The sequence below is a fragment of the Alligator mississippiensis genome, chromosome 4, assembly GCF_030867095.1.
Source record: "Alligator mississippiensis isolate rAllMis1 chromosome 4, rAllMis1, whole genome shotgun sequence".
NCBI classification, from domain to species: Eukaryota; Metazoa; Chordata; order Crocodylia; family Alligatoridae; genus Alligator; species Alligator mississippiensis.
In genome coordinates this window covers 112,732,684-112,876,862 of record NC_081827.1, presented here as the reverse complement: position 1 = coordinate 112,876,862, position 144,179 = coordinate 112,732,684, and the positions used below count along the sequence as shown (strand labels likewise).

The 144,179-nt window shown below is 41.0% G+C and overlaps 1 protein-coding gene across 1 annotated transcript; it reads right to left on the bottom strand.

Moving 5' to 3' along the window:
- Positions 1–67,282: 67,282 nt before the first annotated feature.
- SYT10 (synaptotagmin 10) lies at positions 67,283–128,327 on the bottom strand. Its single transcript, XM_006273627.3, has 7 exons — positions 127,966–128,327; positions 105,891–106,248; positions 91,623–92,187; positions 73,355–73,475; positions 72,011–72,182; positions 69,471–69,600; positions 67,283–67,948 (listed from the first exon to the last, which is right to left on the bottom strand). Exons 1-7 carry the CDS (start codon positions 128,114–128,116, stop codon positions 67,877–67,879), a joined length of 1,569 nt encoding a protein of 522 aa, XP_006273689.1. The 5' UTR covers positions 128,117–128,327; the 3' UTR covers positions 67,283–67,876.
- Positions 128,328–144,179: the final 15,852 nt, after the last annotated feature.

Here is a 144,179-nt window from a genome sequence, read left to right as displayed (position 1 = left end):
AGGCTTGGAACATTTTCTAAAATGAGAAAACTTTTCTAAATGGAACATCTGGTTTGCAAATAAATGAAATATTTTAGGCTAAGTGCTCACTGTGATTCTGTAAATATTTTAAATGATCAGTACACCTTTATTAGCTAAATTTTATTTTAAAAAGGAATATAATCTCATGCATTGGATCATAAAAAAACATTAACTGAAGGAGGCTAGAAAGAAAACAGCACCATAAGGTGGTTATTGGTTAATTGGCCACTACAGTTTTCTTGTACATTCCTCTGAAGTATTTGGTACTTGCTACTGTTAAAGGAGATATTTGATTAAATGGACCAATGGTCTAAAGTGGAATGGCAGCTCTATGTGGTTTTATGTGGTCTCCACTACTTCCTAATCTAGCAAATTGATAATCTGGTTGTAAATTAGTAGTATATGTATTGCAGTATAGTTTAGACAACTACTATTGAGCTTTCACTGCTGTACTATTTTCTAAGAAGTAGATTAAAGTTTTTGTGAGCATAAAACCTGAATTAGTATATAAACTGAGTTGGTGTTATTTCTTTAGAGGCTTAAGGGCTCTGGAGGGATTGTACGTCTTGGAGAGCAAAACACAAGATATAACCTTTCCTGTGGTACTGGTTCCCCCATTCCAGGACTTGTTCTCCTCCCAGGAACGAATCAAACAAGAAGGGCACATAGTGCCTAAGCATGTTTATATTATATACTGCTTTCCTGTTGGATGCTGAGGAAGACATGAAAAATGCTAACATCAAAACATAAAAAACCAAAAGGAGACTGAAATGATTGCCATAATCATAAAGGAATTTCTCATTTAAGTATTGCTGGCAAGGTATTCTCTTGGGTCATTCTCAATAAATTGCATTTTTTCCCCTGAAGGTGTCTATCCAGAAAGCCAGAGCGATTTCCTCATGGGGGGGATCAAATGATAGTTGTTCCAAGCTGCTACAAGAAAGTATACAAGCTAGAAGAAGAGTTTCCACTGATTTCACAAAAGCTGTGGATCTAATTAGAATAAATGGCCTTTTTCAGGTACTAGAAAGTACTCTGCAAGCAGTCGGTGATGTGCCTCCTGGAGCTGAGTTGTCTCTCCACTGGAATTGTAGCGTTCTGTCCTTCAAACACCTCCTGCCATGCCTTGATGTTAGTGAGCAAGAGGTACACTTTGGGGAGACAAAAGGATCAGTTAAAGGCTCGGGAGGTTATCTTATCTTTTCAGGGCTCCACCATTCCCATACCCTGCCTTAACCACATCAGATGTTCAGGGCCTGTTGTTGCTTGCCTACTGGACCAAGGGTCCGGTCCTAGTCTTATGGACTCCTTTGCCGAAGGGTCCTCTTTTAAGTTGGCTGCTTGCCCCATTCTTTCCTGCACGGGTTCCAAGACAGCTTCCTCTTAATTCTAATCCCACCCTTACCTTCAGGGTCAGGACGGATTTACCTCTCCTTGGGGTGTAATCTCATCTGTGTCTCTTTTTTCTTTTAGGATCCCAAAGCAGTTATCTCCACCCCTTGGGACTGGACTCACCAACATAGCAGTCTCCTCCGTCTCTTTGCTGGCTGTCTCCAGGTAAGTCCGGGGAATGGGGCTTTCCTCTAAGCCATGGGGTCGGTTCCTTCTCCTGTTGTCTCTTGACGTCCTATCTTCGTCTTGCTGTCCCTCTCTCCAAACCAACCCCAGCTGCTACCTCAGCCTCCCTTTAAATTCTTTTTCTTCCCATCTGTGTCCCCTGTGGCAGGATCTGATTCACAGCTTTCTTGACTCAGCTGTTCTTCTTTTTCTTTTTTTGGCACAGCTTTTTTCTTCTTCTTCTGTTGCGCTGCTCTCCCTGTCCTGGGCTTGAGCTCCAGGCAGCTGGGCTTGCCATGGCAGCCTTTGAACTGCTGTGGCCCCAGCTGTTTTCCTTAATTAGTTGGGGCACGGCATTTTTCCTGCTTCGGCTCAGTGAGGTTTCCTTGGCATCTCCAGGTAAGTTTCTTTTCCTTGTATTCTTCTTTGAGTTCCTGTGGCAAGGTGTTTCAGTCACCCTGTCACAAACTCATTGTGCCCCCCTGCCATCCACTCCCCCACTTAGTCCTCCTCAATCTGATTTGGTCTTTCTATAATGGCATGGTATGGTAGTGATCAATCTGACAGCTTTGCAATGGTGTGGAACATGGGACAAAATTTTGGTTCAAAGATATTTGCAAGAAGAACAAGAAAGCTCTCAACATAAACATTATAAGCTGAGAAAATATTGCTGGCTCATATTGGAGGGCTGAGGAGTCACAGAGACTGAAAAGAGGTGATTAAGGGAGAAGAAAGTGAAGAAGGCAAAGAGGAAATCTCAGAATTTCTTAAGCACTATCATCCTTTAAGTGTCTAGCATCTCCACAACCTGTAGCAAAGAATAGTTATTCTTTATAACCCCCCCCCACCCCCTTCCCATGTCAGCAAACAGGCAAGGATGAAAATTTGTTATAACTTCACCGAAGCATTTATTTTATTGCCAGTAACAGAAGCAAAAAAGAAATAATGCAGAAAGACAATGCCCACTCCCCCGATTTACTACAGAAGCATCAGCACAGCACTAACAACTAAAAACCCATCACCTGTCATTGGCTCTCCCCCCCCCCATGCCTCGTGCCCTCTCTGTCTCACCCTGCCCTTTGTCCCTAAAGTCTTGAGCTGCTCTCCGCATCCTGCTAGAGTAAGGGCACCCCTCACTCCAAAGCACAGTGGCTGTTGTTGGTGTTGTTGCTATGGAAGGCTGACCATGGGTAGGGGTCTCTATGAGGGTCAATGGATATAGCATGGTTGGTCTGGGGGCAAGAAGGTGCAGCTCATGAATGGGGCTGGAGTCATGCATCTAAGGAGCTCCTGTCTAAACTTGCCCTCCATTTGCCAGGTCCAGGCAATATTCTGACAGCACTTATTGATTAGGTCAAGGAATTCCCTTCTGCTGACTATGATGTCCCAGTGAGCTGCTCTTCAACTTTTTGATACACCTCCTGGAGTTTGTCCCGCTACTCAGCCATGGACCGTACTTGTGATCCTGAGGCCACCACCAAAGCCTCCATCAAGCTTTCTCTTGACTGTCACTGCCTCTGGTGGTGTTCGCTCAGCTCCAGTCCGTGTTGGTGTCCATGCTTCAGGCACACATCCCAAAATAACAGCAGATGCTGCTAACAGGAATGGGGGCAGGGGGGCGGGGGGGAGGGAGAAGGTGAGGAAATGGTGTTACTGCTCAAACATTTCATCCCCGCTCCCTGTACCAGACTGACTATTGGCAATTGCGAAGCAGTATCCCTGCCACTTGGTGAATGAATGCAGTCAGCTGCAAAGGATGATTAATCAAGAACTCGGATGTCTTCCCAGTCCACTCATTGTACATTTCTCAGCAGCATAAAATCTTTGCACTAAATGAATGCTTTTCCCCCAAGCAACTTTAAGAGAGCACCCAGCACGTTCACCCCCATGTAAGTGAAACATTGCATGACTGCAAGTAGCGGACATATTTGCTGCTTACAAAATTAATGCCCTTCCTCCCACCTCACCAAACTTGGTCCTGGTGCACAAGTGGGGCTAGGTTCCCATAAGCCCTAGTCACCCAAACCGATCTAATTCCCCTTCCCTGTAACTTACATGTCCTTGGGTATGGATCCTTGAGCATCTCTGGCACTGTCACCAATCTTTGGGTCTCTGGAATTTCTGGCATGCCACAGCAATCCAGGGTCAGTATCATCGTAGAATCCAATGCATCCTCCTCCTCTGGGTTATGCAGGAAAACCATTGGGAAGAGTGGGGTCATGGTCAAGACAACTTTGACTTGGTTCTCCCTGTCCTGGAGCTGCTGCAAACACTCACCCTCAGCCTCTGATTGGTGGCCTGAAGGCTGTGCTGTGCATATTGCACTGACCACTGCAAACTGTGCAGTATTGTGCGCTAGGTGATGCTGTGGCATCCTGCAACCTTGTCACGATGAAGCATCGGAGGCAAGCATCTCCTGTGTCCTTTGCAAGAATGCAGGACAGCTTTTCATCGAATGGAGCTATGGTGTGTCCAGACCCTGAATGAGAATTCTAGTCCTTGGCCCAATGGAAGGCACATTTCAGTGCCTTCACTTTACTGCAGCACTGTACCCAGTCCCAGTTGTGGCCGTACTCCTTCATTTGCTCAGCAATGGACACACAGACTGGCCTATTTTGTCAATTTTCCAGCTGCGCCAATTTTCTAGCTGAAACAAATATCTATCAAATTTTCCAGTTCTTCCCAGGCTCAGCTGGGGCCATGGCTTTGAGATATTTCTGGCTGGTGCTCCAAGCCTGGCAGACATTGCCTTCTCTTTGATGCCTCCATTGAGTATATTTTGGGGGCCAAAATGAGTTACTAATAAGGGGGGTTGCTATGCTCTGACCAGAGATGCAAAATGCTTTCTGCCTATTGCTGAGAGTGCTTATATAGACATGTGTATGGAACCTTTTCGTGCATGTCTGACTTTCCACATATGCATACCTATGCAGGTGTTAACTGTGTTTCAGTATGGGCAGCCACACAAATCTGCTCATGTGACCTTTCCTAACAGAACACTTTTAAAATCCATCGCTTGCTCCAAATTGTCTCCCAGATGATCCATTGTACAGAAGGATAGTTCTTAATGGGTTGCTGCCACAAACAAACAGCCAACATTCATTGCCTTGTAGCTTGCAATGCAGCTTGAAAGGAATTGCAGCTGGCCCTTTAAGCACACACCCCTCCCTCCCCCTTCCCCTCAGCAATACTGTCTGACCTATCAACCACTCATCTGTGCTCCTGGGAGTCTATGTGGTTCAAGAGGGTGGGGAAAATTGGGGTTTGTTCATTCAGTCTTCTGCTCAGTGCCTCACTTTTTGCCACTGAGTGCTTGATGGAATTCAGGGGTAATCCCCCCAAAATTTTAAACCCAAAGCTTTTAAAAGAGGGGTGGTGCTAATGGGCCCTATTCAAAAGGAGCATCGACAAAACATCACATCCACTGTTCATCCTCAGCTTATTCTGGGTTGGGGTTGTTTGCTGGGATGAAACTTTGTGGCTGGTCTAGTCATTGTTTTGCTAAGCAGTATTATCTGAATACTGCTTGGTTAGCCTTAGGCAGATCACAGGTGTCTGGGGTCATCAGACACCCCACATTTTTAAAGGAGGGGAGATTACAGGAACCTGGGATGTGTAGGAATTGAAATTTAAAGAGCATGGCTGTTATAATACTAATGACCCTATTCAAAAGCCCTATCTACTCAACCCCTTAATGTAAGCAGGTGGTGCTCTGAGCAAAACAGTCATTTTTTGCATAACAAGATAGCTTTGCTGAGTCCTGCTGGAATCTGTGAGTAGAACCAGCTGCTGCTGGATGCTCTGGAGGTGTCCAACCAGAGAATAGAGGCACTTGGTAATGCAGAGATACCGCTACTGAGTGCAATGAAGGCTATGATGACCCTTCTAAAAAGGCACCAATGCAGGGCAGCAGCTTCTCATACCTTGTTATACCAGAATAATGGGCCATCAGCTGGAGCTGCTGAACCAAGAGGAAGCTGTGGATCTCAAGGCTGACAGGGTCCTGTGGATCAACCTACAGAGCAAGGTCTGGGTGCATGCGAGCAGCTTTGACTGGTGGGAACGCATTGTAGTGTTGACTTGGGATGATCAGTAGTGGCTCAAGAGCCTCCACATGAGTAGGAACATAGTAGCACTGCTGTCACCACACATTGAGCATCAGGACACTGCCATGCATCACTGCATTGCATCAGAAAAGAGGGTGGCCATGGTCATCATGAAACTGAGCAACCCCACCAGCCTCTGCTTCATCAGGAACCAGTTTGGTGTGGCTCCCTGCATAGCCAGGGTGGTGGTATGTTAGGTATGCTAGCTACTGCAGGACATCATGGTGAATATGATCATCTGCCTCCATAACCACAGGGAAGTTGTTGAAGGCTTCAAGGCGATGGGGATCCCTAACTGTGTGGGTGCATTGGACAGTGTTAGGGTGACAGTATTTAAATCTTGGGAAGCATTGGATTTGCAGCTGAATAAAAGGCTATAACCTGTAGCCTAGCAAGCTGCTAACCACAAGGCAGAATGGTATGTTAAAAGTAACATTGCAAGATGCTTAGGCAAGCATTTTCCTAACAATATAGTATTGTTGTAAGATAAAAAACTAACTGTGTAAGAAAAACAGGATGCAGACCACTGGCTATCATTACGAGATAAAGCCTAAGACCTTGGAGATGGTGAGGAAATCAGCAAGAGACTGCAAGTGACTGAGAGAAGCAGGGGTCAGAGTCTTAGGCATGCGCTCATAGCAAAAAGACATATAAATAAGTGAAATGCATAGGTAATTCCACATTAATAAAATAAACAGTAAACAGAGGCAGAGCTTAAGATGGGAAGGACTAAGGGTGGAACAAAGGAAGGACAAAGGTGGGGTAAATGTTAATAAGCATAAACCAGGGTGTATAAATATGGAAAGAACTAATGTTTGCTGCAGCTCCCCGGTTTGTTGGAGCTGGCCCAAAGCTGTCTCCATTTTGAATAAAGCTGTTGAAGAGCAATGAGTGCATTGATCGGTTGTCTCCCAGTCATTAGGTATTGCATGGAGCTGGGGTCTAACAGACAGCATACACATCCCAGTCCTACCCCCATCCCAGGGGAGCAAGTCATTCACCAACAGGAAGAGATTTGCTTGGTGATCCTCCAGGCCATCATTGATTAGCAAGGACACTTCACAAACATTTATACAGCGTGGACAAGTGGTGCTCATGATGCACGTCTTTCAAAACTCGCTGCTGCCTGGCTTCACGGAGAAAGCACAATATGCACCCAGGCTCTCCAATGCAGTGATCTGGGGTGTTGCCATGCCCCTGACATATAGCGGACGTAGATTACCCCCTCCTGCCTGGCTCATGAAGCCATACTGAGGACAAATTACTGTCCATCAAAAAGACCAGAGCCAACTAGTACCTCAGGAAATGCAAGATGACTGTTGAATGCGTCTTTGGCCGTTTGAAAGCACAGTGTATGTTAACGAGGTACAGGCTTGAAGTGGAGCCAGAAAACATTACGGCATTAATTACGGCAGCCTGCAGGCTTCACAATATTTGTGAGACCAGGGGGAAGGTTTTCAGTGACTCCTGGTCTCAGGAAGTGTGGGAGGCAGTGGCCAGACAGAGATGTGGGCTGGTAGGGTATGGTACCACCTTTGATCAGCATGCAAATACTGGCCAGCAGCCAGTGTGTGGAATTGCCTGGCCACACATATTCTGCCTGCTCTAGATGGTGAAGGAGCTGCGTAGGCCACGGATTGATCAGCGTAGAATGCTAAACCATTCAACAGTTACGGTTGAGTGTTTCTATAAATAAAATACTTTTTTTGTCGTAACACTTCTGTGTCTCATAAGCACATCATCTCAAGTGTGGGGGCAGGCTGCAGTGATGATGGGGTGGGGGGGGGAAGCTGGAGAGGGCTGAAGTCTAAACGTTTTCCTTTGCTTTGTGCGTATAGGGGAGTGAAATGCAGCAAGGACATTAACATGCATTACCTACCATTGGTCACATTAACTCGGCACCCAGCATGCACAGAAGAGCATCGTCTCTAGTATAAGACCAGCAGGAGAGGTTTCAAAGTGTAGAAGTGGCTACCCTGCTATGCGTGGTTGGCAGACACGCCCCCCTCACACTCCTGGGCTCACACTCCATTGCGGCTTACACGTGAACTGCTTGGATTGGGGCAGTGGGGGAATGACAAGGCAGAGGGAGGGGAGGAACCACACCTCGGGGCGCTCCTGAGGCTGCCCCCTCTGTACACAGGCCCGCTCCTTTAGGCTCATGATTGGGTTCATAGAACTCTGCTTGTTGGGTTCATGAAAAAACAGTGAGCAAATTAATGGTGTTAGGGGGACAATTACATGACAGCCAGGCAAAAAGGAATGTTTCAGAGCTGTAGGTTGGGGGGGAGGGGTGGGGAACAGGGCACAGGGGCTCCTTATGGTTGCTGGTAGGAAAAGTCTGGGGATTTTTGCTGTGTGCACCAGACCTAGGCTCTGCTGCAAGTTTTGCTGCTCCTTTCTGTGATGGTTCCCCACCCACTGGAGGACCCCACCCTGCCCTGTGTTAACAGACTGGGCATTTGTTTCCTCTAGACCCGCCACCTCCCTGCAGCATGGCCTACTCCACTCTCTCCCTCCCTCTTTCTGGCCATCCCAAGCACACCCTGGCACTGCTGCGTAACCGCTGCACATAGGGGCTGTTTCAGTTCACAGTCCCACCACCACCTGCCTGGGGACTACGACACCCTGTGAGATGATGCAGGGAACACATTATCAGAGTTCCATTAGTGTACTACAATACTCTAATATGCATGAGAGGATACATAAGAAATTCATGGGGTGTAGAGCTGTGCTCATATTATAAGAAATGGGAGAATGTCAATGCTCTGTTCATAGGGGTGGTTGTTTGAGTGGAAAAAAAAAAAAAGCGCAGATTTACACATGAAAAAAAGTTTACCTGATGACATAGAAAGAGGGAAAAGAAAGAGGTAAGAATAAAAATAAAGATCAGAATGAAAAGAATAAAATAAAAATAAAAGTAAAATAAAAATAAAAAATTTAAAAATATTGGTGAGATTTAGAAGAGTGTAAAAATGTGTGTACAAAATTAATAAAAGCAATGAAATGATGCTTAACTAAATTATCTGACTTAATGAAACAGCAGCACTTTCAGTCATCTCTACATATCAGAGTGCTGTGAACGATAGGCTCCTCCTGCTGTAATTTAGTATAAAGTGATCAGCGGGGTGGATTCTTATCTAGTGTTCCTGGCAGTAATTTACTGTGAATAATGCACTGAGCATTTTATAAGATTTAAGAGCAATGACGTGTGCACCGTGTCAGAAAAGGAAAACGCACCATTTTAGGAGGCATGCAACCCTGAAGGACTAAAACCAACATCACGTGTACAAGTGGCCTAAGAGTTTGTTCTGCCAGATTTTTCACTTTGCCCTTGGAAGTTATGCAGTAGTGCTGAATACTGTTAAAACATGCATGAGTTGTATCCACATATGTGAATACATTTCATTGGTAGATGGAAATACATGAATATAGACTGACTAGACACCTTTTTAAGAGTGTGCATATATATGGTAGAGCTAAACAATGAATTGTTGGTAATTAATTGATCAAACATATTCACTCAAAGCACATTAACTCAAGTTAGTGCACCGTGTCATTGACAGTGTGCATTTCCTAAATATTTGATCCAGGCCACAAACAGTAGTTGAACCCAGTTAAACAGACATGATTTAATATCACATGATTACTTTACAGAAATGTTCCCTGTTACAAGTCATATTCCTAAAGAGAGGGAGGGAAAATGAATCAGAGTAGCAATTATAAGAAACACATGCCTGTCAGCATTTGAAGAACATTTCAGGTGCTAGTTAGAATATTTCTCTTTCAGCTCAGGTTTTTAGACTTATGCAATAACAGTTCATACATATTCTGATGTATTATTTTGACATTTGTACTGTGCTCCTCAAAGACACTCACCTCTTCCATCAGTGTCTCTGAAACACAATGTTCCAAGTGTACCTCATAAATAAAGAATCCCCTAAGTGCAGCTAACATTTGCAAGTCATATGTTATGTACCTTTGAAGCTCTTCAGCTTGAAAGCAGTGACTTTCCCTTGCACTAGAATTCAGCAGAACTCTAGATTTTACAGGCCCAGTTGTATCCAGCTCCTCCATTTGGAGTAAGAAGGGGAATACTGCAAAAGAACCTTTGCCATGTATGCCTACTACACAGGAAGCATTGTGTAGGTCCTTCTGTTCCTGTCAGAAAACTGTTCTCTCACCAATTCCTAAAAACAGCCTAACAGAGATATATGGAATGCCTATCTGAGGGAGCATAAGGACAAGACAGGGAACATTATGTAGGTCCTTGAACCCAAGGAATGGAAAGATTTCATAGAACTAAGACTACTATGAGTCTGGGGTGAAGGTGAGGGGAAGGGGAAGGCAGGAAAGCAGCTGATACTCCTATTTTGCCTCTATATCAGGGGGTATCAAACTTACCCTTCCTTGTGGGGCTAGATCTGGATGAAGACATCATAATAGTAGCAGCAGCAACAGCAGCAGCAGCAATGAAGGTTAATGCAGCCCTTTTTTTTTTTTTTTTTTTAAACTTTCTGTTGCCAACACTCATCCCCAACAAGAGTTCCAGAGGGATTTCAGTGGTGGGCCCAGCTCCTGCTCACCCTGCCCCTGAATTTTCTGGCCCTCTGGGAGCCCTGGGAATCAGATAGTATGTTTGAAACCCCTGCACTACACCAACCAAGTTGAAAGAGCTCTTAAGACTGCACAGTCTGTAGGGGTTAGAACAGTAACTGGTCCCTGGGCAGCAGCGTCTCTCAGAAATTCTAAGTCCTGCAGCTCTGTAATCACTCCATATCAACTTTTTGACCGAATAGCGCTGATTTCCATGAATTCATGCATACAGTAGCAGTACCAGAGGTTATGCACCATGAATATATTTCAGATGGACTCATCTTCAAGCATTCCTCAAAATCTGTTCAGTATTGGCTGTTTACTGTTGGGTCTGGGCATAGATGACCATAGCAAGGTACAGGGCCTGGGGCAAATCAGCCTGTGGGGGGCCTGGACACAGCAGCAGTGGGAGGTGGGGGTGAGGAAGGGCGGCAAGTGGCCGGATGCAAAGCCAGTTTGGCTCCGTGAGGCCCCCCAAAGCGCGGGGCACAGGGCAGTTGCCCCAATTCACACCCCCACTCCCCAGGGACGGCCCTGGGTCTGAGACAGACATTGAATAAACAGGTTTGAGCTCAATCAGTTAAGTCTGATACCACATTTAACCAGGTTTACCTCAGACTTGGTTTGGCCAGTTTGACAGTGGTTTATGTGCACTGTAACTTCTGTTACAAGTTTAACCCAGTTTCTGATCACTTAAACCAGTTTATATGTAATGTCTGTCCCTAGCCATGGTGTCCTTTAAGCAAGTGAGCTGATTAATGAATGAATCCAAGACTAGTAACAAGTTGCAAAACCAGACCCACTGCTGGAAAATAAGAAATCCTTAGGGGACAGCAAGAGCATCCCTTGGTTAATTTACAGAAATTGCATATATGTCCTAGAAGCTGTAGCACACATTTACTGGAGATTTTGTTAACTTATTTTTCTTACTAAGCCATTTGATGATGTATGAGATTCAGCTATAGGGAAAGTTTAGCTTGGAGAGCTCTAATCAAATTAAACACAGGAGAAAGATCTACAATGGCTTCTTGACTGTGAAATAGTTTCATTCCCTATTGCACAAGCCTACTTCCAATATTGCAGACTCTTTTGAGTATCTCATAATGTTCCAGTGGTTGGAATTAGAAGACTGAATGGGAATCCAAATTTTAATTGCGCTCTCATGTTTATTATATAATGCTTGAAAATTTGAAACAAACAAACATATCTTAAAGGCACAGAAGCCAAGGTAAATTAAAAAAATACAACACACATTAAAAAAATCTTACATTTTTTGGGAACCTATCATAATTTTTTTTAATGTCTGGAATTAGAAATACATGACCAGAAGCCATCAATAAATATCACATTCATGAATACAAGGATCTCTCTCTAGTTATCATAAATAGTGCTTTCATTTCTATCAATCCTAATTTTCATCAGATAAGTACTGCTATGACTTCAGTACTGCCATTTTATGAATCACCACTTTTAGAGTGTTACCTCTGGAATTAGTTCTTGCAGCCAGCATATATCGGGTATCTAAACATCTCTACACCATCTGACAGTTAGTCATTCTGGGCACGTCTACACGAGATGCTTAATGCACCGTAGCCTAATAGCACTGTGCAGTAGTGTGCTAGGCAAAAACCATGCTAATATGCTACTGCACAGTAGTATTAGGCTACCGCACAGTAAGCATCACTAAAAAACCATGCGCTGGCACTGCTGTGCAGTAACTGTAGTTATTGCTCATTTAGTTAGTACTTCATTAAGCAAGTACTAAACTAAATGCACAGCAAATACTGTGCATTAATGAACGTGTAGACACACTGTCATGCAAATTTAGTGGTAGATAAAATGATCTTTTACAGGTGCAACTTGATTACCTGAACACTTCAAAGGGGCACACCCTTGGAAAGGGTTTCACTTGAATACAACCATTGAGAAAACAGTAAAAAATACAGCAAACTCAGGCGTTAAGAGGAGAGCACAGATAAACAGATAAACGGCTTGTGTTGACATATCTAGAAGACTGATTTCCCCAACAGAACTGCAAACGTTATCGAAGGATAAATTCTCTGCTTGTAGACACTATTCTTTAATTTGTTAGAACAATTGTAAGTGATCACTGCAAATACTTTTATGTATTATGAATCTAAATTCATCCTTGGATGTAACATGATATGACTCATTTACTAGTTTAAACCAGTGCAATACTGTATGAGCAGCCTTTTCAAAGACAGATTGTAGTCTGAAGATTCCAATTTGCCATCCAAATTTAGAAGAATGAGTGGGTTAATGAAGTTAGTAAGTTGCCAAAACACAAATGTTTATGCAGTATAATTAATGCTTTAGAGCAGTCATGTTTTAACCTGCCTCCCATCCTCCATTAACTCTCAGATTATAGATGAACACACTCCAGGGATGTTCCGAATCAGTCAGTATAAATATGTAAAGGTAAGATGTTAGCATCTGAGAAGTTTGGACAACACAAATTTCATCTACCACCTGCACATCTAGTTCTAAACAGTGATCTAACATGTTATAGGATATGTGAACATGTGTGACCAAACCCTGGTTATGGCATAAACGTAGATTTCTCATAGACTCAGAGTTCGCAATCTTGATTTTTACATGGATTACTCTGACCAGATCCCTGGATTTATTAGCCACCAAAAAAACATTCCTGCACTCCTTTGTAGCTCCATCTTAACAATGAAAAACTTCTATACTTGTTTATAGCCATACAACTATATATTACATTTTTGCATTTGACAAATATAACCCGCTTTTGATGCACCTTCTGACTACAGGCTCACATGTAGGATCACAGGATCAAAGGAAGGTAGGGCTGAAAGTGAGTTCATGTGGTCATCTAGTCAAGCCTCTGACATATCCATAGCCATAGAAACCTAAAAATCTGTCAGAAAACTGTACATCACCAGTTCTCAAAAACAGCTTAACAGAGCTATATGGAATGCATCTGAGATCAAACCACTCACTCCAAGTGGAAACAAACTAATGTAGCAAAAATCACTCTGTGGCACTATGACACTCCATCTTTTTAGTTTTTAGTCTTAGCATGTGTACAAGTTATTAGTCTTTATAGAAAAAAAGATAGTTCCAGAAATTTCAGAAGCCAGAATCATTTCTTAGGAAGAGGGCAGTGGCGTGACAGCTGAGATTTCTCAAAGATTGCTTGCTGTTTGTGATTTCCTCTGTTCCAAGGCTGGCATATATGTGTAAATAAAACAAATTACATATACTAAATATCCAAACTCTATGTCACTGATATTTTTTCCTCCACTGGAAAGCAAGCCTAGAAGCTAAAAACTCCAACAGGCCCTAGAATTCTCCTATTAACTTTTCAGTAGATTAATCTTGGAATCAGAAGGAAAGGCAACATTAAGAGTTGTTTAAGAAGCTCTAATGAAAAGCACCTTTAATTTCTGGAATAGTAAAAATCTTGATTAGGTGACGATGGAAATATAAATGAAAGAAAGTTATCAGTGAGCCACATTTGAAAGTGAATTTGGTTGACAAAATAAGAGGGATACAAAAATTATTTAATTTCTTCCAAATCCCCATTTTATTTTCTGTAGACTGTCATGTAGAACATTATACCATGTCAGCATGTTTGGAAAAGACCAGCATACTTTTGAATTATTTCGTAAGGAAGCATCCCAAAGCAGTAGCTACTTTTTATTTTGTTCTGCTATTCAAATAGCTAAGATGCTGCTAAATAGAGACTGGCACTTGAGTTTCAGGAAAGCGTAGGATGGAAAATATCAGCACATGGTCCAAGATTAATTAAAACACAAATAAATTGTTTTTCATAAGCACCAGGTTTTAAGAATTGGATATTTCAGTAGGATTATTTTTATTGCAGGAAATCCCCCATACATTTAAAAAGAGAAGAGAGAGAAGTATACCTTACTGCAGTATAATACATAAAAATAGGAACAAAATGAACAGAATAACCAATCACACAGGGTTGCCAGCCCGAGCAAGATTATTGACAATCTGCAAGCTTTTTACTGATAACCAGCTTGTAAAACAACATGTTGACATGTTTTTACTGAACAATGTTTTACATCATGCAAATGTAACCATCTTGCCAAGCCCTGAATGGCTGTACCAAGTGCCAGGTTCAAATTTAGGGGTTTAACACCAACTTTCTAAATCTGGCTTAAACTTCCAACCAGAAACCTGGGAAAATACATTTTAACTGGGTGTTCTAAAGTGAACAAATTTACCCACTCAGAAGCAATGCTCAGCTAAGACTATTACAGGGGAAAAAGGAATAAAGAAAAAAAGGATATACCTTACTGTTGCTGGCCCTGGTCCCCTGTGGTATGTAGCCCCATCTGCCACCTCTTTTTCCTTTTGGCCTCACAGCTGCCTTTATGGCTCCTTCTGGTCCCCTCCTCCCTGCTCCACCTGGTGCTTCAGACTGCCTGGGGATACACAGCCTGGCTTACCTCCAAAATGAGCAGCCAGTAAAGGTAGGCAATGGCCAACAGGACACAGCAGTGGCATGTGACTGGGGGGTGCAAAAGAGACCATGGAGAAGCCTATGGGCCACAAAGTCCAGATGGAGAGCTCCCTGCAAGAAATCAAGCAGTATGCCCATGTAGACATGAGGTGGCACTGCTCTACTCTTTTGGTCCAGCTGCTTGATCTTCAATCAAGTGTGCAGTTTCTTAGTTTTTTTATGGACAGCTCAATTTTTTTCATGGACATCACAGACAAGTATTTTCAGCTTAAAAAAAAAAAAAAAAAAAAGAACTGTCCATAAATTTGTGGACAGCTGGCAACCTTTCAGCCATAGTTATAATACTGGGGGGATAAAGGAGAGAACACCCCCCCCCCCCCCATTTTTAAGCCACACGTGTTACTATTCTGTGGATTTCTTGCTTTTTATTGTGGGGACTGGCCTTTTGCCTTGTTATTCATTGCTCTTTCTTTTCCCATAACTGTACTGATGCGGCTGTATCTTAAACTAGTGAATCTTTTCCCAAAACATGGAACATGAACAGTACTTGTGAAGCAAATTTAGGCAATAACCTGTGCTCAGCACTTGCAGAGAAAGTGTCCCGAATTGTTTTTTTTAAATCTCTTGACCAATTCATTTTGACCCAATTTTATGTTTTAGATTTTACAAAGAAGCAAGGATGCCACAGCTATTAATTTTTCCTGTAATTTATTCAAGGGAAACCATGGTCAGTTCTCTCTTTCACTCTTGAAGGAAGTCTTTCCTGTAAATTGGTTCCTAAAACAGTCAGCCAGCAGATTTACTCTTTAGGACTACAGTGGATTCAAAGTTTTTGAAAAACAGAACAAGGAAGGAGCAGCATGAGCTGCTTCAGTATTTGTGTAAACAAATACAACTATTACCTCTCTTGCACTCCATGTTTCTAAAGACTCAGGGAAATAGGGGTGGAACCTTAGAGAAATACTGGATTTGTTTCCTAGGTGACTAATTAACACTGTCTGACAAGTCGCTTAGAGTTGGAGAAGAGCCATTCTTTAAGCATTAAGACAACAGCATATTGAAAAGAAGCTCAAGAGACTGCAGCTAACAAGCCTCTCCCCAATTCTAAAAAAAAGAAAAGAAAAGAAATTCTTTAATGGTAGCTGAATCCCCTTGAAAGTACCACAGGTTTTTTTTTTAGGAAGCATTTTTCATATTTACAGAACCAGGTAATTAGTTGTGTTAGTCTGAAGTCAGGCAAAAGCAAGACAGGGTAACACTTTAGAAACTAACTCATTAACTCCCCTCTCTATTTAAATGGCAGCTCTTGGTAAAAATTGTCAGTTCCATTCTGTTTGACAGCAACAAACTAAAAGATGCAAGAATCCCAACAAGGTTTCACTAAGTATATGAAAATATATCTAGTCACATGAATAATAGCTAGAACAATGATTGAACCAGACTACCATCTAACATGCAGTCTTTTGTTGCTTGGAAGAAACTTAACAAACCTGATTCAGAAAGCATCATAAAGCAGAGCTGAATGTTTAAAAGTATGGTCCCTAAAAGACTCCTCCTCACATAAAAAAAAAGCTTATTACTCACCCTTCTGGCTTTATAAAGAACCAAGTCCTATCTTGGGATCATGCTCAATGGGCTGCTTAATTATTTGATTCAGCTGTCCTGAGGTTTCCAGGGCTGGAGCACTCAGGTGCTATATTAATCTCCAAAGTTAGAACAGTTTAAAGTCACAGAACCTGTTGTTTGGGGTCAGCAACCTTTTGTAAATGAAATAGCAGAGCTTAGTCCAAATACCTTTGCTGCTGCCACTGCCAAAATACTACTGACATCTGGGCTCTGATAAAACTGCTTAGTGAGCCATATCTGGCCTGAAGTCCAGAGGTTGGCAACCACAGGTTTATAATATAGTAGAAAGGGCTGCATTATTGATATGCCTGCTTAGGTGCTCCAGCTGAGACTTGAAGTTGAACAAATATTGTGATTCTGAAAGCCCCTGCTCCACTGCCATCTAGTTTTGGAGGTTTTAAAACCCCTCAAGCACTGCATTTTGTGATCCTAAAATTTCCTAAATGTGAACATGTGTTTCTGCATATGTCCTTCAGTTTTGAGAAGGATGAGCTCCTTAGCACCTTGCTCATGTTCCCAGTCAGGAACCAGAAACTAAGCATTCTTTTGTCCAACTTCCCAGAGGGGCTCAATGTGCTGGACATCTTTGGAGTGTGCTTCCCACATACAGGTTTGGGTTCTTTGAAAATGGCATAAGGGCTGTTGCCGAAAAGAACTGCTACTCCTACTGCCTACTTCCACTGGATCCAGACATGATCATCTTACTATAGAATGAGAAAATCTCTTTCTCCTCCTCCTCAACCACCTCCCACCCCCAAATCCTCTACCTTACCCAAATGCCTCATTGCCTTAAAAAACAGGCACCTTCTGAGCTGTGACACCTAATGTAAATCTTTCCCAGAGCAATCTGAAGTCTTAAAGAAACATAATATTGAGCACTTTGACATTAGCTCAATAGAGCTTTGGGGCCATATCATTTTCTCAGTAAGAAATAGAAAACCTCTTATTGACTTCAATGGGAGCAAGTGGAGAACTTTAAGGGCCTTGTTACACAGTATTTTGGATGGCTCCAGAAGCTCTTAAGGCCTGGAAGGTCCACATATTAACACCTGAAATTAGTTTTCAGCATTCATTATGTGGCTCAGTTGAGCCACAAAGGTAAGCAGGATTATCTCAGATCTGTTACCCAGCTCATGTTACACTAAGTTGTAGCTACTCTAGGCTACATCTTAGTATAAACACCCAACCTGCTCCTGCACCCTGTGGGCCCAGATTGGGCCCACTGCTCCCCAGCACCCCAGATCTGTACCCACTGCCCCCCTGCCTACTTGTGGCTGACCATGCTGTCTGTCCCAGGAGAGCAAGCAGTGAAGTTTTAACTTGCTTACCCAGCTACCACAACCACTACTGCTCTCTGGGCAGGCTCAGCCTGAAGCAGTGGCAGTGGGGCAAGTAGGTTAACCCTTTCCTGCCTGCTTCTCTGGGGTAGACAGCATGGGCAGCTATAAGTAAATGGAGGGAGGGGCATGGGAGAACCCCCAGGGACAAGGACAAGCCCCAGGGGCAAGGGGTAAAATTGGGGGAGCCCTGGGGGAAAGGGAGGAAATCCAGAGTGGGAGGAAGGATGGATTCCTACCTTTGAGTCCTTCAGGCCACTATTGGCCTGAAGTGTGACTGCTTTAAATGTGAGTTAGCACTAACACTGATCAATATTTGTGCAGCTTGCAGTTTAAGGTGTAAGAAGGTTGAGCTACCACTAACGCTGATCAACATTTGAGCAGATCGAAGTGCAATGCGCAACAAGGCCTTTCTAATATATTAGGACTTAGCACATTTTAGCACTTTGCAAGCTCAAAGTACAGTATAATGAATCCTTACAACCTCCTTGAGAGAAAGAAGCTGAATATTACTATCCCCATTTTATGCTGCGATGCTGAGAAAGAGGGTAGATTTACTTGCCCATTGCCACTCAGTGGGCACATCTACACATGCAATTCATGTGAAGCAATAAACTATGGCACATATCATAATGGAGATTATTGCTCCCAGATGCCCTGTTTACACATTCTCACAGTATGCTGAACCAGGTCAGAGAAGCCCCAGATAGCAGGGAGCCCAAGGGGTCAGCCTGCCAGCCCAGGGCTGCTTATCATGTTTTGGCAGGGCTAGCTGGGGCATAAGGATGCTCCAGTGTGGGGCTAGCCAGCAGGCAACACCCACACTGAAGCACCCTTGTGCCTTAGCCAGCCAAGTCAACGTTTACACAAGTACAGCTCCACACAACCCCCCCCCCGCTGCAGGATAGTACTTGTATTTATAAGTACTATCCTACAGAGGTGTTTATTAGTTTACTGCGACGTATTAGGGCAGCATGTGTAGATGCAGAGACTTTACTGTGGAGCTAATCAGGCAGCTGCGCAGTAAATGTCTTGTGCTGATGTACCCAGTGAGTCAGTGCATCTTGTGCAGGTGCACCCAGTTAGGACAGACCTTGCATCCTTCTGATGCCTAACCTATGCACATTCTGCCAGATCACACTGCTTTTTTGTTTTATGGCTTTAATATCCGTTGATATCTTTCTATTCCATAATTTCAGTAAGGAGAAGCCCATAGTTAATAATTCTATATGAGCATTTTTAGGTGTTTATTTATTCATGTAATCTAATTATACTACTTGTCCCCTGTATTGTCAAAAATACTTCAGGACATAGAAAGAAGGAAAGTCCATGTAGGAAGACCCTGGAAGAAGAGAACCAGGTTAAATGTGTTGATAAGTTTTTCATTATGTGTTTTTCATCTGGCTGTACTAGTTGTACTGCTTCATACTGATAATCACACTTATTATTTATGCACAGTTGCCACCAATTTGGTCATGAGTAGCGTGTAAATCACAGTTCCTCAATGCTAAAGGCATGAGCTAAATAACTAGCCTTGTAGCTTAGAAATATAGTAGACTCTTATCAGTCTGTTACATGGACTTCTATATATCTCCATGGAAAAGGGGATCAGACCAGACTGGAGGGAATAATGCAGTTTGGTGTTGGAACATAAAACCTGAAGTGGGGGAGGGAGGATTTCTGTTCAGGTAAAAGTGCTACAGAACTTTTCTAGGTTTGCTGATAAATGAAAAACCCAACATTTCAGGTCAAGCTAAAAGGTAATTTAGTTCAATTTTAAATGAAAAATTATGTTTTGAAATGAAAAACAGAAGTTTAATTCTGAAAATGTCAAAACTAATTGCTTCAGTATTTCTAAAATATAAAACCTTTTTAAAACTTCCCAGTCAAATGTTTCAATATTTTAAAAAACTATCCTATTGTTTTGCCAAAATCATTAATTGAATTCAACTAGTGTTTACACATTATTTTGGTCGACCTGAAACTCTTTTTTTTTGTTTCTTTTTTTGCTTAATTCACTATTTGTTGAAAAAAAAATGCCCTCATCGATACATCTCTCACTCTGAAGAATTCTAATATTATAAAAGCCATAGTCTGTCTGTCTGCCTATCTTTAATGCTTTATTCATACTCTGGCTGATGGAAACAACCAGAGTGTGAATGCAGCGTCCGGACAGGAGGTGGCGACATGGTGGAGCACTGCCTTGATGGTGGGGACACGGGACAGAGTGGGCGGGGTGAGGCCAGCAAAGCTGGCTTTGCGCCCCCCCCCTCGCCTTGGAAGTGGCAGTGGCAGTGGTGGTGGGGAGGATGGTGTGTGGGACATACCGGGCCCGGCCTGGCCCCAAAACAGACGAGATGTGGGGGTGCGCTGGGCCCCACAAAGGTGGCAGGAAGGGTGGGGGAGCAGGCCTGGTGCTGGCCCCAGAATGGTGATGGGGAGGGTGGGGAGCTAGGCATGAACCTATGGCAAAGTGGGGGAAAGGGGGAGTGCCCCCCTGCTCCTTGGAGGAGGTGGCAGTAGTGCGAGGTGGGGGAAACAGGGTCAGGGCCACCACTGCAGCGGGGGTGGGGGACAGGGGGAGAGCCCTGAACCAGAACTGCTGGGGGGGAATGGGATCAGGTCTGAAGCGACAAGGTGGGTCGGGGAACAGGGTCAGGCCCAAATTGCGGGGGGAGGCAGGCCAGACAAGGGGAGAGGGGTTACAGGGCCGGACACTGGGCTGTGTTCCCACCAGCCCCCTTGGGTGGGGGTGAGGGAAGCAGCCCCAAAGCAGCAGGGGCAAGGGTGGGGGAAGCAAACCTGGCCCTGGGCCTCTGTCCTCACCCCCCAACAGGCGATGGAGTGGATGGGCCAGTGGCACTGGCCCCACCTCTCCCGTGGCAAGGCCAGCACCACTGGCCTCATCTCCCCTGCTCCCTGCAGGCCGCAAAAATGGAGAGGGTGGCAGGGGTAAGGCCAGCATTGTTGGCCACAACACCCTGGCCCTGCAGGTGGCGACGACAGAGTGGACGGGGGGTGGCTTGGGCCCACCCCAGCCCCAAAATGGCGGGGGGGGGGAAAGGGAGTGGACCTGGCCCTGAAGGTGGGGGTGGGGGGTGTGGGACTGGATGCAGGCTGTTGTCCCCGGCTGCCCCCTGCCACCCATCATTTTTGATGGGCAGTTGGCTAGTGACTTAATACTTGTATCTTAGAACTTTATGTATGGAACAAACCATAGTATATGAAATTGCATATAATTTCCAACAGAGTAGAAATCAAAATGCTTAATTCTTCTTTCATTTTATTAACTAAAGTATTCTTTCATTTTGCTTATGGCTTATCTTATTTAAAGTACAAAATAAAGGGGTAGAATTTTATGGCTACAGTCTAAAGCCTTTTCTCAGTCCTTTCTAAAGCTTTTTTAGCGGCATTCACATTGGATTCAATATGAGTTTTGCCTGAGGACTAAGTATGACAGGGTAAGGAGCCAAGTATGGTGTTCACTGAGAAATAGCCATGGCACATAGAAACCGAGTTAGTGTGACATTAATTTTCTAGCAATAGTCATATGATTTCCAAGGCAGGAGGAAATTAAAGTAACCTGGGAATCTTTAAAGTACCAAAAGCTAGTTGTGCATACAGAAGTGATGTAGAAGAGATGCTATGATTTCATGAACAGTGGGAGCATCTACACATGCCCCTATGGCACCGTTGTTACTGAGACCTCATTTAGTACTTCCTTTTGGAAGTACTAAATGACAGTGTAGTAACAGCCTCTATGTTGCTATAGCAATGTGCCAAACCAAGGTAGCACGTTGCTATGGCAATGTAGTGGTGTCACGGTTTTTGCCTGTGGACACTATGTCGCCATACCACATTGCTATGGCGATGTAGCATCATGTGTAGATGTGCCCTCTGTTTTCCTACTTAGGTCCTACGTGTGAGTAGGACTTATGGACTGGATGGATGTGTTCTACTTACCAGACTGTGTTCTACTTACCAGGTATGGGGCTTAATTATTTCTTGGATTGCTATTGAACCATTTATATAATTGTTGTGGTGTCTTAGCTTTTTCTAAAAAGTGACCAATAATTTTGGATGCCTTAATTTTAAGAGTCTAGACTGAGGAACTATAAGGAGATCTGATTTATTAGAGGTATTTACCAAAACATAAATTGTGTCTTAAACTGAATGCCCCCAAACTGTATGCATGTGCATGTGTTTGTTTGTTTTGGTACCTGTGCACAGATTGAGCAAAACAAACCTTTTCATATTTATTCTTGGAATAATCAGATAATAAACTCCAAAAATTATGTGCTATTCAGGAAATTTAGTGGAAATTGCAAATGTACAGAAATTATAACTATTAGAGGGGGAATGCTTTTAAAACACTTAGTAAGAGGCAATGGAGGATATGTGCTAATGCAGTCATATTATAAGGAAAGTAAATGTCTGCAGTTAAGTCACTCATCTGTACATGTATAGGAATTGAGAACACAAAGCTGATGAAAAGGCTTTAAAATATTTTATTGTTAAGCAAGAGAACAGGCAAAATAAAACAAAACAGGTTTTCAGCACGAAATAGAGCACAATTCTTAAAAGGAATTTCTGAAATTGTTAGTTTTGTGTGTTGGAGGAAGTGTATGATGTTATTTTTTAGTGATTTGCAAATGAGGTGGGGGAAGGATGGATGCCTGTAGCCCAGTAAGCTGATAACTATGTATAGAGGAGAAATTCTCCTGAAAGACCAATAGGCCACTAATGAAGTGGCCTAATATTTGGATAGCAATATCTCTTCTCAAAACTCTGAAACTCATTTAAAATTCCTTAGTCTGTGAGGATGACGTGCCCTCACCTGGAAAGTGGTTAAACTTTGACTTCACTCTGGAGGTAATAATTTGCCTATAACAAGGGGATGGTAACAAATACCACCCATATCCCATCTAAAAGTGTAGACCAGTTCCAGCATATGGTATTCAGTAGTCAGATCAACATTTTTTCTGTCATTCACACTATGGAACAATCCCAATCTAGTTAAATCACCATCAACAAATACATTGTCACCCACCATTAGTGCAGACACCTCATCAGGTCTCCAATACAAGCTAAGTACAGACATTCAAAAAGCCCAAGGCAGAATCAATCAAACTTATATGGGTTTCTGTAAGCGGTGTAGGTTAGTTTTGGAGCAAACTGAACATATGTTCACTCTTTTATGCAGGCTGCCTACACTGGCCAAGGCCAGCAGGTTGAAGGCACACACGCATGCCTCCCAGTGGCCTCCCAAGACAGCCAGAGACTGCTGAGCACAGTCTAGCAGCTTGGCCACCCCTGATTGGCTGCTGGGCATGGGTACCCTTACCCTCCTTTCCCCCACCAACCATGGCCATCAGCCACAGTCACAGGCATACATCAATTGCAGGCAGGTAGCAATCTCCTGCAGCCTGATAATGCTCTCTGGGGCTGTGCCCACTCACAGGTGCATGGGGGTCCCTGGGTGGGCTTCTGCTTTTCCACCTGGGACCTCCATGCCTCTGCAAGTGGGCATAGTCTCAGGGAGTCTGCCTAGCCTGCAGGGCATGGCTGAGAACCCGTCTCCCCTCTACCATCATCATCAGCCACCGGCATCTGTGAACCACAAGCACCTTGCCTGTCCCCTGGATCCTGGGGCTCAGACAGAAGTGACAATTTTTGCCTGATTTGGCTGCAGAAAGTGGTCTAAAACCATGACCAAACATACACGCACAGCTGCAGACTACTTAAAATATGGCCTCTGTAAGTGGGCACAGTCCGAGAGAGCCCAGCTGGGCTGCAGGGTACAGTCGAGTACTCCTCTCCCTGATGCTGCATCACTGCCTCCCCTGTACTGATTTGTCTCTGTGAGAACCCAGGGACGGGGCTGGCTGGGTGCTCAGCCAGAGCAACCAAGTATGGACTGAGTGGTAGCATACCTTCTTGCAAGGCAGGAGGTAGCAGGGGGCTGCAAAGGCACCTGGGATGCCAGTGGACAACAATCTAACATGAATCAATAGGCTATCTGGTACAGAATTCCCTGGTCTAACCTAAATCAATTAAGTTAAGAGTGCACATTGATCCAGATCTATCTTCGTCCAGGTTCCATCATTTTTAAACTAGTCTCTATGTGTGTTGAACTTCTATACTGTTATGGGTTTAGACCAGTTTCTGAGCACTTATACCAATAAAAGTATAATGTCTGTACCTGGCCAGTCACCATGTTTGTCCATCTTACAGAAATTTTTTTGAGTGGAACATCTCTCACATGGGTTCCTCAAGTAGCAATCAGTCCTCACTGTAGGGTCCTCTGAGTGTGAATAAGGAAGAAATGTTCCACTGAGCCTGTGAAAATAGTGTCTCAGAGTCTGCTCTTTAAAAATGCTGATTAATGCTAAGGAAATCAATTTAGCACCAGAAAACTTCATGAAAACATATTCACCCTGCAGAAAACATGTTCATAAATTCCATAGGGAACAAAAAAAAATGAAGAAAGTCTAAATTCAGTTGTCTTATACAAGATTTTTTTCCCCTCAAGGGTCCTTCTGTGTGTAGATTAAACTTTTTTACTTAAAAGTGGTTGACTCAAGAAGAAAGTGTTCCTGCTTTAAAATCTGATTTGTTGTTATGAATATACCTCTTGGGTCTCCTGTTTAAAGTTAGTTTTCTGTTATACGAATAGCCAAAGAACTGTATTGTAAAATAGCCTTCTGACTTTAAACATACAGGCTATGCCTACCTGGGGAAAAGTCTATAACTATAAACAGAGAAGAAGGGTACTTAGCACTGAAAAAGTACTAATACAAAACTAAACATGAAGCCCAGGTAATGTATTCAATTTATCAGGCCTGTGCAAAGTGGCTAGTATTCATCTTGGATTTGGATTCAGCCAATTCAGGGGACAGTGATTTGATTCAGTGGTTTGAATCACTGTCCTGAATTGATTTGGCCAAATTGACCCCAACCCCTGCCCACTCTCCCAGGCCTGTCAGTGGTGGTCCTCCTGCCTCCAGCTCTTTGGAAAAAAAAAGCTGCTGCCAGGTGTGTGAGTGTGTGTGGGGTGATCTCTGCTGCCCCACACTGCATGGGGGGCTATGTCATGAGCCTCCATCCCCTAGCCTCAGCTCCTGGCTCTTTAAAAAAACCAGAGCCCCATCTCACCAGCTGTTCCCAGGCAGGGGGGTGATCCTTGCTGCCCCATGCTGCCCCACACCATGTGGGGGGCTCTGCCATAAGCCCCCTGACTCCCGCCCACTCTCCCAGTTCCCCCTATCACTGTCCTGCCTGCTCAAGCTCCCATCTCTTTAAAAAAAAAAGTCCTGCACTCACTAGCTCCTGCCAAGGCAATCCACGCTGCACCCCACTGCTCCATGCAGCACAGGGGGCTCTGCCACAAGCCCCCAGAAGCCTCAAATGCTGCTGCAGCATCAGGTGTGTCTGGGGCTTTTTTTTGTTTTTTCTAAAGAGCCAGGAGCTGAGGGGGGGCAGGGCAATCATGGGGGGGGGCTGGGAGAGCGGGTGGGGGTTGGAGAGCTTGTGACAGAGTCCCCTGTGCAGCATGGGGCAGTGGGGGATAGTGGGGGGCAGCGGGGATCACCCCCCCACCTGGTAGCAGCCGGTGAGTAGCGGCTTATTTTTAAAGAGCCAGGAGCTGGGGCTGGGCAGGTCAGCCATGGGGGGCCTGGGACAGTGGGCAGGGTTTGTGGGGAGCAGGCAGGGGCTGGGGCCTGGCAGGGGTCCCCCCATGGTCCCCTCTGCCCTCCTCCAGCCTCCCCTCCCCTGCCTCCTACTTACCAGCACAGAGTCCAGGTCCAGCTCCCTGCAGCAGTGAGTGGGGGCTGTCTGAATCTCCAAAGATCTCCAAATCTTTTCTGAATTGATTCAGAGAGCTTCGAATTGATTTGGAACTTTTATTTGGTCTCCTGATTTGACTCAGATTTAGAGATTCAGCTGCCAAATCAGGCTGAATCTCCTCTGAATCAAATCAGCACCTGAAGCTTCACACAGCCCTACAGTTTATTAGCCTTGAAATTAATTCACAGTAAACCTCCATTGAAACACTGTAAAGGTTTCTAGTTTTGTGGGGATTTTTGTTTGTTGTTTTCTTGTGTTCCTACATTTTATATGCTTATATCATTTAGCTCTAGCTACTGGTATTGTCAAAGGATCCTCATGGAATCAGGCATCCATACTTCATTGAATTTCAGTTGTACCTGGTTACCTAACTCCCATAAATTCCTCTGAAAATAACAGCCAATGTGCTGCTTTGCCTTTTTTGAGCCAAATGCTATGCTAGTGTGATGGGTTCCACTGACAAGTGAAGTTCTGCCTGTTTTCACTAGAAAAGATTTTGAATAAATTACAATTTACTCAAAATCTTTTCTGTGTGTGTGAAGCGGATAGTATATGCTTTGGATTCAGATTTGGCTGATTCGGGGCACAGTGATTCAATTCAGTGATTTGTATCACTGTCCCGATTCAATTCGGCCAAATCAGATTCGGAGATTCGGCTGCTGCTGAATGAGTCCCCCAACCCTCCCCTTGCTCCCCCAGCCCCCCCATGGGTGCCCTGCCTGGGCCAGTTCTGGCCCTTTAAGAAAAAAAAAATGGAAAAACCCTCAGACTCACTGTTCCTGCTGGTGGGGGGTGATGCCTGCTACCTCCCATTGCCCCACACCACCTGGGGGACCCTGAGGCTGCTGCAGGAGCAGTGAGTTCCAGGGCTTTTTTGGGGTTTTTTTTTCTTAAAGGGCCGGAGCTGGCTCAGGGTGGCTGGGGGAGTGGGGGGTGGTCAGGGGGCTCATGCAGAGCCCCCCATGCAGCGTGGGTCAGTGGAGGGCAGCAGGGATCGCCCCCCGCCAGGCAGCACCTGGTGAGCACTGGGGCTTTTTTAAAAAGTACAGGGCCCTCCCTCACCCCTAGTACTTATTAGCTCAGAGTCAGCTGCAGCTCCCCGCTGCAGCCACTGGGGACTGCCCAAATCATCAAAGCCCTCTGAATCTTTTCCGAATATTTGGAGAGCTTTGAATTAATTCGGACCTTTAAATTGGTCCCCTGATTTGATTCAGATTTGGAGATTCAGCCACCGAATCGGGGCAAATCTCCTCCGAATTGAATCACCACCTGAAGCTTTGCACAGCCCTAGTAAATAGCTCACAGTGAACAAAATTTGATCCAAGAATGTGGCATCAGAATCTAGATCTAGGTTAGGTCTAAACAGTGATTCCAGGTTTCAGTTTACAGCAAATCAAAGCTAGGATTTGACCTGGATAAGGCCAGAATCTTACAAATTTGAACTCCAAGTGCTAGAAATCTCATACAATCAACTGAGCTTCTGAGTTTGCCAAAATTTTAGTCACTATCTCATGAAAGTTTCTGTGTTCCAGAATATTACAGCCCCATTGAAATCCAAACACAAAATAATGTACTGTTGATTGTAGAAACCAGTGTGCCTTCCTATAATGGCCCAATGAGCTAGGCTTGGGTGGACCTTTGACCTTGACCTTTTTATACAGCAAAAGAGCATGTTATTGTAAGAGCAATTATAGTAATTAGTATGTCTCTCTGAGGCAATGTGGAAATTCTAGCAATTCCATATTAACCCTAACTATTATGACCAAGTGCTCTAGTAAATAGGGATAATATTTGGAACTCAGGACCTGAAAAAGGAAAAAGAGCACGTCAACTGCTTGTCAGGAGGTTGCTGGCAAAATAAAATTGTGGCAGTAAGTATGTGCGAGATCAGGTTCATAATGTAAAAATAGATTTGCCTTGCACTCATTTGCTTTTTAATTCTTACATACTGTTTGTCAGTTTCCTAATCCTTTTAGCTATCCATTTACTAGCAGACATGCTATTATGGAAATCAATGTTGATGTAGGCTATTTTTACTTGTTAGAAATAACCCACTATTTATAATGTACCCCAAGTGCTAATTATATGCTGAATGTTCAAGTCAATTTTTTACAAAGTAGATTATTTGACCTCTTGCAAAGAAAGCTTTTTGATGGAGCTAGAACCAAATGGAAACATTTTGGAAATAGCAGGTTTCAAGGTGCTTGGTCTACAGTTGAACTTTATGACTTAAATTTTGCTCCATTTTGTAGCCTATCCCATTGAAGGCGTGGGACTTGCATAGGAAGTTAATCAAACTAAAGCTTGGCCTGTGCAGATAGTTACAAAAGAAGAAAAAAAAAAAAAACTTAAAAAACACCAAAAGGAAAAATGGCAAGGAGATTGTAAAATTGAAGCTGACTTTACTTGTTGCATTACTAGAGATGTTCAATTCTAAACCAAAATGGTAATAAATACTGCAGGAAAAAAAATCCCTAAGGCTGGTCAGTGGGGAAGGATGTTTAAATGTTCCTCATCAATCTGCCAGAGAAGCAAGATTAGATTGAAACTGTTAGAGCTTCAAATTTTACATGGCCTTTATTGGTGGAAATTTTTCTCTAGAGTCAGAAGAGGAAAAATAAAATAAAGGGAAAAAAACAACCAGCCAACCAAATAAAACCGTGCCAATACCCGGTCATAATTTCTGGAGGTGTTATCTAGAAGGTGGAGATACTACTTGCAGTCTGTGACAAGGATAATTTTTAGGGTAACAATAAAGCAATATTTTTTTGCTAGGGAGCATCTCATATCTAACAAAACTGCTATTGGCAAAGCCATCTTTCTCCCCTCTGACCACATCAACCCCAACCTTTAATATGTTCAATTAGCCACCTGATTCTTGCAGCAGTCTCTCCTGTGTCAGAGCTGTGCTAGACACTGGTGGTAAAGAGGAGATGTGAGTCCAGGTCCTCAGTTCTTGGGGCCAGCCCTGCTTCTTGGGCCATTGTTATTTGTCATGAAAGAGAGAGACTGGAATTATAACTAGCCAGCTGAGATTTTCCTGGGTATGGGGAAGCCCATGGACCATCATCAGATATAGCTGTTTCTTCAATCACTCCCCAGCCCCAGAATAGAGTGAATTTCAGTAGAGATGGCAGCAGGGAAAGTGGCAGCAGGACATGGAAAGGGCATACTCTGCTGATCCTCACCTATTGCAATACCCTTTTGGGACCATGCACAGGTAGTCTTAGGTTACTCTAATATCTGGATTGGAACCACCTAAGAGCAGCCCACAAATATGAAAGCCAGAACCCATCATCGGATTCCCTTCATTTGGCAGAGCAGAGCTTGGATATACAAGAGTTTTTTCAGACACAAGGGCTGTGTGTACATGAGATGCTGGCTGCGCAGTAGCCCGTGACTTCTGTACAGTGGTATCAAGCGGTAGAAACCATGACATGATGCTACTGCACAGCAGTCTCAGGCTACTGCACAGTCAGCATCACAAAAAAGACATTCATTGGTGCTACTTTGCAGTAATGTGGGTTACTGCTCAGTTATTTAGTACTTGTTATGTTTATGTAATGACTGTGCAATAACAGCTGTGCAGTCAGTGTCTCATATAGACATGACCAGATAGTGGCACAGCATCCTCAACCCTATGTTGTCTGGGCTACCAAACTCAGAAAAGAGAGCATTTTAAAGAATTGCCAGCTCTGCCTCTTGATGCACCTAGGTTTTCCTGGAGATCCACTCCACTACACAGAGTCTGTCAAATGAATGGTACTTTTCTGTATACTCTCCTTCTTCCTTTGCTTTCCTGCATTATAGTAAGCTTTCTTCTTGTTTTGTTCTCTCACATCTGACTCGATCATCTTTTCAAAGTACTGAATGGGAAGCTCCCTGAGCTGTCACTAACAAAAAAGATGCCAAACATTAAATTCCTTTTGTGAGTAACCTTCAAAAGCTCCAAATTCTTTTTCTCTATGCATCAGGCTTTAATTTCTGCTTTGCTTTTGCTTCCTTAGAACAGCTTAGCAACAACAGGAGTAGTAGTAACAATCCTTTTCAGACTGATTGGCACTGATGTTAGTTTCCAACAAAATAGAAATATACAGTGGGTGCATCTACATGTTCATGAATGTGCAGCAGTTACTACACATTTAGTTCAGTACTTGCTTAATGAAGTACTAACGAAATGTGTAGTAAGTATAGTTACAGTGCAGTAGCGCCGGTGCACAGTTTTTTAGTGACTTACTGCACAGTAGCCCAATACTACTGCACAGTAGCCTAGTAGCACAGTTTTTGCCCGGCATGCTACTGTGCAGTGTTATTAGGCTACTGTGCATTAAGTGTTTTGTGTAGATATGCCTAGTGTTTCCCTAGTGTCTAGTGTTTCCTTTATTCTTTAACTGTTTTAGCCATGATCATCTTTTTTTCCTGTTAAACCCTAAGGACCCCTTTGATTTCTAATACAACCACCTTAAAAGGACGGAATATAGGTAGAGAAGTTATCTATTTCTCGTGACTAAGGAATGAAGCCCATGTCATTTTTTAAAGGTCCTGTCAATTTGTAGGTCATTTGCCATTTTTATTTAAAAAATGGTAAATTGGATTGGGTGAGAGTGAGACTATTTTGATTGCACGAGTATTCATTATGACTGCTGTGTGTTTAATGAATAGCTTCAAACTTACGGGATTTAATTACTAAGAACAACGTTGGGTTATAGAATGGTTTATTCTAAGGAATTAGGAAGAAGTGCCTGATTCAAAATACGCATCCTCAGTAAATCCACAGCCAGCATATGACAAAATGATATATACATATTTAAGCAGTAGACATTTTTGGTAACTTCTGGAAACCCTTTATTAAATATAAAGATCAGTGGTTCGTAAATGAAATGGGATCCTAGCATTTATAAGGGGGGTTGTGAATCTGAGGGAAATTCAGTTGCAGAAATGAAATTTTGCAGAAGTGGGGCTTAGAGCCATAATTTGGCTCTTTGCAGTTGGAAGTGAAACCAGAAATTAGTCACAAGTAGAGAAGAAAAGTTTGGGAACCACTTGTGCAGACAGAAATTCCACTGATCACTGTATCACAATCATCCTAATAGGGGCTGTTGTCACATGACATGATTACTGTGGAGTAAGTCACCCTGGAATTTAATCTGTAGTAAATTCATTCCATAGTTAGAAGAGTAACTATACAAGCATCTCTCTCAAGGTTGGCTTCCTGCAGCAGGCATTATTGCAGTGTGGAGGCACTAGATAACAGGGCAGTCAGTTTGCATTGAGCAAAGGGCTATCCTGGGATGCAAGTGAATAGGGGAGCAGATACTTCCATCTGCATATAATTACTTCTCCATTTCCAAAGGGTAAATTTACCCAGAGTAAAGTGATTTACACAGGACCTATTATATGTTTGTTCTACTTTTACCCTGGAATAAAGCTAGATTACTTTGGAATAAACATGCCACATGTTAACATATACACACGTGTTATATTAGTAGATATTAGACACCACATACTAAAAAGTGCATGGAAAATGTACCTTTTATGAAATATATTGTACTAGATTCGCTGGATTACTTTTGAGTATCACATAGTTTGTTTTGTTGAGAAAAGCTATGTGGCACAAAATACATGGCCCTCAAATGTGTATGCTACTATCTTTGAACCATGGTTCTTTATATCCCGGTTCCAAATATGCTCTATGTACTAGAAAATACTAGAGAAATTTTATCTTTAGGTGTTTTCAGACATGATAATTTTCTACCCATTTTCCCTTTTTCTGAATTCAATGAATGACGATGAGTGTATTTAGAATCTCAGCTATCATTTAAAAATAAAAATCTAGCATTCATGTTTGTAGAAAAAGCTCGAAGATGTGAATGCTAAAGTCTTGAAAACCATAAGTAGGGACCTACCTAATTCAAAGCAGCTGCCTCTGGATTTTGTGGTCCCAGCATAGCACTGGTCACTATTTTTGTGGCAGTGTGTGGTGGCCCCCCGCCCCATGCCTCTGTTTGGCCAAAGGGCCCTGGAAGTCCTACCCCTCCCTGGAGATTGACAGATGTTACGTCTCAGCTTTGTGTTCTTGGGAACCCTGGAACAGGACACAGTCTGTCTGACTCACAAAGGACTCACCCCCTCCCTCCCCCCCCTCCTCTACATAAACAAAACTGATTAAGATGCAGTGAGAGACACACCTAAGACCCTCCAGATAAGGGTGACAAAAGTGAAACAACTGCCCTAGGTCTCATTTACATCCGAGATGGAACCCGATGACCATTCATTTACATGAGAGATGGAGAACAGAGAGCCTGAAGCAGAGACTGCAGTGAATTCTGGGACCAGAGAAGCAGGGGAGCACTGCATGATGGGGAATCTGTGCTCCAAATGCTAATCAACCCATGTTCACACACACCCAGTTCAGCATTTATCAGACCAGTTCTAATCTGGATTTACAAAGGACTTCCCCTGCCCCCCCCAGACACACACACCTCTAAGTTTAATAGGCATCTCAGGCTGTACATTCCCTGGTCCCACTATGGGAGAACTATTTAAACTTGATTGACTAAAACTCGGTTGCCAGGTTAGGGAATGCTGAGGCAAGAGACCGAGTCAGAGGGGGTATGGGCAACATTTGACGAATGGTTAAGGGTTCATCACAGCGTCCAGCCCATTGGAGCCCTAATCACAGGTGTTGTCATACTTTTCCCAGGATGACTGATGGAAGTCCTCCTGCCCAAAGGTAATGAACACTCCAATAATTAACTTAAGTCTGTTAAAAGACTATAGTAAGATCTGAAAAAGTCATGCTAAGCTGAGGCTTGTGCACAACAAGTAAAAATCCAAAATCCTGATGCTGCAAGCTATCTATTGTTTCTGAAGAAACTATGAGATATCCCATCAGTATATCTGCTATCCATAGGAATTTCAAGCTGGCTCCCAAGTGTCTGGGTACTCCCTAACCTTATGTGTTTCCTGATTATCAGTCAGTTTCTTGAGATGGTCCAAACCAGATAACCCCTTGTCAATAGAAAAGACAATGATTTACACTATTGAGAATGCTTTGAAGCAGCTGAACTGAGGGTATAAAAATCTGTAAAAAGCAGCAGTGTGTGTGCTTCAAGAAGAAAAATCGTGTGCTGACACCATCCCCTGTTGTTCTTGGGACGCTGGAAGAACAGATCGTCTCCCTTCAAGGACTGTGCTAGGAATTTTACCTGCCAGCTTTGAGACTCGAGTACCTTGGACTGGTGAGATCCCAGCACTCTCTCTCTCTCTTTTCTCTCTAGGCATAAATTTCTGAACCTGAACTGTATTAGTTAAGCTTGAGCTAAGTTTCCCCAAATACTTAGTGAAACCAGGGTAGTATTGTAATTGCTTGTGTTTGTTTGTCCTTTGCATGTCTATTACTATTAGTACCATTATATATTTCATAGTCTTAGCAATAAATAACTTTTATAGTCAAACTGGTAGTAACTGGGTATATTTTTCCTTCTCTGCTTCTCTTTCCTCCCGTGCTCTGCAGCAACGCTTCTTTTACCTAAGCTAAAGATCCCTGTGAAGCCCCAAAATACTGTGTGGTCTGCTCATCAAGAGGCCAAAGATTGGGACGTGCTGAGTTTGAAACACATAAGGGGATCAGCTTGTACAGGCTGATTGACCCAGTTTGACTCAGATGTGCCCTTATGAACTGAATGCTGGCCCATGAGGGTGTCAGCTGGACACCCAGCCGGATTCAGAGGGATTCTGTTCACCTGTGTGCTTGTGTCTGACTGCAGAGTATTGTTGCTCTGATTAACTGATTCTTGGCATATGAAGGTGTCAGCCTGTCCATGCTGATCAACCCGGCCGGGTCAGGCGTGTCACGCTAATTTGTGTGTGTTTGTGTGTATGACCGATTTGGTGACTGGAGGAACCCAGCCCCACTGAAACTGAGTCCTGCAAGATAGCTCCATTGCGGGGGTGAGGACTTGCAGAAGGGAGATATACAGCTCCATATAGAAACACAAGTAACACAAGCAGCTCATTGACAGAATTACTAAGACCCTAGAAATGTATCCCTTAAATGAGCACACCCCAAAGCAATGGGCAAATCTGGTAACACAGATGCCTGTCATGCTCCACTGCAACAATCTCCCTCCATCCCTCCTCCCTCCCCCTGGTGCTTCAGGATGTCAAGGCTTCCCACCTCTGTTTTCAGGTCCATTTCCCCACTTCCCCCCCACTGCCACTCTCCCCCCCTGCTTGCTGGCCTTTTTCCTGCTTTTTCGCAGTCCTCATGCTTTTCACAAGGACCAGGCTTTTTCATGGGGGATCTACCAATTTTGTGATTTCCACAAAAATCGTGAAATCACAAATATGGTAAATTCTTAACCATAAAGCAAATGTAAACAATTCTGCATTGATTGCTTTAAAAAACTCCATTCTGTTTAAGCCCAGGAAATTATTTTTAGATACTTCGAGTTGTCAACAGCAATTCTGCCTCAAGGGGGCAGACTTCCTGTTAGAGTTTTGCAAGTGGCATGCTGCTCTTGCTACCCAACTGAGATAATGCAGCATACTCTCTCCCACCACGGCTAGTTCTGCTCACAGTGAGCATGTCTACACATTCATTAATGCGCAGTGCCTACTGTGCATTAAATTTAGTATTTGCACTAAATAAATGTGCAGTAGACTGCCCTATTACATATTAATATGATTACATACTTTTTCATGATGGTTAATGTGCAGTGGACTAAAACAACTATGTGTTAGCCTAATAGTATGGTTTTTGCCATGACACTGTCATGCGCAGTCAATCAGTTGACTGCACATTAAGCGTCTGGTGTAGATGCACCCTGGGTGTTGTATGTGCATCCCTCACTGCCTTCATGTACCGAAGGATGCTGGTACTGCAGTTCTGCCCACCTTCTATGCAGGGGTGAAAAAGTAATTTCTGTTGCAGGGCCTATTTAAATCCCCCCCTCCAATACCTTCCATTTAATTACAGTTAGGTCCATGGGTTCAATTGTCCAATAATGTTTTTCTGCATTAGGCATACAAGGCTGAGCCCTATTTCTTTGCTATTACAAGCTGAACAGAATCTTGTAATTTAATAACATGCATAAGTACAAACTAAAGCATGCTGTTTACTTGTTTGGAGATGGAAGTATAAGAAATTGTGGATAATAGCTCTATTGATACATATACCATTTCTATAGCATAATGTTTTCTCAGCTTTCCTTGGGCACAAGACAAGAATGCACTTCAAAACACTCTGTTTATGGCTTTTTTTTACAGCATGTTACACTAGTGAAATTGTAGGAAAGGATGTCATCGTTTAAAAAAAAATTATCAGCATACTTATGAAATCTGCACTGAGGTTATGAGCTTGACATTTCCCTGAATACAATAAAGATAGCTATAATGAGAGCAATGCCAATAACTGGTAATCATCAATCAAAACTTAATTTGTATTTTGGATTGCATTTTCAAATTGAATAGAGGGTCACATCTTGCAGAGCACAGCATACAAGCAACAAGTAAGGGTATTTAATCTGCTTGTTATTCCTATAAAGCAGGGTATCAAACTCATAGGGCCCCAGGGGCCAGATGAATGGTGCAGGGTCAGTCAGCAGGCCTGGTGAATGGCACAGAGCCACCCTGTTCGATGGATCATGCCCACAGATTCCCTCAAACCTGCATGCTGGATCCAGTACATGTGGGACTTGCTCTGGCTGGCTTGGGTCTGCATCACATGCAGCAGTCATGCAGGGCTGGTCTGGGACATGCGCTCCATGCAGTACATGGTCCAGCCACTCCAGGAACTGTGCTGCACACAGCACCACCTCAGACTGGCCAGGGAAGGTGCTACATGCAGTGCGGGTGCCAGACCACTTGGAGTGGGTGCCACATGTCACGAGTATCTTGGACAAGCAGGGGCAGGCACCATGTGCAGCACGGGTCCTGGGCTAGCTGGAGCAGACACCATGTGTAGCATGCATACAAGGACTTGTGCATGGGGCTGGTCAAGTGCGCTCTGCATGTAAAGTATCAGTCAAATCTGAACCCAAGGGGCAACACTGCAGGCTGGATGATGGGGCTCTAAGGGTCAGATCTAGCCTTACCTTTGACATCCCTGCTACATAGCAAGGTTCAAAACAGTCTGCTGTCTCAATATACAAGTGTTGTGAAGCAGAAGAAAATGATTTCAATTACGATTATAAATACTTCTTTACTGAGGATGATTAAAGGCCAAACTGACTTTTTGCACCGGTATACAGGTGGTGAAGGGCCCAGGAATGTTATCTGGAATTCTGGTGGTTCCTGAGTCACTCGCCTTAGTCTGCTTCTAACCGGCCACCATCACTCCTTTTCGCCCTGACCTAAGCAACCAATTCATCTCATACCACTCCTGGATGACCTTCCATAGCTCCTCTTTCTTCCAATCTACCCCATGTAGTCCTAGAGAGGTTCTGTGTGAAAGGTCTTTACTGGCTATTTACTTCCCTGCTGAACTTAGTCCATTTCCCTGTCTGATGATCTGATCTCAAACCCATCCAAATCCACAAAAAGAAACCCTTTGACTTCAGTAGTCTTTAGATTAGGCACCGAAGTCTTTTGCACCATTTAGTATAATCTGCACCGTTTCAGCTCTCACAGAGGTTGCAGAGGGAAAAAAATGCTGAAAATGTGTGTTTTCCCCTCTCTTATGCCCATAACATTTAATACAGCCAGCACTGTTCACCATTAAAACAATATTTTGAAGACCACTCACACACTTTCTAGGCTGTACATTTTCTACTCCTTTATTCTACTTAGCAATTGCAAACGCACTACAAAAAGACAGACTAGGGCATGAAAGATGAGAACGAAAAAGATGTTTGCTGTGATCCAGCTGACAGTGGTGCAATTAAACTGCCAGGGAAAAAAATACACGCTTTATTTGTCTAAAGGGTGGTTTCAAGCCGAGCACATTTTGTACTGCACATTCAAGTAAGTAATTAGCATATCTGGCATTATAATAGCTGAGGTGATGGGCAACAAGATATTAGTCACTGTGAGCAGCTCTAGTATAGAACTAAAGAACATTACATGGATTGTTGTCTGACATCATTTGTCTGAGGAGTAAGGAAATATAAATAAACCTAAATACATTAGAATGTAAAATTACATGTTTTTCTTTCTTTGGCAAATGGGATTGAATTTATTGAAATGATTTTTCTGTGCTCATTACACCTCATTACACATCCTTTTTAGAAAGCTGATGGTGAATACAATGGATGATCTCAGGTGTCCTCAGCCATGCATCATCCAGTCTTCATCCAATACAGGAGCCACTTGCAGTTCTTAAGCCGAAAGTTTGCCTGATAGTGAGACCCTCTTGCCACTGCTAAGGAGGATTGGGAATAAGCAACCTTGTGTCTTCCAGATCTATAGGGGGCAATCAGTATTGGCACTGCCTGGACAAGAAGGGCCCAGATTTATACTGTGGATCAACTCAGCTCCTGAAACATCATAGAATAGCTTGGATCAGAAATACCCACATTGTTGTTTTCTGGGAACAAATACTATAGTTGAACAGAACCAGCCAACCAATCAAAACACTGTTTCCTTTGCCAGCCTTCCTGAAAATGCCTCTTTCCTAAAATTTCTGCAAATTCTCAAGTGAGCCTTTTAAAAAGATTATGGGCTTTTTTTTTAATTTTTCAAGAGTGCATGAAAAACAAGGTTGATACAATTGGAATGACAGATGTTATATATGTCATATATTAATTAGTAAATGACATACCTCCATTTCATCAACCTCCTGGATACTAAAAATCATGGACTAAATATAGACATTGGATATATGACACATTATAATCTGCCTGACAACTGACTCCCCAGCCCTTTTCATTCCATCCAGGAAGAGCACACACCAACTGCTGAAACTTCCGTAGCCTGACGAAGGGTTTTTGAACCCGAAAGCTTGCTTGATAACTGCTGTCCAACTATTTGGGTTGGTCTAATAAAAGATATCAGATTCACTCAAGGAACCTTGTCTGCCTATATCAACATAGATGTTTCAAGGTGGAAAGTGGGGTAGTAATTTAAAAACAATTGTCATGCCATTTCCTAAAAATCTTTCTTCTGCATTAAATTTTTTTAAAACTGGAAGTCCTTTGAAATGAACACAATAAAGTACTGTATTTTCTCAAATAGAAGATGAGCCTCCTCCTACTCCCATTTAACATGGTGGGGGGAAGTCCCTGCCCTTACAATCAAGCATGAAGTGGCAGAGGGAAGGGGTTAGGGCTGGAGCAGGAGTTGCAGTTGCCACCTGCCCCTGCTGCCTCTGCATGCCCTGCCATTCCTCCCCAGCAGCCCCCCGTCTTCCCCACCCCCACATTGCTTCTCCCCCTCTCCTTCTGCCACATGCCTCTTTACATTTGCTTTGTGCCAGCAGGCTCCATTTTCACTGCAACCTGAAGCACAGAGCATGGAGCACACACTCTAGCCCAGTTCTGTAGTTGCAGTGCTTGCTCTGTGCTGCTGCTAAGGGACTGGGCTGGAGCCATGCTCTGTGCCTGGGGCTGCAGCAGGGATGGAGCCTGCCGGAGTGGAGCAAAGGTAAGAGGGAGGTAGAGGCAGGCATGGTGAGAGAGAGACTTTGGGAGAGGGTGGAGATGGGAGGAAGGGGGCATGAAGACCCAAGCCTGTGGGGGATGCGGGAAGCCTAAGGCTGGGCGGGGGGGGGGGGAGGGTGCAAACACAAAGGGAGGTAAGTGGGGGGGGCAGGTATCAGGGGGCAAACTGCCTGCCTCTCTCACTGCCTGCCCCACCACCTTCATACTGTCTGCCTCCTTCCATCTGCCCCCCACTTCTCCCTCCACTGCCTGCCCCCTTACAGTTCCCTACCACCTGCCCTACCACATGCCCCCTACTACCTACCCCACTGGCTGTCTCTCCACTGCCTGCCCTATTACTGCCTCCCTTATCCCTGCACCCTGCAATAGTGGCGGAAGGAATTTAAGATGATCCTCCAATAATTAGATTCCATACATGGAAAATGGGGGAGGGGGAGGGTCATCTAATTCAGACTTGTCTTGTATTCAGGTAAATATAGTAAATAACAAATATTTACTCTGGACTTCATTTTCATCTCACTCCTAACAGGTCAATCAGTGTAATGCCTGTGTGACTTAAGTGAAGATATTCATGATTTACAGTGATTCAGATGGAATCAGAATAGTATTTAGGTTGGAAATTAGGTTCCCTTTTTCCCCTCCATACCCTTGAACAGAAGTAGTCAAATAATTTTTATATGAGATTAAGACAACTTAGAAAATAAGATAAGATACTGGCTTTATGTATGAAACCTGTGTTATATTAAAATAAAAACTCCATGGCCAGAAACTCCAGAGGGAAGGAGCTTTCTAGAGTTTCTGTAACAGAAAATGGAACAGTACCTATAATTCTTTGAATAGCACTTCTGGAGTCACCAGACTATACAACAGCTTGGATGTGGGATTCCAGAATGGTTTGGAATGAGGAAAGTACTCTTACCCTGTGGTTCAGACATCATGTTCACCTAGCTAGGATTCTACTCTTGGTTTTTCTGTCACGGGGACTTTGTTGATAGAGACAAGCCAGCCAGGGGAGTTTGTTGTAAAAGCTGTTGCAGACTGTGGGGAGCTCTACCATTAAAAAGCTCTTGTAAGAATCAATTGATAGTGACTCTTATGGTCCTGGTAATATCTAATATCATTTTTATGCTTACAGCCTCTTGTTGTTCACACGCATTCACAAACAATTCTTTAGAAGCAATCACATAATCTTAAAAAAACTCAAGGAAGAGTGAGACCCTCTTTCCACTGCTAAGGAGGATTGGGTAACAATTGCAATAAGCAACCTTCTGTCTTCCACATCTATAAAGGGCAATCTCTATCGGCACAAGATGGCCACACTGCCCGGACAAGAAGATCCCAGTTCTTGTGTTGTGTAGAGGCTCCCGTTACATGATACAAAGCAATTAGGACATGCAATATGGGAGACATCACAGAAAAGTGATGCATTGAAAAATACAAGTTTTGGTGCTGTTTAGCAAATGACAATGTACATGGATGAGCATCACTGTGAGGGATTGCCAGTGATGATGAGGAACATTTGTTCCTAATCTAGTTGTCTGCACAAGCAACCTGAGAGCATGACTCTACAAAGATGTCTGTGCTTCAGAAACTGAAGGGGTTAATTTTAAAGAGCCCTTCATATCATAACAGTAAGCTAAAAACTAAGTTGTCCACAGCTGCCTCCAGAGGTGATATTTTTTCAGTCCTTTTATAACAGGCAAAATGGGACTACTTTGTTGGTTGATCTAAACTGAGGTGGGACTTTGGTGAATAGATGAGGTGATGTGGCCAAGGGACCTGCTGGAAGGTTAGTCAGACTACTGCTGAAGGGGGCTAGTATTCTGCCCTTTATTTGCATATCTTCTTGTTGCTGTATTTTTCCAAGTTTATGACTGCATTCCTTTTTCTTTTCACACAGTCCTAAAGAAAGGTGAAGGGATACATCAAAATCCTAAAACAACCACTTTCTTTTCTGAGAGTGTGTATCAATCATATTTAAATATTGTATTGTGACCAGAGCACAGCAGTATATATTGTATTATAAGACAAGCATGTCATTTCACCCCTAGGCTAGGGAGAGAAAAGTTACTCATAAACTGGTTTTAATGACTGGAAACTGGTTTAAACCTGTAACAAAACAGAAGTTCAGTGCACATAAACGACTTTCAAAATGGCCAAAACCATTTTAATATAAACCTGGTGGGATGTAGTATCATAGTTTCATAGTTGTTATGGATCATCAGGCCCAGGCCCCCTGCACTTGCACAGGAAAGACTGCTGGGATCAGATGACCCCAGCAGTCTTAATTAATTTAGGCTAAACCAGTTTATGGAACTTCTGTTCCAGATGCCTTCTAGATTCAAGTTGACTCACAGTCTCCCAGCATCCCAGGATGCTTTGCAGCCCATGGCTGTGCTGTCTGCTCCAGTGGAGCAAAGCTGACCCTGCCTCCAGCTCCCCAGCCTGCTTCCTGCCTAGGCTTGTCAGTCTAGTGGGACAGGGGGCAAAGGAAAAGATGCCAAGACCCCTCTAGCCCCAGGCTGTACAGCAAGAGGAGGAAAAGCTATGGGTTGGGGACTTTTTGCTCCCCACTTGCAGTTCAGTGAGCCAGGCAGGGATTAGCTCAGCCCTGCCCTCTCCCCAGCCTCTGCCTTCTAGAATGGGGGGAATCTACCTCTCTCCGCTCCCATCTGGCACTCACTCCCCCAGCTGGGGTCTGCAGGGGGAGGAGGGGGAAGCCTTCACCCTGGAGCTTTTTGCCTGCCCCCCTGCAGCTCCGAGCCAGGCTGGGATTGGCTCAGAACCATCCCCTCCTGCAGGGCTGTCCCTATGGGGCAGGGAATCGGAGCGACCACCCTGGGTCCCACACTTTGGGGGGCCCTGTGGAGCCAGGTGGAACAGCATGGCGACTGCACTGCTGCCAGCTTCATGTCCAGCCACTTGGAATGCCTCCCCCGCTGAATCCAGCACATCTGGCTGCTTGCCACCCCACCCCCACTGCCGAATCGGCTACTGGCTTTCTTGCGTCTGGGGGGTGGGGCCCCACACAGGCTGATTGGCCTTGGGCCCTGCACCCTGATTGGGTCGGCTCTGCTATCTGCCTCCAAGGCAGAGGCAGGGAGGCAGGGAGAGAATGCATTCCCCATCTGAGATCTACTGAACATGGGGGAGAAAAGCACCCACCAGGGGGCTTTTTATCCTTCCCCCACACCTCTCAAGCCCAGTTGGGATCACCCCATCCCTTCCCCAGTTGTTGTCTCTAAGATGGGTAGAGGGGCGGGAGGTGGGACCACACCAGCCCCCACTAGCTAGGGTCTGCCTGGCATAGACAGGAAAGCACCCTTCTAGTGGCTATTAGTTCCCCTACATCTCAAGCTAAGCTGAGATCACCCCAGTCCTGCCCTCTGCTCAGTTGTCACCTCCGAGTTGGGTGGAGGAGGGGGGGTGGCACCGGCCCCGCCTATCCCCTCCCTTATCCTGACACTGCCCCTCCCCAACCAGGGTCTGTCTGGCATGGAGTGAAAAGCACCCACCTAGGAGCTTTTTGTCTCCCTGCATCTGGGAGCTGGGCTGGGATCACCCCAGCCATGCTCCTTCCTCAGCTAGACTGATGAGGAGGGGGCAGGACCGGGGTGATCCCAGCCCAGCTTATGCTGTGGGGAGATGCAAAGTCACTCAGTGGATGCTTTCCCTTTTGTGCCAGACAGACCTCAGCTGGGGTGGGGGTGAGGTGCTGATGTAGGGGTGGGGAGCTGGTGCGATGTCTCAGAGGTGATGGCTGGGGAAGGGGCAGGGCTGGGGCAATCCCAGTTGTGGGGTGTGAAAATCTTCCTGGTGAGTGCTTTTCCCCTGCAGCCCACAAACCCCAGCTGCCAGTAAGGCCTGAGTAGCCTTAGGCAGCCTTGGCATGAGGGTGTTACCAGTTCAATCTATGTAGCTTAGAAAAAACTGTGATGATTGAATCCATTTTGCTTTGGGTGTATTTAACCTCTGTACTTAGCCCTAATTTCAGAGTGCTGGTGAAGAAGAAAGTTGTGACTACTGAGGTCACGCAAATAGCACTTTTGGTTTTCCAGGTCTTTGGATACTTCCTTGCTGCAATTTAATTGTTTGTCAACAGAGACCCTAGGGACATTAAAATTGGCCCTTTTGCTTGTTGTTGATCAATTGATGGGAGGGTTACATTAGATCAGGAGCTGCCACTGCTCCACCCAGCATTCTGTTCCCCAGGTGTGATGCCAGGCCCAGCTCAGTATTGGGGAAGTGGGGGTAGGGGGAGAGGTGGGAATGGGGATGAGAATGGGGATGGGTTTGGGGAGGAGCAGTAGCAGTGTGGAAACAGCTTCCAGCTCCCCAGCCCTGGTATACTACGGTTCCAGCTGGGAGTCATGTCCACATCACCAATGCTTCTCTCAGCTCCCCACCACCCAGCTGCAGTGTGAGTGCAGCTTCTACCCAGAACAGAGCTGCACAGGGACTGGGGAGCTGGAAGCTTCTTCCACATTGCTGCCACTCCTCCCTTCCTCCGTACCTTGCCATTACCCAGCCTGGCCCAGTGCAGCTCCCCAAGGTCTGGAAGCTACGCTTGCACTGCAGCCTTGGGGAGGGGAAAAAGGAGCTACAGGGAAAAGTGGCAAGGAGATAGCTTCCAGCTTCATGGGCCAGATCCAGTGGCTGCATGGGCTGGATTTGGCCTGTGGGCCATATGTTGCCAATCCCAGCACTAGATCAAAGCTGACTTTAGGGGTCCTAGATTTTGATAGTTTTGGTCTATTCTTCCATTGGGAATCTGCTTGTATCACACATTTTCACTTAATTTGGCATGATTAGTACGTTCCAGAGAAGCACATAATTGGGACTGTACGTTGCTGTTAGGATTGCAGTATGTCTAGCCAGATGGGAAAACTTGCCCGTTTTGTTGGGAAAATATTTTTTACAGGGAGATGCATGCTCATTACCAAAGGAGTTCCCTTTTGTCAGCTAAGCTGTGTTCATGCTGAACCCTGTGCTATCTTCTGCTGTCAGTCAGGTTTTATGAACACAGCTACTCTCCCAATACCCTGCCTAAGGCTGACACTGAGTCCTCTCTCCTGTACTTGTGAATGGGTAGGTGCTATGGGGATGTAGAAAAGCTCATTCAAAGCACAAGGTGGGAAGAATCAGGCCCAATGTCTGACTTTTTGACACATGGAAATACTTTAAGCATTCTTTTTAAATAATATATTAGCAAACTATAAATTATTATCGGTTACTGTATTGCAAGCAGCTAGAGATAATTAAAATAGCTCATGCAAAGCTGAACTACCTACAGTTGGTGTCCTTTCACTAAATCATTTCTGAGTGACAGCACTTGGGACACTCTTAGCTAGGCAAAAATGGCAGTCCCATTAGAGTCTGATGATCTGCCTTCTATTGTATGTTGTCTACAAGAGATTTTTTTAATTGATTCTTTTCCAGAGTACAGTTAGTGCTTCATATTTGGTGGGAAATGGGAGAGATGAAAAAAACCCTATTAAAAAAAAGTGAAAAATGTGATGGCTGATTGAACCATGTGCACGTGTAGCTACAAACAAAACTGGAAATGGTAGAATAAAGGCATACATTATTGGAAATGGAAAGTCAAACAAAAGGCATTATTTGCCTATGATATCCAGGCCACCACCTTCAGATGGTTTTTATGCCATGTATGCTGAGATTTACTTTATAGGAAGTTTCAGAATTTTTTTCAATGGAAATCTATGAGAAGAACTGATTGCGTTGTAGCCTGCAGTCTCTCACTGTGCCCAACAACAAGGTCCAGGGAGGCAAACTGGGAGACCGTCTGGAGAAAAAGGGCCCCGTCTGGCACCAATTCCAGTGCAGGAGCTGTAGTCCTGTTCTCATGGAAACTAAAGCCAGATTCAGTGGTTGCTAAAGTTGTCCCTGGCCATCTGCTACTAGTCCTATCCACACTGGAGCACTGCTGCCTAATCCTAATTAATACCTGTGCAGTCACTGATGGGCAGAAAGTGTGCACTTTTTTGGGACACTGGCTGTTGACCTCTTCCAGACAGTAATCAATGAGAAAAATGATCTCTTCATCCTGGGGAGTGATTTTGACTGCACTCTCCAGGACAGCCTAGACCAGAACGGAAAGAAGTCCTACCCACTCTCTGCTCAGCTGCAGCAGGCCACACTACAGATGGCAGGTGTAGCTGATAGTTGGCAGCACCTCCATCCTAGCACAAGGCAGTATGGTGGGGTAAAAGCAAGTGCTGGTGCATTCTCCAAGGCTGACTTGGATTGGCTTTACCTTAATGAACACCACATGCCCCTACTTTGTCACAGCCAATTTGTTCTATCACGGCTCTCAGACCGCAGTTCGGTCTGGTGTGAAATGGACTTTGTTGTCTCGACTCACACAGGAGTATCTGACTGGTGTGTAAATGTCAGTGCTATGTGTAACTGTCAGGTTATAGGCAGTTTGGCCTAATTATCTGGCCACCAAGGGTTGGCTGGGGCACCAGGGACTGGGGCAGAATCCTGGAGCAGAATTACCAAGTCTGGAGGGAAATCCTGGTGCAGTGTCTACAATGTAGGCTAGGGTCAGGATGCAGAAGGCAAGAAGCCAAAGTACCAAGTCCAAGAGGGAACACAGGGGTCAAAGTATGAACACAGCCAGGCCAGGGGTCAAGAACCAGAACACAAATCTGAAGGGACATCCACATCTGAAGTGCAAGGAAAAGCTGGAAGCCAGGGTCAGGAACCAGGAAAAGCAGAGAGCTTGAGTCAGGAGGCCTACCACAGCAGACTAAGTCAGAACTGTTGGCTGGCCTGGAAACCCTTGGCCCCAGCTGGGTCTACATGGATGGGCAGCACTTCCAGCTGCCAATCCGGAAGCTCACCCTTTGTAAACTGGGACAGGGCTCTTTCACTGGTGACTTACTGCAGGTGTGGCTGCTTAGATACTTGGCCAGAGTCCCTGACAACTACTTTTCTGCAGGACACCCACTTCTGGGACTGCTTTACCTATTCTGGCAGATCTGGGAAGCCTCAAGAAGTGACTTTCCTTCCAAGAAACATTGGTGGGATAGGAGAAAGGTGTAGATCAGAGTTTTCTGCAACAGTACACACAGCAGGTGACACAAGCTCTCCATTGCAGGATGCAGGAACTCGAGAGGGACATTGTAGATCTCGAGGGTCACTCTGGGGGTTGCCATTAACAACAGAGGACTGTTTGAGAGTCATAAGAACCAGAAAAAGGACTTGATAGAGCTAGCGGAGGGTGCAGCCCAGGGCAAACAAACCCAGGCTCATTTCCAAGAACTGTCAGAGGCTGGCATTTCAACCCATTTTTTTCAGTCTGGAAAGAAAATGTGTGCAATGGAAGGTCATTGGCCACCTTAAGACCCCATAAGGTCATGGACCCTTCTGAGATCATTAGGCCATTAGCTTCTACCACTAGTTCTACCATTAGTTTTTACCACCAGTTCATCGCTGAGCCTGTTTGCCCAGAAGCCATTCAACACTCACACAGGGACCTCCTCAAACTCTCTACATCAGAGGCTGCTGAAGTCGAGCTATCCTTAGCTGAGCTGACTGCTGTGGTTGAGGGCCTTGCCATGGGGAAGACATCAGGCCTTAAAAGATTATCCATCAGATTCAAAAGGGCTTCTTGCCCTTCTTCAGCCCAGATCTTCTGAGCATTTTCCAGGAGAGCCTCAAGTATTAGATTTTGCCAGTCAGCTGTCAGAAAGTGGTCCTTACCCTGCTGCCCAAGAAGAGGGATCTTAGTGACATTAAGAATTGATAACTGGTATCTCTCCTGTGTATTGATTCCTTGCCAAAGTTCTGGCCAACCAGCTTAAAATGGTTATGGCCTCAGTTGTGGGCCCCAAGCAGAGTTACTGGATACCTGGCAGAACCATACAGGACAACCTGTTTTTGTTGTACAGTATGCTGGAAGCTGCAGAGCTATTTGGCCTGAATATCAGTGTTGTCTCTCCCTGAGTTAAAAGACTCTGGAGTCATAGTTTCATAGTTGTTAGGGGCTGGAAGGGACTTTACAGATCATCGGGTCCATCCCCTCTGCACTTGGTCAGGAAAGGCTGCTGGGGTCATATGAGGTGGGCATCAAGAAGCTTTTTGAAGTGGGTGGGTGACTGTACCACCTCTGGGGGGAGCCTTGGTACTCAAATTGTAAAGAAGTTTTTCCTTATGTCTAGTTTGAACTGATCTACAATCAGTTTGTGCCCATTTTTTTTTGTCCTCCTTTTGTTTGGGGGGCTTTGGTGAATAGATACTCCCCCGGGCCCTGATGTACACCCCTGATATACTTATAGGCTGCCACCAAGTCCCCTCTGAGTCTTCTCTAGGCTGAACCGTCCCAAGTCTTTCAGCCTCTCCTCATATGACCTGCTCTCTAGTGACTCATGCCATGGGTACTTGTGCAAACTCGTGTCATGGGTACTTGTGCAAACTCAAAGGAGAAATACTTGTGGGATGAGAACTGAGAGAGGTGGAGGGCTTCATCAGAGCTGACCCTTGCAAGCTTGTTCCTGCAGCTCTTCAGGGTCACCATATTGGGTGCAGCTCTTCAGGGTCATCTATCTCCTAAACAGCTGGCAGCCTTTGTAGCCACACAAGGGCCTAGCAGCCAGGCCTGCAGTAGATTCCACACCGCTCCCCGCTGCCCCCCCCATGCCCCAAAACAAACACAGTTGCACAAGCACCCATGACACGAGTTTTGCCTGTCAGCAGCTAGGGGTGCAGGGCCCCAGAACTCAGAACCCCTGCACCTAGCTCCTCAACAGCTGGCAGGCTTCGGGGCCTCAGCAGGGGCTACCATCTCTGCAGCTTTCACCCTGCTGTTCCTTAACACACACACTGTCACCCATGTCACGAGTTTTGCTTGTCCGCAGTTTGAGGTACAGTTTCCCCCAAGCCCCTGCACCTATCTCCTTGAAACTTAGAAGGATTTATGGCCTCCGCAGGGGCTAGCATGCCTGCAGTTTTGACCCTGCTGTGGCTTAACACATAAATGTGACATGAGTTTTGCTTTCAAAACTTTGGGGTGCAGTTTCCCCTCGCCCTCGAAACAGGTTGAAACAGCATCAAAACACAGCTGGAGGTGAAATTTTGCACAGTCCTACTGGCTAGTACTGAAAGCGTAACCACATGAAGTGTGTTGGTTCATTCAGACTCTCATTACAATAATAGTTTGATTGACAAGTGATTTCATGCTCAGTCTCTTGTAGGACTATGTGCTTATACTGAAGGCCTAATACAAGTCTCTTTTTCTCTCTTTTTGGGGTAAGAAATGAGGAAAGCATAGTTGCATATTAGCAGTAAGTAAATTGTCTTTGTGATATGCGTGTTAAAAACTGGAGTTTGCAAGAATATGTCTGTTTGACTGACTTACACAAATGGCCTATAAAACAGCAAGAGGTCACACATAGCATATGTGATATCATTATTCTACTGAATAATGAAGCCAATGTAGAATGATAAATGTGTCAGCATTGCTTGGGGAAACAAATGCATACTATGTCTCTAGACAAGACAATTGTTTGATAACGAGGAAATATTTTCAGCAAGTAGAATGATAATTTGCTACCTAAAAAAAAATAAAACCCCCATGAAACCAAGTATTTGCATGGTTCTTCTCCCTCGGTGATTTTTGATAATGGAATACAAAGTACATATTGCCCTGTACTTGAAGGATTCCTAGATTCTGAAGGAAAGACAGCATTAAAATATGAGAATATGGGAAGCGCAGACAAATTTCTTCTACTAAAAGCAGCAGGCAGCCACCCCCTCCTTTTTTTAGACTAACTTTGATAGGAGCTTTATTTCCTCAGCCTTCCTACTTTCCTTTATCTGCTGAGGTGGGTAGTCAACAGAGGAGTCTGGTGTCAAAACAGAAAACACAAATGAGAAGTTTTTGGAGCTCTCAGCCTTCACACCGATAGAGTATCAGCCATAAAATCAAACAGGAATAAGGAGGTGAATACAGTTGGGCTGCCCTTGTAAGTGGGTGGGAAATATATAGAGGAAGTCAGGGAAGAGGCAAACCTTGGGTTTATTCATACTTTCACAAGTGCCAGAAGTCTCATGTCTGCCTGTTTGGAAGAGAGATCCGCCCCTGGTAAATGCTGCACAGAATCTCTGTAAAATGTTTTAAATCTTCCAAGAAACAGAAAACCATCAATTTAAATAGCCACATCATCAAAGATTGACAGGCTTTATAAATGTATTTAGATGACATACTCAGTAATCCCAACTCAAAGTCCCTGATAATTAATTAGGCTAATAATAATAATAATAATTTAAGTTTTTATATTTAACAACTGATTTTTGTTAAATCTTCAGGGTATACTTGGCATATGCTTTAAGCCTTTCTTCTACAATAATGAGAACTAGAAACCCACATTTTTCATGAACGTTGAGATTCTCACATATTTACTCAAGTCCCTGATCTGGGGCTCTCAAAACATTTGTGAGGCTTCTGATAAAACTAAGATAGTCACAACTAGAAGTTTCACAGAAAAAGGCCTCTATTTTCATCTGCAATTTGTACTGAACTAAGCCTCCTATTGGAGATTAACAAAGATTATAGTGATCACGGTTGCAGTAACTCCAAATATCATTTTTTAAAAATTACTTGCCAATCTTTATAAAGCAGTCAAGAAACTCTCGGGAAATAGAAATTGCTAAGCTCAGCCTCACATGCCATTTAAGTGAGGCAGAAGGTAGGGCAGAATGGCACCTAATAGACTAATTAATTCAGAGGCATAAGCTTTCATAAGCAAAAGCCTATTCCATCAGAAGTTATGAATGGATCTGCCTGACTTCATTTTAACACAGCTGACTATCTCCCTTTGCTCACAGAAAATTAAAGTCAGTAGAGTTAAATAAAAACTCCCTGTAATTAGAGTCAGTCACTTAGTTGTAGTTAATCTACACATAGGGTGCATCTACATGAGACACATTAATGTGCATTAACCTAATTTGATGCACATTAATGGCATGATTAATGGCGTGCACACCCTTACTGCGCATTAAAATGGTGAATTTAGGCTAATTGTGCCTAAGTTTGATACCACAAGGTATCAGATTTAGGCACAGTTAGTTAAAGCGCATCAATGCACATGGAGATATGACCCAGCACTAACTTTAGTGCCAGGTCTGCCTAGCAACTGGGGGACACCCTGAGTGCAGCCCCAGGGCTCCTGGCTGGCTGCCTCTCTTCCCCCAGGGCTGGGCTGCTCTCTGACAGCCCCTAGCTGCAGACTATAAAAGTCACCAGCCATTTTGTGCCCTGAGTCACATCGCACAGGAGCCTGTTCACTTTCCAGGAGCCCAGCAGGGCCGTAGATGTTGTCTCCCTCTGACTTTTTCTTCCCCCTGCTCTCTTCCTCCTCCCTTCTCTGTGTTTCCCTTTGTTTTGCTTATCTCTACCTATTTACATTTTCACTAACATCCCTCCACACTTTTAGCTTCTCTCATTCCTTGGCGTCTCAGACCAGCAAAGACTTCCTATGCCTGATGAAGGGTGACTGCACCCGAAAGCTTGCTAAGAACTTTTTTCCAACTACTCAGTTGGTCTAATGAAAGATATCACATCTACACAAAGAACCTTGCCTGCCTACACATCTCCAGGCACCCAGAAAGCCCAGAACATGCCAGAATGTTTTTGACACTATGGATTTCTATTTGCTATCTGAGTTTATTTTGTGAATTGTATCTGCCCACCTAACAGTGCTAACAGCATCCTGGTCAAGAATTATTGCTTTGTAGACTACCAAAATATGACTTTGAATGGTTAGAAAGATTACTTATTTTTGAATTTCTTTCAGGGAGGCAGCTTATTTGGTTGCTAGTTTTAGTTATGCTTGAACTAAAATGCTCACAGTTTGTATAGTACCACTTTGTACATTCAAGAATCAGAAGAGAAAGCAGCAGCTAGCTTCCTTGTTGTATTGCTTTATGAAATCTAAATAATATGAAGTGACACCAAACAGTGGAAGTAATTTATTTGACTGATGTCACCAAATATTGCTACAGAAGATGGATGATAAAGCTCAATGAGTTTTCCTGTTTCCTAGGTAAACAGCTGAAGGGAATGTGCCTGTGTTTATTCTTGCCCTAGGGCATTTTGATTAATATTGGCATCAGCAAGCCCTATCTTAGAGGACCACAAGAGAAATAACATGTTCGGGTGACTAATTTGATACTGACAGCACCAGGCAGCCTGAATATAATGTAGAAAAAAATTTTTTAGTGGCTTTCTCATGAGTCTTTTACTGGAGCAGGCACTTGGTAAGTGTTGTCACTCCACAGACAATCAGGCATTACCCTAGAAGACTTTAAAGTTGGGAACTGATAGATTCTTGTCCTCTTTCACACCTTACCTTGTGTAGCTCATTAGAAACAGCTTCATTTTAAGATCTGAAGTTGTTTGGAAGACATCTACTCTTCATCAATCACTGGGGATGAGTTTGGATGAAAAAAAATAGATGTAAAGAGGACCAGACTCAAAGTTTTCATGAGGACTGAGCATATCCAACTGAGTTTCCTTTCCTCTTTTAATACCTTTTCACCTTCTAATTTAGGTTAGGAGTACTGCTTATGTTCAAAGCTCTTCAAGAGAAAGGCAGATCTGGAAATTTGCAGCTTCAAAGTATGTTAATGGAAGTCCCAGTTAACAGCATTGCATAGGATTTTCTTCTTGGGATTCATTCCCCAGTGGGAACTGGGAAGCCAGTTCTTGTATGATTTAGAGCTCAAAACATTTTTTGTATAATCTTCAGCAAAACTAATATTAAGCATTCCCCCCCCCGCAATAAGACAGATTAAGAATTAGTAGCAGTAATTATCTAGCAACTTTTCAAGAACAAATATGTATGAAAAAATTCCACCTGTAAACAATTTTCTACCAAAAGCAGTAGTAAAATTTCTTAACCAAATGAATGATTTTAAGTTATATATTGACTTCTCTTTAAGGGAGAGATCATGACCTTGCTCAAATAGGAGCATAAGGGGCCAAGGGACAAGAAGGGGGAGAAGGGAGGGGAAGAGGAGATACAATCCTACACTTGCCTGAACAGTTTCCACATACGATGGCTGCTTCTGTGGTGATCAGAGTGAATTATGCATGCCTGGCTCTTTCTCCCATCCAGGCAGATAGGTAGAGAAAGCAGGGAAGAAGCTAAGCTTTGGTTTTCTCTCCCTTCCTCCAAGAACCCATCACTGGAGATGAGCAACAGTGAGGGGGGAAATGATTTGACACCATAGCAAATTACCTCCCTCCTTCAACAAATGGGAAATAGCAAAGGTACTGCAGCTGCCTAAATCCCAGTTCATCTTGTGGAATTATCCTGGACTTGCAAACCTTTGAACAAGAGGGAATGATGTACAGACACAATCTAACTCCACAAGTATTGAATATGAAGACAAAGAATAGTGCTGGAAGCATTCTGTAAAAGACGGTCTGTTGGATGAATGAGTGGTCACATGCCATTCCTCCCAGCTTCTTGCCTGGGTCCCTTCTGAAAGGAGAATTCCTTCTAGACTACTCTCCACATTTACTGGTGGGCTCAGTAGTTGAGCCAGAGAAATGCTGTGTTCAATGATATATCAAACTGGCAACATGTACACTTCCTATATATGTAGATACCCTAATATTTTCTCCTTTAAGAATAATATTTTTGTTATTAAAATTGAATTTCTAAATACCAAAGAATTTCTAAATTCTAATTACCCAAAGAACCTTGTCTGCCTAATTTCTAAATACGTTTTCATAATCATTCATGCAGCAAGATTGTGATGATGTTTACTTACAGCTTTTCAATTTCCAAACCCAGTGTAAATAATTTACCTAGTTTTATTCAAGTCTGTAGGGTTTAAGTGTGTGTTTCTGTGCTACATTTGCATAACATAATTTAAATAGTCAAGTACAATTAAGATTTGCTGTAAATATTTAAATCCAAGTATTACTTACAGGAAGCACACAACAGACACGGCTAGATAACAACACCAGTTAAAATTATGCTTTATTCACCACATTCTGAAGACAGTCAAAATTTCTATAAGTGTGCAAGTTTTTATGAAGTACCATGGGTGCACAAATTAACTTGTAGGACAACATAGGCAGGTTATCATAAACAGCTACTTGAGGTTCCCATCTGTCACAGATGGAAAGTTGCAAACAGCTTTCACTCTTTCATTGCAAAGAATTAGGAAACACAGTGTATTTCTGTTTCGATAAATGAATGCCATCTGCCAAACTGGCAGTTGCTCTGCTACAATAGACATGAGTAGGGTTGGACTAGAAGGCCAGACCAGAGGGATTATAAGGAATAAAGAGAGGGCAATCAATGAATGACACTGAAGAATCCTAGCTGTTTGTGGCAACAAGCTGGGTTTGATTAATTTGGTTTTTTGTTTTCCTGTTTTTTATCTACCATATGCTATACTATTCCTTTATTCTCTCTTCACAGCTGAGTTTGCATCTGTAAAGTATATTTTACTATGTTTGAGTTAATAGTTTGCTGACCTTTGTTTGCTATGTGTTATCAATGATGGGAGTCTGTGGCAGGAATGCATCCTGTAGGCCAAATTCTGCTGTCAGTGTAAGCACTTGGAGTATTCCTTATACATGTGACAGTGAAAGCTACCTCCTGTTTTATTTGTTGCTCTGTAGAACAGCAAAGTGGTTAGAGCACTTGCCTAATATGTGGACTCAATACCCCTTTGAATGAGGGCTTTCTAGGTCCCATGTATGTGTATTAATTCCTATATATTGACTATACTTGGATGATGTGCTCTCTCTTCCTAGTTTTTTGATGGACAAAGAATGTTGGGCCTAACTCCAGGAAAGGGATCATCTTTGCAAAGAGGAGCGTCTGCCTTCCTAAATAATAGACACATTTTCTGCTTGGTCAGCTGGCTAAGTGCTCAAGTCCTACCCATTTCACCTGCCCTTGGTTCCTGGCTAGTTTAGATGGTTCCTTACTCAGCTTGTTTCTTAGGATCCCCTCCTTAGGCATCCCACAATCCTCATCCTTTCAGAGTCTGGGCACCTAGTTTGGAGCTAAGGGTTCCATCAGGTGGCAGTGTGCTGATGGGTCAGTGGTCCGGACCATCTAGGTTCAAGTGCTTTTCTCTTTTGCTGTTATGTTCTGGTGTTTCTGGAAGATGGTATGAAGTAGCAGGTTTGGAGCAGAGAGGGTAGAAAGCCAGGGCAATTGGGCAAGCTGTAGCAGAGATAATCTTTGGGTACGGGAAGGCATCTTGCTTGAAGAAAACTGTCTTCAGGAACTAGATAGCTTTAATAAAAAATCCTAAAAGACAGGATCAAGGAGCTTGGGAGCTTATAATAGCTATTATTGAAGATTTTCTTTATAGAGTTAATATAATTAAATTGAGAAATCAAGAACTCAAATATTAGGAATTCCCATAAGCAAAGTCTAAGTTAAGGTAAAGCTCAAGATAATTGAGTTGTAGATTGATGTTTTGTTAAAATTTGATTAGATTACAGTGTGTATATAAAAATATTTGTCTATTTTATTCTTGGCTGAATTCATTTCAATTTTTAAAAAGCAATTTGATATTATTAAGATTATAACTTTTATCTTTACAATCCTCTTGTCTCAAAGATAGTGTGTGTGTATATCTATTTATATATCTATATATAGTGTAATATACATGTGATTTCTTCTATAAATGAACACCCAGTAACTTGTAATACATAGAGTCTTGAGACTTGGCTTGGTCCTAAAAGCTTAATGAGAGCTACAAAACAACCCTAGTCTGAAAAAAATTGGTGCAATATTTTTCAATCATTCCAAAACAAAATCTTCACTAGAAATTCTTTGCATGTTTGAAAGCTTTTCACAGTTGGAAGAGTAAAAAATATTTGTTCAAACTTTTGGTTTATGAAAGAAAACAAGTTTGAAAATATCAGTGCAAAGTTTTTTGTTTTGTATTGTTTTGAGGTTTTTTTCTGGTTTTGAGAGTTTGGACATGGACACTACTCTGTGTGTGTGTGTGTGTGTGTGTGTATATATATATATATATATATATATATATATACATTTCCCACCCCCCTCCCCGAGACAGATAAATCTCAGTTACGGCTAAAACAATTTTGCCTATAATTTTCCTGAAGAGTTAATCTTAGGGTAAATAGAATTTGTTTCAGAAAACTAAAAGACATATAAAAACTGGAACTATAAGGGTTGGAAATCAGCATTACCAGCAAAGCCCACATAGGAAGTATATTATCAGTTTGAACAGTTATTGGTTTTCATACACCTTGGGATATCTTTCCAGATAGGAGATACTGCCAGTTGGGATGATGCATTACACCTTGGGGAGGGAAACAGATCACCTAAGAGGAAAATTTGGGCCTTAATTGTCATATTTAACTATTATAAAGGGGAAAGCAATTGATTGGTATATGAATGGTTGGACCTGTGAGCAAAATAAAAAAAAAAATGCATACATGATTTTCAGATTACACTCCTCAGAATGCAAGTGGCAATTAAGACCTCTAGCCCTGTAATAGTGTAGACTTTAAGCCTTTTAAATAATCAACTTTTGTAAGCATACAATAGTAGCAAACTGCTGAGCAGCATATGTGTTATAGAGAACAGCGCTCATATATGACCTTTTCTTCCAAAAATACAGACTTCTGCCAATTTAGGTAAAGAATAGCATGCAATATGTATTATCTACCAATAATAGTAGCAGGAGAGCTTTTATTCTATTTTCAAAATGATATGCTAGGTTGTGCTGCCAGAAAACACTTTTTCTATTATCTTTTCTGAACCTGTATATTTTAGCAAGATTGCTGGAACATGAGAGTCTGTCTACAGATGCATATCAGCTGTTTTTTGAACAAGGTCTCTTGTACTTCACCTAACAGGGGCCTGCTACAAAGAGGAAGCACCTTCTTGTAAGATGTTAAACTACATGACAAATAATTTGGGTTCAGTTCTCAGCTTTGTTACGGAGTTCTTAATGTGATTTTGAAACCTGTCATAATAGAATGCTATTGTTGAGAGTAATTATTCTTGCACTACTGTCTCAGCATGAAACCATTTAAATCATCCTGTAATTATATATAATTTATTCTTATTGGCTAAAGAGTGACCTGGATTATTCAGGGCCCAATACAACTCTTGCTAATTCTCATTAATTGAATAGAAGATGCCTGCAAACTTTAATGGTAGTTGGCTCAGGCTTAAGGTTCAATGGGACTGCTTCTCTGATTGAGGCAAACAGGATTTGACCATTTTAATGTACTTCTAAGAAAAATCAGGAAATGCTTCTACAATATTACCTGCCTAAAGCCTCCAGAACACATGAAACAGGACCCCAAATGTCATGAGTCTGGCTTAAAGAATCTTGAAAATATATTTTAAAACATTATTTCAGTTTGCCTTCTGATTCTTGAAATGTTGTTTTATGTTCCAAGTTTCCTGCTGCAGTAAAGACAAGAATTCTATTTTATGCTTTAATGAATGGTGAAATGCTCAGGAATTAATGGATTCCAGGAGTCATGATTTGTAAGAAAGGAACAAGATATTTTGAGACTCAAAATCAGGAAGGTAGGCAACACTACTTCTACATGAATAACTATGGCAGCTGATTTTCCAAAATAAGTAGTAACACACATGACAGTCAGGATTAATCTCTCTAATGAATATCAGTAGTTAATGTATTCAATAGGAAATATTAAGATTAAAGACCATATAAAAAGAAACAACACTATTCTTTCTAAATAAAGATAAGCAATCTCAAAAAAAAATTAATCATCACATCACAGATGTAAATGAAATTCTCACTACAGAGCTCAAAAACAAATTGTATTTTGCATCCTAAGAAGACATTTCACTTGAAACAGATTAATTTTGTGTCACTAGAGATTGGAAGCATGATTGGAAACCCAATATATTATATTGCTAATTTCATTTAGGCTGAATTTTATGAGCATGCCACAGGATAATTCCTTGTATATTAAACTTTTCCCCATATTTTCCAAACATCATTTTCTCATGCTCTAAATACAGTTTTCATTTCTGTATTAGCCTATAACATGGTAAAACCCATAACATATTTTTTGGGTAGAAATAACCAACTATTAGGACAAAGTTGCATGAAGTTGAAGGTAACGTTATTTCAGTCTGGTTTCTAGTTGTAATTATACCTGCTTACTAAATACCTAGAATAAAAGAGGCTGAAGTCTTTGTAGACATGATGGTCCAGGAAATAAGGAAGAAGCAAGGTTTCTTTACTTGATGCCTAAAAGTTTGTCTAGCATCTTTCCAAGCTATACAGTTGTTCAGAAAAAGACATTGCCAAAAAACACTTGCTGCTTGCATATAATAAAAAGGCAGTTCTGTCTGAACATACAAAGCCTGATTCACTTTGACTCTATATCGTGTAGTGACTTCATATTAAGTACTAGCGTATTTATACCAGCTCAGAGTAAGAGCAAAATTAGAAAACTCCAAGTCATAATTTTCTTCTTCCTTACACTGGTGTAAGCAAATTTTATTCTCTTAGCTTAGCCAAGGTGTTTGCTCAAGAGAAGGGCAGAGAAAGTGCTTCAGGGATGTCCTCAAGGAATGCAACATCAGTGTCAACTCATGGAAGACTACTGCCCAGGACGGCCCAAAATGGAGGAAGAGTCTGCTACAGGGATCTCGGTGCTTTGAACCTCATGACAACAACAGTAGATGGAAAAGTGGGAGTGGCAGAAACAGTGTGTCATGAACCAAATCAAAAGTCCAGCACCACTCACCCCACATGGAAACACATGTCTGAGCTGCAGCAGAGTCTGTCAATCCTGGATAGACCTCATCAACCATCTTCAGACACACAGCTAAAACAACCATGGAAGACAATCATCCTCGAGTGTGAGGGATTGCCAAAGAAGACTTCTGTCCAGTTTACATTTACCTATTTTTAAATATTTAAATTAAGCCAAAATTACTTTCAATAGTACACTGAATAACATCATACAAGGCACTGACAGGTGGTGCAAAAGCCAAATGCACTATGCATAATGCCTTCTGCCGTAATGTAGCTACTTTCTCTTATTCATTCCCAGATCCTCAGGTTTTACCCTTGCAAACCTGGTGATAGAAATGTAAGCCATTATTTGCCAAACTTGCTTGCCTATGCCATCACAACTTGGAATAGCAAATTAGAAAAAAAAATATATAAGCAAGACTTTGGTGTAGGGCATGGGTTCTCAACATGGGGGTTGAGGACCACAAACAGAGGGCTATAAGTATTCTGTCCTTCCCATAGTGATAATCAGAAGGGAGGATAAGGACCTTAGATAAGGACTTGACCCTACACTATTCAAGCCAATGGGGATTTTTCTGCTGACTTAATTGGAGCATGATCAAGCTATATATGCTTAAGGGAATCCTGGAATGAAGAATTGAGTTAAGATACGGAAAAGAATAGTATGGGCATTTGCTTCACTGTGACCATGATCTGTCAATTAACTGCACATTTTACAGGTGACAGTGCACAGACAAACCACTTCATTTACACACAAGTTTATCCCGTGGGTCTATGTGCATCTGATACAATCTCATATCAATCCTATCTTAAAATCTACTCCAAGAACAAGTGGCCCAAAATCACTAATTATTCCCCAACTCTGCTTTTTGTAAGAAAGACAAAATAAGTCATTTTTAAACACTTTATTTCTTGTTCAAAATACATATGAAACAAATAGAAGAAAATTATTTCAAATCTGTTCTTTTCTTTTTCTTTTCTTTTTTTTTATAAAACTATCACAAACTGTACACTTCATAACATATCTTTTGAGGTTTCTTTGTTACTTTTTTCTGGACTGACAAGTAGATTCACACTTTCTAGAGAATACATTGTAAAAATACTGAAATGCATTACATCTCTTAAAGGCTAGTGCAAAACATTTACTACAGTTATATACTGTCAAGTTTCACAAATGGCTGTTTAGCGTGTACAAAAAGCCAGTAACACAAGTTCAAAAAATGTATTATTTTTTTCTATGTAATGCAGAAGCCAAAGATATTGACTTGAATAATGGCTAAGTATCAAATCACAAACTGCATTTAAAAAGTCACATCATGAACACTGAATTAAGGGTACTAAAACAGTCAAGTATTTGATATTAAGATCCCAGTCAGCCAACATCACATAGCAAGAATTTTCAAAAGTTTAGAAGAACTCTGCAGTTCTCCATAGGCTACATAAACTTGGCAACAGTTGTGATTTAATCATTAAAATTACCTTAAAGGTAAGGTTTTGGCCAGTTAGAGCCAAATTCAATGGCCAGTGAAGACACTGGAAACCCTCTCATTGACTTTGGGGGATGTTGGAATGGGCCTGTAATTCTGCATTTTTTAAAGTATTTTTTTAAAGCTCTTAGATTTCTGGCCTGTGGGAAAGTTAACTTCATCTTCCCACCTTTTGAATAATTTATTCTGGAGAACAACTTCTCCAAAAATAAGCATGTCTTTGTAAAACTAAATATTCTCTGGTGAAAAAATATATTCCTAAAATCTAAACCCTGCTTACCTTATCTGGCTTACAAGGCGTACGGGTAAAGTCAGGGAGTTAGAATGTGATTTAGACTACCTACCCATGCAAGGATGTAAGAGACATTAAGAACTCCCCATTTGCCCCTATTCACACTACTTAGGTCTTGAATTTGTGTACATAGGAGCAGGTACTGCATACCTGCTTGCAAGGCCGGTGAGGAGTGGGTGTGGGAAAAGAGGGGCAATGAATGGATGGAAATGTGGATTCATTCCACACATCTTGGCTAGTGCAGGTGAGCTGGTGTGAGGTATGCTATAATTTGTTGCTATTTAGGCTAGCAGTAAGACTCGATACATTAGTCCATCCTGATTCAAAAGAGCACACAATCAGGTGCTTAATTTAGGTATCTTCTCAAGGCACAATGACTTTAATGGGACTTACATTTTCAGCACATCCAAAATAATTTCCATATGCATTACTGAATTGGAATCTAAGCTGCTATGCCCAGAGGAAAGGAGGAATGGTAGAAGTATAAAAAAGTATCATATATCTAAATAATAACAGGCCCAAAATAATAATAACAGGCCTGTGGTGGGAAACAAGGGATCGTCCTTTTCTCAGAGCTTTGTCAATAGACACAAAATGGCCCATTGCGGCTACTAATGTGAATAAGGAGGGCAGAGCTTAGACCCATACTTGGAGAGAGATGAAACAAGAAACCTATATATAATTTTTTAAATTGAGAAATAGTTTTCTGCTTTTGTCTATTTAGCAAAATTAAAATTTGTTTTTCATATAAACATATATTGAAAATAAGTGCTTCACATTTGATATACAGCAGGACTAAGTATTACATGTTAAAAGTCTACTCTGTACAAACACACTCTCAGTTTCAATATTAATATGGCATCATATGGAAATGTTTAGGCCACAATTAAAAATAAAAATATGTCGACCTCCACGGACTACAGAGATCAGATGTTTTTATTTACCAAATCACAAAGCTGAAACTTCTGTTTCTTGCCAGTGCTAATAAAATCTACTTAGGCAATAGTTCTTACCCTAGAAATGCACTGAAGACTTTGAATGTAATCTGAACTGTGAGCAAAATACAAGCATCCATTGCAAATACTTCCGCATTCATTCTGCTTGCCCCAAATCTGCTTGCTGGGCTCATTCCATAACATTTGACCACACTTATCTATTTCACCACATGTAGCATGGTCGAACTCCCTTTGAAATCAATGGAGGTTTTTCCATTGATTTCAGAGAGTGGCACTGAAGCTCCCTTGACTAATGCAAAATATTAAAAAAAAACTTGTGTTATTTTTAAAAATTGTACTCTTTTTTATAAGGCTAAGCTGAATTACTCTTTGTGCTATATTATTTTAATAATTGTTAAAGCTACAGTATATACATTGTTTTGTGGTTTTATTATATTTTGTTTTTCCCCAAAGAAATGCTATGCAATGTTTTATCCTACAAAAATTTTACCACTGAGAAGATTTACCATCTTTTTATCATCTCTGCTGTCATAAAGATATTTTTGCAAACAGGTTTGTTTTTTTTTTTTGCGTAATGTAATTTTACCTTCAGTGCATTAGTAGATTGGTAGTACCACATTTACCCCTGCTACAGAATGGATTGTAAAGTTTTGTCTTTTCAATGCAAAGATTGCAGTCAACAATAGTAGAAAAAACAAAGACAGAGGTTCTCTAAAAGATATCTTGGATTAGAATGAAATATCTTTTCACTCTGTGTATTGCTGATCAACATGCCCACTTTGGGTGGAAGTCTGATTTACATCAAAAGTTATTCTGGATATGGAGAGCTGGCAGTCAGATCTAAAATCCTAAGATGTTCAATCCTGAGGGCATCTCTGGTACCTGGTTATGGCACACAGTGGACTGCCTGTCAGTGGAGAACAGTAAGCATGCAGTAGTACTCTCAACATGGCCCCTTTTGCTTTATCATGGAAGGGATCCAGGCATGTAGACACAATTACAGGACTGAGACATAATTTGGGTGAAGTTATTCATTTTATAGTCAGTGATCTGGATGCAATGGCCCTCATGTACACTGATGATAATTGTACAATGATTTGGGGGAATTCATCAGCTGAGAAGGGTAAAGGATTAAAGACATTAGTCAAGCTCCTGTGCTATCAGAATAATTTAAGTCATTAGACTCTCACTTTCTATATAACGATCAAAATGAATAAAAATAGTATACCATAAAGTGCTCTTTGGAGATTCGGTCTCCTCCTCTGTGGTAATCAAGACTTCCTTAATATACAGTAATACATACAGGTACATCCCACAGCCCCAAATAATTATATCTGGCAACTATATATCTCTTTTCATTTAAAGGTACTCAAAATCCTCCACAAATACTTTTATTTAATTAAACTTTACAAAGCCCCTGTGAGGGAAATAATGGCTGTATAGGAATCACACTGACCTTCACTGAAACATGGCTACTTTTGGGGTGAAAAATGCAGTCACTGTTTAACAGCAGATAACAATATGTATTAGTTTAGGGCCAGCAAGAAAGAGTCCAGTATCCAAATGAATCTGCACGTACGACTTTAGAAAGGAAAGAGTTAAAAGTTGATGTGGACACCAACTCCAGGATCCCAGTTCCTACAGAAAGAGCTGTTGTATGTTACATAATGATAGTATAATTAGGATTTCAGTTGTGTGTCATCTGAAAATTGGCACTTCCAGTAGCATTGTGACTCTTTCGTATTGATTTAGCCATGATTCAGAAGGAAGACTGGTATCTCCTGAATTCCAGAAGCACTTACAACCATAGCAGTTTGAAGTCGAAGTACTGACCTAGTTTGAAGTCTGAAAAATGTGATGAAGTCACAGCACAGAATGGCTGGTGTCCCTTAAAGGGTGCTGTAACCTATGTCACTGCCAATGACCTAAGGATCAGAGCTACTTGAGCAAGCCTCCTGTCTCAGGTTTCTTGCAGAGGGTTGTGGGTGTTGGGGGACGAGGGGTCAGAGCTACTATACCAATCTTTGCAAGAGAGACCCCCTTGGAGCTGTATTTGCTGTGTGTAGGGCTGCTTTCCTCCTAGGAAAGCAAGCAATATATTTGCAGCATAGCTCTTACCTCCTTTGTATAATTGTAAATGATTGTGCAAAGTGCAAGGCAGTGTGGATTCAGACCCCAAATGTTCACATTTTTATCAAAGTGATTCTTGCTACATGAATATTTCTAGGTTCATTCTATACACCTCATTTTGCTCCTGGATTTATCTTTGTCACTTCTCTTTTTGATAAGCTTTAAAAAATGTGTTTTTCACAGGCTCAGGTGGTTCTTCCCCCTTCTTATCATGTGTTAGTGACTCAGATGCTCAAACAATCAGAACTCGTGGTAGAGGTGATATCTTTTATTAGACCATCTAGACAAATGTCTTTATTTGCAAGCTTTCAGGCACATACACCCTTCCTCAGGCATAGGAGAGTGCAAAGATTGTAAACTGTCTCCCAGGTGGAAATGAAAATTCATATTTCAGATGTTCACAAGCACTTAAATGTCTTATTCTGCTGTTAAGTTCTCTTAGCAATTTGATGAACTGTCAGTCTCAAGTGACTCTTGAAATGCCATCATCGGGCAGTAGTTAGTACCCAGCCCAAATGAAATGTTCTGCTTCCCCTTCTCACTAACTTTAAGTTCAATAAAGACCCGTTCCTGCAAAAAACCTTGTGAGAGATGCAGCTTACATGGTCACCAAACTAAATAAGTTTAGCTAGTTTCTATTGGTCTCTCGGAATATAACCCCATTCAGATGTCAGGGTTCATGCCTTTCCTTTGTTGGTGAGATCCACTGAGGTAAGCTGAGGCAGTACAGCAGTGGCTCTCAATCTGAGGTTCTGCCAAATACACAAAAAAAAGTTATGGAGGGGTGTCCTGAATGTAAAAAGTTTGAGGACCATGGTCTAGCCTAAAAGAATGAGCATGTAACAAAGGACTTTGTCTCTACTGTAGTGCAATAAAAAGTAGCATTGGTATAATTCTTTCCTCAGAGTCATTAATGAGAAAGTGCCCTATATCTACAGTAATATTGCTGGAAGTGTTAGCTATTAGCTAAGACACACCTTGAAAGCACTGAGCACTTGCTGGCATGTAGAATCCCAAAACACTTTTCACAAGAGTGGAGGTGTTAGATCCCGTTTCTTCACTAAGTTTCCCTTTATTTTCTAAGTGCCCCATGCAGTTTCACTTAAGACTTGCAGACCTGTTTCTTGTGTGCTGTTAAACAGTTGCCAACTTTCAACCCAAAAGTGAGGGAAGGGGTTCCTAGATAGAAGTGCATTCATTGTGTACAATGATTTGGAATGACATGATTGTATTGTTGTAAGGTATTATTTGTCATGAGCATGAAACAAGTTCAGCATTTTATTTGTTTCCAATAGCTGGTGCTTCAGTTATTTGTAAAAACTTTTTTAGACTCTTTATCACTGCTTTAAGTGCACATTCAGGGTCATAAAGAATGGTATAACTATTGCTAAGGTAAGCTGCTCTAAAAGGAGGCCTTTAGTTTCATATTAGCTCCAGTTCCACCAAACAGCTCTGTTTCTCTTTTGATCTTGCTTTGCTCATTACTGGATGATTTCAATAACACTGTAATTGGCACAGTTGTACAGTTTTCTGGAAGGCAAGTGCTCATGTTTTAGATTGATCCTCATAGGCTTACTAGAAGTAAGTTTGTGAACAGAAGATTATAACTGAGTCTTATTATGAATAAGAACATTGCCAAGAACTTTGTCCCTTGATGTATCCAATAATATCCCCACATAAAATATATTTTTCCCAACTTCTAGCTGGTTTGGCTGACTTTAAATTATGTCTGGGTAAAGAGTTGCCTCACAGTCTTCTTCACAATTCACAATTAACTCAATTTATACCCCTACAACTTTTAGGCACACTCATTCACACAAAAAGAGCTAGCTCTTCAGGTCAGAGGTTGTCTCCTGGTTTTGTCCATTATCTAGTAGTAATGGAAACTTATTTTTTATTGGATCCATGGGTCATATTGCAGTTTAAATTCTAAATAATAATGACTACTGATTTTAATGTGCAAATGCTTCTGATTGTGCAAAGTTAGGCTTTTGATTGGTCAAGCATATACATTTTTTCAGGCACAATTATAAAACTCCTTTGAAAATTTGGCATCTGAAGTACATGTTTACTCCTAGTGAATAATAAAATAGTTTTCTCAACTTTTCTATACTTTATACTTTGAAAGAAGGTTATGGTCAAATGTTTTAGAGTTAATACATATAGTCTATGAGACTACCAACTTAATGGAATTTCATGGAGCTTTTGTATCCCATAAAATTTTTACATGTATCTTTTGTTAACAGACAAGAAAAAATATGTATAAATAATGGAAAAGTTGGGAACTAAATAATCAGACGTGCTGGAAACCTAGCAATCGTACACATTTTCAATATAGTGATCTAAAGTCCAGTTCACTGTGTGAACTGCTTCAGCTCAGCTTTAGTAAATTTTTATTGACCTGTACTGTCTGCAGTCCTGCTAAAATCTCAGAATTACCTGAATTTAAGGGTCCTAGTCAAACTTTCTGCATAGACCTACTGACAATTTTATATTTGTTTAATGGTATTTGATCATCCTTGCAAACTTATATTGTATGGGAGAAACAGCTCTTTTGAAAATATTATTTAAGAGAAAGACTAGACTATTTCCCTGGAGAAATTTACATTTGGGCTCTTCCATTTTAGAGTGTTTTACTTTAAGCATATATAAGAACTAAGCAGTTTCTTTGACCCACTTAATTTATCATGTAAATACAGTACATATTTGTGAGATTTTGTGCTGAAAGTATTAATCCTTTGCAGTATAATATAAAATTTGTGTGAAACATAATTACTGTGTCAAGTCAATCAATTCAATAAATAGTAATTCAAGCTTTTAGGAATGTGTATTTTAAAAAAATTAGGAGTTATTAGAAAGTATTTTACACCAAAATATTTGCCAAATTTTTGCAACGGGGTGGAAATATAGATGAACCACTAATGAATTTCTTCAGTTATCTTTTTCACCTCTTTTACAAATTACAAAAATTGCACTTAATAGAGTGGTAGAAAAAGTAACTTATGAATTCAATGAAACTTTGCTAAGTTTTCATGCAGAGAGAACTTTTATGAATACATTTGTACACATCTAATTTTGGGGTTATCAAGTCCCATGAGGACTTTTACACATGCATGACTTGTGACCCATGCTCTTCAAGCTAATGAAATGGATTATAAGGTAAAGGTAAGCATATGCTTATGGCAGGATCAATAAGAGGCTAATGAAAAAATATTCTTTTTTTTATATTACTTAAGTACATCACTAATAAGGGAGCAATAAGAGAAATCACTAATATGTTGTTTATGACTGATGGCCTAAATAAGCAGCCTAATTTTTACAGAGCATAACACCTGTAATTCAAGTTCAGAAACATAGCACATTTTCATTAATTAGCATTACGAAAAGAAGGGCAAAAACTGAAACGTAATTCCTTTGGTGTGGATAAGAATCTAAACCGAAGAGAGTGATCATTTAAATATCTTGCCACTTATAAGGAAACATACATTAAATTAATAGAAATAGAGTACAATGAAACAGTTAAAAAAAGGTGTGGTTCATTGCTGAACACCAATGCTACATTTGATTGTGAAATTGTTAGCTTTTTTGGATATTAGGTGCAAAAAGTGCAAAGAATATTCAGTCAACTATTACAGTATCACATTACAAAAACTAACTTCTGGGGCAGAAATCCCCTTTTCTGATTGACTTTATATTAAGAGAAATGGATAATCAAAATAGTTTTTATTCTCTAGGCTTATACCTACTTATTAATATCAGCTTGACACAAAGCACGGTGAAAACTTCCAAACCCAGACACAAGACCCCAGGATGGTGATAAAAAGAAATAAATTATAGTTTATTCCCTCATTTAAAAGAAGTTACTTACCTGGACAAGTGGATGAGTAGAATTTTGCAAGGCTGTTGTGTATATATAATTATTAAAATACAATTTTGAGAGTTGTTATTCTCTGGGACAAAAACCAAAATCTTTCTAGGGAAAATATTTTTTAGGACTCATTAAAGGTGAACTTCAAGGATTTTTTTTTAACTTGGCTTTGTTTGTTTTTGTAATTACTTTAGACAAGATGTTTGCCTTAGAAATCTCTCAAATGTCAAGTCAAGTCAAGTCTTTCCCAGTTTTGATGGAGGACTTGACGCATACCTCAGTGCAAATTTATTTTGAATTACTGTATCTTAATTAAATAGCTGGAGGTGGTGGAACTTCATACATAACTTGTGTTTATCTAAAATGTTACTCATTAAAGTAAAATAGGTATTAACAAAAGCAATCAAATCAAAAAGGCTAAAACTTCCTTCCCTGTTACTATTTTTGTGACTTCTGTGGTGTCATAATTTGCAAGTTTTCCCATCCTATTAGGGTATTTCTGTATAGACAGGAAATAGACATTCCTAATGTAACAATCCCAAATCCTTCTGATTTATTTACACATCATAAAAAATAGGGAACAACTTTGATTATTTTTCCATTGAAGTTCACATTTAAAGTCCAGGGTCCAACCCTGCAGTCTTTGTAACATCTCTACTCAGAAAAAAACAACTGCCTCACTGAGGTAAATGGGAATTTTCTCTAGAATTGGATCAATACTGAAAAATAGCATTGTGCAGTTTTTAAACTAACTCACTTTAACTAAGATCTTTTTGTGTTTACTTTCATTGAATAGTCTAATAGTTGATTTTACAAGAAGTAATGTTCTTGAAGTAGTAAGATTTAAGTTTGTACCGCCTTATATTGACAGAAAGCATAATCAAAGTCTTTTATGTGGAAACCTGCATATACATGCATTCACCCAATCAGGAAATAGAAACCATACCATGTAAGTTATGTGTCCTGTCAAAATAGTTGGCTAACAAATACTACATTATTGTTAAAACGTCTTTTGAATGAATGACAAACTAAGAATCAAAGTTATGTGAGGCATAACAATGATTAATGTTATGTAGAAACATATACTAGGTAAAAATAATGTTTGTAGAAAATATGTAATAGGTAAAAAATATTGAAATATATTATTCATTTTACATTATTATCTCAGCTATAGTTTTCCCTGAGTAAAGACTGCATAAGGACTGCATGATTTACCCCACCAAAAATTAGACCATGCTTTTCTCACTAGATACATGCAGTAAGCGGATACCTTGTACAGGGCCATAGTGACTTCACTGGGACTTAACATGGCTGTCAGTATGGCCTGCAGAGTTAGACCAAGATGCACTGGCAAGGGGTAAGTCCTGCCTACTTGTGCTCTTTCCCAACATGTCCAAGTCTGCTAATTAGGCATAAGCACCTGCTCCCAGGCATGAAAAGGTGGGGTTTATCTCTCAGCAGCACTCCTTGGCTAACTGTGTAGACTTGACTACTACAGATGCATCTGTTGACCACAGAGTCCCATTATGGTCAATAGGGTCTTGGATTGTTGTAAGGTTCCAACTGCATGTTTTCATTTACAGATCAAGTCAACAGGTCTTGAAAGCCCAATGAAGCCAACAGGAGCTTTTCTATTGACTTGAGTGGGCTTTGAATCAATCTCACAGTAAACAAAGTAAAATAAAAAGAAATAATAGGAAAAAACTGACATGATGTGGTCAGAATTGTTTTTTCCAGCACATCAAGTGCCAAATGCTTTCTTTAATAGTCATAATAGTGCTTAGTGCAAAATTTATCATTTAGAGGCAAATTACAAAGTAAGTGCTGTGTGTGACAATCTGTGTTACCTTAAAAGGAACAGCACCCTAAGTTGCGTTTTCTTTGAAGTTCTGAATAGTTTCTCTGATTTACTTGTTTATGCAAAGATATAGGTCATATCAAAATACTACTTATATTGACAGATACATGTCAGAGAGACTGTTTGTCAGAGGAAGGACTGTTTTGGCTCAATTTAACTTCATTCATAAGTTAAGAAATTATTATAAACTGTAATATAAGACTTAGAATAGGAAAATGTATTTTAATACAAAAATATGGATACAGTTCATCTGCGGAAGCCAAACCTTCTGTTACTGTAGGTATGAGCTACATGGGAGCTTGGCCACTGGACGTGGTGAATCCTTTTCTTGTGCCCTAGGGTGTAGGAGGTGGTTTTGGTGATGAGCAAGACCCCTGGCTATCAAAACTGGTTGCTCGGCCAGGTAACTGGAAGAAAAGTTTTAGTTTTACAAACATCATCAGATTTGCCCATTCAGCATGATCATTTCTGAGGATGAGAGAATCATAAGGATCCTCTCCAAAGGAAGGGGCTGAATCAGAATAATATTCCATCTCTTTTTTTCTTTTAGATAAACAAAACATGTTTTCAGAAAAATAAATTTAAGCTAAGTTTGTGTGGTCCATGCCAGCCCTTTCTGCAGAAGGAACCAAGGGAAAGAAAGGTTAGAGGGGAAACTCCTAAGGGACTCTTTCCATGTGGAGGCAGTCTGCTTCACCATCTAGTGAGCTGCAGTTCTGTCTTCAACCCCTTCATATAGCCCAGTGAATTCAGAGGAGGTTAGGGACCTCCAAGCAGAGACCCATTTGCTGTTGTGGCACCAGATTCATATTTGTCACACATTTCCTGAGATTTCAGCTCCACTGGGGCCATCATCCAGGGCTCTCCCTAGTTGCCACTTCTTTGGTATTTTTCTTTAAGACTGAGTTCCACAGCATAGAGCCACAAAAGAGTTAATGCTTTAAAGTTGCATCAGCTCTCAACCTGGCATCTCTGTAGAGTTAAACAGAAGGGAAAGGGTGCATAGTGCCCCCAGTCTTGGTCTGCTGCCATATCACCATAATTTACTTCATGACCCACTGCAATCCTAATTAAAATAGCATACACGTAATGAAGGGGTAGACTGAAGGCATATTTCTTGAAAAAATCCAGGAAGCTGCACACATCATTTTCCATGCATTAAGATAAGAAGGTTCAAATAAATGACTGTTTTAGTATCTCTGGATGTGGCTACCCCATGTCAATATCATCAATAGCACAGTGTGAAATTGATATATTTTAGCTACACAGCCCCAAATATTGCTAAAGACCTTAAATAGAAAATGACTGCCCTTGAAACATTTACAGCTACCACTTCAAAGTGATTTTAAGGAACTCTTGATAATATAAAAATAAACATGACGTAGTATGTAAAAATATTGTAAAGACCTTTATGTCAATACCTTGACAGCAGAGAGGCAATCTCTGAAATAACATATCTAGATCAAAAGTAACCACCCATATATGGGGCCTCACTGGAAAGAACAGCAAAGGCTAATACACGTGAGCTGTGCCATGTATTTTTTGTGACAGTCCATTTCTCAGGGAAAATTCGCCATGCAGGCATAAGAATGTTCCGCTTTTACTCAGGTAAGTGCAGGACAGCTGAGCAGGTAAAACCCACTCCCCAAACTCAGAATTAACTGGTCACCTTGGTCTGTCCGAAAGCAGACTGTCATTCCAGACTTAGTCAAGGGCCACTTCAACAGCACATGGGGGGAACACTGGCATCCTTGTTTGGCCATTCAGTTGATTGTCCCACACATGCAACCCAGATTTAACTTCCCATCCACTCCACAAGAGGAGTGAAATTCACAACATAGTGACTTCCAATATTCTCAAAAGCTCTTAGAAATATGAACGCAGAGAGACATAGTGGCAATTTCACTATAGAGATACTCTTTTTCTTACCTCTACTAGTGGATGCCAGTGAGTTATTGGTTTACGGGGATAAGCCAGCATTTCATTCCAGTGATCTCTTCCAAGTCCTTCAGCTTCAATTCCTGTCCTACATACCCCAATCACCTCATTGTGCCCTACTCTGAGGATTAAAAAAGGACAGATTATGTTTTAGAAATGTAAATAGATGTATTAACATCTTTGTAGTTGTTTGGTGCAGTACAAATGTTAAGATGCTCAAAGTGTATGTATCATTAGCACCCGAAAGCATGGCTTAGGGTGCAGATGCCATTTTCACAAAAGATACAATACTACAGATGGGGAATAACATGCAAAAAAACCCATGGTTTTAAGTAGCAAGTTTGTTAATAATATGTATTTTTATTGTGTTTGAAGTGTGGGGAGACAAAAGGTAGGAATGGGAGGAAGGAGACTTCGTGCATGCTCCAGGAGTTATTTTAAAATATATGTTTCAGGGAGTCAGTTTTAACAACTAGAACCTTATGTGAAGAAGTATGATGGGATAATATAGACTTCTCATCAAAGCAAACCAGAAGTATTCATATAAAAATAAATATCTTGATATCCTTGGCTTTGCACTAACATATAGAATGACTTTGGGCAAGTAATTTCCTCTCTCTTTTCCTTAGTTCGCCTCTCTATATAACAGGGTAATTATATTTACCTTCCTCTTTGAGATAAACAGACAAAGGCTGATATAAAAAGACTGAATGGTATAATTCACTGTATCATTGTTTCTCAGAAGACTAGACTCTACATCTTCCACAGCCAATGGGGAAACACTCATTGACAAAAATTGGAACAGGTTCAAGAATTAAATGCTGTCAAAATTTTATAGTATTAAATTATTTTACTGCTTTTTATAATCTCTCTCAAGCCCATGTCTATTAGTATGTATGGGTAAAGTCAGATCAAGCATGATTCTACTAGTCCACCTGTAATTTGATCAGTATCACCCACACTATTTTTGTCCTGGGGACGGGTTTGAAAATAGGTCTTCTCCCTTGCACTAAACATTTTGGAAAAGGACAGAATGGAGCGCATCTTTGCCCATAGCAAAACACAGATGAGTGACATGCTATTGAGTTATCTTCTACCTTCCTATGAAGACACCTCTGCAGAAATGGACCTTGGGATTACAGTGGAAAATAAGCTGAATATGAGCCAACAGTGTGCCCTTGTTTTGAAGAAGGCTAACAGCATATTGGGCTGCATTTGTAGGAGTGTTGCCAGCAGATTGAGGGAAATGATTATTCTCCTCCATTCAGCACTGGTGAGGCCACATCTGGAGTACTGTGTTCAGTTGTGCTCCCCCCCACTACAGAAAGGATGTGGACAAATTGGAGAGAGTCCAGCGGACAGCAACAAAAATGGTTAGGGGGCTGGGGCACATGATTTCTGAGGAGAGGCTGAGGGAGCTGGGTTTATTTAGTTTGGAAAAGAGAAGACTAAGGGGGGATTTAATTGCAGCCTTTAACTACCACTGGGAGACCCCGGTGTCAAAAAACTTCATGCCTTAAAAATGTGAGGCGGCACACATGATGGCAGTGTGTGCAGCCCAAAACCGGGGCCTGGCTGACTGGAGCCATGCTCTGGCTGCCAGCCAGGTTCCATGTTAATGGATCACCATGACTGCAGACCCTGCAGACCCTCAGGAGCCCAGGTAAGGCTGCTGGGGCCAGCCCAGGTGTTGGCCCCAGCCTCCCCTACCCCACTCGGGGTACTGTGCTGCATGCTAGAGCTTGTGTGCATGGGAGTTTCCTGGGGACAAGCAGCAACAGCACATATTGTGCCACTGCTGTTTGTCTCTGGGAAAATGCATGTTCTTGCTCATGGGAATGTGCAACAAGGAGCAGTGCTCTCAAGTTGTTGCAAGGGAAGTTTAGGTTAGTTATTAGGAAAATCTGTCTCACAAGGAGGATAATAAAGCACTGGAACAAGCTATCCAGAGAGATTGTACTATCTCCATCCCTTGACCTGGGTAGACAGAGCCTTGGATGGGATGATATAGTTAGGGATGGCCCTGCTTTGAGTTGGACTAGATGACCTCCTGAATTCCTTTCCAACCCTTATTTTCTATGCTTCTATGATAAAGTGGTCAGGGTCATTGTAACTGGCCAGAGGTAATTAACTTCCTAGATGAACTATTAGCCAGGCCTATAATAGTAAAAATGTCTCTATTGTTTGCATTCAGGGACTAACCCAGTTAGATGCTGCAGCAGAATTATAAACCTCTTACACATGGTCCAGCCACCAGAGAAGGGACACAAATGTACACTGCTCAAGTGGGTTGCATTTACATGAAAGTTTTCAGTCATGTTTGTGTATTCTTCAGATTGGTGTTTTTGATACCAATGGGATTAAATTGCAAGAGCCAAGGACATTTTGAGACTCATGCAACGAGTCAAAAGCTATATTTTATTGAGACTGAATGTATCTGAATTACCAGGGAATTAAAAAAAAAGTCACTTGCAATGATCAGGTAATGACTTGCACAAGATTAATATTTTCAGACAGTAAACTATGCTTACCGATCGTAATCCATCACAGCAATGGAGAGGCTGACCTGATCCACATTTTCTGGAGGGATATCAAAGATGATGGCCTCATTATAAACTGGATTGAGTGTGTTTCTCTTTGTGGTTGTTTTCCGTTTTTTCAGTCTTCTCCCCTCACACATCAGTGATACTTTGACATATGGATCTGAGTAACGGGAAGTTGGTTTTATGTAGATAAAATATTGCATACAAGAGCAGTGAGGTCTCTGAAAGTAAATGTTAATGACTACCTAATGTTTATCAACATGGTCTTAGTAGCACAAGGTAACCAGAACTATTTCCTCTGCATTCTCCACATCCTGCCTACTCAAGAATACAGCAAGGAGACAAAACAGATACACCATTCATAGAAATACAGGAAATAGATCTAAGGTTTATGTCTGCCTTAATCAGTTCTCTTGAAAACTGTATGTGGTAACTATCCACATGAAAAGTAGGATTTGCAAGTAGGATATTTTCAGAAGTTAAAAAGACAATTAGGCACCTAAACCATACTGACAGTCAAGGGAGCTTGAAAACACTTGAAAAGTGCTTCAAAATGGGGTTTCAATGCTTTAATTTTTTTATATTAATCTCTTCTCCCTTTGATATTATTTAATAAGGACTGATAAGTCCCCATAAAAGGAAAAGCAAAAATGTAATGCAAACAGTTCGTGAATTAATACAATTAAAAAACGTATATAGTTTTAAATTAATTATATGGAGCATTACATACACTATATATACAAGTTCTTAATGCTTTCCCAACATGGTATCTTTTAAAGATCAAATCTGTTCTGAAGAATGGCTGCAGTAAATGAGATTGTGCATTTACATATTTCTCTCAGTGCTTTTCATATTGAGTTTTAATATACGACTTAAAGCAACCCAAAGGACAAACAAAAAATTCCACCAGTCCTATTCTCAGGCTTTCTATAGCATATATCATCACAGTAATAAAAGTTGTGATAACAAAATTATACCTTTTGTTTCACCTGTACAAACTGTTGTCTTCAGCCTATGCTCTCAGTGATAACTACTACCTTCAACAAATTTGCTGTGATAATTTGGAACTTGGGAAACTATTGGGTTGATGGTGCACAAGTTGAATGAGAATCTTCATTTCACTTTTTCTTAGCAAAGTCTTCTTTGCACAGCTAACACAAAGAAAATGGTGTAACCTGCTCTCACATTTTTGTCACCAGCATGAGCAGATGTAATTACATATATATCAATACTTATAATTTGAATATGTAGTTGAATAAGAAATTGTCATTTTTTCATAGCCATGTTTCAGAACAGAAGTCTGCACTGTGAATGAAGAGGAAGAATACGCACCTGAAGAGCCAGTAATGTCCATGGCCTTGAGATTTCTACATTTGATGACTGTTAATGTCATTCTCCCAGCAGTGGGTAAATAACAAAGGGAAAACATGATTTCACCCAAATCTATGCTTTCCTGAAAAGAGGGGGAAAAAGGTGGTTAGGACTTTGTTATTCATTCCAACAGCTCAAACATCCAAAAATGTTATAAAAATTCTAAGTGTGACTAAAGGAACCTATTTTTGGAGATGTTCCAGCCTTAGATATTTGTAAAAAGATTATATAATACAAGTTTCTTCAATGGAGATTTATGCAAAACATGAAAAAACAGAAATGCAACAATATTTTAGTGACAGACTTTTGAGATTCTTGACTGCAGGTTCAACCCAAGGATAACCGCAGAACTCTTGAGCTTGATCGCAGCTGGCAGGACAGGGTGTTGGATTCACAGTCAAGTTCACAAGATGCTGCATTGTAAAATCTTTATATGCCACAAAAGAAAAATGCTAAATTCAGTTCTGGGTGGTACTCAACATTCTACCTTTCCAACCTATAAAAAAGTGGTGAGGTAGCAAGTCTAATGTGTATAGCCATATATTTCAGCCCTTTTCACAAAGGTATTAAAAACCTGAGTATGTGCACATGTGCATGAATGATTCCCTTTCACTTTGTAAGAGGATAGAAGAAGTCATTGTCTCTGTGAAACATGGTAATGGGAATTGCTTTACCATTCCATTTGTGGGTGTTCAACTGTGGAGATGGAAGGAAAGAAAGGAAATCAGCAATACAATGTATTGCTCATACCATCTCCCACATGCCTGGAAAGAAAATAGGGTTTAGGAAGTGCCATACTGTGCCAGATGGACTAAGGTCAAATGAAATGTCTTCTTCTGGAAGTTAAATATCACTACATAAATATATATATATATATATATATATATATATATATAGGAGGGACATAGGTAATTAATAGGACTAGGATTTAACATAGCAGTGGGGTAGAGCCAAAAAATATGACTTCTAAGAAGCAAAGTATACACGTGAAAAAAGAAGAAATAAATGTATGGGTTCTATTTCTCACTTCTGTCTAAAGCATTTTCCCTACTAAGCAAATAGATTTACCAGGTGGTCAGGTAGATAGAGTTATCGCCCAACCCTAGTAAGAACAAAGCCCTCTAAGGTCACATCCAGATGAGCAGAGGCATACGCTTGCAAGCAACACAAATACTAGTGGCACAAATTTGTGATGCTACTTTGTACTGCCATGTCCAGCTCCTCCCGGCTCCTGGCTAGGTTCCACGTCTATCAGGGAGGGCAGGCCAGTGTACAGAGTGCCTCAGTGTGGGGCTATCCGGCAGGCAGCCTCTGCACTGAGGCATCCTGCATGCCAGCCAGGTGGGGAGTGGCATGAGGAGATGGGCAGGTGGCCCTGGGCTGCCTGCTGCCTGGTCTCTGCATTTGTCCAGCTGCACTCTACCTTTGCATGTCTTGCCCTGCTTTTTTCATTGAGGCTTTTTTTGCTACCGGGAAATCCTGGTAGCAAATTTTGCCACCATGCTGCTGATTATCAGCGTGGCATGCAGTTTAACATGAACGGTGTGCCACAAACCACAAGTGTCTGTATGTATGGATATGGCCTGTTTAAAATCTTAAAGCTCAGAAATGTAAAACAGGAAGTTTGATATTAAAAATGAAAGCTCAGATTCTTAAAAGATATATAGGTGCCTAATGCCCACTGAAATAAAATGAGGTATATATCCACTCCAGTACTTATTGAAGCCAGTGGCTACTTAATCTTTATAAATGTTTGCTATTACATCAAGTTCCCTTAGCAGATAATTATGGAAAAGCAGCCATTGTCTTAGAGCTGAACTTTTTTTAATAATAAGCCAAATTATTAGGGGCCAGAGTAAAATCTTTCATTTTTGAGGTGTTGGTCACATAAGTAGCCTTATTGACGTCCACAGGTCTTAAAAAATGTTCTTAAATTTACTTTAGTGCTGTCTTGAATAAAAACAGATTTAACCACATATTTCAGTATGTTACTTAGTCTGAATTGAAAATTGTAGGTTTTGCAATAGTTTTACTTCTCTATCGTATCCATCATAGGTTCTTCAATTTTGCATGTCAGTTTATGGACAGTAATTTTACAGGGATTTTATTCTGAGAATCAATAGGCTGTTATGCATGCTCATATCCACAGCGGGCACTTTTCATCACTTGAAGGTTTCCAAGGATTTTGGAATGGATTTTATTCCATTTGATCCTCATCTGATGAACTTGGCTCACCAAGTTCTTCTCACAGCTCTTACCTTTTGACATATGAACAAATGTTCCTTTTTTCCTCACAGTTTTACTTACAGTCTGAAACACAGACTGAAATGGCATTGGGATCCCAGGTGTGGTAGTAACATGGATCTTTTTGGCTTTTTCAGGATATTTCTTTAAAAATCATAATTCAAGTCAGGCTAACATATTTTGCCTTTTTGATGTCTAATTGTTAGTTTGCTAGACTATCACTAGAATTATCTATACAGTAAAATAATAGCAATGCAAACATATGGAGATGTAAGTGACGTTATAATGCCAGAATGAGGACAATATAGTATTATAGTACAAGTTATGGTACACTAGAAGCAGACATATTGAGGCTAATTTTACTTTCCAAAGAGTAGCTGGTTTCAGTGGTTGCATGGACAAATAGAGATCCACTTGACTGTGGGTTAGAGCTTTGGGTGGGATTTTTCTGCTCTGAAAGTTACTGTTTTTTTCCTGAGGTGGTGGGTTGAGTGTAGCTGAGTGGAGAAGAGCTCAGTTTTAGTGAGATGGGTGTATCACATTGAACATACATGTAATATAAAAGACAAAATTATTTGGGTAGTAAGAGCTCTGGATAGGGTCAGCTATCAAGGAGGAATATCCATATACATTTATTCATATTACATATACATACATACATACAACAGAGCAAGCTCTGTGCCACTGTATTTTGGCCATTTATGTGCCCTCTAGTGATAGTTCTAATCACAGTAGTTTTTAGTATAGGAAAATTCCATTTAAAGGAAATTGGTTGTGTATGAAAAGCAAAATAACATCTCGTAGATTATGAGCAAGCCTCATTGTTTCTGTCCTTTTTTATGTGTCCTACATATGAGAACCACAATACAATGATAATTTTCTATACAAAAGAAATATAACAGGCTATTTTACAATATCAAATCAAGCTGCAGCTATTGTTTGGCCTGGGTTCCCTGTTACTGTGTCCCGTGTTACTCTTTGGCCTAAATAAATAAAAAGACCAAATTGAAAGGCACCATATTGTGAATCTCTCAATAAATTTAAATGGATAAAGCAAAGACCTATGAATTTCAGCCATAGGTAAAAACACACGGGAAACAAGGTACTGCAATAACAGCTTTCACAGCTTGAAATTTACCTTTAGTTTACATCATTTGTGCACTTCTAAGAAAGGAGTACAAGCCTGTTTGGGGCTATAGATGGTTGTACAAAAGGCCAAGAATAGGAAGACCATGTAAACTAATTTTTAAATAAATATTATTTTAAAAACTTTTTTCACCTCTGTGTAGAAGGAAAAAAGAGAAAAAAACAGTCTAGGGTATTAGTATTCAAATCACTTTAACATAAAAATGTTACGAAAAATGTGCCCCGGTAGTTATAGAATGCTTGACATCAAAGCAAATTTTGAAAGTTCAATATAATCAGAGAAAATGAGAAAAAAAATATTTTATGTTGTTTTCAGAAGAAAGGAAAAATGGCAGGCCATTTTTAATTTGGATACACTTTGGAATAGGCTTAACAAGTAAGATTCATGAATATGCTAGAGTCATATAAATGCTACTAGCACAAGTTGAACTTATGCTGAAAGAGGCTGCAATATTACTGTCAACTTCAGAAAATTGGACAAAAGTGTGTTAAGAATCACTAGATAAGTTCAAAGCAACAAGGATGTTTTCAACATTCAGCTGATTTATATGGATGCAGGATGTCACAAATGCCAGAAGACTTAGAACATTAGTAGAGAAAATATATGTATACTCAACAGAACAAAGAGGCAAAAGTTTATGAAAGGCTATATAGAAGAATCCAAAATAAACAAGTGGAAGAGTATAGAAGGACTGGCTGACATACAGAGCCATGAATTGTTAATTTCACAAAGGTTATGACATCAAAAGAACATCCAGAATAGAGGATTAATCATGGAACCAGAAACAAGAGCATTGGACCTCTGGGTACCTGAAAAACTATATGATGAAAGAACTATTAAAGAAAGAACTAGAGTTCAAGTCAATAACATTCACAGGTCAGATAGTACCTGTGATGTGAAGGTCAGACATGGCAGCAACTGGTGATATTTGAAAAGAAAAGTTCTCATTGAAGAGATCTGTAGACTCTTTGGAACTGTTTCAGTGCCCTTTTCATTATTTCCTACAATACTGAGCAAATTATCAAGGCTTCATAAATGATTAATGATGATGATGATGATGATGTAATTCCAGGCTTGAATCAGCTTTTTCTTTCCTTTATATTTCACATACTGATGATATATTGAAAATGACTTTGAAAACCTGTCATTCAAATGTTGTACACTCAACCAATACATTTGACTTCTTTGTGAAATATGCAGGTTGCCTTGTATATAAAGATAAAATACTGTTCCTAGCCAAACAATGCTGCATTACATATACTTCAAAAATAAAATAGAAGGAAAGCTGACAAGCTTAGAAAGCATGGATATGACACAAAAAGTAGGTTATTCAGAGTTAGTTTATTCCATTCCATAGTAACCTTATTTTGGTTGGACAAGAACAATGAGGAAATCCTGGCACTTATCCATCAGAAGAGAGCCAAGTTCTGCAGTTGGCAAAAATGAGAGGCTTACCACCGACTCAAAGCTGTAGTTCAGAGGAGGCTATGGGACATCAAGAACCAGTGGCGGCAAGCAATGGCCATGGAGATCCAGAGTTTTGCTAACCAGTATGAGATGAGAAGCTTCTTTCAAGCAATAAAAGCCATTCATGGGCCATATTCCAATGGCCCAACCACCTTGTGATCCCTTTTCAGGGATAATGTATCCATCGAGCAATGCTGGATGGAGCACTTCAAGACTCTACTTGACAGTGAATCTGAGGTCCAAGCTGCCACCATGAAGTCCATCCTTCAGTACCCAGTAATAGAACCTCTTGCTAATCCCCCATCCTTCAAGGAAGTCTGGTCTGCCATCACACAGACCAAGAATATGGATTAATGAGAAAGTTCCACCTGACTTAAAGAATGCCAACATTGTGACCATCTTCAAGAAAGGGGACAAGTTGGTGTGTGGGAATTACCAAGGCATTGCCCTCCTTTCCATTGCTGGGAAGATTCTTACTTACATCCTTCTGAATCACCTCCTCCCACTTGCTGAAGATGTTCTTTCAGAATCCCAGTGTGGCTTTAGATCATCTCAGGGAACCACAGACATGATTTTTGTTGTATGACAGATCCAGAAGTGTAGAGAGCACTGCTAGGAGCTGTTTATGGAATTCATTGACCTAACCAAGGTCTTTGATTCCATCAATTGCGAAGCCTTTATGGAAGGTGCTTGCTAGGTTTGGTTATCCACTGAAGTTCATCAGTGTCCTCAGGCTACTCCGTGATGGGCTGACCACCACAGTCCTTTGCAATGGATCCAAGACAGACCCATTTACCATCCATACTGGTGTCAAGCAGGGCTGTATCATTGCCCCAACCGTTGTTTCCATCTATCTTGCTGTGACTATGTTTCTCATTCGTGGCTGCCCACAGTTAGGGTTGAGTATCAAATGGATGGTCAGTTTTCCAACCTGCAGTGCCTTCACAGAAAAACAACATTTACCAGGACTGGCATTACTGACCTTCAGTACGCTGACAACTGAGTTATCTTTGTGCACACTGAGACTGATCTGCACTCCACCCTTGACCTTTTCTCAGGTGCCTATCACAGCCTGGAACTCTCCCTTAACATTGGGAAGACCAAAGTACTCCATCAGCCTGCCCCAGCACAAGTTGCCCTGCTTCCCCCACAAATTACCATTGGTGGAGAATCCGTAGAAAACATTAAGCATTTCCCATACCTTGGTAGCCACCTCTCCCAGTCAGTCAATTTTGATGTGGAAATCGAACATAGGATTTGCTGTGCTAGCGTAGCTTTTGGAAAACTGCTTCACCATGTCCATGCTGACTGAGATCTGCAGATAGACACTAAGATCTTGGCCTACAATGCAGTAGTTATCCCCATGCTTTTTTATGGGTGTGAGACGTGGGTGACATACCAAAGCCATCTTAAGCACCTGTAATGGTTCTATCAGCATTGGCTCAGAAACATCCTCCACATTACGTGGAAAGAGCATTGCATCAATGCCAGCATCCTCTCTGCAGCTCACATAACCAGCCTTGAGGCAAAGATCATGAAACATCAACTTGGCTGGGCTGGCCACTGTGTGAGGATGGCTGACACTCATTTCTTGAAGCAAGTCCTCTTCTCTCAACTTTGTCATGGTAAGACGACCTACACATGGAAGACACAGGAAGCACTACAAGGACACACTGAAACCATACTTTAAGAAGGGTGGCATCAACCCTACAAATTGGGAAGTGCTGGCTGGTAACAGGTTTCAATAATGCTGCACCATACATCAAGCCACAGCTCACTTTGAAGAGAACAGTCTCACTCAGGAAGCCAAGAAGTAGCAGAGGAAGGAAAGCACACAACATTCTGGCCAACAGTTGTGCCCCTCCCCGCTCCCGCCCCAAAGGTACCACTTGTCATATTGGTGGAAAAACTTTCAGAGCAAGGATTGGGTTCCTCAGCCACTTTAAAACTCACCAGTAACCTCCCGTCCTTCCCCTTCACACCCCGGCATGCATCATTTTCGTATCAAGGGATAGCCAATGATGATGAGTAACCTTAATTCATTCTAATTCATTCATTTCTATGGTGACTAAAACATCTGTCAGCCAGGAATAGTTCACAGTTGCTTGCAGATATGATTATAACTATTATAGTGATTTCACTCATGGGTGTGGAGCTCTTGTTTTGTTATGTGCACTGACTAGTTAGACTGCACTGAATGTGTTGCAGACTTACTTTTAATAAATTAAGCCCAAATAGACTGGTAAAGAGGGAATAATCTGTCTGGTCATTCCCAATATCAATAGGACAGAACCATGTCCTGGAGCAAAGTTCTACACCTTTCCATTATCTATACACACAACTTCTAGTACAGGTGAGCTGAATTCCTGAAGGAGAAGGAGCCTGGAGTGCCCTGAAGTGCACAAATATTAAAGAAGTAGAATCACTCTACCTGAGGGAAACACGTTGCATGTTGCACAGTGATAAAAATGAATTATTCAATGAACTTGAACATTTACTATTTCAAAATACCTTCTCTCCTCTGTGTTAGACATCTGTAATGTGTCTATGACTATAAGATCAGGGTGCCAAAAAAAAAAAAAAGAGTTCCATTGAGACAGTCCATAGACCCTGGAGAGCAATGCCACACAGTCTAGGGAAAAACCATCATGGAGATTGCCATCAGCTACTTGGAAGAAACTTGCCATCAGCTACTTTCTCATTTTAGTTTAGTTTTGGTTGTACTGTGTGCTGTTGGGGCTTTGCGTGTGCTTTGCGGAGAGTACACACAAAGTCAGTGAGCATAGAACGGTGGCTACCAATTCTTTTGCCCAATGTTTGGAACACCGTGAGATAATTATTTAGCCTAGTGAGTATAGGCTCATGCTTTTGGTGCAGGGAGTCCGAAGTCCCAAGGTGGACAGCACCATTTATGTGAACTCTGACTCAAGAGAGAGAAACACAAAGAATTTCAGTCCAAACACCATTACAGAAATATTTATTTACCTGTAACATTAATAATTAAGGTTGCCACAGATTATTTTAGGAGCAAAAATGTGTATTTAACTAAATAATTTTATAACTGCTACAGGATTTTTTTTAGTAATGCCAGTGAAATTTCCTGATTTTCATTAGTGTTGAGTGTTTTTCCTCCTCATAAATGAAACTGAGGTTGCAATTAACAACTAGCTTTACTGACAGATACTCATAATGATTCTCTCCCAAAGGCCTCCAATAATTTGTACAAACAAGCAGGAAACGTGGGCACAGCTGCACAAATACAAATACATTCATTTGATACTGTGTATCTTTTATGCTTTTATTTCCCTTTTGTGATCACAAACCATCATGAAGGACCAAGAGTGGGAACAGTGTAAGCACTACACCAGCTTCAGTTCATTTTTATTGCTCCCAGTTTACATGACTAGCTAATGCATTCCTGCTACAGTGATGCAAAAAAGAAATACAAAAATAGGAACAACAGAATTCAGGGAAAGGTATTGGGTACTTTTATTAATTCTGTTATATAATTAGAGGTTATGGACTATCCAATATTAAATTCTCATCCATACTGAGGGACCAAATCTGAGTGACGCTGATCATGCAAACTCAGTGGGGGTTGTGTGTGCTCACTGCATCTCATGACAGAGCCTTCAGGTCTTGACCCAGAGGCTAAGGAAATCACTTGAAAGGCCAGTTTTCTGGAGGATGGAGCCTTACCCCTGACCACTCCCCACCCTCAACTCACCTGCATGGGAAGCGTAGCAGCAGTTCTGCAGAAGCCCCTCACCCTCTTCTCACTCATAAGGCAGGTAATCAGTATATCTGGCCCTTAGGATTGTGGTTGCTGGATAAACCTTCATTCTTTCCCCTTCAGATACAAACTTGTGGATTTTTTCCATTTGTTCTCAATGGTTTCCATAGAAAGGTGCTCAATACACAATCAAAAAGTCAGTTTTAAAGTTGAAATCCCTCCAAATAGATTAGGGATCAAGCAGTGTTTGCTCCTTCTCTGATCAGTAATCCTAACTCAAATGGGGTAAAATGAAGCTGTAGCTAAATTTAAGTTTTATGCCTCAAGGACAACAGACTGCAATTAGAACTTGTTTAGTAATCTGCTTGATGACATGAGAACTAGGATACACTGCAGCTCATGTGCCAATAGCTTTGCAGGTTTTATAATGCAAATGGGGTGAAAAACAAACAGGAAGTAGGCATGTGAAGTGAGATGGTATTATTTTTACATAATTCTTTTTCCGACAGTAACTGCATTCTATCTTCATAGTCAGATGACGTACTTGAATTTTAGCTTTCTTTAACTCAGAGTTGTATCTCTACCTATTGTTCCCATGGCTATTTAGATATTACCAGGGCTCAGAATTTTAGGCCCTTTTATGGGCTTACTTCTCATTAATTGCTACTATCAAAACATAATATTCTGTCATAATAGTGTAGATCTCCTTGAAACACTGTTAAGAATTAAATGAATTACCTTCACATTATTAAAATTAAAACCAAGTGAATTAATCATTTAGGCTTTTATTTAATTTCTATTTAGTTACTCTACAGAACTTATTAAATATAATTTAAATGATGTGTTAAAGAATAGGTCGTAGATGAAAAGAAAAAAAACCTAATGCTGACAATACTTGTGTGCTGTGTTCTCCATGTCCATATCTAGATTTCTAATAAGCCAAATTGTACATCATCATTATCACCACATATTGGTTCAATTTCCAAATGAATGTAAATTAAGGTTTTTGTTAAATAATGGGCCATTTTTCAGAAGGATAAAAAGTTATTAGAAACACATGTATTCTATTCTTCTTCCTCAGTCAATATATTCTAGCAGTCACAATCAACTGACAGCAAACTACTGCCTTGAAAACCAAAATTATTTAGGTCTCTGAACTGCCACATTTCCTAACATATTACCTACCTCTGGGATTGTTCTATTAATTCAATATAATACTGGGAATAAGGTCCATAGATAGCCTAACATTACAGGAAAAGAAAAAATATTTTCTGTTTTTTGAAACATTTGGATGTTCTGATTTTCCACCAGAATGCTTTAATGATTTTTAATAGAGAGAATGAGTATGCACTCAAATATCTAACTGGGGATAAAATAAAGCAAGTATATTGACAGATAAAGATCATGGTAGGGTTAGGTAGACCTTAAAAGGAGAGGGAACTGGCATCCAAGAGCCAAACACAATTGCACTGATGGCATCTCCAGTTTTGTTGGGAAAATCAAAACAGCATTGCCTCATTTGTCAAATGTATCTAGCCATCACTAGTATCACTACCTTACTTAGATGCAAACAGGCATCTAGTCCACTTAATATAACCATATTTTCCATGTTTTTAATGCAGTAATTAATTGTTATTAGCAGTTATCTCTGGGAGCTTGTCAGCAATTGTGGAAAGAGCTGCATTATAAACATTGGCCAGATAAACCAACTAAATGCCAGTTGATGCTAAGGGCTAGTTCTAATGCAGTTCAGGTAACCTTCCTAAAACTTGGTTTAGAAAATTACATAGCATAATCACAACAACACAGAACAGTCAACAATGAACAGAATCCACCCCAGCCTTCAGCAAGCAGAGGGGTAGAAGAGGCAGCATTCTTTCCCCTGTATAATCCTTTCTGGTTAGTCCCTCATGAAAGAACTACCCTGAACATCCTGCTCAAGCCTTATCATCTCAAGACTGACCCTCTGTTTATCTCAAGACTGATCCTTCCAGTAGGAAGTCATGTGATACCTAGCCAGCTGACCTTTTTCCATCATGTACCTTGAAGACTTCAACTCCTAGAAATCCCTGGTGTTAAAAGACTATATCTCTATAACAAACATGATAGCTATATCTGCACTTACAGGCAAGTGTTCTGTTACATGCTTTGTATGTTGTTTTAAAGGCTTTTTTGTTCAAATCGCAAAGCATACATCACTCTGGCTGCATCCAATCCTAAAGAAACATGGCGTCATCTCCTAGTTAGCTGCTACTTAGACTTGTCTTAGTAATGCAGCTATTTTAGTATCCAAGATATAGTAAGTATTACAGTTGGCCCCAAAATTAATTGCCAAAATCTGTCATTTCCTCAAGCACTTCTCTCCTCCCAGAACTTCTTTCCTGACTTCTGTCTTACTCAAGTTGAAGTTGAGGAAACTGATTTTTGTCCATGAAAGCAACATCCAAAGTTGGGAACGATCGTGTTGTTTGGTGTATTTTGAGATGAGCATCAATAATGTATTATTGGCAGATTGGACTGACATCCAATTAAAAGAGGTGGCGGCACTGACTAAGATTCTCAGGAAACAACAGCAGATGTCCATTATGGCCTCTGGAATCTGATAAATATGAGTGCTGTTTGGTCTTAGGTTTATATAATTATAAGCATGTGGTCCAAGCAGCATTCGTATGTCCATTCTCTGTTCATAATGATGAAGACAGTTTCTAGAAGGATTTTCAGTGTCTGCTTCCTGCTCTAGTGTGTGACTGAGCTGGGTCAAGAGAACGCTAAATCTGATTATCTTTAAAAAAAAAAAAAATTAGCAGCTAAACACTCACTCGACACAGTAATACTTGGCACTAATCAGCAAAGTATTATCTTCAGTGTTGTTGGCAAACAACAGTCTCACATTGTTCTAAATACTGTGTTTATAAGGATGCATCTTTTGCATTATTACTATCTTCAGTTTCCTATGGGGAGATGTGACACAGAGATGTAAGTCTTTGTCACAGCAACACATGATCACATTCCATTAACACTTTGGGCAGTGGTTTTACTGGCAGAAATGTTTGAGGTTATAGGCCAACTTCAAGTGAATAACACACAATATTAATGGAGAATTAATAAATGTTTGGTTCTTTATTACTTTTAAAATTTAATATGAACCTAATCGGAAACAACGTGTGTCCCATTTGTCTAAACGGAACACATCAACACAGTTTAAAACTTAAATATTGAATGGTTGCAATCAATTTTTTATCATCAATCCATCAGAAAAAGGATTCTTTTTGAAAATTCCTAAATTTTTTTGAGCAATTCACCTATGATTCTTTTTGAGCTGACAACAGGCAGTTTGCAAACAAAAAGAGGCTAGTTTTACTGAATACACTATTCATTATGTATTATTCACTTATCTCTGATTTCATTAATTTGTACCAGAAAATATATTTTAGAATAATAAAACAGTATAGTGTACTTGGCCATATTTCAAAGGTATTTCAAGGTTGCATCTTAGTTTATCTTTACTTAAATCAATCAAACCGACAGAAGAAATTGATGGATTATTTATTGAGGACTTACTTTCCCAATGATATATAAGCAAATTTTTGGGAGATTAAGACTCTACATTCAGATATCTAAGACTTTTCTTTTCCACAAGAAATATTACAATGTGTTAATAATTATCAATTTACATTAAAAATTAAACCGCTTTAGCACTTACAATAGATACATGCTGTTTATTGTACAATATTTTCAGACCACAGAACAAGGAAACAATATGAAATGAAAAATAACGGAACAAAATACAAACAACAAAAAATGAATAGCAACAGTTGGAAAGTATAAGAATAAAAATGAGCATGTGGAAGCCAATCCTGCACTTCGCAAAATGGTTGCAACTTAATATCATAAGCAAAGGACACTCAATTGAACTGCAGTAATTAATAGATTTATAAATGTTAAGGCTAGACAAGACAATAGAGATCGTCTAGTCTGATCATTCTCATAATATACATCATAGAGTTTCACCTAGTAATTCCAGCACCAAAACAAAAATTCCCGGTTGAACTACAGCTTATCTTTTAGCGAGGCATCCAGCCTTGGTAACACTCTGATTGAATAAGAATATACTGCATTCATTTGCTAACTACCTCTCACTGTTAACATTTCACTTTATTGCTACTGTACATCTTTCTAGCTTCAGATTTCAGCCACTGGCTCTTTTTACAAGTTTACTTCCTAAATGAATGGGCCATTTACTGTCAAAAACTTCTGCACACGTAGGTAATCTTCTCATATTAGTTAGCGATAATTCTTACCCTTATGCACCTCCAAAACAGAACATGGATATTTGACGATGGGAGAAATGTAGGCAACTTCCTGGAGGGCTCCAGAACTCAAGGAGAGGGTCACCCTTCTGTACATGTTGCATTTTTGCATTAATCCTTTGGCCCAATCCTAGGACTATAACTTAAATACAGTATGTGACATTCTGGGCCTGAGTGACATGCTGCAAGAATATACATACCCATAGTTCAGAGATGATAAACTTGAGAAAACATACAAAGCAGTCCAAAACAGGGGGAACCTGGTGAGGGAAGTATATAAAAAAAACATAACTTCTCCCCCTCTGTTTAAAAATGACTTAGGCACCTAAAACAGGACATCAGCAAGCTTTATGTGCCTCAGTTCAACATTGCAATCTAACCCCCATCCCTGCTCAACAGCTGCCTAATTCTAGAGGCATCAGGACTTGCATCTAGCTGTGTCACTGGGCAGGAGTGAATACAAGATTCATAGGCCTAGAAGGAAATGAAGCAATAGGGAGCCTAAATTGGTAGCATAGTGGTTTGGGCATTCAGCTGAGAAGGGTAAGGCTTTGCTTCTACCTGTTCTCCAAGAACAGTGCATGAATTTTATACTGAAAAACATTGGATAAGATATAGAAATAAACCCTATAGCAGGGACCAGAACCCATGTCTCCCCAGTCTTAGCTGTGTGCCTACTTAGTTACTACACAACAGACTCGGTTTTCCTTTTGCTTCCTTCTGACATCATAAATCTTGCTCTCCTTTCTACACAATATCCCAGCCCTATCAGAAAGCAGCCTCCTCAATACCAGTTTAACCTACAGCGTGATGGCTAGGGCACTTGAGTGAAAAATATGGATTCGGAACCCTCAAAACGGTCTAAACCCATTCACTTTCTAGGTAAGCGATCTAACCACTGGATTATTATATAGAAGATAGGCAGTGCCACTTCCTCCAGTGCCACGGATGTAATTGCAAAACAGCTGCAACCACATTTTGTAAGGATCCAGAATATGCCTACCTAACTGAGGCCCTTGGAGTGCTTGGGGGCCACTTTGCCTACTTCTTGAATCTCAGTAACACTTAGCTGGACGTTGATACGTAGCCACTCAGGCTTGGGCTGTACTGGGCATGGTCATGTTGCTAGGAAATTTTCTAATAAAGGGTGAGTTAGGTCTTTTAAGGTCAGGGGCAGGGTTAGGCAGCCACTGATTACAATGTTTATGAATCACCATTTTGGATTTGAATGGACTTTAGATGGCTAAGTCCTTTTTTTTTAGGCATCTAAGTTGTTTTTTATCCCATGATCTTAGGACATAACTCCCCAGTTCTCCACTACTTCAGCATTATGTAACTCTGTGCAGGATTGGCTCCTCAGTCTCACCATTCCTGAACTGTAAAAAAATGAAATAATTAGAACTAACCTGAATATAACCTATGTAAAATAGCTAAAATAACCTCCACAAACAAGTTTCTGGTAGCACATTTTAACATGCATATACTAAAAGGACATATTATAGCCTATCATCATTTGTCAGTAAAACATTTCAAGTGACTAGAAAAACACTGTAATAATACAAGGATTAAAAGGGCCTGCAACAGCCTGATGAAATAATATATAGCTGAAAATTACTTTATTTTTAATATGTTTATGGGTCACAGTTTACAAAATTTTTCAGTCAGGAGAGAGGTTATTCATAGAAGTGCAACAGTGTACTTGAAGCTATATTTGTTGAATGCCTAAAGCTCATGACAGTTTTCCTAAATGGCAAGTTTTTGATTTGAAGTTGCAAAACAGTGGTTCATTAACTCCAAACAGGATATTATCACAGTAAACTAAGCACTGTAATTGGGCATTTTTTCCTGCAGTTTGGGAGAGATTTGTATTAGCTACAGCAGCTGAGAATGGAATAGTTTTCAACCAGATGTGTATTAGCATGTCTCCCAGTAGCATAATTTGGTTGGTATTCTAGTCTGTTGAGAACATGGTGTTGGACTAGTTGAGGAATTATAGAAGGCAGAAATCAGTCGATGGTAAAAGGTTAAGTGAACATTTAAATTTAAGGTACCACTGAATATTTAAAAACAGCAAAACAACAACAAAACTCCAAAACTTAATGCTATATAGTAATTTAATCAAAATAACCCCCCAAAACTAAGGCTATGCAATGCTTAGTGTTAATGATGAGCACAAAATTGCTATGTCTCAATGAAATCAAAGCATATTAAAATTGTTTTGTTACTGGATTAGGGCCTGTGCCAAAGTGACTGTAATCTTTTAAGCAAGAAGGATAATTGGGAACTTACAGGGATGTCAATATTGTATCTCAGTTGTGATTCCAATCAGAGTGTAAGCGTATGTGTCCATGGCTCAATCCAGCAGGATGTAGGGATACCAGAGCTCCAGAAGTGTGTGGTGATCTCGCAGGTGAGTGCAGTGATCCATTAACATAGTTTTACTTGTTCTAGGACCTGAGCTAGTATTTCTGTACAGATCTTCATTGTACTGTATAGATATATGAGCTCACTGAGTACTAGCTCGCATATCTAGAATGTGCTCCATTTGTTGTAAGGACATACCATAAAAGACCATTTAAACCCCATTTGCCCATGACATGATACATGTTTCTTAGTTCTGCATTAACAAGCTGAAATACAAAGTCCAGTGAAGATAAGTAGAAAAAAGATTGGACTTATTCATATACTGTACTATAGTCGGGTATTTTCTCTGCTTTATCTAATTACGATAATCTGCTTGTAAAATCAGCAGTAGTATGGGTTCCAAATGACCTACTGTATTAGATTTTACTAGCAGAAGGAGGCAGCTGAGGGACAGCTATTTGTTTTTGGTTTTTTAAAATATTGAATAACTGCCTGAACCATTACATGTATGATATTTAACCACGGTATTAATAGAAGTACATTAGCAAGGTAACATTATTTTCTTATATTATGTACTTATATGACTCTCATTACTATAGCACCTGATTACTGCACAGTCTTTAATGCATCACAGAACCCCACCCAAAGAGAGACTTTTTATTCTGATTTCAGAAACAGAAATAAGTTAGTTGCCCAAGGTCACACTGGAAATTGTGACAAAACAAGGACTTGAATGCAGCTCTCAAGTCCAAGACTTACACCAGAACCATAGGACAATCCTTCCTGTCTCCAAGAGGCCATGTTTCATGGATTTGCCAGGCCAGGGAAATATTTGGTAAAACCTCTAGTCTGGATCAACTTAGATATGCCTGTATCCCTCTTACATTTACACTGCTCATCTGTGTCCAGAAGCTAGCCCTACCTTCCATAGTATCAGTCAATACCCCAGACTATCACTTAAGATAGACATATTATTGTCCTGAGAATGAGAAGGAAGGCTAATTTTTCTCATTGGTTTTAGAGGGAGAAAGAAGAAAAATAGCTGCCTGTCTACATTAGGGAAGTGACATGGTTACTGTGGCCTGTGGTTTGTGACTCAGCTCTCAACCCTCAAAGAGAATTAATGGAGCTCACAACAACTGGTTAATATCCTAGCTCCCTGAATAGACTTTGAGTCAAGCTGCTCATTTTGTTTAGGAGGAAAAACAATTAAATTGCATTTCAGTGAGTTTGTTTTTATTTTTAATTTTTACTTCTACTGGTTAATGTGCAGAAGATGGAACAACAGAACAATCCATCCTAAACTTGTAAAATTAATTAACATTTGAAAAACTCTGTAAGATCCTTGAATGAAAGGTACAAAGCATTATCATCACAAAACAGAATAACCTTAAAAATGAGTTTCTTGAAGCAAAACAACATGAAAAAGGGACTAATTAGATGATTCAACACAATTTCATATTCAGTCAAGAGAAATGTTAATATCACTTATGCATCTTTATATGTCTATGCAATATAGTAATCAGGATTGATGTCAGGCAGGACAGTCATGATACTGAGGTCAGTTGTTTAAGCATGTGAATGAGAGGTACCTCTGATAGTGGTTCTTTGCTTTTGCACTGCTCTGTATCCAACTAAGTACAGCAGCAACAGGAAGTTGAGACACTAGGCTGTGCAATCAGCTGTTATAGCTGTAGTGGACAGGAGGCTCCAGGCAGTGTGAAAAGAACCAAAGGCTATGAGTAGACTCTGACTGTGGTGGACCCAGGCCAGGAGGCAAAACATAGGGCAGATAGGAAATGGTGAAAAATGACGGCATAGAGGCCACAAATGAGGCAATCAGTGGCAAAGGTGAAGGAAGTGAAAGAGAGAAGAACCAGAAAGTAAAGAGACTAGATTAAAACAAAAGGAAGGCAAAAAGAGGGCAAAGAGAAAGAGTGGGAAACATTGACTAGGAGAAGTGAGGCAATGGGATCAGTGTAATAGAAGAAAGAGAAAAATACTAAGTAGGAATGGACCTAGTAAGAGGGTGAGTCCCTCTCACTTGGGGTATGCTACAAGGGATAGTATATTGCACCCACTTCTTACCCAGTCTCCCAGACAACATAAATATTGTCTGTGATACTAACAATAGACCTGCTCATACTGAAAAGCATGGACATAACATATGGCTTGGAGTAATATAATACTCCAGTTGCTTATGAATGGCATAGCAGACAAAACTCTTTTTTTAAAAAACTGTCTTATTCTGACTGGGAAAGATTAATTTGGCTTTCTGGGTTAGGAAGAAAACACCTGGCAGGGAGCCTGCTGTAGTTGTAGCAGAACATCACCATTTGGTAATGTTTGTTGGTGACTTATGCAGGCCACAATCTGCTTTTTCTTACTTGAAACAATAATCCAGTTCTCTCAGTTTCCAAATTTTCTCCACATGTCTTACTGCTCTCTACCCATATCAATCAGCCCCTACTGGACTATCAAAGCATAAACTGATGCTTCATATAAGGTCCCCTAATCTAAGGCAGCTGTTAGAGACCATTTTAGGCACCAGGATACCTTATCCTCCATCGTTTCTTTGATGTAGAGTCCAACAAATGAAAGAGTGTGAAAAGGAGCATAGTGGTCCTGGCTTTAAAGGACAAAGTGTTTACCTAATAGGAAAACTGTTAGCAAACAATAAAAATTGTTGTGAAACAGTGACTCTTTTGGATGTATGATTTAATTAATAAGCCTAATTTACATTTGTATCATTTGCCATAAGCATACCTCGTATGTTCCAAGAAGAGGGCCTTTATTTAACTAAATTTCATAGCTTTATACGCATCTTATCCTCCATGCTCAAAAGGAAAATGCTATCAAGTGTTTTTACCCAGGATGCGATGATAAACAATATAAACTCTCCATACAGTATAAAGCAGAAATGAAAATATCATCAGTTTAACACTTTTGGGACATATTACTTACTGTGGTGGCACAGTGGATGTCTTTCCATACAGTTGCTTCCCTGGAGAGATCAGAGACTTCAAAAAGGTTATCAAGAATAACTTCCCCAATCATGTCATGTCTAGAAAATCTGTCAAAATCATATACACTGAAATGCAGTTTCCTGTTGCTGAGTTGATCATAGGCTACAGGAAACTGAAAGATTTCATCAAAGACAGGATTTAAAGTCTTTCTGTGAACCCGTGTCTGAAACTTCTTTTTCCTATCTGGAAGAAGGTAAATCTTAACGTAGGGGTCTGATGTTCCTGTGAAGTCTTTAGCAGGCAGATCTAAGGCTTTGATAATTGTAACAACAAGAAGTTCATTTTCATAATCATACCGGAGAGTAAAGTTAAGCTTTCCACAGGTTTTCACATCTTCTTTCTGGCCATCTGAATCAACAGATTTCTGTTTATAGAGTTCTGGTTTTATTCGCCCAATGCTGGTTGTTGTCTCTCCCCTTTGCAAAATCGGATCGGTCCCCATGTTAAAATCAACACTGGAAACTTGCATCTGCCTTGGCAAGTGCCTCCTGAAAGAATTGTGCCTGCACACACATATACACACATGCACACACACACACACACACACACACATACACACACAGAATTAACTTGGGTTATCTCCATGAAATGTCTGGATTGTACCCAACCATTTTGCAAAGTTTACATTGAAAAAGCTTAGGGGTTGGGTTTTTTTCCCATAAGCAGTAAAACAGACTTGAGATAAAAATATCATTAACTGCACACAATAAAATTTTGAAATTTAAATCTTTAACCCATTTTTTTTTTTTGCAATACACATATCCACATGCCTTATTTTGAAGAAACTGCAGTAGACATTTTGGTAGTCAGCATGAAACAACTCAAATGAGGCTAATGTAATGAGGCTAAAAGGCCATTGTCAATTAATACCACTTCTGTCATAGAATGTGTCATGGCATCTTTAATAATCACAAGTGGCCAGGATGTCAGTTTTCCATCAAATCATATAGACAGTGACTTTGGCATCACCCCTGCAGTGTGATTAGAGTGTTACTTGACAGCAAAGAGTACTACCTAAAAATCTCTATCAACCCTTCCTCTCGCTCTTGGGTGTTCTCTATCCCAGTATTTACCAATCTCAAGTTTTTGAGACCTAGAAAGACCGTAAGTTGACATGCCTACAGGTTTTGAGCACAGCACTTTACTATTATAGGTCCCAGTTCTTCAGATGTTTTAAGTCTCTACTGGACTGATAGCACAGCTGATTTCTTCACTAGTGCTTTTAACAATTAATTCTAGCTTTTTTAAATTTTAAAGTGTTATTAGACATTGCTCATTTTTGTCTGTGTCAACATTCACATAAAGCTACCAAAATAACGTATTTTATTAACATAAAATAAAACAATTTGAACTTTACTATAATTAAAAATATAGAGAGTGCTCTTAACATGTAATACCTTTTGATTAAAATAACATTAATGGGAACTTTGTCAAGAAAAGTACAGCATCAGCAATGTAAGTGTTTTATTGTAGTACAATGATGAGAGTTAAAACACTGGGTGCATCTACACATGCAATTAACACATAGAAATAAACTCCTGTGCAGTTTGTGCTGGGGTCAGCTGCTCCTGGGCACAACATCTGCATGTGCACCTGGGACCCAGCAGTTAGAACCAGGGCAGAGCAGCCCCAGGCTGGCAGAGGCCTGGGGAGTCAGCCCTGGGCTCTGGGTAGTGGCGTCAGGGGACAGAAGGGCTGGCTGGGGCATGAGGGTGCTACAGTGCAGGGCTAGGTGGCAGGCAGTCTCCATGCTGTAGCACCCTCATGCTCCAGCCAGCTGCTGTCACCAACTACATGTGCATTGTGGCTGCATAAATTACTCCGCCATAGGCGAGTACTGTCCTGGACAGTATTATCCTATGGCAGAGTTAATTAATTTACTGTGCCCTAATATTGAATATGGGCTGACATGTAGACAGTGATGCTTTAATGCAGAGTTAATTAGTCAAATTAGCATAACCAAATACTAAATAACTGTGCAGTAACTGGTGTTACTACGCAGTAGCATCCCCGCATGTTTTTTTTCTGACACTACTGTGCAGTAGCAATGAGCTACTATGCAGTAGCTTTGCATCATGGTTAGTGCCCCCCAACGCTACTGCGTAGTAGCTATGAGCTAGTGCACAGTAGTTTATTGCTACTGCACAGTAACGTCTCATGTAGACATGGCCACAGTGATCTAAATGTCCAGGTTATATTTTTGCCATCTAAGATTTACCACTTTTATAAGCTATATTATAACAAACTCATTGCTTACTCCTGTGAGTGTTTATACTTATGTGTCTTACAAAAATTACCTGCCCAAACTTCCTCTTATTATTTTTCCATTAGTTCCTTATTAACACCATATACAGACTTGCATTTTTGTTCAGTTGCCCAATAGGGCAGTGGATTGAAATCAAGAGGTATTTCAGCTCCTTGATATACAAAATATTTCATTGAGAAACTATAATGCCCTATTGTGTGGATACGACTTTTATTTATGCTGCAAAATTCACAGATCACCAAACTATTCAGAATTATCAAGGCCATACTGCACTGAGGAGGGATTCTGCAGGCATAATAATGGGCAAGAATGTTTTTCTCTGTAGCTACTCTAGTGCTGTTTTGTGCATGGAACAATATCCTTATAACACACCCAGAGAAAGAGCATCCATAGTTTAGATTGGATGTAGTTACAGGAAATCCAGATGTTTCTAATCTGAAGCTGAGATAAAGAAGGCACATCACTGGCAGCATACATTTTATTTTTTAAGACATATAAATTGAACTCTAATAAAGTTTTAAAATACTTTCAATTGGTATGTCTACATGGCAGCCACACTACATACCTAGAATTGTAATCTGGAGGCTCCCAAAGTTTAGATATAATGGCTATAATGGCCTCAAATCTTCCCATCACAAGGAAGAAAATCTGACTATGTGAGGGAAACAGTGTAAGTGCTTATTAACCAAAGCAAACAAACTGGGTCCCATGGATTTTACCCCCTTCTTGTTAACAATGTGAAATAGCACTTGTAAAAAAAATCTTGTTAAAAAAAATCAGAAATGTGATATTCAGTCACCCGTTTCCTCTTAAAATTTCAAAGTTTATAGTATATAGCAGGCTCCAGTGAAATTAGTCATTCTTTCTGAGTGTTACTGAATAAAACAGTGCAGCTGCAGGGTTGCCCTCAGTGGGAACCAGTAGCATGTCTGCTCTACTAAGCCAATGCCCTAATTATATGGGACCTAGTGAGTGTTCTGAGTCATAACATTTCAACAAGAGAGCTAATTGTTCTGTTAATTAGTAAGATGCTTCATTGCTGTCATGGCAACACATTTACCTTCCTTTGTTCTGCATTAACAAAGGATTTGATGACTGTTATACTAAAGTACAAAGATGTCAGCCAATCAGGCTCTGGAGATGTTGCATGCTTACTGCCACAGCTCTACCTTGACTCTCAATAACAATAGGATAGACAACCATGCACTCTGATTCACTGTTTCCAATATAATAATAATAATAATAATAACTAGCTCTAATATAACATATTTAATCAGGGTTTATGTAAAGGACTTAAAATAACAGACATGGTTTCTTCAGATCTGAAGAGAAGTATTTTAGCTAGGAACAGATGTTGCATTTGTTCCTGGACAAAGCGTGCCTCTTTTTGTCTCAGACCAGAAATGTCCTGGGATTGCAGTGTACACATACTACCCTTCTAATCAGGGTTCAGTGAGCAGCTGAATGGACTGCCACTTTTTGCCATTGATTCGATGATGCAATTCTGCGGTAACTGTTGAGGCACACTTTGTGGTGTCCCAGGACAAACTGTTAGTACTTCTTATCCTGTCAACTCATTTAGGATTCATCTAGAGACAACGGACATGGAAGTCTGAGCAACTGCATTTTGTCCTGGGATAAATTGGCTTATTCTGGGACAAATGTGACATTTGTTTGTAGTCTTAGTGTCATAAAGGTTTGTAATTATTCTTATAAGAAAATAATATGAAAGTGCTTTCTGTTTACTCAGTTAAGAGCAACACCCCAAACAAATGAAAGAGGGAGATTGGTATTGTGATTAAATCTGGGACTTAAGATATAAGTGTTTGATTTCTGGATCTACAACAGACTTCCCCTATGACCTTCAGCAAATCATTTAAGGCCAGATCCAAATAAATGGACTTAGGTGCCCAAAGTAGTATTTAATCAGAATTTAGGGCCCGAAGTCCAAAACTATAATCCTGATCCCCCTTCCCCGCCCCAACTCAATTGGGGTTTAGAAAGAAACACTTTGCCTTTCACCTTAAGTTTCTGAGACGTTTATAGTTTTGCCTATATGCAGGCCCAGAAATGCCTCACATTTCATGGGGCTGAGCAACTAAGCCTGCCTGTACTTGGAGACTGGGGGAGGAGGGAAGGGGTTTTAATCCCCAGAGAGCCATTCTAATTAAAACGCCACAGCATCACACGTATTGAGCCCCTGCATGTTTAAAAATGGCCACAGGATAGTCTAACTAAAGCTTATTCAATGAGCTTTAGCTTAAACACCACAGCAGCCATTTTTAAATCCATGGGTTTAATAATACATGTGATGCTGTGACTATGCTAGGGCGTTCTAATTAGAATGAAGAGCAGACTTGATTAACCCGATCTGCTCCGACACGTTTTAATTAGAACACATCGGAGCATGCGTATAGACACTCTTAGTGCCTACTTCATGCCTCAGCCTGATCAGGATCCAGAAACTAGGCATTTTCTGCCCAAATCTCCAGCAGGCCAAGTTTCATGAGTGCTCTTAGAGCAGATGTAGCACACAGTGACAGAAGCAGTTCCACACAGAATGCAGTGGTGATGCTTTCTTGTAAAATAGAGGCAGATGAGGGGAGATGGGGATGACAGTGCCTCCTTTTTATGCAATATTTTAATAATTGGAGTATTTATGCAGGACAAAAAAGACTCAGGTTCAGTTCCCTCCTTTGCCTAAGGGGATTGAAGCCCACACTTTTCATATTAAAAAAGACTACCCCAATTTAGGAGACAGGTCTTCCTGAAGTGCAAGGGTGGTGGAGGGTGGGGGACACTAAACCCCTCCTGCTGAAGCTGGGCCACTGAAATGATAAGAATTCACAATTCATTGGGCTTGGAATAGAGTTCAAGAGTGAGCATGGCTTTACCTAACTGATCCAGTCTCCACTCCAAGGACTGTTCATACATTTTACTTATCACTGTTTTATCTAAAATATGCAAAATGGTCTTCAAATGAAGAATCAAAATCCAGTCTCCTCCCTCCCAGCTGAAGGTACTTCACACTAGGTTGAAAGTCATGATAGAATATGCCTATTTTAAATTCTCATGAAACAAGGATATAAGGATATTCAATGGAATAGTAAAGCAATAAAGTAGTCAGTTTCTGGCTGCCTTCAGTCCTGAAATATGAGGGATAGTGTCATGCAAATTATTTATATCTTATTACTTTTAAAAATCCTTAAAATATCCATTAAAATTTGTTTTTATATTCTTGGTCTAAATCCTATGGTGGCCATGAGTTCTATAGGTCAATTTTAAATTTGTTCCCTTTGAGTTTTGCTGATGGTTTCTTTGTTTATGTATTAGGGGAGTAAAAAGATGCACTCAGCTAACCATTTATAATCTTGTATATCTCTATCATTTCCTCTCTTATTCTTTCATTTTTAAACAGATTTATTCAAGTCTTTTCAATGTTGAAGCATAATATGGCCTTTTTGCACCTCTAATTAGTTTAATGCTTCTCTTTGGAATCCATGTATGTATGGATATTGTATATAATATGATATATATCAATATATATATCACATATGATATATATTGATATATAATATTAGAGAGCACTGACAGACATAGGGGGAAAATGTGCTTTACTGGAAGCAGCAGTGTGTTACTTCAACACAGCTCCTCAGTGTCTGTATTGATTGGGTACTTCAGTGGAGCTTTTTGGCACTTTTATCTAAAGCTGATTCAAGTGCATATTAAAGCACCTGTTGGGAAAGCCAGGTGCAACTTATGTGATGCTGCTTCTGGGCATGCTCTGGGCTCAGCATGGGAACATGTCGAGTTTAAAATAAAGCCTGGTTTTGCTTTTTCCCCCCACATCTGCAAGCAGTCATATATATTATGATATAATATTATATGATATATAATATTAATATGTTGACTTCATGCGAGGCTTAGAGGTCAACACCTCTGAAAATCTGTTTGTGTGTGTGTAAATTTAGACACTCAAAATCAGGAGACATCTACGCAGGTTTGGCTTAAGTGACCTAAGTCCATACAGTTTGTCACTTAGCACCAGAGGTGTTACATGAAGTTTCTAGACAGGATACCCTTGGCAAGTGTGGCAGGAGCAGCATCTGGGTCAGTGCTGGTACCTGAGCTGGTAGTGACTGTAGCTGCCATTTTTGAGCCCCCTCCAGGTTGGTGACTGGGGCTGATGCCCTGATCACACATTCCTAGTTACACTAGTGCTTAGCACCTTACTCCTACAGGGGGCATCTACACGAGACACTTACTGCAGAGTTGCCTAATTAGATCCACAGTAAACCATCACTGTCTACGCATGCAGAGCTATTAGGCTGAAGTAAACTAATTAACTCTGCTGTAGGTTAGTGCTGCCTGACACAAGTACTATCCAATGGTGGAGTTATTTACTCTGCCACACCCCATGTGTAGAAAGTGCCCAGGACTGGCTGGGACAGAAGGGTGGTACAATGCAAGGCTGCCTCCTGGCTACCCCCCCCACACTGTGGCAACCTTGTGTCCGTTCTGCAGCACACCGAGCCAAAGTGGAGTAGCTCTGGGCTGGCAGGCTGACCTCTGCCAGCTGGGACTGTGCCATCAATGTGCTGTGGTCTGGGACATACATGTGAACACTGCGTCCAGAAAAAATAAACTCTGGTGTGAATTATGCTGAAATTTATTACACTGCATTAATAACACTTGTAGATGCGCCCACTAAGAGCTAAAGAGTGGGTGGCTATGCATATATCTACCCTACAGCTAGCATATACATGCAGCTTGTATAGACATACACAAGCTAGCTTAAATCTAGATAGCATAGGCCCAATACCATTTTAGCTTCTGCACCTACAGATTCAATGCAGGCTGCAAGCCTGCCTGAGAAGTTCAGTAAATACTCATTGAACTTGATGGTGTCATGGCTATACTGCTATAATTATCTGAACTAGCTAAGTTAAAATTAGTTTGGGTATGTCTACGCTTACACAAACTCCCAGGTCCACCTTTGTCTGCAAATACACTAAAGAACTGTCATTTACTTTTTTTCTTCTTGAAAATGTAAATGAGTAATTTAAGGAGCCAGATTATGAAAGCAGTACCATGCATCAGGGAGTGTACTCCTGTGTCATTACCGGGTGAGCTCCTTAAGTAGAAGCCAAAATGTGCTCAAGAGGTGCAACAGTGGTGCTGAAATGCTCATCCTGTTGTAGTTTACTGCTTAATTGGGATCAAGAGACTGAAGAGTGACTTTTCTTAATAAGCAGCCCTTGTTCATACTAGCAGGAAGTATGGAAATGATATAAGCTGCTCCAATTAAGCAGAAAAAACATAATTTTCCAACATTAACATGTCTCTGTGTTAAAAAGCACCATCAAGAAATCATGATCAGAAATATTTTATTACACTTTGGATTGTTTCTTAAGGTCTTTACTCTTCAGTTATAAGCATTTCATGTCATGCCATTTCTTTTATTAAAAAATGACTAAGGCAAGAGGGCCAAAACGTATCTTGCTTGCATAGCAGGCTGCTGGGTGCAGTGGAGATAGCAGAGACTATTAGGGGCTGTTTATTTTTCCTTGATTTTTCTGCCCAGCCCAGTTTACAGCAGCATAGTGGGTACCGTAATGGAAGTTAGATGGCAAAAGGACCTATTAGACATCTACCAATGATTACAGCCAGTGCACAATGTCTTATGTTCACTTTCTGCCCTGGCACTCCTGATGCAGTACCTGCAGTGAGGGCTGTACACAACCAGCTATACCTGTTCTACTCCTAGTGATGGGCTCCAACATTCATAAAGGAAAGTTAAGAACCAGAATTTTATTCTCATTGGGGACGTCTACACGTAACCCTATAGCAACGTTGTTACTGTGCTGTGCTTTAGTACTTCTAAGAGGAAGTACTAAAACATGGTGCATTAACGGCCCATGCTGGGACATGCGTGCAGCACATAGTTAGTTTTAGCTACTATGTCACCATAGCATCATGCTAAAAAGGGGGTGTGCGCCGTTACGGTGAAGTAGCTGCTGGTCATGTGATCGCTACGTTGCCATAGCACGTTGTACAGCAACATAGCGTGTTGCTACAGCAATGTAGGGCAATGTCTAGATGTGCCCTTTGTGCCATATAAGTGGCACAAGGAACAAGAAGCTATCCAGACAACTGACCTGCACATCCAGTTTTCTGATAGAGAAAGTTTGGGGAAGTGATTATCACCTTATTGAATGTGACAAGTTCAAGGAGCAGTGTGCAAACAGCTGCATGAAACAAATATAAATGTAGAGAAAATCAATTTGAAAACAAGGAAATATCAGGTAAAAGGTCACAGCGTTGCTTTATATTATTTGAAAGAGTACACAAGAATATATCTTCTATTATGCATACTCAGCTTTTAAGGGAATCATTCAAAGCCTACAGGGGCAGACAGAAATTACATTTGTTGTGTGATGGGCCCCTTGAACTCACCCTAAAGCCATGCCCAGACAGAAGAGCACAGCTGCAGACTGCTTTGGCTGCAGCGCAGTCTCTGGATTGAAGGGGTAGAAGGCAAGGGAGGGAGGTCCCTTCTGGGTTTTTTTCAGCCCTACTGGAGGAGGGGAGGTGAATTGGAGCCCCTTGCCTTGGGGAGGGGTCTCTAATCTACCCACTTCCCCCCACACCAGTGGGGCTGAGAAAACCCCAGAAGACCTCCCTCCCCTGCCTTCTCTCCCCTCTCTTCCAGAGACAGCAACAGAGCTGGGAGAGGTGGGGTGGAGCCAGGGAAAGTCACAGCCCCTCTCCCTCAATCAGCTCCAAACTGAAGCCAATCCTTCACCCTCCCGATCCAATAGCTAACATCTGTTGGATTGAAGGGATTGGTCTAACTCATGGAGATTTCTATCAATCACTCTGAGTTAGACCAAGGAGCTGCACTTCTGTCTGTGCCCCTAGTCTCCAAGCACATGGCGACTCCAAAGTAGGACTGTTTGCTAGGCCTGAAAGTGTCCCTTTGTGGCTGTGGGATGGAAAGAGGGAAAGATCCCCTTGCAATACAACCAACTAATACTTCAGAGAATATAAATGACCATTAGTTGTGCTCTTTATGATTCTTCCTGGCTCCAAGATGTTTTTAGGTCTGATTCAAGACCCATTAGAGGAGCTGATTTTAGGGCAATAGTTGGGAATAGTGGGAATAGTTTCAAGTATTCCAATACCTTTGGATCAGGAACTTGGAAGCCCTTTTTTTGTAAAATACCACATAAAGTGTGCGTGTTTGTTTTGCAGTTATACATTGCTTCTATGTATTATTAAACCGATGTATCTTGGGGTTTACATTACCTAATGATTATTAGGGCTCTGTGAAAGTCATTATTGACTCCAAGATGAACATGGGCCGACAATGCGAGGTCACGGTCGGCAGGGCTAACCGGACCTTATTGTGCATCCACAGGTACATCTCAAGTAGGGCCAAGGAGGTGATCCTCCCCCTCTACACGACACTGGTCAGGCCACAGCTGGAGTACTGTGTCCAGTTCTGGGCATCCCACTTCAAGAGGGATGTGGACAACATTGAGAGGGTCCAGAGGAGGGCCACCCACATGATCTGGGGACAGCAGGGCAGACCCTACAATGAGAGGCTACGGGACCTGAACCTGTTCAGCCTTCACAAGAGAAGGCTGAGGGGGGACCTGGTGACTGTCTATAAACTCACTAAGGGGGACCAGAAGGGTTTGGGGGAGACCTTGTTTCCCCTAGCGCCCCCCAGGATAACAAGGAATAACGGCCACAAGTAGTTGGAGAGTAGGTTTAGATTAGACATCCATAAGAACTACTTCACAGTTAGGGTGGCTAGGATATGGAACCAACTTCCAAGGGAAGTGGTGCTGGCTTCTACCTGGGGGTCTTTAAGAAGCGGCTTGATGCCTACCTGGCTGGGGTCATTTGAGCCCAGTTTTCTTCCTGCCCAGGCAGGGGGCTGGACTTGAAGATCTACAAGGTCCCTTCTGACCCTACTTCTATGATTCTATGAAATTTCGCTACCAGTTTTGTTTCGATGCTGTTTCGACCTGTTTCGAGGTTGAAACAGCAAAATCGAAATGAAACAGATATGGTTGAAACAGCCTTGAAAAAAAATGAGGCAAGTCAAAATGTTTCGCCATTTCAACACTGTTTCAATGTTTCGCCCATAGGCTATAATGGGAAAGGTTGAAACAGCCTATAACTTTGTCATTTCTGGCCAAATTTTGATGAAGCTTGCAGAAATGGTAGCCCCTTCTGAGGGCATAAAGCATGCCAAGTTTCAAGAAGATAGAAGCAGCGGGTTCAGAGAAACTGCACCCCAAATTCTTGAGAGCCAGACTTGTGTCGTATGTATGTGTTAAGCCACGGTGGGGTCAAAAGTGCAGGCGTGCTAGCCCCTGCTGAGGTCACATAGCCTGCCATGTTTCAAGGAGACAGGTACAGGGGGTTTGGAGAAACTGCACCCCAAAATCCTGAAAGCAAAACTTGTGAAACGTGTATGTGTTAACCACAGCAGGGTCAAAACTGAAGGCTTGCTAGCCCCTGCAGAGGCCACAAATCCTGCTAAGTTTCAAGGAGATAGGTGCAGAGGTATGGGGGGAAACTGTACCTCAAGCTGTGGACAAGAAAAACTTGTGACATGGGTGACACTGTGGGTGTTAAGGCGCAGCAGGGTGAAAGCTGCAGGGCTGCTAGCCCCTGCTGCGGCCACAAAGCCTGCCAGCTGTCAAGGAGATAGGCGCAGGGGTGTTCTGGGCCCTGCACCTCTAGCTGTTGACAGGCAAAACTTGTGACATGGGTGCTTGTGCAACTGCTGCCTCTCATCAGGCAGCAGGACTGAAGATCCCCCATCACTTGTCACCAAGACCTGGGGGTAATAATTCACCACAGTAAGAACATGAGTTTGCAGTGTGATGCTGTTGCCAGCACGGTCAACAATACGCTGGCATGCATCAATTACCTAGCCCTAGATATACACTTCTGATGTGGCCTTCTCTCTTTCAGGCTGAAGAGTCCCAGGTCCCTCAGCCTTTCCTCATATGGCTTGCCATGCAAGTCTCTGATCATATAGGTAGCTCTTCTCTGGACTCTCTCAAGCTTTACCACATCCTTGTTAAGGTGTGGAGCCCAGAACTGGATGCAGTATTCCAACTGTGGTCTCACCGGTGCTGAGTAGAGCCGAGCAGAGCAGGAGAATCACTTCTTTGCAATGGTTTTGCTGGAGATACATCAATTGATACATGCCAGCATATTGTTGGCCCTGCTGGCAACAGCATCGCACTGCAGACTTATGTTCATACTGTGGTCAATTATTACCCCCAGGTCTTGGTGACAAGTGATGGGGGATTTTCAGTCCTGCTGCCTAATGATAGGCAGCAGTTGCACAAGCACCCATAACACGAATTTTGCCTGTGAGCAGCTAGGGGTGCAGGGCCCCAGAACCCCCCTGCACCTATCTCCTTGACATCTGGCAGGCTTTGTGGCCACAGCAGGGCCTAGCAGCCAGGCTTGCAGTGGTTTCCCCTGCCCTCTGCCCCAAGACAGACAGTCAGTTGCACAGGAACCCATGACACGAGTTTTGCCTGCTTGCGGCCAGAGGTGCAGGGCGACAAAACCCAGAACCCCTGTACCTATCTCCTCGACAGCTGGCAGGCTTTGTGGCCTCAGCAGCGGCTAGCAGCCCTACAGTTTTCACACTGCTGTGCCTTAATATGCACAGTGTCACCCATGTCACGAGTTTTGCTTGTCCGCAGCTTGAGATGCAGTTTCCCCAAACCCCCCTGCACTTATCTCCTTGAAACTTAGCAGGCTTTGTGGCCTCCGCAGGGGCTAGCATGACTGCAGTTTTGACCCCACTGTGGCTTAACACATACACATTTCACAAGTTTTGCTTTCAGGATTTTGGGGTGTAGTTTCTTCAAACCCCCTGCACCTATCTCCTAGAACTTGGCAGGCTTTGTGACCTCTGCTTGGGTTACCATCCCTGCAGTTTTAACCTCACTGTGGCTTAACACATACACGTGACATGAGTTTTTCTCTCAAGACTTTAGGGTGCAGTTTCTCTGAACCCCCGCACCTATCTTCTTGAAACTTGGCACATGTCATGCCAAAGGGGATACCATTCCTCCAAGTCTCATCAAAATCAGCCAGAAAAGACAAAGTTATAGCTTGTTTCGACCTTCTTTACTATATGCTATGGGAGAAACGTCGAAACAGGGTTGAAACAGCAAAACGTTTAGATGGAACGAAATGGAACAGCCATTTTGACTCGAAACAAAAGTCAAAACGAAACGCTGTTCTGTTGCAATGTTGAAACACTGGTTGAAATGGAGCACTTCTGTTTCGCACAGCCCTAATGATTATCTAATTATTTAATAATGCAGATGTTGGTACGTGAGACGTGCTGGCTGGGGATTTCCAATTAATACCAAATTATTTCATATAATATTCTTATCACCTTTTAACTCTGCCAATCCATGTCCCTTTGTGTCTGGTTTGACATGCATTTTTTTCACATATATCTTTCTATTATTTTGGAAAAGTTCCATACGACGGCTCTGGTTCGACGCTTTATCTTTTAGGCAGTATAGCATAGGAGCTAGAACACGGATAGAATGGGTATAAACTATCCATGCACCTTTTGATGCTTGAGACATTCCAGAGGGCAGTGTCCCTGCTGGAATCAGGTCAACTTTCTCAGGGAATGTTCATATTTATGGCAGTCTAGTATCATTGCCTATTCATGGCTTCACAGCCTGAAGTAGTTGTAGTAGGATGTGCTTCAGTCACTCACCATCCCATTCACACTACGCCCCTGACAAACTCCTATGGTAGCCACTGACCAAGAGGGCGGCATAAAGTTGTATATGTGCACAGGAGGGACAGAATCTATCCCAATGTTATCTTGAAGAATTCATGTGCTCTTGCTTCAGTGTAAAATATTCAAACATTTATTGGGTAACACCTGTAGTGTTTTACATTATGCACTTATTCTCATTTGCATCGTGACTTTCAACCTGTGTTCCCAACCATAATTTTCCCTTTCTAAGGAGGATTGAAACATTTTTCCTGATGTAGGAAGTAACTTTTGTGTTTTAGTCTTTAATATTACGTGTTCTCTAAAAGCTTCTATCACACTGTTTTCAAAGATCCCTTTGATACTGCAGGTCCTGCTAAATGTGTTGCTTTTCAGCCTCTTGTAGGCTAAGATCAATTGTAGTGGTAAATTTTTAGCTTGCCATGTATTGATATACTGCAGTACCTTAGCTGGATTAAAAGATGATATTCTCTATCAACACTTTCAGAGGTGGATTAAAAAGATCTCCATGCCCAGATATCACTAGATCTCTCTATTTATTTAAAAAATATGAATGAAAGATGCAGTGTTTTAGGAGTACACTGAATGGACCTATATCCTGGTAAGACTCAAATCTTTAATTCTTTTTTAAATGTCAATCCATGCCTTAAAGGAAAGTGCCATCAATAATAAAATTGTAATTTACTTCATGATAAGTCTAATTTTCAGCTCTAGGTGCAATAAAATTGGTGCACCTATAAAAATGTATTCACTAATTGCACCTGAAAGATGGGGTCTGTATGCCGGTCTTGTTTTGCCAAATAGCCCTTAACTTGCCTTCCACAAGAAAATGTTGAATAAAAAATATGTCACAAGTAGAAATACACCTTTATGTACAGTTGCAGCAGATATTGATTTGATGCTTTCATTTAGAAGCAATTATTTGAATACAAATCTTCACTTTTCCAATTATTTATTATTGCTGTTCAGTGACATTTTTGCAGTAATTGTGATGCTTCAACTTAATAAGACCAGTGTTTTATCTATAACTTTTCAACATGGAATGAAGAACCTAAAAACTCACAGATGTTGATTCTCTAATTTTCAGGAAAAGCAAACTGTTATCTATACTCAATAAATTGAAGTTTTCTTACCTGGATGATGATGTAGGCTCAGTGATCTGCCTCTGCATGCGTGCATGTTTGATTAGATGTTCTTTCAATGCATTCTGAACCTCGGCTGGAATGTCAGGTGAAGTGTGACTGATTTTTATGGCAGCCTCAAGGATTTTTGCTGAAGGTTTGCCATTTTCTTTAATCTCCTTTTTCTCATTGGTCTCAAAAACCTCAGTGGGAGCATTAGAGTTGCTCTGAGGGATATTACTGGGGTTGGAAGTCAGAGGTTTGCTTCTCCAGCATGGCCAACATAACTTCCAGAAAACAAAAAGCGAGACGACCAGCAAGGCAAGCCCACAGAAGCTGACGACCACTGCGAGCAGACTGACTGAGATGTCTGCAAAGAATCAAACATGAGGAGCTCATCAGGACAAACATGGAAAGAAAAAGACAAATGACATGTAGACATCAGTAAAGACATAGAGTCTAGACAATTGCACTGTGTAGAGCTTTGAGGTTATGGAACCCCTCGATATAAACAAATTTCACCTTTTCACTGACATCGAAGGGACTGGGATCACACCTTAAGTGAGAACAGGGAAAACCTCAATGAAGTAAAACCACACATGCATATGATTCAAAAAATTAAATTGGTGAAGATATTTTTATGAGCATACCTTGGTATAGACCGTCATATGTACCCAGTCACTGATACACAGATTTTTATGAACTTCCAAATTTTGGTTGCATGAGATGGCTACATTGGGAATTTGCCAAAAGCCTAACAGAAATACACCAAGAGGTGCCTGCTCTTGTGTTTTATATGGAGAGATGTGATCAATGGAGGCTAAAAGCCCAAGGTTGCTCAGAACAATATTGATTTTAGCACTTTGGTACCTATGGTCTGGTTATACTTCTATAGTGAAAATGACACTGGCTTTGAATCCACACCATAATATGCAGTAAGCAAGCCATGTACCAATCAGCACACTTTAGTTTCACCTGACAAAGTAGGTTATGACTTATGAAAGCTCACGCCTCTCTGAACCAGTTAGTTTCTAAGGGTGCCTACACACATGCAGCAAGGCTGATCTGATGCAATGTAATTACAGCATGTCAGAGCAGATTCGATTAATCGAATCTACTGCAGTGTGGTAATTACCGTGCTCCAACAGACTCCAGTGTCATGTGTGTCAGCATCCCCACACTGAAACATGGTGGCGGGGGCCTTTAAACTAAAGCTTGTTTGATGAGTATTAGTTAAAGCAACCCCATCAACATTTTTCAGCCCAAGGATGTCGTTACACCTGACAGTCCGGGTGCTTTAATTAGAGAGGCTCTCAGAGCCACTCTAATTAAAGCACATACCCCACCTCCCAGAGTATGTGTATAAACATCCTAAGGTGCCATCCTATCCTGCCTTTTACTGTACCGTGTAACTTTACCTGTCACAAATGTGTTAACACATCCAATAACATCATCAAAGTAAAGAGAACAGTTCACATCACTGAAGTTTGTGAAAGGACTCATATTTTAGGGATTGTTGGTAGTGTCCATTAGAGCCTTAATTAGTAGCACAATCATATGACATACTTCAGTTTGATTAATTCAGTATTATGTTATGTTATAAATATAAATAAAAACCTTTTCCTTTTGAAAAGGGCCATTCATATGTTTTAAAAATATTAAATAAATCCTGCTTAAATATCCTTTAAGCAATTGGTGCTACAGCTCATTAGAAAAAGGTTTGACAGTTATATAGCTAATATTTTGTATCCAAAGCTTCAGGCTACATACTACTAAAGTAAACCAGTGGAGAAATACATTGATCAATTTGAACACATTTTTGCTAAAGGATCATAGAAAAAATATTCCTCTAACAACATATTAGCTCTGTGAAACAGTATGTAACTATATAACTAAGGAAGCTTAGAGTTTCAGCTGAAGATTGGACCAGATCTCTTTAAATCTATAATTCCAGGGATGACATTCAGTAACAAAGAATGAGCTCAAGGCCCTCACATCTTAACAACAAAAGAAAAAACGAAACATTTAGAGTCTTGAGATTTTAAAGGCCTCAGAAAAATACAGAGTAGAGTTAAACAGAGACCAAAACAGATAAAAGCAAAAAGTTCTATATATAAAAAAAAGAAATAGAACAATTCCCAGAATTATAGATAATTAGAAAGGAGGGAAAAAAAGGGTAATTCTAAAACTTCAGGTTTTTCTTTAAGGCTAAGAATTTAGGGCTAGAGTGTATGACAATAATTTGGACTCACAGAAAGGCATCCAGTGTGGATTTGAAGCCAGCAACACACAGGGCAGTGGTTGGGGAGCTGTGACAACCTACCAGGGATCTTGGACTGCTACTTCTGTTCTAGCTCTTCCAGGTTCATCTGAAGTAAGAACTGGTAAAGCAGAAGTGGCATATCTGCCTCTATGATATAATGTAGGCAGATATGCGACCTCTGCTGCAGCTCCATCTTGGTTGGGCTCTGCATGCCTCCTGAAAACCAAGGCACATAGGGAAATTTCACCCCATGGCAGCAGTAGCCTGGAGAAAGATGTTGCTGCCACCAGGTAGGGCTGCCCCATGCATCTCTGTGTTCCTGAGCCAAACCAGGAAGAGATATAGCAGAAACAGTGTGCCTGCCTGCATAATGTAATGCCCCATTTGCCCCATATGCCTGTTTCCAGGAGACAACATTCAGGGTAGGATCTGGAAGGGCTGTGGCAAGAGCAGACACTCCTACCAAAGCTGCTTCCTAACCTGGGAAGCTTTGGCTTCTTCAACAAGGGCAGATGTTCATGGGAGGAGGACTGCTATCAAGAGATGGGATCCATCTGACAAGAATGGGGAAAAACATCTTTGGGCATTGTCTGTCTGTAAGGAGGTCTTTAAACTAGGTTTCACTAGGGATGGTGATCAAAACCCTCCAGCAGCAGAGCACATAGTCCAGAGGGGAAAGGACTTGAAGAAGCAACTCAATTCTGGGAAAAAGTCAGTGAGCTACAGGACTGCAACAAGTGGCACAGAAGGGAAGCAAGGAGGTCAAAATGCAAAATACATCTGATGTATGTGAAAAACATATACACTTGTTCTCTGGCTCAGGAGGAAGAAGACAGCAAGGCAGAATGTATTTAGGTGATGATGAAAGGTGAAAGATGTGGCACCAATATAATGGTGGGGATTTATTGCAGGCCACCTAATCAGGAAGAGGAGGTGGATGAGGCACTGATTCTTAACTTGTGTGGAGGGCAACTTTGTTTTTCATCAAGTGGAGAAGACAACTAGGAGATCATGTATCTTGGATTTTTTTCCTGACTAACAGGGAAGAACTGGTGAAAGATGAGAAGATGGTGGGTAACTTGGCAGGAAGTGATCGCAATAAAGTGGAATTCCAGATCCTGAGACAGGGAAAGCATGAGGTCAGCAAAATTAGGATGCTAGATTTCAGAAAGGCAGATTTCATCTGACTCAAGGAGATAATAGGCATGGTGTCGTGGAAGAACATATTGAAGGATAAAGGTACCCAAAAGGGCTGGGAGCTTCTAAGGGGCACAGTATTGGAACAACAAGACGAGGTTGTATAAGTATGCTGGCCAGAAGAGAAAGACCAAGGAAGTTATGGGTCCTCTGTTAACAAGCCAGGGGGAACTCCTAACTGAAGATGTAAAGAGGGTGGAGCTATTCAACAGCCACTTTGCCTCAGTCTTCACAAAAAAAATTAAGCTGTGGTCAGACACCTAAAAGGGATAATCTGGATAAGGAAGGGGGCAATCTGAGGGAGAAGATAACAAAAGAGAGCTTTGGCTGGGTCTGAATGAAATCAAGTCTGCAGGGCCAGATGAGCTTCATCCCAGGGTCCTGAAAGGAACCAGCAGAGCAGATCTTGGAGCCCTTGTCAATGATCTTCATGAAGTTGTGGGAGATGGGCCAGGTACCAGAGGTTTAGAAAAGGGCCAATGTAGTGCCTCTCTTTAAAGAAGGCAAGAAGTAGGACCCAGGGAACTACAGACTGGTTAGCCTCACCTCAAAACCTGGGATCTTACTGGAGCATATCCTAAGAAAGGCCACATGCAAGCATTTACAAGAAAGAAAGGTTGATTGCATGCAGCCAGAATGGATTTATGAAAAACAAACCATGTCAAACAAACCTGATGTCTTTCCTTGACAAAGTAACTATTTGCGTGGATGAAGAGAATGCTGTGGATACATTATATCTGGACTTCAGCAAGGCTTTTGACAAGGTTCCACAAAACTTTCTCATAAACAAACTGGAAAAACGTGGACTGGACAAAACTGATATAAGGTAGATAGCAAACTGGCTCAATACCTGCAAGCAAAGGACAGATTGACAAGTTAGGCTAGAGCTACCAGGATGAACTTCAGTGTGGACAATGGGTGACATCTGGCTAGATACAGCATATGGAAAAAGACTTGGAAGTCTTGGTAGACCACAGACTCTATATGCAGTGAGATGCAGCCACACAAAAGGTGAGTGCAGTTTCGGGATGCACCGATAAAAGCATTAGGTGCAAGACATGGGAAATGGTAGCGCATCTCTACTCAGCACCGGTTAGGAATCATCTGGAGTACTGTATGTAGTTCTGGGCTCCACATTTTAAAAAGGAAGTGGAGAAGTTAGAGAAAGTCCAGAGGTGGGCAACAAAGAAGATCAAGGGCTTGGAAAGCAAGTCATACAAGGAGAGGCTGAAGGAGCTAGGTATGTTCAATTTGCAGAAAAAGAGCTTAAGAAGGCAATGTTATAGAAGTCTTCAAATACTTGAAGGTCAACCATTCAAGAAGAAGGAAAGCACCCTTTCTCCCTCGTGGCAGAGAGGAGGATGTGGACCAATGGCCTGAAGTTGCAGAAAAGAGTCTACTTCTCTTTTCTCTATGGGTGCTTGTATACTATCTTCCTAAATTGAAATGGTGGGTTTTTGAAAAACAACTGTTTCCACCATTTCAATTTAGGGAGAACTAAACCGAACTAAACCCCAATCATGTGTAGACAAGGGTTAGGGGGACTGTTCCTTAGAGCTAAGCTGTCTTTCCCACGATGGGCCGGGGGGGGGGGCGGGAAGGGGCAGCTGCTGGCTAGCCAAGTGGTCCCTGAGCTGTGGGGGACCCCGGTGTTTTCCTCTGCAGCAGCGGCGCTCCCCAGGCAGCACCCACCTGCTGGCACCCGGCCCAGGTGGTCCTGGGGGGCGCTGCAGCTGTGGAGGGAAGTACTGGTCCCTGCACAGCTCAAGCAGGCAGACAGGCTCCAGGAGAAGAAAAAAGAAAAAAAAGGTAAGGCTGCTGTCTGCTGTTTCCCCCCCTTCAGTCAAGTCTGCCTGTACCAGCTGCCACCAGGTCACACTGAGCTGTGCAGGGCCTGATGCTTCCTTCCACAGCTGCGGTGCCCCTGGCACCACCCAGGCCGGGTGCCAGCAGGCAGGTGCCACCTGGGGGATATTGCCACTGTGGAGAGAAGCACCTGGGTCCCCCATAGCTCAGGAACTGCTTGGCCCACAAGCAGCTTGCCTCTCCCAACCCCCACTGCAGGAGAGGCAGGTAAGCTCCAGCATCCATGCATCATCCCTGCCACCTTCCCGCTGCCTGGGACCACCTGGGAATGGCTGGCTTGCCCCTGGGGCAGAGTGGCAAGGCAGCAGGAGGGCAGTTGGGTGTGCTGGTGGTGGAAGAAGGTGGTGGGGACAGTGCACGGGGCGCTGGAAGCCCGCCAAGCCTGGGCTTCTCCGAGCACGTCGGCTTCCGGAGCCCCAGGCACTGTTGCACTTTGTTAGGTAGCAAACTAAAATACCTCAGAGGGGTTTTATCTTGCTATGTTACAAAGTCATTTAAAGTGGAATACACCGCTGAGTGTGCAAACAACAATGCCATCAAGGCAGAATATGCCACCAAACGTGTAAACAGCAATGCCATTAAAATGGTACAAAATGGCATTTCAGCTATTTTAAAGGTCAATTTTGTTGCGTGTACAAACACCCTATGATTCTATGACCCTATGACTGTGAAAAGACACTGCAGTAAAAACAGAATTTTCCGTTTAAAAATATTGAAATATGATGTTCTAACAATTTGAAAACATTAAAAAGGTGCTTAAAATGAGAAATACATTGAAACTGATGCTTTCCTGCACACAGTTTCAATTTCAATGAACTGACATTTTTGGAAACAAAGACATTTAATCAAAACCATCTCTAAGTTTTTTACTGTAAGGCATTTTTCACAACCTCAGACAAATTGTATGACTTTTCTCTTTATTCTCTGCAATTCTTTAACATCCTTGAATGGCATATTGGTGTTGGTCTCATCAATGCTGCAAATAGTAGTAACGACAGTAGCATTACTTAGTGTTTGGTGGCTGTGTCTACATGAGACGCTGGCTGCGCAGTTGTTATCGTGCAGTCTCTTAGTACTTTTTAATACTTGTTTATATTTATACTAGAGTTACTGCTTAGTTGTGCTGAGGAACGGCTGTTTCATGACACTGACTGTGCAGTAGCTTTGTGTCATACTTCCTGCCACATAATGCCACTGTGCAGTGAGTGTCTTGTTTAGACATGGCCTGTTTCCAAAAAAAATCCTGCTCCTATTCAATCAAAAGTATTTGTCCTTTTTACTATAGCATCACAACAGCAGCTCATGCTCAGTTCTTTGCTTGCTATTGACCCCTACCTCCTTTTTAGAGGCACTGCTTTCCAAGATACCACCCTCCATTCTGTGGGATGGCCTATTCTTTTTTCCTAGAGGCATAATCTTCCATTTGGCTGTATGACAATAAATTTTGCTTGAATGGGTCAAATTTATCAAGTAATCCAGGTGTATCTGTATGATTGCTTGGTCATTACATATTTACTCAACCAACCTTTGTGTTTTCCACAATTTTTATTACCAATGCTTTTATATTTACTTCAATATCAGCACTTAAAATGCTGAATAATGCCAGGCCTGTTATTAATCCCTGCAAAAATAGGCTAGAAATAACCCATTTGCTGATGATTTCCCACTGATAACTTAGATAGGCGGCCTTCATTGACAACACAGAAATGGTACTCTCTGTAGGAATTTGAAAAAAAAATCTATTTGGAAAGATTAATTAAGTCACCAGTAGAAATTTTAAAAGTATTCATATAATTGTACAACTCTTATCCCTTTAAGGTTGTGGGAAAAAGCCCTCACAGCTGAGTTATAGATTTCCGCCATATTTTCTAATGAATTAGGTGGTCTGTGAAGAAGAATGCTGTTTAAATCCAGGTTCTTATAATCATATGGTGCTATTCTCTTTAGTTCCAACACATTTCAATTTTAAATATCTTTTTAAAAATTTAAACATCTATTTTTTTAATTTAAATATCTCTAATTCTAACATTATTGGAGAAAATATGTACAGTTACACCAACTTCACATAAGATACTGTGCTAAGGTGCTATGCTTAGCAGAATCAGTTCATTCCAAAAGTATACTTATTTCATTATCTGTACTGCAATTATTGCCATAAAGCAATAATTATGCCATAGAAGAAAAAGCAGACTACAGAGATAGTATTGTTTCATTTCCTCAACTCAGATGGTCACTCAGTTGAACAATTATTAAAATTGCTTTGCTGCTTTACTCAGCTTGAATTCATCCAAGCCCATCTGTGGAACAATATTAAAATTGAGCTTTCCAAATCCTTAATGAATTAGACTGGAAATGTCACTTATAATGCATTTTTCACAGAAAGTTTGATTTGATAAGTAAAATATCAGGAGACAGTTCTCCAAACAACAGTTTCTTCACATGACTGTCCAGGAAGTTTAGATGAATCTGTCAAAAGACTGCATTTTCTATACATAAGAAGGATACAAAGGCTTAAAGCTAGGGACACATTTGAGGTCTGTATAATTCAGGGTATGCATTTTGACAGACTGCCCTCATTTACTCTGGCATTAAGAATGCTTTCTCTGAGAGGTCCCTCTCCCTGCTTCATTCATCTGTTTATCTACCACAGAATCCATTCATGATGGCCCAGGATAGAGCATCACTTCTCAATACCTTGATGAGCAACATGGATTATCCCTACATTCCTGGTCTTAGGCTGTGAGGTACTATGATTATGAGAGAAATCCCAGCTCCACTGAAATCATTGGCCAAAATTTCACTCGTGGTACTTTTTTGTGGAGAATATTATAATTTTCTGTACGTTCATTTTTAGGGTCCTAATTAGATTTTATGACCGAAGGAAAATGTTGTTTTTCAGATAAGTTTTCAGTCTAAAATTACTACTTCGCACTGTTGTAAATTTAGATTGGTTTGTATTTCTCATTTCAGTTTGTCACATCTATTTTTGGAAGTCCTTGAGTTGTATTTACTTCAGGTTCTTCTCCTTACGGTGCCAGGCTTTCACTGCTATAAGCATCCTTGACAATGCAGCCACTATAAGAAGGTCTGTGTTAGCTATTATTTCACTTTAAATAAATATTCCAGAAATTTCAAAATCATTTTCTGTGTTTTGTGTAGTGCTTTGGGTCATGGTTTCTGTTATAATGGCTTCCAACAATTTATGCTCCATAACAACTCCAAATGATTCTGCTTATGAGGCCACTCACAGAGACACATTGCTAGTATTTCCATAGTCCTTTTTTAGTTTGAGTGTAGTCTTACTGTGTTTTAATCCAGTGATTTTAAAACTATGTCCCATACCACCCTGAGTTCCATGAGAGGTCATCAGTGGTTCAGCAAAGGGATTGGGAGTAATGTGGGCTGGGAGGTGATGTGCCACCATTGTCAGGCTGGGTTCCCTGGCTTGGCATCAGCTCACAGGACAGATGCAGGGGTTCATGGCAGAAGAAGTGATAGGAGAGGTTCCGTAACTTTAGGAAGTTTGAAAGCCACTGTTTTAGTGCTTTGGAAGCATAGTCCATTGAATGGTTAGCATGCAGAAAAATATTTTACAGCCCATGAATGTGCACTGCTGGAGACTGTAGGAGGCCTTGTTATTCTCCAAACATCTCAACTTCAGTGTTTCTGTAACTTTATTTAAATGCCTAAATTGTTTCTCTTGCCAGTCACCCATGTGCCATTCAGTTTTGTCCATAGGCAGCATTCATAGTAGAACACTAAATTATTTATGTACTTATTAGATTTATACACCACCTTCCTCTAAAGAGACTCAGTGTGGCTTACAATAAAACCTGGATCCATTATAAACAAAAATACAATTATTAAAATAGAATAATATGTAAAATTATGACAAATTGGGGTGAACGTACTCAGCAGAACCTCTGTAAGACCATCCCATTCTTCCAATTTGTGCAATTGTCAATTAGATTATATGTCATCAAGTGTATTTCCTGCACAATTAATCTCATTCTTTCATCTGACCTTTTTTGCTGTTCAATTTTTCTTCCTTTTGGTAATCTGCAGAACATTACACAGTTGTGGCATTGATCATTTTTACTTGAAATCAGAAGATTGCCAAGTACTATCTCTACTTCATCCAGCTCTCCATGTAGATTGGAGACAATATGCCTTAGTATACCTCAGGAAATGGAAGTTTTGCTTTTTCCTTATTAAGCTAGACTTGTCAAAACACTACACTCACATGCCAAACTGTAATTATTCTTGTATTTAAAAGTCTAAACAAGACCTCCTCATGTTGTTGTGGAGTTACATTCATATTCAATGACCTTACTCCAATATTTTTAATTCATCCAAAGCTTTAACTTACTTATTTTTATTCAAATAGCCATACTGCTCAGTCTGTTGGTATCTGAATCCTCAGTAATAGCTGTTTTCACCATTTGCTAAAGTTCACCGTTACTTATTCTCTTAGTTTTATACTGAAAAGCCACTAATCACTAAGGGTGCCTGTACACATGTGGGGAGTCTGCTGGATCATACTAGTTAGCATGCCCCAGTCAGCCTCCGCATCTCGTGTATCACCATTCTCGTGCTTCAAAATGGTGATGGGGGTGCTTTAACTAAAGTTCGTTTGACACATGGGGATGCTGATACATGAGACTCTGTGGGTTATTTAATTAAAGCAGCTCCCGTACCTCCTCTAGCAGAGAGCAGATTTAGATTGGACATTAGGAAGAACTTCTTCACAGTTTGAGTGGCCAGGGTCTGGAACGGGTTCCCAAGGGAGGTGGTGCTCTCCCCTACCCTGGGGGTCTTCAAGAGGAGGTTAGATGAGCATCTAGCTGGGGTCATCTAGACCCAGCACTCTTTCCTGCTTATGCAGGGGGTCGGACTCGATGATCTATTGAGGTCCCTTCCGACCCTAACATCTATGAATCTATGAATCTACGATCCCCCATGGCTAGGTGCCCCATCAGCTGATCAGAGATCCCACCGGGGGGGGGTCGGGGGGGGGGCATGTGTACCCTTGAGCCTGAGAGCTTCCAGCTGATGCTGGCTCCCAGGATCTCAGCTTCGTGCACCCTGTGGTTGGGAGGTTGACTGGGGACCCCTGGGGTGCTCCCTCAGCTGGGAACCCAGGTCAGGTGATGGGGCTCCCAGCTATGGTAGTTCATGGTGTGTCCTCATGGCTGGGAGCCCCATCAACTAAGGGAGCTCTCAGTCGTGGGAGCTTGCTTCTTGCTGGTGCAGGGGGGAAACCCAGGACTGGGCTCCCCCTGCACCAGGTGATCTGATTCGTGACCCTACAGTCATGCCTTGTGCCATGCATGTGTGGCATGGCAGGAGGCATGATTGTGTAGATTATGCACTGGATTCCATTGTGCCTTTACCTGCATGTGTAGAGGGACTTTATGATATATATATTTATTATATCCTCAGATTATCCCAGTCCATTAAAACCCATCACAAAGATCTTTGCCATCCTAGTCAGTAAATAATTTATACATTCATTTCATGATCTGATTTTGAAAACTACCCATAACTCAGGCACACATAGGATGACTTCCCTTTTCAACCTCTATTTAGAGGTTTGTCTTTAAGCAGAATATCTTTATACAGGAATTTATTGGTGTCCCATAAAAATAATTTACGCACTGTCTGGCATGCTTCTGCCATCCTGTGTGTTTCAGAAGACACCATAATCCTGGTAGAGACACTTCATTTTGTACATTTCTTACTTTTAGCAAAGATTTTTAGACTACACTGACTATCAGCTTTATTTGTAATTAATTTGTTGCATAAGGAGCAAGAGATCATGTCATCATTTTCTTTACTGTCTCCTTTATCTCTATTTCATGAAACATAAACTAATTATCTCCATGTAAAAGGTTTTCAATGGCCCACTCCTTTACCTGTTAGTAGTTGCTGGGTGTGCTACACAAGATGCTATAGCACCGTAGCTCATTGCTATGGCACTGTAATGTCTCCAGCCATGAACTGTGATGGCATTGGCGATGCATAGGGGGTGTACGCAGGTGCACATATACCCTCTGAGCTTGGTGGTGCACCCCCTGCAAAAAGTGCTGCTGACACTGCCAGTGGTACCTGCAGGTGGTCACTGCTCGCCACCCCCCCCCCCTCTCTGCCAACACTGCCGGCGGCATCTGCAGGCAGTCCCCGATCACTGCTGGCCGCTGCCAATGCTGCCAGGGGCATCTGCAGGTGGTCGCCAACTGCCAGTCAGCACCCCCCCACAGCCGCTTACAGAAGCTCCCTGCTCGCCACCACCATGCCCCCGCTGCCAACATTGTCACCGCCTGCAGGTGGTTCCCATAGCCCACCAGCCTCTGGGGCCATGTGGTGTTCATGTGTCATGGTGATGCTACTGTGAAGTAGTAACAAGCTACCGTGCAGTAGTTTGTAGCTACTGCACAGTAGCATCTAAAAATAACCATGTGGCAGCGCAGTAACTGGTAGCTGGTTACTGTGCAGTCATTTAGTACTTAAGTACTAAATTAGATAATTAGTTTACTAAAGTACTTAAGTACTAAAGTTAAGTAAGCAAGTACTAAAAGACTGTGCATTAACAACTGCATGGGCAGCTGCTCATATAGATGCAGCCGCTGAGTACTGAGAGGTTGATTGCAAACTTTGATCAGCCTATGGCAATGGTCTCCATCATCTGTTCGTTCAGTTTCCAAACAAGATCCCTGCAGTTTTTTTCCCATGCTTTCTTTAGATACGTGAAGATCTCCCTGAAAAGCCACCTCGTTATTCTCCTTCAATTTTCTCGTCTGCCATGATGCCTACCAAAATCTTGAGAATAGTCAGATTGCAGATATGCTGAGACCCACCAGGCTAAAAAATACATTGTTCTCTTTGGTTCAGCACAAGGGTCATATTTCTCTCCTGTGTTGTGCAATGTTTGCTTAGAAAGGAGCTGGGCCATAAGTAAGGCTCCTAGACACTATGGAGTCAATATGTCAATCTAACTGTTCTGCATAGGTTAATTTTATGATTACTATATGGAAAAAAAACCTTAAGTTTGGAATTTCACATTAGGTAGTCACCAACCATTTTGCATATTTCCAACTTTGGTTACAATTCACTAAGCTCCAGTATCATTTTTTTAAATCTCTTATTTATGGATCATACATCCAATGTCACATGCCCACAATCTATTGTAAAACCTTAGTTGTATTAAGACACCTGAGAGGGAATTGTATTTCTGTATCAGTATCCTCATCCTCATCAGAGCTCTGCCTTTCTAGTCATGTATGCATTTTCCTTTTAGATTTCTTTGAAATTTGTACTGAGAAAAGGAGCTTCTTACAAAACTGGTGCTTTATCTTAAAGCATGACATTACACACTGTGCTAAACACTTCTACATTGTGTTTTGATAGCCTTCACATTTTCTGTAAATAAATCTGGTCTGTGTGGTGAGTTTATCCTTCTAACTTTTGTCTTTAAATTAGATGCACTTCAGTTCTTTTAGTGCTTGTTAACTGTCATCTAAGAAGAACAGTTTTTGCTAACCCTGTGACTATTGTCTTTTCTTTTCTAACCACATTCCTTTCTGACCTAGTTATAAGTTTTACCATAAATATTTTTTCGATTAACTATTCACATTCTCATGTTTTAACTTTATTATGTTGTGCTGTATTGTTTTACCTGACATCTAATTTTTTGTAAAGAAAATGTTGTCTGTCCCAAGTAAAGGGGTTTTTGTTGTTGTTTTTTTGTTGTGTTTTGTTTTGATTTTGGTGATGTCTTTTAATAGAGCAACTGAGCAATTGGGTAGGAAAAAAACAATTGTAATAATTGTAGAGACCTTGCTAGCCTATTATTGGGTAAGTTTTCCAATAATGGAGGGAAAGAAACCAGACAATAGAAGGTTCTGTGTTACCCAATTCAACATCCAGCCAGTAAAAGGCTAAAAGAGCATTGAAAAAAAGGAAGTAATATCCTTAGGTCAGAAGATTACCAAGTGCAAGTGAAAGTCAATAGCTGCTTTTGAGCAGAAGAGGCAGGCTGCATACAGCAGCCTGGAAACTGTGCCTGACAGCTGAACAGAGAAACAGGCTATAGCTGATCAGAGAACAGCAGTTGACAGATCTGAAGAACGCAGGACAACAGTCTGCAAATAGGAGGAAGGATGCCAACTGCATACACACGTCAGGAAGATGGTGTTGAGGTGCTTTTATGCTTATAGCAGTGCAATTTCAGTTTTGATTCTGGCAACCCTAGTAAAAGAATCTTCTATTACTCAAGGGATATGCATTTTCTTGAGAACTCACAGAAGACTAGAGCTACCAAAGGAATTAATGCTCGAAGTGGAATTTAGACACAACTCAGATGCCTAAATTCAAAATGTAAATTCTCAAAACCCCCACTGCAAGGAAACATTTTTTCTTAGAATACTGGAATATTCATTGCACCAATAACAGTAAGGGGTAAGAGCACTTTCCCAGAAGGGGAACTCCTGGGGTGCATCCAGATGAGTGCACACATGCCAAAAATACAGGTGTCAAAAAAACCTGTGCCTAAAAAAAATGGGTTAGCAGAAGCGGCAGCAGTGTGCGCCAGCCAATATTGGAGCCTAGGCTCCTTGTTGCCAGATTGCCACAGCTGCAGGCCCCGGACACCCCCAGGAACCCAGGTAAGGCTGCTGGAGCCAGCCCAGGTGCTGGCCCCAGCCTTCCCTACTCCACCTGGGGCAACATGCTGCACACCAGACCATGCATGCATGGGAATTCCCTAGGGACAAGTAGCAGCTACACATATTGTGCCACTGCTGTTTGTCCCTGGGGTAATGCACATTCCCACTCTTGGCATCATCCAATCTCCCCTGCATTTTGAAAGAAAAGAGTGATTTCTGCTAAGTTTGTGAAAGGAGAGGTTTCAAGTTGAGCATGATGAGTAGAGAAAGGCATCCACCAACAGCACTGAATAAGATAGCTAAATCTCAGACAGGGACTGAATTTAAGATGCTCACAGTATTGGCTGGCTTAGGTGTCTCCCAATAAAATGTAGTGCCATTATTTGGAGGCACCTACCTTACCCCATTCATAAGTACCTAAAAACAACTCAGTACAGCATCCATGTCCCTTTGTGTATCTAGGCCCTAATACCTACCCTACTTTGCCTCAGTAGGAATGTCTACATGGGTATATTAATGTGCTGCAATACACTCTGATGCTTATCGAACAGGAGTTTATTGCTTCTGGGCATGCATTTACATGGGTACCTGGAATCACAGCATTTTAAGCTTACTCCATTTGTGAAATGATTTACTTCTGACACTGTGCTATGCAGTTCTAGTACAAAAGAGCACTGTTAAGACAGTGAAGCTTTACTTCTCAACTCAAATTCCCTGCATCAATATTCCAGAAAAGAGGACTTCTATAACATGATAGGGGGCAGCTTTCCTTCACTCTATTCTTTATTCTTACAAGATCCTAGCCCATTTTAGGAAAGATAGGGGGAAGAAGTACACTTAGGTTGTTACTGTTCCTAACAAGTAAGGCAGATAGTTCAACATAAGCATTTCCCCACCTCCAATGAAAACGAGGTAGGGAAATAGGAAGACAGCCAGTCAAAAGTTGTATTCCCTGTAAACCAAATGGGAGTCTCAAGTTCTATATTTCTGGTATGTACAAAGAAACAAAGTGCTTGTAAACATCAGGTACCCGGGTAAGCAAAGGAAACATAATAGCTATCATTCTCCAAATCAGGTGCCTAAATTTAAGTACCTAGAAAAAAAGTATAGCACCAATAAAATTGGCTTAATACTCAGAAATGCTCCCAAATGGAAATTCTGTATGCTTGATGCCTCTGAAAGTCTGGCCAATTAGATCGATTGCAAGTAATTGCATATATCAGTCTCATGAAATTTTGGAAATTTCCAGCAAATGCTTTCCCTTGTTCTCAATCTATTGTGTTTAGAAACTTGCAAAATTATTCCTCTTGATAACATCCAGTGGCAATGAATTCCACATATATTGTGTTAGATATTGCTGCCCCCTTTTGGCTGGAATTATTATCTATATTTAGAGGTTGGGAAAATATCTATATTTTTCCTGTTAGGAAACTAAATTTATGATGAAGTCTAGCATTTCTTTGATGCACCTTGTTTATTTATAAAGAAGGTACAAAAGCATGTTATCCTGAACACAGTAGGAATCAAATGTCAGGAGATGGTATCTTTGCCTTTTTTCAGACAACACTGCATTCAAAAAGCTCCTTCTTCCTAGTTTTTTTTCCAGTTATGTTTCCACTTTGTGTTCTTCTGTTTCTTTTTCTTCCTGTTCCTTCTCTGCATCTGCTTCTGTTGCATTTCTCATCATATGTCTATCTAATACACAACTTCACGAACCAGTGTCCTAAACCCTGTATGAACTATGTCTCACATAGTTCAGTACCTACTCAAGCCTTGCCATGTGCCTGTGTTTGGGTGGGGGTGCCTGTTGTTCCAGCTGGCATGTTTCACAAAGGAACGCAATTGCTTGGTACACTTCACCTGATTGAAAGGCAGTTATTACACCCACCAGCTTAAATGAGTTTTAACTCCACCCATGATAGTCTACTTTCTGTTGCCTATTTTAAATCTGTTGCCTTTAAAGGCAGTTTCTTATTCTTATATGAACAGAAATGATCCATTTTCCTTAATAACATTTGCTATTGTATATTCCTCAATCTATCTCCTATTATTTCCTTTTTAAACTGACAGTTTTAAAGTCTCTTTGTGTATGGAACCTCACCAATTTCTTTCATTATTTATGCTATTTTCGTCTGCATTTGGTCTATGTTTACCATCTCTTATGACATGCAGGGTGCATCTACATGAGATGTTTACTGAGAAGCTAATTAACTTGGCAGTAAAGCATCAGTGTATACACATGCAGTGTTATTAGGCCAGAGTAAACTGCTTAACTCCACTATAGGATAGTACTGCCTAACACAAGTACTATCCTACAGTGGAGTTATTTACTCCACTGTAACACATGTGTAGACACTGACCAGGGCATGAGGGTGTTACAGGGTAGGGTTGTCTGCTGGCTAGCCCCACACTGTGCCCCGGCCAGCCCCTCCACAGCATGCTGAACCAGCTTGGACCATCCCCAGGCTGGCAGGCTGACCCTTGGGGCTCCGTGCCACCTGGGGCTTCTTTGTTCTGGCTCAATATACTGTGGTCCTGGGTGCATGTGTAAACACTGCACCTGGGAGCAATAAACTCCAGTGTGAACTGCACTGGCGTTTATTGCATTGAATTAATTTCATGTGTAGATGTACCCACGGTGACCAAATTGAACATAATATTCAAACTAAGGACGTACCATCATTATATAGATAGCCATTATTATTTTCTCTTCTCTTCTTAATGCTGCCTCACATCTTTCTTACTTGACAAAGAAAGTAGAAGGTCTCCCTATCAATTTGAATGGCTTCTGTAAACTTAATGAAGTTTTTCTCTCTTCCATGCAAAAATATGACTGAGCAGGGGCAAGGGCAGACCTTTCCATCACAGCTGCTAAATGACCCACATGCTGAGAGACTGGTGAAGTTCCAATGTGCAGGGGAAGTGGTTGGGGAACTTATGCGTTCTATGTATCAGGTTCTCTATGCATCATGTTTTGGGAGCAGAAGCCAAAAGGAATCTGTAGTTGTGGCCATCCAACAGCCACTGACCCACTGTGGAGTAAGATGAGGGAGGGATACTACTGCATACACATAAGGTGACAAGCAGTGGAGTCTTCCTCCATATTCTGCATCCACAACAGAAAATCACTGTCCCATACAGCACCTCAAATCAAATGCTCTTTTCTATACTGAGTTCAACCATTCAGGATTGTTACAGGAAAACAAAAAATAGGTATGTCTTCATTCTCAGAATGAAAACAGAGTAATTATCATTCCAATGGAAGTCAATAGGAGCTGTGGTGCCCAGCACTTCTGAAAATGTCAACGTTGTCCATAAGCATTAATAAGATTTATTCATGCTTATGAAGAATTGAAGAGACCATCTGTTTAACTTTTAATGGCCACATTTCTAGAAGCATGTTTGAAAACTGTAATTACAACTTTTAGCACATAATACCCTTGTGAATGTGCATGCTAATGTTTAAATGTTTAAGTATTTAGATATTAAAATATTGTCAAGTATTAGCAACTAATGTGTTTTGGTGTTTGTTTTCTGTTGTCAGTAAATATTGAATTATGCTTGCTAACAGTGTTTAATTAATGAGATAATTTTTTATTTAATCTGAGTGTAAAGGTAGTTGACAGCTATTATTTGATGGCAATACTATGAGGAGGAAAAGTATTTGCAAATAAATTCAAATGCTTCTTTCAAGACTCATGGATATGACCCTAACTAATGCATATTCATATTCTGGCTTTCAAAGAAAATGGTATCTTGATAGAAGTGTTTGGTCAAATGCAATAATTCAAGAGGAAACCATCATAGACCACTGGTTTCCAAGTATAAAAGCAGTCATAATAGGTAAACTGAATCTAGGTTTTAATTTCTATGGTGACTCATAAATAATAGGCACCATATTAAACATAAAACAAAAACTCAGGTTGTACAGGCAATGTTCAATATCTCCACTTGATGCCTTCTACAGTTAAAGAATCTAACTGCCCTGTTTGCAGAGATGCGGCTGTTTTCAAAACATGAATTACTTTAATCTTCTTGAAATATAACTGATAATACTCATAATGAACACTGATACTCTTATAAGAGTATACAAGCATATAGAAAAAGCTTGCCACTCTTTGAAAATCATTTTTTTCTTATTTCCCCACTTTGGAATAGACTGCTTCTTTCTCCAATCCCATAGCGATTCACTGATGTGACTTTACTAATATGATCTAAAAGGCTGTTTTTTAAGAGTCATAACAATCTGTGGTGAGATTTAGCCACTCTTCTTCCTCATGCTGAGAAGTACTTTATTCAGCAAGCAGTTACTTGGTACCAATGGTGGTACTGACAGCCCTCTATTATAGAGAGTACCATTGGACATGATGAAGGGTACCTATTAACTTTGTTATGACTAGAGCTGGTTGGAAAATTAGAATTCAATTTCAGGAAAATTTAGAGGTTTTGAAATTCATTTTGAGTACTAATTGAACATAACTGAGATTTTTTTTTCCTTTTTTTAAACTGGGACTGAGAGAGAGAGACATATACTATGGCATATGGCATATTAATGAGAAATAAGGAAAATTATACTCTACTTATGAGAACATCTGTATCTTCATTGCTTTCCATGTAAAGATTCCAAAAAAATCTCCAGATTATTAAATGATAAAACAGGTGAACTAAGTAAATTGTATTTCCCGAAGTAAAGTTAAATATGCTAACAAATATTGCATAAAGAGAAGATTTGAGACATCTAGTATTCTCTGTCAATAATCAAAACCAATATTTATTGTTATAGAAAACATATTGCTTAGAATCCTATGAGCAAGCCATTTTATGTTTCCACCTGAATCTCTTTCACTTTGTGACACATATTTGCTCCATGCCAATGAATAGGAACCCATACAAATGAAAAGAACTTGTGTATAAAAATGTAGTGTCTTTCTGTCAAACAGTTGCAAGTTGGCTGAGGATTCTGAACACACTATATTGACTGGTTCTGAGAAAATGCCCCCAAAGAAGAAACAACTGTAACAATATACCGTCTAATAACAATACAGGTACCCAATGTGTTACATTTCTGAACATAAAAACTTGCTTTACCAGTATCTTGGAGAGTAGCTGTGACCCTTTCACATCTAATTAATCTATATTAAAACCTTTGTGTGTGTTTAATAAGATTAATGATGGCTCTCTGGTGAATCAATATACAGTGCTCCTCAAATATCATAGTAAGAAAACAACCTCCCTCTAAGTAAGGTTTTGAAGATCTCCACTTTAATTACATCCCTATCTCATCTGATACCATCTGGACCAAAATGATTAATATTGCTTGATTAGAATGAATATGTTAAGTGATTATATTTAATTTTTAAAAATATGCTCCTGGGATCTCAACCTAATAACAATCAAGTACCACCTCTAACCACGTTTCTATACATACAATTTATAGCACAAACCATATGATCTGACTCCCCACCTGCCTCCAGACCCACACTGCTTAGATTTAAAAGATCCACAAAACTCCCATCTCTGCAAAGTGGTCTGGATTGTATTCCCCTTGGAAACAATGGGACTAGTGCTATTATCTTCAGCAGCAGCAGACTCCAGTTCTTCCATATGGGTTCATGTAAAATAACCATGCACAAAGATTTCAGAGGTGCCCACTAGTGGGGATATGATCAAAGGACTATTCATTTCTTTATGGAAATAAGTAGTGATTTGCAAATTCCCCTTTTAGTCTAGGCAAGAGGACCGGATAGCAGTGGTGATGTGAGTTTTTTCCCCAGGGTGATACTGGACATGAATTAGATCACCTGTCTTTTAGGAAGACACCAGGAGCACAAGTTCTGAGCTGGGACCACTCGACAGCATGGAAGTGAACTTTGTGCCTATTGCAACACAGACTAAAATCTTTGGGCTTCAAGGGAAAGAAAACACCATCAGCAGCAGCAGCCCCCTGAGGTGAGATATTTCCACTCTAGACCTGGTGATTTTCATAAGGAGTCCTTAAGTGCCAGCCTGTTATTCTGCATCCCTAATGTAACTAGAGTCTTCGCTAAAGACACCACACACACCCACACCCACACCCACGTTTTAGAACATCTATCTATCTATCTATCTATCTATCTATCTATCTATCTATCTATCTATCTATCTATCTATCACCTCCTAGGTGGTAGAAGTCTGGCAGCATGAATCCCACAGGCTCTCCAGATCAGTCTCAGAATAAAGCACTAAAGATGGGCTGGCAAAGGTGGCAATCAACTCCTCCCAAACTCTGCCCAAGTTACAGGGAAGAGCCGAGTTAATCCAGCCCTGGATTCTAAGTGGATAGAGCTGCCCAGGTCAGAGGTGTTTTAGGTCCCAGCAATAAAAGTGATCAACTCCAGCGCTGTAATTCAGTCCCAGGTTGAGTCCTGCCAACTCTGACGGATTTAAATTCATCCCCTTATTTCCCTCCCCAAGTTTTCTTACATAAATTCTCTAGCAAATTGGATCAAAAGGTCTTCACTGGATCTACAGCTCTGGTGCACAGGGGTCAGGTGAGATCATATGGAATTAAAAGTAGGGGATGATTTATTTCAAGGATCTCTCTGTCCGTTCAGAAGATGCCCCTGATCTGGGAAAGCCCTACTGCTTGGTGCCATCAGTTAGCCCCCTCTGCAAATCGGGGAGAGGGGGTTACTCTGAGGCAGCCTGTGCTGCGCTCCAAGTTAGAGAGACAAGGGTTGGGCTGGGACCCCCTCCCCACAGAGTTTTCCTTCCTGGGAACTGCAGGATGAGGTACCCTTTCTCAGAGAAATTTTCCCCTCTGTGCCCTGCACAGGGTAGCTGCCCACTTCCTCCCCCTCCCTCTCTTAGACCTGGAGCCATTTCTGCTACCACTTCACATGCAACCTGCTGCCTTGGTGGCTGTGTGCGGGGCTCCACAGAATTGCAAAGAAAATGAAGGGCCAGCACAGCGACTGGAGCTAAATAACAGCTGTAATCTGACCCGGAAATATACCTGATTAACCATTGTGTAGAACAAAAATCATCAGGAATCTCTTGCTCCCCCAACACAGAAAGAAGCAGATTGCTTCCCAGCCTTAATCAAAGGAAACTTTCATTACGGATAAGACCAGATCCTCTTTAGAAAACAAACAAAAAAAAAAGATGCATTTCAGGATGGGGGCAGGGAGGAGGAATGCATCCAAGCAACTGTTGGGCTTTCAGTTTGGAGATGATTTCCACCCTTTCCTCTATCTCTTGCCTCCCCCCCTTCCCTCCTTTTCTCTTTATTTCTCACCCTTGTTTTCTTCCAGCCTTCTGCCCCCATTCAGCAACAGGTTCCTTCAACTCTTCTCATTCCCTGTCCCCAGTTCTTTATAAGTCAGCAAAAGACGCAGAAGCACAACAGCATGTCTTTTGCACTACTTAAGATCTTCCTGTCATTCTGTTTTATGCTATATATGTATCATATGCATACAGACATGTATAAATGTTAGACTAGCCCCTGTGCTTGTATTATCTATCTATCTATCTATCTATCTATCTATCTATCTATCTATCTACACACATTCAGGTTTTTGAACTATCCATCCATCCTCCCATCATTTTCTTTCCCTCCTTCCTTCGTTCATTTCTTTCTTTCTTTCTTTCTTTCTTCACACACACAGGTTTGGGAACTTCTATCTATCTATCTATCTATCTATCTATCTATCTATCTATCTATCTATCTATCTATGACTCTTAGGTGGCAGCAGCAGCAGTGTTGGCTCGGATAAGTCCCGTCCCGCGCACTTGTTGCACAGAGAGCTGCTTTTCTGGTTATTTTAAAAGGGGTTTTCTCCGTCTCCCTCCTCCCCTTCCACCTACATAGCAAAGGGAAAGGAAAAAGTTCAACTTCCCAAACGCCCACACAACCTGCTGCAGCTGCTATTAGTAGATCAAGCGTCCCACTGGCTTTTTTTAATTCACCCCCTCTCTCTTGCTCCGGGAAGGGAAGAGGCGAGGAGCAGGAGGAGAGGGACTGGGGCAAGCAGGAGGCGGCGGGAAGAAGCGCAAGCCCAGAGCCAGCAAGGAGCAGCGGCGAGGGGAGGAGAGCAGGCAGAGAGAGAGGTCACTTTACCTGTGGTGCCTATACCTTGTTTGGTGGTCTCCAGAGGGAAGATGCCTGAGCACTTCTCCCACTCCACTTGCCCCCCCAGGCACAGCTCGGAGATGATCTGCAGCGCCTTGTGGCACAGGCTCCCCACACCGTCCTCCTTGTGGAAGCTCATCTTCTTCTCCTGCCTTCCCCCTCTCCTCTAAGCCATCGCTTTCCCGGGAAGGATGCTGATGCTGTGCAGGCTTCTAAAATGCTACCCAGCTACCAAATCCCCATGCCTGCAAAGGAGAGAGAGAAGGGGGGAGGAGGACGCTGGAGGGTGACGAGCAGAGGGAGAACAGTGCAACTGACACGTTGCAAGTGAATCAAAGAGTCTCGGCAGAAGAAGGATGGGAAGGGGGGGGGGGAAGGAAAAGGAGGGAAAAATAAGCATCCACTTAGCAACGCCGTTGGTGCCTGGCGGGCTCCGGCCGGCGGCTCGCCCAATGGCAGCGCGGCGCGGGTGCCCGGCAGGGACACAGGTGGCGGCAGCGCGGGGTCCTGGCCGCCGCCCCGCTTGACAGGCGTCGCTTGTTATGGGTGGGCGCAGGCTTCTTCGTGTGCTTTTATGGGAGGCTGGAGGGGGCAGAGCAGAGGGACAGCGGGGCCACTGACTCCTCTGAGCCTCCTCGGTGCGCCACGCTGCCACTGTCCCACCCCGCTTGCAGCGCAGCCTTTCTCCCACTCCAAGCTGCTGCTGCTGCTGCTGCTGCTGGGGGGGCGGAGGGGGACAATACTTCTTCCCAAGGGAAAAACAAAAAGACTGCTGCTCCCTTTCTGGATCTGGGAGGAGAGCATCGTTGAAAACCCCAGGGATCCTGCTTGGTCTCAGGCACCTGCAGGAAAGACTGCCTGGGAGAGGAGCAGGCTGCTCTCCCGGCTATAAGTTAGCTGTATTGCTGCTCCAAGAAAGGAGCACCTATTCCAATGGATATTATATTGGTATATTATATTGTATTCAGATATAATTTGGGTATATTATAGGGTGTAGAGAGTATATTATAGGGTATAGTATATTATATTCAAATATAATGAACATATATTCAAATATATATCATTATATTCAAATATAATGAATGCATATTATGTATTCAAATATATTATAGATCATATTCAAATATAATGAATGTATATTATATTTAAATATATATAATATTAAAATATAATGAATGTATATTATATTCAAATATATATTATATTCAAATATAATGAATGTATATTATATTCCATTCAAATATATATTATATTCAAATATAATGAACCTATATTATATTGTATTCAAATGTTTTATATTCAAATATGATGAATGTCTATTATATTGCATTCAAATTTACTATATTATGTTCAAATATAATGAATGTGTATTATATTATATTCACATATATATTATATTCAAATATAACGAATGTGTATTATATTGATTCAAATGTATTATATTATGTTCAAATATAATGAACGTATATTATATTCAAATTGATTATATATAGCATATTCAGATATAATGGACGTATATTATATTGCATTCAAATATAGTATATTCAAATATAATGAGCATATATTATATTCAAATGTATTATATTATAACAGTGAATGTATATTATATCATATGCAAATATACTGTATTACATTCAAATATAAATGTATATTATCTTGTATTCAAATATAGTCTATTAAATTATATATAGTATATTAAATTATAATATGTTAAATTAAAGGTATGTTGTCTTATATTCAAATGTACATTATATTGGTGTAGCAGGCATGGCATTTTATAGGCATAGCATTTTATAAATGGATTCAGGCTTGTTAATTTTTTAATGTTTTTTATGACACTTTGTGGGAATTGCAGAGAACACACAAGGAAGTAAGTGTAACTTGATGGACTCGAGGATGTTCTGCAAACCTGAGCAGTCAATGGGGGCTTTCCAATGGTTTTTGTATCAGAGCCTTTCTGAGAAATCTGCTTCTTTCCATTAATACAGGTTCTACTTCACCATATGAAAGCAAGCTTTAATATTCACACAACCTGGAAAGAACAGAAAGGAACTTTTCTTCTTTTCTTGTTGTGTTTGATATGAAACTTCTTGGTTTTCAGTTCACATTTGGTTAAACATGCTGAATTTATGCTTATTAATTTCCTGGAACTTTCATTTCTTTAAAAGACCTACAAAGTATAACCTTGCATATCAGATTATATACAGCAATGTCAGTTGACCAAATCACGGCATCAGATATGGCTTTATATGACATAATTTCTAACTGGTGATTTGAACTAATCCTTTAATTTGTAAAGATATGAATAGCCTTAAAACTGTACAGTTACTAAACAGTTTAATCTCACAGTCTCACAGCAGTTACATGTTCTTAAAAGTTTGGATATTTGTGCTTACTTTACAAAGTTTAGCCCGCAGCTTCATTCTCGGTTCTGGTCTAGATATTTTAAACAAATATCCATTGTTTACACAAAATTAGGCTTTAGGTTGATAATATAATTCTTGAAATCATGGCACGGTTTTGTATCATTATAGAAATATGCACTCTTTGATGGTTTTCAATGCTAAGCATTATCCAGCAGGCATAGTTTGAAAATAATTCTGCTAGCAATTAGTTTAACTAAACTGCCACTAGTCTGTTCTCGTCTGCTACTAGGATGTTTCTGTTTCATAAGCAAGAAAAGTTTACTTGCTCATCAGTGTGAATTTTTCTGATCTGGAATTTTTCATCTGCAACCCTAAAGTTAATTTGTAATTGTTTTCTAACAAATGCAAGAAGCAGGGTGTATTCAGGTACATAAATTGATTCAATATTAAAGATATATTTTTAATATTTTAAATTCTTATTCTGTAGTTCAAATATTGAGGATACGAATAAGGTATGTAAAACAATTATGTGGTTATGAAAGCTTATACATTTATGAATTCATACACATTTATTTGTAATAAATTTAAATGCTTTACTTAACAAACTATAGGAACCACAGAAAATGTTAAGTTGCCTATATGCCTTTACTTTTCTATGTACGATCATTTAAAAAAAATATCAGATGCTTTTATACAATGTTATCCTGTCCAATACATTTCTGTAGAATGACTTGTCAGAATTCTGTTTAATACTTTTCCGAGACACAGGTAAAATGTTAAGATTCCTAGAAAAACAAGTCAGGTTCTGTTCCCAATGTCATTTGCGTTAAATAATCATGGGATAAAATACATGTACAACATTAGAAGCAGAATCCAGGGCTCCATTTTTCCAGGGGGACTGCCCACATCATTAGACAACATAGATTCCCTCTTTCACTCATTCCTCCTGGCCTCAGTCACTTCTGCACTCCTTTAGGAGCAGTAGCCCAGTTTCAGTAGGAGGGAGGGATGATGCCTCCCCTCAGATTAGTTTACAGGGTTAGGGCACTATCTTGGGAAGTGGCAGAGATAAGTTGGAGTACTCTTTGGTTGAGGAGGTCCTAGGGCCACAGTCTTCTCCTGCTTGAGCAAGTGGTATATCATGGCCAGCAGACACCACCACTGCCTCTTTTTTCTTCAGCAGTGTTTGAAAACCTGGGAGCCCTGCACATTCCTTTCAAAGGGCACCTGTAGGTGCCTACTTTAAGAAAAGGACGCTCAGCCCTAGATGCTAAGTGAATGGAGCTGCCTTCCTTGTCCAGCCCTGACAGCCTAAGCTCTAAGTGGAATAGGATTTTAGACTGACCCCTGTGCTTGTATTTTCCTGTTGTTTGGCTCCATTCAATTCCTCATGCACGGTGAAGGGATTTTTGGATCACCCTTCTGAGACATTTTTTAACTCTCCACAGGCACTGTATTGGGAGTTCAGGTGCCTAATCCTGGGCATTATATTCCATTTTAGGGGCTGGACATTTCATTTGGGGAGAACCAGACTCTTCTTTGGGTCTGGCCCTCACTCTTAAACTTTGTCGGAGATGCAGGATCTCCAGATTCAATTCTGAGCTCTGCCACAGACTTTATGTGGCCTTGGGCATGTCACACAATCTTTTCCTAACTCAAGCCACCAGCAGCTATGCCACTGAATTCAGTGGTATCAGATTTTCATTACGTGTGTCAGGTTCTCGGCCACATGATGAGACAAAAAATATTTCCTTTCTCTTGCTCTTTGTATGTCCTGCTTATTTAGAATATAAGCTCTTTGTGGTAGGGTCACTTACTATATATATGTTGCATTCTAGGATGATGGAGCCCTAGACATTACTATAATAATGTTGTTCATCAGTATGTGTATAGAGTGCACACATCAATTTAAAAAGGTGTTTTACAAGATTATAAAGGTTGAGATTTTCAAAGGGCCTTTGGGAGTTATGTGCCTGAATGCTTGGACACCAAATTCTCTAAGCCAGTTGTTGGCAACCTAAGGCCTATAGGCAAGATTCAGTCCAGAGTCAGGGGATTTTGGTGGCAGTGGACTTAACCCATGCTTTGGCTGGGTGCTTTTCTGGTGCCCTGGTCAGGTGTTGGGCAAAAGTAGCAGAAGTGGTAGTACCAGTAGCTGGGTCCTAGTGCTAGCATATCTTGGACTGAAGCTGTATTGTTTCAACCTGTTGGCTGAAAATGTTGCTGACCGCTGCTCTGTTTCTAAAACCCAGTTTTAAAAACTTTCATTGCTTGGAAATGTACAAAATGTTGTCTCTTAAACTTAATTTTAGAATATATAGTGCAATGCATTTGAAAGCAGTAAGTGTTGTTTTAGTTTGGCTGAACATTTTAACCCTCGAATTTTGAATGCCTTTCACTCCAAACATAATAAAAATTTGTCTTCCACACATTATGGCAGTTAAGCAATCCAGAGTGTTAAAGCTAAGCATTACTAACCTGAAAAGTTTGAGCAAAGGGTGCTGTGAGCAGTATAATGGTGTCTGCAATGACAACACAGTATGGCACTAGGATACAGGAATATTTCTTTCATTCATTTCCTCTTTTTCAGTATCATGGAATAAAGATGAGGTCTCTTTGGCCAGAATTGGATCTGATGCACAAAATCATGATACCCTCCTTTGCTCTGACATCAAGAAATAACTGTTATACTTTGCTTTGAGGTCAGAGAGCTTTGTATGTCGGAATTGGTCATGAGATTCTCTGTATACTTATAACTGCCTCGGCGAGTAAGAGAGTAATCATCTGTCCATGCCAATAGTTCTCAGAATGCTTTCAGTCACATATACCTTTTTAACTTTGTCATGCTGTAGCATGCCTCTATGATTTCTTACTTTGGATAGTTAAAAACCCATACTTTATACTGCTGGAACTGTGTACTAACTTCTTCAACGAGAGGTTGTAAACACTGTAGAGTTATTTATTTTTAATTGTTCTTCCCATTCTACTATTTATATTTTCCTTTTCTTTTTTGCTTTTCATTTGTTTCTAATGCATCCTCTAGACATTTACTATGTATCCCAAGAGGTACCCCAGTTTGGCTTAAGGTTTGGAGCAAATTCAGGGAATCTGTACTTGACTGTCAACCCCAGCAAAGACTTTCTTGGTGATTTATGCAGGTCACTGGATTTCTCAGTGCCTCTTTAAAATGAATATAATAACTTGTCTCTCTTTCCTCCCCTCTGTCTTTCTAGTCTATAAACCCTTATTTATTGATGACTACCATAAGACTTTACAATTTTTTACCAAAAAAATCAAACGTCAAATTTTGATTTTTTTTTACTGATTACAGTGGGTGCATCTACATGTGCACTAATGTGACATTGTTGCTGCACATTAAGCTTAATACCTGTAATAATACACAGTCTTTTTGTGATGCTAATATGCAGCAGACTAATTCTACTGTGCATTAGTGCACTAGCACCGGTTTTGGTGTGACACATTAATGCACAGTAGAATAAGTCTACTACGCATTTAGCATCTCATGTAGATGTGCTCTCCATCTTTGTACAGTGATTAGCACAAGCTGCTACTTTAGGTCGATACATCCAGATTCAGCCTTAATAAAAATACATATAGTGGAAAACTATGCATTTTGTATAAAATGATGCTGACCTTATCCATGTATCTACAACTGTAATTAATTTTAAATAATTTGGTCCAGTTAATATTCTGTTTTGAATTAAATTAGGATAGGCAACAGTGCTGGTACAATAGGACTGTTACACACAACTGAAGTCACTGTGGAGCTAGAACCACATATTATTTATGTTGGTCCAAAAACATTGCTTTAAAAAACTTATAACAAATAAGAATTGATGGAAGCTTAGGAAATGATAGAATTGCTTAGGATTAATTGTATAGAAACAGCAGAAGATATAATTAGTATTATAGGGCACTGGGGGTGGTTGTGGGTGGAGAGAACACATACGCAAAGGAGCAAATGGCCCCTTCCTTACCTGGCACCAGGCCTGTCTGCAAAGTCAGTCCCAAGGTGCCCCCAACCCCCCATGCCCCAGTTTTCCCAGCCAGAGGAGCAAACATCTCTGCCCCTACCCATTCCCAAGCTTTTTTCTCCCCCTGACCCTTTTGCAACCCTTTCCTCTTCTCCCCTGGGCTGCTAGGCTTTTACTGCTACAGCCATAAGAAGCTTTGGGAACAAGGACTCTGCTGCTGCAATTAAACTTGGCCCTGAACCTGCCCTTTCAGCCAATCAGGGTGTGTGCATGTGTGTGGGCCAGGGAGGAGGGGGAGGTGAGTTGCTATGATCTGGGCACAAAAATTGCAGCCCCTGATACAAGTGGGTCATTATTTTAGTGAGCTGGGCCTGCAACTTAAACCAGGTCCTAGTGATACATACATGCAACATATGGTTACCTGAAGTCAAGAAGTACTTCATAGATTTTATAGACATTAGGGCTGGAAGGGACCTTGGAAGATTGAGTCCAGCCCCCTGCCCCAGAGGCAGGAAGTCAGGTAGGATCAAAAGGATCCCAGCAAGATAGGTGTCCAAAAGTTTCTTAAAAGAGTCCAGAGTAGATGCTTGCACCACCTCCGGAGGCAGTCTATTCCAGGCATTGGGGGCTCGGACAGTAAAGAAGATTTCCTTATGTCCAGCCTAAAACGGTCTTGGAAGAGTTTGTGACCATTTGACCTAGACAACCCTTGGAGCGTTGTCTTGAACAGTCATTTCCCCAGATCCTGATGTACACCCCTTATATACTTATAGGCAGCCACTAGGTCACCCCTGAGCCTGCTCTTTTCCAGGCTCAAGAGTCCCGTGGCTCTCAGCCTGTCATCATAAGGCCTGTTCTCTTGCCCTCTGATCATGCGTGTGGCTCTCCTCTGGACTCTCAAGCTTTTCCACATCCTTTTTAAATTGTGGAGCCCAGAATTGAATGCACTACTCCAGCTGTGGCCTCACCAAAGCCGAGTACAACAGGAGGATTACATCGTGTGATATGCTTGAGAAGCATCTATGGATGTAAGCCAGAGTTTTGTTCGCTTTACCAGCTGCGACATCTCATTGGTGGTTCACGTTCATCTTGTGGTCAATCATTCCTCCAAGTCCCTTTCGGCCGTGGTGCTAGCAAGTGTAGCACTGTTAAGCCTATAAGCGTGATGCGGGTTTTTTTCCCCCTGAGGTGGAGTACCTTGCATTTTTCCATATTGAATGTCGTCAGGTTTTTATCCTCCCATTTTCTAAGCCTGTCAAGGCTGGCCTGGATCATCAGCCTATCCTCAGCGAACTTGTCCAGTCCACTTCTGACACTAATGTCCACATTGTTAATAAAGATGTTAAAAAGTATAGGTCCAAGGACAGAGCCTTGGGGACCCCACTGGTCACGAAGCACCATGATGATTCACTTCTGTCAACTACTACTCTCTGGGTCCAAGCTCAGAGCCAATTCCCCAGCTATTGGACTGTGATGTAGCCAATGCCACAGTTAGCCAATTTTTCCATGCGGAGATCATGGGACACCAGTTCAAAGGCTTTTTTAAAGTCCAGATATGTGATGTCAATCTTTTCTCCCTTGTCCAGGTGATATGTCACCTGGTCATAGGAAGAGATGAGATTGGTCAGGCAAGACCAAGACTTGGAATCCTTAGGTTCCAATCATAAAAAAGACAGAAGCAATGGGTAAGGGCTTTCAGCGATAAATAGCTCTAATGGTCTTGCCCTAGGAGATATAGCTATTTCTCTATATTGTGGTGACAAGAGATCTGATCTTTCGGGGAGGCAGGAGGATTTTGGAAGATTTTCTTTAATGTTGACTGTCCTCACTTGGTGAGTCTTTCTTCAAACCAAGGTTCTTAAGATCCAAGAAGCCCTGGGTAGGAATATCCCCTTGCTTGAGCTTTCAGAGTAAGTTGGACAAGCTGTTCCTATACAATCTCTCTTCTTAAACATCTTACCAGCTATTTAACAAAGACAAAAACAGTAAATACAGGCATGTGTGTATGAAATTGTGGCCTTAAAAGGATGCATTATTTTAACAGGAAGTAGGATAACAATGCTTGTTCCTCTTTTGTTTCCTTTGACTCTCCTCTTTTCTCTCACCTTCCTTTCATTTATTGTGAAAAGAAATTATGACTGACACTACAGAAGATTTTTCAGCTACAGATAAGAGGCATAATGCTGTGATTTTGGAAATATATGTGCTTGAAAAATTCAGTAAAAAGAATAATAAAAATGGTGTTTCAAAGTCTTCCCATGAGATGTCAAGGCCAGATCCCCCAGTGTCTTCTGACTACTCTGATGATACAAAAGAAGCCAGGAACCTGAGTGAAGTTAGGTGTACAGCTTGTTTTGCATCACTAAGCAAAGCACCCAGCCTATAATGGCCAATCTAATCCATCAGCATCTAATACATGTATGTTCGTGTGTGACATGGCATGAGAAGACTGCAGAGGGAAAGTTTCTTATTTTCTTCTAAAAGCTAAAACAATACAACTACATCCAGTCCAGAACCATTTCACCTGGCAATTATCCCATATTTTTGTTCTGCTTTTTTGGCTTCCGAAATGTTTCATCCAGAAGCCCATTTAGATGAATCCTGTTGCCTTCTTCCCATAATGAATTCAATGGGTATATATTTAGACCTTTTTGTTTAGATCACATTGTCAAACTCACTGAGCTAATTCACAATAGTATAATTAAACCAAGAGAACAAATAAACATTAATTTTAATAAACTTTTCTTTGGCTACAGCATATGCATACGGCATCTAAGATAATCAGAATAAAATGGATCAAATTCTCATTCACTAAATAATTGCTTGTCTGCTGCATGAATATCTGCTGAACACAATTATTAAATCTCTATCAATCACTCAGTTCTTCACAATAGAAATAAATAATTACAACTGAACATTGTCAAAAGATTATAGTCCTGCATGTTAAAAATACATCTCTTTTGCCTCAACATTTATTCTTGATAATGAGCTTCATTTCAGCATTTGCAGTGCAGCAGAAGACCTTTATCTTGTGACACTGTTCTATTCCATTGTCATTATCTTCAAATGATTTCTGCCACCTTTAGTTTGGAGCCCTGCATAAGTTACTGCCAAATTTAGGCTTTGCTTAGATGGGTATGGTGTCATTTGACTTGAATGCCATCTTCAGGGTAGGGAGGTAGGGTGGAGGAGGAAGAGGTGTTCATTGGTAGGCTGAAAACTGGAGATGAAATGTCGTGCTCTTCAGCACTCCTCAGCTGTCTTTAACCAAAGCTATTATTTTACCAAAAGTTAAAATCAGTTTCTCTTTATTGTGCTCAGGCCATTTGTACTTAAGAATGGCCACGCAATAATTTTGCTGGACCGTGAGACCTTAAGAATTGTTCACACATGAAGTAATATATCATTTGCAGATTCTGGGATAGTCTGGCAAGCAGCATCAACCTGCCTAATAGGCCATGGTAAATAAGCATTGTTAGATGAAAAAAGGGATGTAATTGTTATCTAATTTTGGTAATTTAATGCACCATTAAGGTGAAAAATAAGATCCAGTAATTCTAACTGTCCCAGCATCACTTTTACAATAATTGCCATATTTTCCCCCAGAGTTCCCCCTGCAGTTAACATACAGAGAGATAAAACACATACCAGGCGCACACACAACAATGTTGTAGTACCTCACCAGGGCCAGTTAACTGACTCCTATGTCTGTCACTCGATTTCCCACTAATAACCAGCTGGCAGGGAATGTGTGAATGTGTGGGACATTACTTCAGTCAGGAGTATATGGAGTCCAATAGTGCTATAAGGCCAGGTCCAAATGAGGACTCAGGGTGTTTTAATTAGAGCGGCTCTTGGGAGCCGCTCTAATTAAAGAGTCCACAGTGTCTCGTGTATTCAATGTCCCACACTTCAAAATGGCGACTGGGGAGCTTTAACGAAAGCTTGTTCAATGAGCTTTAGTTAAAGAACCCCCACCACCATTCTGAAGCACAGAGATGTTGAATACACAAGATATTGAGGCTGCTGGAGCATGCTAATTAGAATTCCTCACCTCTGGAGGTAGAGTGAAAGGAAACAGCTGGGCAGAAGTGGAGGCAGGCCCCTGGGAGTTGAAGCTGCACCTGCAGCTGTCTGGCTCCGGGGGATCAAGTGAGGATATCCAGGCAAACTTTGATCTCCCTTTGCACTGGATGCCTGCAACCTATTCTCCCGCAACACCACCTTCCCCTGCCACTATGCTCCAAGGCACTCAGGCCTTGTGAGGACAAGCCCCCCCAGAGGCACTGAGCAGGGGGCACAGCTCCCCACCACTGGACTGTCACTGCCCTGTCCTGCCTGTGTGGCCCTGAGCTCCCTGCTACTTGGGGCTGGCCCTAGAGCCGGGAACAGTTCCTCCCTTGCCCCCAGAGCTTGGGGCTAAGCAGAGCAGCGGTTGTGATCCACTGCTGTCTGGGCTGACTGGGAGCAATTTGCTCCCGGGTCAGCATTTACACATGCGTTCAGGTGCATTAATGTAAAGCACTGTTGGCTAGTACCTGTATCTGTTGGTACTAGCAAGCAGTGCTTTACATTAATTTAATATGCAGTAATTGCTACATAAGAGTAGATGGTGATGCTTTACTGCACGTTAGATGAGTCTAACATGCAGTAGAGTGCACATGTAGATACACCCACTGACAGATTGGGCCTCTTACAAAATGTAGTTGTGGCTACCTTGTTTCTAAAACTTTTGCTGGAGGAGTAGGAAGTAGAATAAGTGCCCACCTTTTATATAATAAAATAGTGGTTAGAAGGAAATGGGAGGCAGGTTTGGAATTCTGGGTTCAAATACACATCTCCCAGGTACAGTAGAGCTGGTGAGATCCATAAATTTCTAGGTCTATTAGACTGACTGAATGACACAAAGGGTCACGACCAAGACCCATAACTTATAGCTGAGTGTAAAGCAGGCATATTTAACGCAGACATGGGGTGCATTTACACTTGTGCTTTACTGTGGAGTTGACTAATTAGTTCCACAGTAAACCGTCACCATCTACATGTGCACCAGTATTAGGGCACAATAAATTAATTAACTCCACTGTAAGATAGTACTGTCAGAGAGTTTATTGCTCTGCTGTAATTTCATGTGTAGATGCCATGGAGTAGCTTATCAGGGTTAAATCTGAGTCCTCTATTTTGTGAGAATCCTATCCAAACAACGGTAACACTTGAAATGTATATTGCCAGATATAATTTTAAGAAAGGGGAAAGCAATGTAGGTATAAGAAGAACAAACAGCAGTACTAACTACGGATGCAATTATTTAAAGACATCAAAAATAAGAAGTATATATCCTTTTTCCTAGACCAGTGGTTCTCAACTTTTTAAGACTCAAAGCACCCCTCAGAAAATGCCATCTCTTAACTTCCACTCTTTTCTTGACTACAGGAAAATAACAAAGCAATTCTGCTGTTGCAAAGAATCAAGAAAGAGCACAGCAGGTCAAAATGTTTTTGATGCAGTGGATTCCTATTTGACATCTTTGGATTTATCTTTTGAATTTTATGTAGGTGTTTGCATCCCTAAAAGTGTAAATATTGTGTAACCCCCTGCAGTGCCCTTTAACAGATCTCACAGACCCTGGTTGATAATCATTGCTTAGTGCACCTTAGAAACCACTTTAGTAGTGAGCTAGGTAGTAAGAGAGATTATGAAGCCATAAATTGATTGTTGTCTATTGTTCTTCAATGTGGAGGCTGATAGTGAAACTCCTGTACTTAAGATGCATTTTTTAGAAAATTAGCAGATAGATGTCCTTTAGGGTGGCCATCAAAGAGGACATTCTGATTTTCTGCTACTCTGTTCTCTATTAATATGAAACCTGATGCCTTTGTGACATAAACGCATCATGTTTTGTATCAATAGAGGACAAAGGACAACCGGACTGTCCTCTATGATGGCCATCCTAATCTCCATTAAATCTAATGAAGAAGCTATGTAGCTATCTGAGAAATGTGCCAGGCACAAGGCCTAGATAGGTCTGGATATTACTTGTTCAACAGATGTGAAGAAAATAATACTGACATGAATATAAGATGTAGCCTTTGAGACAGCCAGCTGTTAAAGTGGTTAGAATTAACAACAAGAAAGGTTTCCCTCAGATCCAGGGGAATTAATGAAGTAGTAACGATAACATAATATATTTTTGGGTTTCTTATTCAAGTAAAAGCTGACTGTGTCAAACAGTGCATCTTCTCAGTGAAAATCTCATACCTGTCCAACTAGTAAGGAAAAAAAAAGAACAGAGAAAGGGCATTGATTAAAAGATAGTTAAGAGTCATGAAATAAAAGAATCATGGTAGAAGGAAGTTAATCATGCCCCAGAGATTTGATATTGACATCAGTTTAATGATGGCTGTAGTAGCAGGTGGGTAATGAGTTAGGGAAATTGGCTGATAATATTAAAACTACTTAATTTAGAACTGATAGAAGGTAAGTTGGCATTTTCACTACAGTATGAAAGGGAAGTGTTTGTGATTGAAATTTATTAGTTGGTAACCTTGAGATTCTCCCTTTTTACAAAAAATGAACAGTTCTCAACTATTCTAATCAAGCCATGCTTGTTCTTTGTGTTTTAGATAAGGTATTTTTAATACTATTTCTAACAGCTAGAATAGCCTTTTTATTTTCATTCGTAGGAAAAGGTTTCTCAGCTTGAAAACTTTAACTCCATATTGTTCTTGCTTTTCATAGGCTCTGATCATTGTGTAGTTATATGACAATAAGAATTTGTGTGTTTATTCATTTTCTTCAGATGGCTTATAGATGCTTTATATTACATAGTACTTCTTTAGGACTTATTCCAAAGCCTGTTAAAGTTATTAGAAATACTTCTATTGACTGCCATGAGGTTTGGATTAAACTGTAATAGAGAGTTGTCCATTGCTGAAATAAAATGCATTGAATTTCTATTGTTACGTAGTAACAGATAATAATTATATATTGAAAAAGAGGGAGGGAGAGAAAGAGGGAAGAGGATACAATTACAAGTGAAAAAACCCCCTCAAAAATGTAAATATTGCTATTTTTACATACTGTACCTGCTTCACAGCCTTTCAAATTTCAATAAAATCTTCTATCATTTAATAATGTACAGCCTGCAACTGTCTACTTTAATATATTTTGCAGGTATTATACATTTGGGTACTAAATAATTAACAACTTCATCTTAGTTTTCAGCAGAGGGCACTCAGAACAAATCATAGATCAAAATTATCTGATGAAAGACGCAAATCGTAATGCATGGGTATTGATTCAAGACACTCCTGTGCCGTAAACAAGGCTACTATGTATTTATATCTGTTTAAAATGTAAAGCTACTATTCAGCAGGATAAAACAATCACAAAACAGGCTTAGTCCTCTATTTGTTCTCAAACTGTTCACAATCCTAAGTGTTTCATAGTATGATGCAAGTAACCTATTAAACTTTGAGGAAAAAAAGTGTTTTGCTCATTTTTATAGATTAACTAGCAAGGTCTAATAAAAAATTTAACAATTTTTTAATGAACTAAGTCTGTCTTCCTCTCTGCAGACATCATGAATGGTGTGCATAAGTCTTTGTAGAGTAGAAATGCTAGTTCTTTTGGGTACAGCTTGGCTAAAAGATGCATCAGAAAAAAACATTCAGACTTCGTTTTTCGGCAAAAATTGCACAGTTAATATAGAAAATAACATGCCCAGTCCCTCACTTTTTACTCTGTTACATCAGAGCAACTCTATTGAAAGTCACAGTTACACCATCATAAATCTAGAGTAATCCAGCAGTGTTCAAATAAACTTTTATAAAAACACTGTTTTCAATAATAGTCAGCCTTTTTCTCTGAGAAGACATTTTTTGGAACAAATGTGAAGCATTACAATTAAGACAACACATTTTTGAAGGTTTTCAAATGAAACAACAACTGTTATACAAGAGGTTTACTTTGTACTTGATCTTACAAACAGCCCTATTTTTAATGTATGTTACATAGCTGGCAGTCTTTGAGATCTGATTATAGATGAATATCAAATTGCCTTAACCAGACCACACAAACTTTGTATGTCTACAAATGTATACTTGCTTGTGCCTACACATGCTTAGAGTGAACTATCACCTGTTTGAATATGTAGAAAGGTCATCAGGGATATTGGTTGTAGCTGTGTTGGTCTAAGGGCACAGGCAGACAAAACTCTTTAGGTAGAGGAATATCTTTTATTAGACGAACTAAATAGTTGCAAAAAAAATTATTTCTTTGCAAGCTTTCAGGCTCACACACCCTTCTTCAGGCAAAGGAGACATCAAAGGTGGCAAGAGCTCTCCCAGGTTGAAAAGACGCTTCATCTTGGAAAGGAGAAACTAGAAAGGTCTTGACACCCGTGTGGACAGGTTTTGTGCATGATAAATTTCTTGCTTAGACAGACATTATGATCTGTTATGAGTTATGCCTGTCCTAGTGCTATAAATATGTGTGTGCGAGAGGAAGTTTGTATGTGTGGATAAGTAGAAAAAATAACTATTTACATCTGCCTTTTAAGTGGTTTCCCATAAAGGTGACTATTTTGAATCTTTACTAAGCTTCAAGGGAGTGCACCCAGATGATTGTGTAAAAACTAGATCCAGAATTATTTTTTGGTGAATGCCGTATTCTCTGAAAGATATACTTTTGGGGCTGCTGAAATTATTCACAAGTTCTGATTGAATTAAGCTAATCATTCTGAACAAAAAACGGGAAAAGTCTAAACAAAGTATATTTATTTTTGTTCTCAAACAACAGACTCATTTAAATTTAAAAAAAAAACTGTCAACATTTGAAAGGATTAAAAAGGGCTAGAAAAAGCTGAAAACAAAAGAAATGTTTACCCTAAGGCTGGTCCAAATGAACTTTTCTCTCTTTTTTCCCTTCATTACACCAGTAGAACACCAAAAAAAGGGCATCAAACATTTTATGAAGTCTTTTTGCCAGGGAATTGAAACATCAATTATTTGATCAACTCTAATTAGAACATAAGGCCACAATTCTACAAGGAACTAAGTATTTCCTGGATGCTGTGCCTTTAACTCTCAGTGAGCATATCTACACGTGTAAATAACCTGGGAGCAGTTTACTCTCCAGTAAACTACTCAAGAGTAAACTCTCCTGGGCACGTATCTACATGTGCAGAGGTGCAGGAACAGATTTGTTGCTCCAAGCAGTAGACTGCTCTGGCTCCTTGCAGCCCTGCAAAGAGCCCCTGCAGCAGCCAGGGGGAACTCTAGGCTCCCCTTGAGTTGCAGGGCCAGTGCTGGGTCCTGCAACCATGGGGCTCAGTTTGGGAGAAAAGAATTTCCCAGTGCCAGTCCCATGACTGTGGATCTGGCACTGGGAGATAAATATTTCCCAGCCTGGGTCCCATGACCATGGAGCAGAGGCTGGGACCCCCGTGCTGCTGGGGCAGGGGAACACCGTCTCCACCTGGGCTCTGGTGGTCAAGCCTGCCCTAGCAGCAACCAGCCCCCGGCAGCAATCTCCTGTCTCCTGCTGCCCAGCTGACTGGGAGCACATTTGTTCCCGGTCAGGAGTCTCTACAAGCGCTACTGTGCAGTAAGTAATCTTGAGTAAATTTGCTACTTGCATTTTCAGGTAGCAAACTTACTTGTGATTAGAGCCAATTGCTGCACAGTAAGCATCTGCATGTGTAGACATGGATGCTTACTGTGTAGTAATTAATTCTACTGAGCAGTACAGTGTCTTGTGTAGACCTGCCCAGTGAAGAGTGTGAAATGGAAATTCTTAAGGCTGCAGTCATAAGTAACTTTTGAAATGTGTCCAAGTGTAA

Bases quoted from the DNA above. Each gene is read 5' to 3' on its own strand.
- SYT10 (XM_006273627.3), bottom strand. From the start codon at position 128,116: ATGAGCTTCCACAAGGAGGACGGTGTGGGGAGCCTGTGCCACAAGGCG. The intron at 73,476-91,622 runs GTAAGTAATATG...CCCTCTTTTCAG, and splicing joins ACATCCACTGTGCCACCACA to GAAAGCATAGATTTGGGTGA. The intron at 69,601-72,010 runs GTAAGCATAGTT...TTTAATCCTCAG, and splicing joins GCTGTGATGGATTACGATCG to AGTAGGGCACAATGAGGTGA.